This window comes from Oncorhynchus keta, chromosome 31, assembly GCF_023373465.1.
Source record: "Oncorhynchus keta strain PuntledgeMale-10-30-2019 chromosome 31, Oket_V2, whole genome shotgun sequence".
Lineage (NCBI taxonomy): Eukaryota > Metazoa > Chordata > Actinopteri > Salmoniformes > Salmonidae > Oncorhynchus > Oncorhynchus keta.
Window position 1 is genome coordinate 18,150,663 of NC_068451.1, and position 144,179 is coordinate 18,294,841.

General features: G+C 44.1%; 6 protein-coding genes, 1 non-coding gene and 1 pseudogene across 9 annotated transcripts in view; 5 read left to right on the plus strand and 3 right to left on the minus strand.

The window, feature by feature from the left end:
• lars2 (leucyl-tRNA synthetase 2, mitochondrial) overlaps nucleotides 1–15,223 on the plus strand; it is a 52,314-nt gene extending 37,091 nt beyond the window's left edge. The window contains exons 14-21 of the mRNA XM_052489866.1: nucleotides 227–364; nucleotides 599–702; nucleotides 3,410–3,592; nucleotides 3,801–3,970; nucleotides 5,793–5,870; nucleotides 5,944–6,055; nucleotides 8,597–8,724; nucleotides 14,856–15,223. Coding sequence (XP_052345826.1) covers nucleotides 227–364; nucleotides 599–702; nucleotides 3,410–3,592; nucleotides 3,801–3,970; nucleotides 5,793–5,870; nucleotides 5,944–6,055; nucleotides 8,597–8,724; nucleotides 14,856–15,035 — 1,093 coding nt within the window. The 3' untranslated portion in view covers nucleotides 15,036–15,223. The remainder of the gene's footprint in view (nucleotides 1–226; nucleotides 365–598; nucleotides 703–3,409; nucleotides 3,593–3,800; nucleotides 3,971–5,792; nucleotides 5,871–5,943; nucleotides 6,056–8,596; nucleotides 8,725–14,855) is intronic.
• Nucleotides 15,224–21,152: 5,929 nt separating this feature from the next.
• LOC118364588 (LIM domain-containing protein 1-like) lies at nucleotides 21,153–55,874 on the plus strand. 2 transcript variants are annotated; one of them, XM_052489863.1, is made up of 9 exons: nucleotides 21,169–21,695; nucleotides 22,536–23,248; nucleotides 37,489–37,590; nucleotides 44,891–44,958; nucleotides 45,626–45,688; nucleotides 46,391–46,521; nucleotides 49,657–49,708; nucleotides 53,335–53,403; nucleotides 54,373–55,874. In XM_052489863.1, exons 2-9 carry the CDS (start codon nucleotides 22,609–22,611, stop codon nucleotides 54,514–54,516), a joined length of 1,269 nt encoding a protein of 422 aa, XP_052345823.1. In that variant the 5' UTR covers nucleotides 21,169–21,695; nucleotides 22,536–22,608; the 3' UTR covers nucleotides 54,517–55,874. The 2 variants fall into 2 exon arrangements, with proteins under 2 accessions (XP_052345821.1, XP_052345823.1); XM_052489861.1 differs by having other exon boundaries at nucleotides 21,153–23,248.
• On the plus strand, nucleotides 26,060–31,269 carry LOC127914310 (trichohyalin-like). Its single transcript, XM_052489864.1, has 2 exons — nucleotides 26,060–26,617; nucleotides 26,784–31,269. The coding sequence occupies exon 2, from the start codon at nucleotides 28,580–28,582 to the stop codon at nucleotides 30,350–30,352; it is 1,773 nt and encodes a 590-aa protein (XP_052345824.1). The 5' UTR covers nucleotides 26,060–26,617; nucleotides 26,784–28,579; the 3' UTR covers nucleotides 30,353–31,269.
• Nucleotides 55,875–56,595: 721 nt separating the features above from the next.
• Nucleotides 56,596–56,668, minus strand: trnar-acg (transfer RNA arginine (anticodon ACG)). The gene has a single exon. It is a non-coding gene; the product is annotated as a tRNA-Arg (tRNA).
• A 173-nt stretch (nucleotides 56,669–56,841) lies between these two features.
• On the plus strand, nucleotides 56,842–70,875 carry LOC118364589 (phosphatidylinositol-3-phosphatase SAC1-B-like). Of its 2 annotated transcripts, none has more exons than XM_035746258.2 (18): nucleotides 56,842–56,948; nucleotides 57,523–57,620; nucleotides 58,329–58,403; nucleotides 58,570–58,697; nucleotides 59,346–59,495; nucleotides 59,701–59,760; nucleotides 59,875–59,908; nucleotides 60,715–60,816; nucleotides 63,014–63,186; nucleotides 63,342–63,490; nucleotides 63,679–63,777; nucleotides 63,937–64,075; nucleotides 65,053–65,122; nucleotides 65,312–65,384; nucleotides 65,817–65,910; nucleotides 66,028–66,120; nucleotides 66,255–66,312; nucleotides 66,563–70,875. In XM_035746258.2, exons 1-18 carry the CDS (start codon nucleotides 56,920–56,922, stop codon nucleotides 66,697–66,699), a joined length of 1,761 nt encoding a protein of 586 aa, XP_035602151.1. In that variant the 5' UTR covers nucleotides 56,842–56,919; the 3' UTR covers nucleotides 66,700–70,875. The 2 variants fall into 2 exon arrangements, with proteins under 2 accessions (XP_035602151.1, XP_052345825.1); XM_052489865.1 differs by lacking the exon at nucleotides 56,842–56,948 and adding an exon at nucleotides 57,011–57,053.
• A 14,797-nt stretch (nucleotides 70,876–85,672) lies between these two features.
• Nucleotides 85,673–99,390, minus strand: LOC118383742 (sodium- and chloride-dependent transporter XTRP3-like). Its single transcript, XM_052489867.1, has 11 exons — nucleotides 99,066–99,390; nucleotides 95,757–95,897; nucleotides 94,878–94,969; nucleotides 94,363–94,590; nucleotides 92,108–92,218; nucleotides 91,475–91,716; nucleotides 90,751–90,913; nucleotides 89,793–89,997; nucleotides 88,819–88,978; nucleotides 88,011–88,176; nucleotides 85,673–87,764 (listed from the first exon to the last, which is right to left on the minus strand). The coding sequence occupies exons 1-11, from the start codon at nucleotides 99,190–99,192 to the stop codon at nucleotides 87,597–87,599; spliced, it is 1,803 nt and encodes a 600-aa protein (XP_052345827.1). The 5' UTR covers nucleotides 99,193–99,390; the 3' UTR covers nucleotides 85,673–87,596.
• A 15,894-nt stretch (nucleotides 99,391–115,284) lies between these two features.
• LOC118364592 (gamma-glutamylcyclotransferase) lies at nucleotides 115,285–118,176 on the plus strand. The gene is made up of 4 exons (XM_035746261.2): nucleotides 115,285–115,629; nucleotides 115,717–115,862; nucleotides 116,218–116,350; nucleotides 117,590–118,176. The coding sequence occupies exons 1-4, from the start codon at nucleotides 115,510–115,512 to the stop codon at nucleotides 117,752–117,754; spliced, it is 564 nt and encodes a 187-aa protein (XP_035602154.1). The 5' UTR covers nucleotides 115,285–115,509; the 3' UTR covers nucleotides 117,755–118,176.
• Nucleotides 118,177–118,436: 260 nt separating this feature from the next.
• On the minus strand, nucleotides 118,437–126,206 carry LOC118364080 (toll-like receptor 13; annotated as a pseudogene).
• Between the last annotated feature and the right edge of the window lie 17,973 nt (nucleotides 126,207–144,179).

A 144,179-nucleotide genomic window follows, 5' to 3' on the forward strand; every position in this document is an offset into this window, starting at 1 on the left:
TACACATAATATCAAAGACCTTACACATGATGTAGTTGTATTTACTATAACAGCTTCTATAGTTGAGCTACTTGTTATATTGGTGAATCCCTTCCCATGATTATTATTCTCTCACTATACTGTTCAAAAAAAAGTTTCAAAAATAACAAAGACAGATAAATATAAAATGGAGTGATAACAGTTTATTCCACTCAAACTAACTTGTGCCCCCCTTTCTCCACCCCAGACCTTTTGAGCGCTCCCTGGCAGACCACTGGCTTCCTGTGGACGTGTACATTGGGGGGAAGGAGCATGCTGTTATGCACCTGTACTATGCACGCTTCCTCAGTCACTTCTGTAGGGATCAGGGCCTAGTGGGACACAGGTACAGCAACTATTGTTCACCAGTCGATATCAATAGAACCATTATGCCAGAAGGTTGAACCCTCTTCGGGGTGAATCCTAACTTCCAATGAAACTGAATTTTCACTTAGTCTCCCATTGACATCAAGTGAAAATGTCCACTTAAAAGTAAGTGGAAGCTAACTGAAGAAGGCACCATTGCCAAAACGTCTTTGTAACGTTTTTATAATGTAAGCTCTTTGAATGTCCACTCCAGGGAGCCTTTCAAGAAGCTGCTGGTGCAGGGCCTCATCAAGGGCCAGACGTTTAGAGCTGCAGACAGCGGACAGTACCTGAAGAGAGACGATATCGACTTCACAGGTGGGCACAGCAGGGTGGGGACTTTACACGCCTGCATGTACAGGTTAGAGTTAGTAGACATCCCTCACAGATGGATTCCTGAGGTTGCTCAAAAGTTTTTTCTGGTCAGGTCCTAGAAGAAGGAATGGAGGAGCACTGTCTTAACCCTTAGCCTACAATTTCTGCGTCCCCGCGGAAATCAAATTAACATTAATTAACAACAAAAAATACCCATGAAAACATCTGTAGCGTCCAAACAGTTTAGCCTACAAACTATTATGACCATTCTACGATGAGACTCTCACGAACACAGTGGTGTTCTCAGTTTTGCTCTAGGACGACCACAAGCCTCATCGGAAGTCTTATAGTTCTGTCTGTAGCGTCTGAACGGTTTGTGTGTGTGTGTGTGTGTGTGGAAAGCTAACGCCTCTGTGGAAAGCTGAGACAGACTTGTCTGAAGGTCCCCTGTACCAGTTTAAAACATGTATGGAAGTACAGTATATGGAGATGGTTTAGTTCCTAAAATAAGGGGATACAGTGCCGTCGGAAAGTATTCAGATCTTATTCTAAAATTGATTAAATAAATTAAAATCCTCAGCAATCTACACACAATACCGCATAATGACAAACTGAAAACAGTTTTTCAAAGACGTTAGCAAATGTATTAGAAATAAAAAAACAGGAACCTTATTTACGTAAGTATTCAGACCCTTCACTATGAGACTCGAAATTGAGCTCAGGTGCATCTTGTTTCCATTGATCATCCTTGATGTTTCTATAACTTGATTGAAGTCCACCTGTGGTAGATTCTATTGATTGGACATGATTCGGAAAGGTACACACACCTGTTCATATAAGTTCCCACTGTTGACCGTGCATGTCAGAGCAAAAACCAAGCAATGAGGTTGAAGGAATTGTCTGTAGAGCTCTGAGACAGGATTGTGTCGAGGCACACATCTGGGGAAGGGTACCAAAAAGTCCCCAAGACCACAGGGGCCTCATCATTCTTAAATAGAAGAAGTTTGGAATCACCAAGACTATTCCTAGAGCTGGCCGCCCAGCCAAACTGAGCAATCAGGGGAGAAGGGCCTTGGTCAGGGAGGTGACCAAGAACCCTCTGGTCACTCTGACAGAGCTCTAGAGTTCCTCTGTGGTGATGGGAGGACCCTCCAGAAGGACAACCGTCTCTGCAGCACTCTACAAGTCAGGTATTTATGGTCAAGTGGCCAGATGGAAGCCACTCCTCAGTAAAAGGCACAACCCCCCCACTTGGAGTTTTGCCAAAAGGCACCTAAATAACTCTGACCATGAGAAACAAGATTCTCTGGTCTGATGAAACCAAGATTGAACTCTTTGGCCTGAATGCCAAGCGTCACGTCTGGAGGAAACCTGGCACCATCCCTATGGTGAAGCATGGTGGTGGCGGTATCAATCTGTGGGGATGTTTTTCAGAGGCAGAGACTAGGAGACTAGTCAGGATAAAGGAAAAGCTGAACGGAGCAAAGTACAGAGAGATCCTTGATGAAAACCTTCTCCAGAGTGCTCAGGACTTGTGTGACGAAGGTTCACCTTCAAACAGGACAACGACCCAAGGCACGCAGCCAAGACAACATAGGAGTAGCTTCGGGACAATGGCCTTGAATGGCCGGACTTGAACCCGATCTAACTTTTCTGGAGAGACCTGAAAATAGCTGTGCAGCAACGCTCCCCATCCAACCTGACAGCTTGAGAGCATCTGCAGAGAAGAATTAAAGAAACTCCCTAAATACAGGTGTGCCATGCTTGTGGTGTCATACCCAAGAGGACTCAAGGCTGTAATTGCTGCCAAAGGTGCTTTAACAAATTCCTGATTAAAGGGGTATGAATAATATTCATATATATTTCTAAAAGCATTATGGGGTATTGTGTGTAGATTGATGTAGATTGATGAGGGGGAAACAAACTATTTAATTAATTTTAGAATAAGGCTGTAACCTAACAAAATGTGGAAAAGGTCAAGGGGTCTGAATACTTTCTGAAGGCCTTGTAAATACCTGATCTTTCTTGTATCTCTCAGATATAGGACAGACACAACAGAACAAACTTCCTTTTAGTTTTTAAAAATGTTTTTACTCTCTTGTTCCATGTAGTGATTCATTCACTGCATTTCTATTGGCTAATAGCAGTCATGCATTAAAAAAATTAAGTATTTTTTTGATACCTTCTTAAAATTCTAAATCAAATGGCTAAATGATCCTTGGTATATGAAAACACTTCCCCCACCCCCCATGGGATTAGACGGGGTTTAGACTCTAGACTAGAGGGTTAAAAGCCAGATCTTTATCAGAATTTTTTTGTGGCTTTTTTATGGCTTTTCTCCTCTTCCCGTTGCTTGGCAACTGGGTAAACACGGACACTGGCTCCGTTCATAGAGGTGAGGCTTTATATCACTCTCTGAGGGCTTCCACACTGGACACACATACAAAGGAGTTCTAGCTCTGAGTAAACAGACTGATCAAGGAATTGACTGAAAGATAGTTCTGTCTGTTTCTATCTGTCTGTTTCTCAGGAGGCTTTAAAAAAATCTATTTATCTTCTACTGTCCGCATTTGCTGCAGACAAATCTGAAATGGCACCCTATATTGTGCACTACAAAAGTAGTAATACAGTGCCATTTCAGACAACGGACAGTTTGCTGGAGAGATATAGAGGTGTCAAGTGCTAACCATTGCCTTGTCCCCTGTGTCAGGTGAGGAGCCGGTGCAGGTGGGAAGTAAGGCCGGGCTGCAGGTGACGTGGGAGAAGATGTCCAAGTCGAAACACAACGGCCTGGACCCTCAGGAGGTGGTGCAGCAGTATGGCATCGACACTGTCCGTCTTTACATCCTCTACGCTGCTCCCCCTGAACAGGACATCCTCTGGGATGTCAAGAGTGAGTTACACGCACCCTGTGACCCCCCCACCCCCCTTCCCCTCTAACCCAACCAACAATAGACTGTGTGGCATTTATTTTGCAGTCAAATTACTGTATGTTGTGGGGGAGTTTAATTAAACTATTGTTAATGGTCCAGTACGGATGTTTATAATGTGTTTTGGCAGTCTTGTCTGTGGTGTAAAGTGTATTTGTGTTGTCCCCTCAGCGGATGCTCTGCCCGGGGTACTGCGATGGCAGTCTCGTCTGTGGGGTCTGGTGACCAAGCTGAGGAGGGCTCGGCAGGATGGGGACGTCCCCAACCCCTCGTTGCTGAAGAGGAAGGAGCAGGCAGACGCCAGGAAAATCTGGGAGAACAAGAACTTTGCCGTTGAACAGGTAGAATGTCCACGCTACATATCAACACTCTTAGAATGTTACTGAACATTCCTAAACACAGAGAAGTCATGTTTTCATTATTCTATTGTTTGTGTTGTACTACCCACTTTTACCAGTAGGTGTCACTAACTGCAGTCACTGTAGATGACTGAAACTGCCTTATCATGCTCAGACCTTATACCTGAATATGTAAATGCATTGAATATTTGTATCATCCTGGTCTTCTTACGTGTTGAAATGGGTATTTGTCATACCAGTATTAGTCTCTCTCTTATATTCTCGCTGCAGACCTTGTCATCAAATGTTCAATTAGTGCTGCAGGATTATTTTTTTTTATTTTACCTTTATTTGTGGTGTGTGAACATGACACTGGAGGCCTCTCGGGTGGAGAAGTGGTCTACGGTCCTGCATCACAGTGCTAGCTGTGCCGCTAAAGATCCTGGTTAGAGTCCAGGCTCTGTCAAAGCCGGCAGGCAGGGATGTTCTTGTCCCATCGCGCTCTAGCGACTCCTGTGTCGGACAGGGCGCAGTGCACAATGACACGGTCGCCAGGTGTACGGTGACCAGACTGTAACAACCAATTAGATACCACGAAATTGGGGAGGAAAAGTTTATTTTTATAAAATAATATATAAATAAGAAAAGATGATGACGCTCTGTTAAGTATAGCACCTTATCGTATTCCATGAGGTTACATCCATACTATACATTTTAGCCTCAGCACTGCATAACAGGAGAAGCTGCTGCTCATGTCATCCCGGGATCTATATGGTAACCTGAGACCACTCTCAGGTCTGGCAGCCCAGAGTAGCCTAGCGGGTGTGAGGAGCAGAGAATGGAAATTGATTTGATATCCAATAGTGACGCTTTCACACTTTTATAAATAGCCGCCTTCTGTTCCGACTCCCTCAGTGTGGCCGGTGGGGTTTGATTCTCTTCTCGCCCTTCAAAGTCTGTACTGTTAAAGGGCCCTGTGTGCGTGTGTTTGGCCCGGTCCACCCTAAGCCCCCCCAAAGCCACGGCAATCCTTTTGATCCACCCTCTGTCTTTGACCTTCTCCCAAAGGCCCGTGCCAAAGGGGTTCTCTTTCCCAGAAGACTTAACTGTGGAATGTTCACATGTAGCCTTCTTGTTTTAAACAGTGTGAGCCAACCAGTTATCAGAACCATGTATAGTGATTATCCTCTGGTCCTATTGTTGTTTTCCATTCATCACCATGAACCATCACAGACAGCTGGGAGGTTCTCCCTGATACTATCCCTTACCACAGGGAAACATTGTTTTAGAGAGAGAGACACACAGAGCAAGAGAGAGAGACACACACACACACAGAGAGAGCAAGAGAGACACACACACACACATGCACACACACACACACACACACACACACACACACACACACACACACACACACACACACACACACACACACACACACACACACACACACACACACACACACACACACACACACACACACACACACACACACAGAGCAAGAGAGACACACACACACACAGAGAGAGCAAGAGACACACACACAGAGTGAGCAAGAGAGACACACACACACACAGAGAGCGAGACACACACACACACACACAGAGAGAGAGCGAGACACACACACACAGAGAGCAAGAGAGACACACACACACACACACACACACAGAGAGAGCGAGACACACACACAGAGCGAGAGAGAGATACACACACAGAGAGCGAGAGAGAGAGACACATACAGAGAGAGATACACACACACACACACACAGAGAGACAGTATGGCTGGATATGATGCCACTGTGACCAACCTGTCTTGTGTTTCCAGGTCACAGGTCACTTCACAGAAGACTTCCTCCTGAATGCAGCCATCTCTCGACTCATGGGACTCACCAACACACTCTCTGTGAGTAGATACTGTGTGCGTGTGTGCGTGTGCGTTCAATCTGACCTCTGACATCTTTCTCTGTCACTCTCAGAACGTGTCATCTCGCGTGCTGCAGCACAGTGTGGAGTTTGAGGAGGCTCTCGCCACGCTGTGTGTGATGACCGCTCCCATGGCTCCACACCTAGCCTCTGAACTCTGGGCAGGTGGGCCACACACACACATTGTGGGAATGAATGAATAAATAAATAATGGACAATAATATGTTTTCATGAAAAGATGAATGATGTGTCACATGATGTGGTGTCACATGATGTGTTGTCATGTGAGTTTTGCTACGATAATCCCATTTCAGACAGGGAAAAGGAATAGTCTGCTACACTCCTAGTGAGACAGATACTGACTGAAGAGGAGATGAAAGGACCGTCTGGAGAGATGATGTGGGTTTGGAAAGAATCCAACAGGAAGTTACCTCAGGGTGTCATGTTGATGGGGCCTCTTATCTAACACGCACAACGCTTTGCAACGCCCTGGCGATGTCATCACAGTCCATTGAGATAATTTGTTTGTGTGTGGTGTACCCATGTGAATACTTCAAGAATCTGAGTTGATGAACCAAATTAGGCATGAAAAGCTATGCAAAGTCCAGGTCTAGGAGTTCAGTACACAGTCATTTCACAGGAATCTCCTCCAGAATGTGATTGTGACTAAATATCCCCTGACCCAAACTGAGAATCCCCAGCCCTATCACATAAACAATGTAGCTGATGCTGAGTCAGGACAAAGGTTGACCCATGTGATCTGATGGTATAAAAATAGCCAGAAGAGGAAGTGTGCCCCCGCACTGTCCAGTAGAACATCCCCCTATTGTCAAATACACAGAAACAATTCCTCTCTTGAGGGACTGGGGTCTGGTGCTAGAGGGCTGGACATAGGGGCTGTGGGGGCTGGGAGTAGGACTGGTAATCTGGGGCTAGGGGACTGGGGGCTGGGAGTAGGAGCTTGGAGGCTGGGAGTAGGAGCTGGGAGTAGGAGCTTGGGGGCTGGGAGTAGGAGCTTGGGGGCTGGGAGTAGGAGCTTGGGGGCTGGGAGTAGGAGCTAGGGGGCTGGGCGTAGGAGCTAGGGGGCTGGGAGTAGGAGCTAGGGGGCTGGGAGTAGGAGCTAGGGGGCTGGGAGTAGGAGCTAGGGGGCTGGGAGTAGGAGCTAGGGGGCTGGGAGTAGGAGCTAGGGGGCTGGGAGTAGGAGCTTGGGGGCTGGGAGTAGGAGCTAGGGGGCTGGGAGTAGGAGCTTGGGGGCTGGGAGTAGGAGCTTGGGGGCTGGGAGTAGGAGCTGGGAGTAGGAGCTTGGGGGCTGGGAGTAGGAGCTTGGGGGCTGGGAGTAGGAGCTTGGGGGCTGGGAGTAGGAGCTTGGGGGCTGGGAGTAGGAGCTTGGGGGCTGGGAGTAGGAGCTAGGGGGCTGGGAGTAGGAGCTAGGGGGCTGGGAGTAGGAGCTTGGGGGCTGGGAGTAGGAGCTAGGGGGCTGGGAGTAGGAGCTAGGGGGCTGGGAGTAGGAGCTAGGGGGCTGGGAGTAGGAGCTTGGGGGCTGGGAGTAGGAGCTTGGGGGCTGGGAGTAGGAGCTTGGGGGCTGGGAGTAGGAGCTTGGGGGCTGGGAGTAGGAGCTAGGGGACTGGGAGTAGTGGCTAGGGGACTGGGAGGAGTGGGGGGCTGTGACTTTGAGGAGTGGGGGCTTGGACTGGGAGGAGTGTGGGCTGGGACTGGGAGTATGGGCTAGGGGGCTGGGAGGAGTGGGGGACTGGGAGTTAGGGGCAAGGGCTCTGGGAGGAGTGGGGGCTCGGACTGGGAGTACGGGGCAAGGTGACTGGGAGGAGTGGGGGACTGGGTGTAGGGGCAAGGGGGCTGGGAGGAGTGGGGGGCTGGGACTGGGAGTAGGGGGCAAGGGGACTGGGAGGAGTGGGGGACTGGGAGTAGGGGCAAGGGGGCTGGGAGGAGTGGGGGGCTGGGACTTGGAGTAGGGGCTAGGGGGCTGGGAGAAGTGGGGGACTAGGACTGGGAGTAGGGGCTAGGGGGCTGGGAGGAGTGGGGGACTGGGAGTAGGGGCAAGGGGGCTGGGAGGAGAGGGGGGCTGGGACTGGGAGTAGGGGCTAGGGGGCTGGGAGGAGGGGGGGACTGGGAGTAGGGGCAAGGGGGCTGGGAGGAGTTGGGGACTGGGAGTAGGGGCTAGGGGGCTGGGAGGAGGGGCATGGAGGAGTGAGGCTTTTTGGAAAAAGGCAGGAAAAGGCAACATCCTCCAGCTGATAGACACAGTCAGGGAATCTGAGGGATGAACATGGAAAAGATAAACTATGTGTGTGTGGTTCTCGCTTGCTCGCTTTCTCTCTCTTTATCTCTCCCTCATAGACAGAAAGGACGAGAGTAAGTTAATATCCTTCAGCCCCCTGTGGCCCCCCCCCCCCACATTAGCGTAAGGAGGCGGTGGGTGGGCAAACCGAAGGACTGTTGTTAATCCTCGATCTGTAGGGAGCACTTGACAGCTTTCCTGTAATGCTCCATAGAGTTTTCAAAAGTACGAATGTCCCCTATTACTTGAGGCATGACCATAGAGCTCACAGTGGTGAGATGGTCAGTCAGTGAAGTTTTGTATTGGCTGACGCTTGGATCGTCTAGGCTGGGTGTCTGTAAAGTACTATAAAAATCAAATGTGATTGGTTGATTGCTAGTTTGTGACTTGTTGTCTTCCCCTCCATTCAGGGCTGAGCCAGGTGAGGAACCCCCTGAGCCCTCTCCTCTCCCGCGGAGGAGACGTGCTGCAGCAGCCGTGGCCCACCCCAGACCCTCTGTACCTGGAGACCCCTGATACCCTGGAGCTGGTTGTACGGGTGAGGCTGTCAAACGCACACTACCACCCGGTACTCAAGGAAAAGGGGCATATCTAGTCAGTTGTACAACTGAATGCCTTCAACTGAAATGTGTCTTCTGCATTTAACCCAACCCCTCTGAATCAGAGAGGTGCAGGGGGCTGCCTTCATCGACATCCATGTCTTCAGCGCCCGGGGAACAGTGGGTTAGTTGCCTTGCTCAGGGACAGAACGACAGATTTTTACCTTGCACCATAGAGACTTCTGCCCTATGTACATAGTCATTGAACACTGGTCACTTTAATAATGTGTATCGTTCTGAAATCGTATTGCTCCGAAATCATTTATTTGGATCGCTGAGAAATAAAGCTAATTGATGACTTACTTTATAGGTACATACTATATTCTTAACATAGCTCATCTATATAACTACTGCTGCACATACCTTCCTACTTATACACTGTATGTTGTTCATACTGTCTATGCACACCATGTGTTTATATTCCCGAACTATGCCATGCTCGTTTCTTCTTGTTGGGGGGGATTATTTGTGTTAGTGTTGTACTGTTAGAAACGTACTGCACTGCTGGAGCTAGAAACACAAGCATTTCCCTGCACCTGCTTTATCATCTGCTGGTCCGTGTACGCAACAAATAAACATCGATTTGATTTGACACACACACACACACCTCTCTCACACACTCAATCCCCTTTCACTCTCACACATGCCCATACATATGCCAAGGCACACACCCCTACAGAAAATGATAAGACTGAAAGAAAATAACACTCCCACACACTCACAGGCATACTCTTGTGTAAATACTCAAAATTGCACTCGCACTCCCTTGAACCAAAACAGCCATAGCCCCATTTATGCGCTCACTGTCTGTAATTTACACAGAGCCTATGATCATATGGCTTGAGAGGGAAAGTGTGTGTGCGCGTGCAGCCCAGGATGCCTAGGCAATCAGCAGGTAGTGCGGCTGTGGTGGGCGGGGTCACAGAGTCAGCTGCTCAAAGATCGAAGTCTCTGAGAGATCTCTAAACATTAACTCCGATAATGGATAATAGCCAGCTAAAGACTGTGCTCATCTAAAGTAGATGTTTTCCTCCTCTCATGGCCTGTCCCATGAGGGAGCTGTAATCCTATCAAACACACATTAAGGACACACAACCGTTTTCCGTTCCACGGTACACAATCATCCCCCACACACAGGCACAGTAACACACACAAACAGACACACAAACATATACTATTTCTCCAATTAACCCTTTGACACCTGTATGATGATGATGCTGGTGTTGGTTGGGATCTGGTCTGAGGCCTTGATGTGTGTTTCCCCAGCCTAGCGGCATTAACCTCAATCTCACTGAGACTCTGACCGTCTGAGGTCTTGATGTGTGTTTCCCCGGCCTAGCGGCATTAACCTCAATCTCACTGGGACTCTGACCGTCTGAGGTCTTGATGTGTGTTTCCCCAGCCTAGCGGCACTAACCTCAATCTCACTGGGACTCTGACCGTCTGAGGCCTTGATGTGTGTTTCCCCAGCCTAGCGGCACTAACCTCAATCTCACTGGGACCTTGACCGTCTGAGTCCTTGATGTGTGTTTCCCCAGCCTAGCGGCATTAACCTCAATCTCACTGGGACCTTGACCGTCTGAGTCCTTGATGTGTGTTTCCCCAGCCTAGCGGCATTAACCTCAATCTCACTGGGACCTTGACCGTCTGAGTCCTTGATGTGTGTTTCCCCAGCCTAGCGGCACTAACCTCAATCTCACTGGGACTCTGACCGTCTGAGGCCTTGATGTGTGTTTCCCCAGCCTAGCGGCACTAACCTCAATCTCACTGGGACTCTAATAACAGACTGAGGCCTTGATGTGTGTTTCCCCGGCCTAGCGGTACTAACCTCAATCTCACTGGGACCTTGACCGTCTGAGTCCTTGATGTGCGTTTCCCCAGCCTAGCGGCACTAACCTCAATCTCACTGGGACCTTGACCGTCTGAGTCCTTGATGTGCGTTTCCCCAGCCTAGCGGCACTAACCTCAATCTCACTGGGACCTTAACCGTCTGAGTCCTTGATGTGTGTTTCCCCAGCCTAGCGGCACTAACCTCAATCTCACTGGGACTCTGACCGTCTGAGACCTTGATGTGTGTTTCCCCAGCCTAGCGGCATTAACCTCAATCTCACTGGGACCTTGACCGTCTGAGTCCTTGATGTGTGTTTCCCCAGCCTAGCGGCATTAACCTCAATCTCACTGGGACCTTGACCGTCTGAGTCCTTGATGTGTGTTTCCCCAGCCTAGCGGCACTAACCTCAATCTCACTGGGACCTTGACCGTCTGAGTCCTTGATGTGTGTTTCCCCAGCCTAGCGGCATTAACCTCAATCTCACTGGGACCTTGACCGTCTGAGTCCTTGATGTGTGTTTCCCCAGCCTAGCGGCACTAACCTCAATCTCACTGGGACTCTGACCGTCTGAGGCCTTGATGTGTGTTTCCCCAGCCTAGCGGCACTAACCTCAATCTCACTGGGACTCTGACCGTCTGAGTCCTTGATGTGTGTTTCCCCAGCCTAGCGGCACTAACCTCAATCTCACTGGGACTCTGACCGTCTGAGGCCTTGATGTGTGTTTCCCCAGCCTAGCGGCACTAACCTCAATCTCACTGGGACCTTGACCGTCTGAGTCCTTGATGTGCGTTTCCCCAGCCTAGCGGCACTAACCTCAATCTCACTGGGACTCTGACCGTCTGAGGCCTTGATGTGTGTTTCCCCGGCCTAGCGGCACTAACCTCAATCTCACTGGGACTCTGACCGTCTGAGGTCTTGATGTGTGTTTCCCCGGCCTAGCGGCACTAACCTCAATCTCACTGGGACTCTGACCGTCTGAGACCTTGATGTGTGTTTCCCCGGCCTAGCGGCACTAACCTCAATCTCACTGGGACTCTGACCGTCTGAGGCCTTGATGTGTGTTTCCCCAGCCTAGCGGCATTAACCTCAATCTCACTGGGACTCTGACCGTCTGAGGCCTTGATGTGTGTTTCCCCGGCCTAGCGGCACTAACCTCAATCTCACTGGGACTCTGACCGTTTGAGGTCTTGATGTGTGTTTCCCCGGCATAGCTGTACTAACCTCAATCTCATTGGGACTCTGACCGTCTGAGGCCTTGATGTGTGTTTCCCCAGCCTAGCGGCACTAACCTCAATCTCACTGGGACTCTGACCGTCTGAGGCCTTGATGTGTGTTTCCCCGGCCTAGCGGCACTAACCTCAATCTCACTGGGACTCTGACCGTCTGAGGTCTTGATGTGTGTTTCCCCAGCCTAGCGGCACTAACCTCAATCTCACTGGGACTCTAATGACAGACTGAGGCCTTGATGTGTGTTTCCCCAGCCTAGCGGCACTAACCTCAATCTCACTGGGACTCTAATAACAGTCTGAGGCCTTGATGTGTGTTTCCCCAGCCTAGCGGCATTAACCTCAATCTCACTGGGACTCTAATGACAGACTGAGGCCTTGATGTGTGTTTCCCCAGCCTAGCGGCACTAACCTCAATCTCACTGGGACTCTGACCGTCTGAGGCCTTGATGTGTGTTTCCCCAGCCTAGCGGCATTAACCTCAATCTCACTGGGACTCTAATGACAGACTGAGGCCTTGATGTGTGTTTCCCCAGCCTAGCGGCACTAACCTCAATCTCACTGGGACTCTGACCGTCTGAGGCCTTGATGTCTGTTTCCCCAGCCTAGCGGCACTAACCTCAATCTCACTGGGACTCTGACCGTCTGAGGCCTTGATGTGTGTTTCCCCGGCCTAGCGGCACTAACCTCAATCTCACTGGGACTCTGACCGTCTGAGGTCTTGATGTGTGTTTCCCCGGCCTAGCGGCACATACCTCAATCTCACTGGGACTCTGACCGTCTGAGGTCTTGATGTGTGTTTCCCCGGCCTAGCGGCACTAACCTCAATCTCACTGGGACTCTGACCGTCTGAGGCCTTGATGTGTGTTTCCCCGGCCTAGCGGCATTAACCTCAATCTCACTGGGACTCTGACCGTCTGAGGTCTTGATGTGTGTTTCCCCAGCCTAGCGGCACTAACCTCAATCTCACTGGGACTCTAATGACAGACTGAGGCCTTGATGTGTGTTTCCCCAGCCTAGCGGCACTAACCTCAATCTCACTGGGACTCTGACCGTCTGAGGCCTTGATGTGTGTTTCCCCAGCCTAGCGGCACTAACCTCAATCTCACTGGGACTCTAATGACAGACTGAGGCCTTGATGTGTGTTTCCCCAGCCTAGCGGCACTAACCTCAATCTCACTGGGACTCTAATGACAGACTGAGGCCTTGATGTGTGTTTCCCCAGCCTAGCGGCACTAACCTCAATCTCACTGGGACTCTGACCGTCTGAGGCCTTGATGTGTGTTTCCCCAGCCTAGCTGCATTAACCTCAATCTCACTGGGACTCTAATAACAGACTGAGGCTTTGATGTGTGTTTCCCCAGCCTAGCGGCACTAACCTCAATCTCACTGGGACTCTGACCGTCTGAGGCCTTGATGTGTGTTTCCCCGGCCTAGCGGCATTAACCTCAATCTCACTGGGACTCTGACCGTCTGAGGTCTTGATGTGGTCCTCCTGTAGCTCAGTTGGTAGAGCATGGCGCTTGTAACGCCAGGGTAGTGGGTTCGATTCCCGGGACCACCCATATGTAGAATGTATGCACACATGACTGTAAGTCGCTTTGGATAAAAGCGTCTGCTAAATGGCATATATATATGTGTGTTTCCCCGGCCTAGCGGCACTAACCTCAATCTCACTGGGACTCTGACCGTCTGAGACCTTGATGTGTGTTTCCCCGGCCTAGCGGCACTAACCTCAATCTCACTGGGACTCTGACCGTCTGAGGCCTTGATGTGTGTTTCCCCGGCCTAGCGGCACTAACCTCAATCTCACTGGGACTCTGACCGTCTGAGGCCTTGATGTGTGTTTCCCCGGCCTAGCGGCACTAACCTCAATCTCACTGGGACTCTGACCGTCTGAGGCCTTGATGTGTGTTTCCCCGGCCTAGCGGCACTAACCTCAATCTCACTGGGACTCTGACCGTCTGAGGTCTTGATGTGTGTTTCCCCGGCCTAGCGGCACTAACCTCAATCTCACTGGGACTCTGACCGTCTGAGGCCTTGATGTGTGTTTCCCCGGCCTAGCGGCATTAACCTCAATCTCACTGGGACTCTGACCGTCTGAGGCCTTGATGTGTGTTTCCCCAGCCTAGCGGCACTAACCTCAATCTCACTGGGACTCTGACCGTCTGAGGCCTTGATGTGTGTTTCCCCGGCCTAGCGGCACTAACCTCAATCTCACTGGGACTCTGACCGTCTGAGGCCTTGATGTGTGTTTCCCCGGCCTAGCGGCATTAACCTCAATCTCACTGGGACTCTGACCGTCTGAGGCCTTGATGTGTGTTTCCCCGGCCTAGCGGCACTAACCTCAATCTCACTGGGACTCTAATGACAGACTGAGGCCTGGGTTCGGCCCACAGTGCAGGCCAATACACACACGTTCTCTCACTCACTCACTCACTCACTCACTCACTCACTCACTCACTCACTCACTCACTCACTCACACACACACAAAGAAGTGCACACATGCACTGATTAATTATGAGCTTATCTTAACACACAAATATACAGATACCATATACACACACTCATAATTGGGAGAAAGCTTAGACTTGACCCAAACAGACACACACGCTGATACACAAACATACAAAGACTGGAAATGAGGAATAAAGGTTCCTCCTACTCAGCTGTGGAGGATCTGACTGCCCAGCCCATTTTCACCACAAGTTGGCTGTTTTTAGACAGCTCATGTTACACACACAGTTTACTGAAAGGAGAGGAGGAAATGCATATGCATGTTCTATAGTCCCTGATGTAATTAGATCACTTTCGATGCAGCCACAGCCTCCACTAAGAGTTGGCTCAGTCAGTGTACATTATTTAATATGTCTGGACCAAAGTTTGCTCTCACTCAATGTTAACTAGCGATGTGGAGTATTCTATGGGAGGAGGTCACAGTATTCAGGTTTGTGCTCTTAACCTTTTTGGGGTTTTCTCTCCTCCTTTTCATCTCTTCCTTTCACCTCTCAGGTCAACAACAAGGTTTGTGGGACGGTGTTGGTGCCTCGACAGGTGGCCCAGGATACAGAGCAGGTACGGGCGCTGGTTCTGGGGAGCGAGCTGGGACAGCGTCTCCTAGGAGACCGGACCATCAAGAAGGCCATTCTGTCCCCTAGGACCGCCCTCATCAACTTCCTCATAGAGGAGTGACCACTCAATCCTGGATGCTGATTGGTGGACTGTCATGTCAATCAGAAGACCGCAGCCACTCACAGACTTGAAGGTGGGGACATCATGTGAACAGAGGGATGAAAGACAAATTTCAAATAAATAAAAACAATAACTAGTATGAACAGATTTTTGTAAAAATAAAATAAAAAACCATCTGATGAGTGAAATGGGACATCCGTCTGTCAGTTGTGATACCAGGAGTCATACACTGAGACTGGAAGTGTTTTTAGACTGGATGACGTGTATCACTTTCTCCTTGTCACCATGCTGACACCAGACCCTACTCCAGTGCAGAGAGTTGTTTTGGGTTCTGAAGTCACCATGTTAACATACAGTCATGCATGGTTACGAGGTGATATGGCTCCAGTGTGTCTCTAACATCTCTCCCCAGCTATTCAACAGGTGAGTGAGGGTTAAGCCACATAGAGTCCACTGATAAATACTGATATTGTGATGTGATTAGGTCCCACTCATGTTGGCATCTCCATCAGTGGCTTCCAGTTTGAACAGAAGTGCTGAGGGACATTCCAGAACCAGGACCTCTGGCCTCAGTGGGAACACAATCACGTTCCATTCAGAGCACTAATTCAGAAGTCCATGTATGTTGTTGAGACACTGCAGCAGGGACAGGGACATATAAGACAGGGCTCAGGACAGGGTGAGTCAGCCAGACCAGAGAACAGACTGAAAGGTGTTGATTCCAGTCTGTAACTGTCGGAACCAGAACATAGAGGAATTTGACTGGCGTCTGGAATCACAGCTGGTATTCTGGTCTGACTGACGATGTCATCAGTGTATTGACCAATGGGTACAGGTTGCGGCTGGGTTGGATTGATGGGGTCATAGGAATGGGACGGGGGGAGATGAAGTGAAGAGGACACAAGTTATTTGAATCCAGTCACCCCTTACCACAGCCCATTCATTGCCGGTCATTAACATCATCTATCAGTGAGCCACCTCATGGCTTGTAAATGGTACTCTCCTTCACAACATGTACAACTCCCCTTCCCTGTCGTGGATACCCCAGTGACTGAGCACAGAGTCCTCTGTCTAACATCTCCTGACTAGACCCATTACTGGTTCTAAGTGAGTCACTCAGATCATGTTGCTGGCAGGATGTTTTATTCCAGTAGCAATTAAAAGGGTCCACCACAACATGGACAGCTCCCTTCAGCAGGATTAGACATGCATTCTGAGCAGTCAGGAAGTTGTCATTTGATTACCGGACTCTATGTGATGTGCCAGTCTCAAGATCAGTCTTTCAATACCCATCTCTTGTTCCATCCTGACCTTCTATGGTCCTTTCATATGAATTGTATAGCCTTATGTCTGTTTTGATGTTACTCCTTTTGTCTCCTACTGTGGCTGCTACTGTGTGAATGTTCAAGGTGACATTGTATGTATGTAATTGATAAACAGACCTTATAATGTATGGTCTGAAACTCTGGGTCAGCTCAGAGAAGGAGAAGCCTTTCTGTCATTCTATTGTGATGTTGTTGTTTTAGATTTGACAAGGTCAGACAGTGTGAAATGTGATCAGGTGGAACATTTAAATAACAGGGAATAAGGGAGACGGATTAATATAGGGGAAGGGGTAGAGGTTTGCCTTTAAAGAATGGCAGAGGCTGAGCGGTGTACTATAGGAAGCCTTTCTGCCTCAGTGAGCCCCTGACCTTTGACCCAGACCCCCTGGACATTCCATGTGTATCTCTGACCATCAGGTGGACAGGAAATTACTCACAGGAGAGACAGAATAACAGGAAGTTAGAAAAATGACCAGGAATTAGGGGAGGAGCTAAGGACCAGTGACCCTTTTAGAAAACAATTCCCCCACAATCCTTGAAGTAGTTGCAGCTGATTTGACTTAATTGGCTTGGTGAAAGTGTTTTCACTCGGTTTTAAGTTGGATACTTATTAGCTGATAATGACTGGCTAAGATACCCTAAATGGTGCAGTTTCAAGCAGTAATAAGCAGGTGTTATCCTAATATTGCAGTATTGTAGTCAGGCTGATACGAGGGAGAGCTGTGACACACTGGTCTGGACAGGACAGGGGGACATTAGTGCAGAAGGTGGCTTGAGCGTTGATTGGTTCTCTCAAACAGTTTTCCCCCCTGGTGGGTTGAAACCTCTCCTTGTTTGGATTTGAAAATCCAACAGTTGTATTGAAAGGGGGGCGGGGCTCGTGGGCTGTGTGTAACTGCCCATGTGGGTGTTTAAGTGAGAAACACAAAGGCCAGCAAATCAGTAAAAAAGCACAGCCCCCTTCATTATCGACACATCATGAAAATGACTCAAGCTGAACTGAGTACTTGATTTATTTTTTAGTTGACAGACACCATAGCTGTCTTATGAGAAGGTGCATACATGTTTTGTTCTTATGGTGTTGCAAGTGAAACAACAGAACCCAACCTGACTAGTCCTCTCTTTACTGGTGTTGTCATCAGAGAGAACAAAATGGAGAGAAAAGAAAGAGAGAGAGGGAAGGAAGGAGAGAAAGATACATTCTAGCTACTCTCATTCAGTCCTATCAGTGTTTCTCTTTTGGCATGTAGTGTGTTTTGTTTCACACTCTGCTGAGGCATGACTCAGGGCTGTGTGTGATATATGAGGGAGATGGTTGTGAATCGTTATCAGCCACCTGATTCCCTCCCCATTCTCTATGTGTTGTTATTGCTCCTTCACCATTACATTCTCTCTCTGGATCCACAAGTGTTCTAGCCTGGAATCCACACTGAGTATCACACAAATGTAGTGAAATGGACACACTTGCTAGCCAACTTCAGCAGTTTTCTCATTGTATTTTGAGCTCCCTGCCCACTAACTTCGTGGAGGAGAGAGACAATAAACAGGTTTCCATTGACCCAGGTTTATTCGACAAAAGCATTGTAAAAAAATAAATAGAATAATCATTGCGACATCTGTAATGGAAACTGCAGATATAGAAATGTTTAAAGGTCGAAAAAAATGTATCCGTTCGACAGGGGTGGATTTCTTTTGTCTAACTTTGTTTAAACAAATTATGATAAATGCTGTTTTTAGAATAAATGAGCATTGATTAATTCTGAAGGTACGCGGGGCACATGATGTCTGTCATCGCGTAGCATAACTATAAACTCCACTCCGCATTTAATTATAAATGTCTAGCCAAATGCTTGCTAAACACATTTGCTTTGCCTGAACAAGGATTGTCCTGATTTTCAAGACTGCTTGAATTGCTTCGCTTTGCTTTTCTGGTCCGCTGGGAAGTTTCACCATCCAATTATTTCAGATCTGCAAGTTTCACAATGGCACCGACCCTGGCGATATGTGAGCACATAAGACATTAGAATATGGCAAATATAGTCACTTATTGCATTCTATCCATGCTGACTTTCGCGGGCTACCTCGACTTGAACAGGTGTCAGGACATATGGGCTGTGGCAATTTATTATTGCGCAATTTGCCTTAATGGGCAATGTAAACACTTCAACCACTACATTTTTATTTTAATTATGACGTCAATACATCCAACTGTTTTTATCGACACGCAAGATAGTTAAATGGAAAAGTATCTATTTTTCCCGCATTTATTTTCTATGCAAACGTTCTAAATGTCAACAAAAAGTCTCTACACAATTTAATGGAGACATAGCTAGTGACAGCCAATAGTGATAAAAAAAGTTAGGTATTACTTTATGCTCACATAAATACATTTCATTGCCCAGTTATCATACAGTATATTGACACAGTTCAGACCAAAATTTCCCTGAACACACATTTAATTGTGTTAGCAATAGCCCCCGAGACATTTGAAACCTTCATCCGCACGGCTGTTTCCATGGCTACTGTAAATCATTAAATAGGCAACAATATTCCTCTGTGACTCAACTACCAGAGGAAGACCACAATCCTAGCAGCAGGCCCTCTCCAAAGACTTACAGAAGGCCTACATTAACATAGTCTGTAATGGGTTTGAAAGTTTCCCCTGCCCCGAGCTTGACTTGGTGGAAACAAAAGGGTGGAGTATGAGGGCTAGTCACACAAGCATTCTCCATTTCACTAGGCTGATCCCAGCCTGCTTAATTGTTTGAAGGGGATAAAACATACTAGCCTGGTACAACCAGACTGATCTGGCAAGCTTTATATATAAGCCCACCAAATCATTGTGTGGTTGTACAAGGATGAAAACATACAGGAGTTGGCTCATTTTCTCAGAAACTGAACTAAATCGGGTAGTTTGGTCGTTCCAGGATATATTGTCTATGCCTCCATGGCACAATGAGGCTTGTCTGTTATATTTCATTGTTTTGATGATAAAGCTAAAGCATTGATATGTCTGGTAAAGGACCACATTAAGCCACAGTTATTCTGTTGTTTACCTCTCCATAGCAACCCATCACTTGGAGCAGGTTGGCTCAAGTTCTTTTACATTCTAATTTCATTTTTTTAACTGTACATTGGTATTTCATATTTTTTAAATGTGCATACATTATGAAATTAGGTCTCAGTTCTATTGCTAATTTCACCTTTTCCAAATGAAAATGTAATACCTCTGTTGTTGCCAGTGGCGTATATTCATGGAAGCCAAGGGAAGCCAGGTTTCCCCCAAAAAAATGAGTCTCTGTGTTTCATCATTTTCCTTAAATTCGCAAGAGGCTGAATGTATCTCATCGGAGAAAGCATCCGAGCGAGTGAAACAGTCCCCCTCTGTCTCTCAGATGTGTCACAACTTGTCAGTTTGAGAAAGACCCTCCCCCTCCTTTCAGTAATGTTTACATATTTTGCATTACTCATCTCATATGTATAATATAATAATATATGCTATTTAGCAGATGCTTTTATCCAAAGCGACTTACAGTCATGTGTGCATACATTCTACGTATGGGTGGTCCCGGGAATCGAACCCACTACCCTGGCGTTACAAGCGCCATGCTCTACCAACTGAGCTACAGAAGGACCACAAATATATATTGTATTTTATTCTATTCTACTGTATCTTATACTACGCTGCTCTGACATTGCTCGTCCAAATATTTATATATTCTTAATTCCATTCCTTTACTTTAGATTTGTGTGTATTGTTGTGAAATTGTTAGATATTACTGCACTGTTGGAGCTAGAAACACAAGCATTTCGCTACACATCAAGAAAATTACACAAGGACCAGAGGACCCAGCTGCTTTCACTGTAGATTGCTGTAATTCATATCACAGATACAGTCAGGTCATAAAACAATAATAATAACTCATTGCAGTCATCTTTGCACCATAACATCTGCTAAAAAACATGTATGTGACCAAAACAATTTGATTTGATTAGTACAACAGTACTTCCCAGCCACAAAGCACCATTGTGCATTTCTTATGAGAATCCATGAATAGGTCAGGTTATAGCTCAGGTTTATACAGTCTATGATCTTAGCACTACCCCTGCCCTCCCTCTCCTCCCACCAACTTTCCACCCTGGGTCGGGACCTGGAACACTATAGAGTGGGTGGTATAATCGGGCGCAGCGACAATGCTCTGGTTTCTTGGAGCCTCTGGGCTCATGCACGTGGTTAGAGGGGAATGAGTGACATCATACATCCACGACAGTAGAGCGGACAGAGTATAGTCATCAGTAATTATTAACCAATATGCCATGGTTTTCCCTACCATTGAATAAGCGGGGTGGGCGGTCTGCTCTGGACTACCTGAAAAACATGGAAAACTCAACACATTTTTTTTTTTTTACTTAAACAAGATGTGAACATGTCAAAGCAGCCTATACACATCTGTCAGCACATCATATGAACTTGAGTCATCTGAATGTATAAATCCACATGAACCATATGTGGCCAATTTTTTTTAGTGACTAATTTTGACTGCAAATCACACGTTGTAGCCCTACATGATTCCTTAGCTATTACACTGTTGATTCATAATGAACTTTAATTCAGTTGGTTCTGCACCAACAAGGTAGCCAAAGAGATTGTGGGTATAAAGTAAGTATATCGATAAACAATGTGTGATAAAAAGAAAGAAAGAACATAGCCTAAAGGTAAATGTTTGTTAATGTTATGTGCCTTGAGTTATTTGGGGGTCCGGATATCGTGACTCAAAATCTACCCCAGAATGAAGTGAACACTGCGCCTTTAAAAACAAAAACAGCGCTCCCTAATCCCACGGTCGACTCCACGCTATCCACATTCGGACCAAGAGGTTTGCTTTAGTTCAGTATATTTTGCCGTACGCAACTTGTAATAACTGTTCAATTCGTTGTGATAGGACCCCACTGGAATTTGTTTAGCAACTTGCGGGAAAAGTTTGGAACGCATGCACTCGCTACAAAGTTGCAAACAACGTTTTTTAATGGATGCTTCGACTGTGAAGTTCGGAAAGGGGGCGCAGGCTGGGGTCGTAGGCTATCTGATCTGACTTTATAAACAGACAGTAGTATCCTGTTGCGAGCAGAGTCAGCTGGCTCACGGAGGAGAGGACGGAGCTTCTTCTCGCTATTATTCGGATCTTTGTCCATTCCGGAGTAGGCCTAGGCATAATTGCTTCCGCGGGATAGCTAACACATTACGGGAGAAACTGTAATTCAACTTCAGGTCGGGATCTTCACGTCAGAATACCGCTTGACAGTGCTCTCTCTCCGCTGACTGGACAGAAGCCTGGTAATCTTTTACTTTGAGAGTGACGAGGGTTTGGATTTAATCCTTTCGTTTCAATTGTTTACTGTGTTTAACATTGTTTTTATTGGCTAGCCTACTTTTAATTTTATTTTGGACAGAACGTTTTTTTGTGACAGTTGTGGCTCGAATCTTAAATCAGATTATAGTTTATACACATTTTGTAATTCACTTCAAGATGGATAAATACGACGATTTGGATCTTGAGGCAAGTAAATTTTTAGAAGACCTCAATATGTATGAGGCATCTAGGGACGGGTTGTTCCGAATGAAGAGGGATGCAGGGAACAACTCCGACTTTGAAGAAACCAGGAGGGTTTTTGCCTCCAAAATGACAAAAATCCACATACAGAAACAGCAAGAGGAAATAGCCAAAAACAATTTGGCAGTGAGAATGAACGGGGGTCACAACAGAGCGGCAGACAGCACGTTTTACACCAAAGACAGGCCGCCTATCAATAGCTACAGACAGGCAGGAGAAGCTGCGGCCAAGCCTCCCATACTCTCTGGCCCTATGCCAGGCACCGCCAGTGCGGCGAGTCAGTACGCGCCCTATGACGCTCTGAAACGCCATTCACCCAGTCAACAGCCATACAGCTACGGAAACAATTACGATAACAAGGACCGTTTTGAGCCGCATTCTTACCACCACGCCTTGAGTCCCACCAGCCCAGGGAATGCACCCACACATGTTTCTGGTCACCCTGCCAGTTCCTCTGTCACTTGGGCCTCTTACTCTTCCAGCCCTGGTGGATCATCAGGGCTTATGTGCAGCCCACCTCAGCAGCACCCACACCACTCACCATGTCCCTCCTTCTCCGACAGCCTACCATCTCCGAGCCCCACTAGACTGCACCAGAGCAAGGCTGCCCCTCTACTAGTGCGACAGAGACCCCCCATGGTGGCTGGGGCTGCAGCAGACTGGATGCCGAGCTTGGGGAACCCAGAGCTGATTGCACCGCTCCCTCTGAGTGCCTTCACTGCCGGAGCTGACCTGTACCAGCATCTGTCTCCACAACCTGCCCCTGTTACACCCCCAACAGGCCCTTACTCAGCAGCACCCTGCATGGCCCCAAGACCAAACGCCAACCAGGGAAATCTACGCCAGAACGGGCTCTCTCAGAGTCCTGTGGCTCTCACCCCCAGCCCCACCCCTGCTCAAGGGGCTGTCCCAACCCCACCTGTACACCCATCTGAGACAGCCCATCCCAAAGCCACTACTGGAGCTTACTTCCCTGCCTCTGCCTCTCCCTCTGGAACCAGTGTCTCTAGAAGCTTTGGCCAGGGTCAAGGTATAGGCCAGGCACGGGGCAGGCAAGTGGCCATGGGGGTGGATGTGCCCTCTGGCCTAGACAGCCAGCTGTCCTCTGGTGGTGAGGCTTGCCAGCTCCAACACCAGCCCCAGTCTCTCAAACTGCCCTGCCAGACTCTCCATGTCCAGCCGGAGCAGGGGCCGTCTGCCGCCGAGATCAAATTAGAAGCCCTGACCAAGCGTCTGGAGAAGGAGATGGACGCCCAGCCAAAGGCAGACTACTTCGGTAAGCTTAGTTTGACATTTTGATCGACCTGGTGTCTCTCTTTAATCAAATTCACTATTTCTCTGTGTGGGTCACAGTGCGAAAATGGCCCACTGTTCAAAACTTTTCACCTCATTCATTTAACCTTGTCTTTGTGTGTGTATGTGTTGATTTGCTCATACCAGATCAAGTGGAATAGTTGTGAGGGCATCCTAGAGGTAATTCTGTCTGTGTATGTTTATGATCATCATGGCAGATACTGTTGTTCAGTGTTGAACTCGACAGACAGACAGACAGACAGACAGCGTTTAGCCCGAGGCCATTCTTCTATTCTCTTCTCCGTCTTTTAGTCTAGATTGAATAATTGTCTAATTTGTTTCTTCTCGTTCTCCTTAAATCCTCCCGTCTGTGTATGTCACTGACTGCCACCAGCCCACCTACCTCTCAGCAATAATACACGTTTTAGTAGTTCCGACTGAGGCTCAGCCCAGGGCCAACCAGGAGAAGGTTGTCTTCTCCTCTCAGATGTAATAAGCCTGGTGGATTAAGTGGAGGACACATCAATAACAAAATTCATTAGTAACAGAATGCAGGCTGCTTTTTGTTAGATCAGTGCTGCGCTTTCGTCATTGTCTGTAAAACATTTATACTCTCCCCGATCACATCCGTTCTCTCCCCGATCACATCCGTTCTCTCCCCGATCACATCCGTTCTCTCCCCGATCACATCCGTTCTCTCCCCGATCACATCCGTTCTCTCCCCGATCACATCCGTTCTCTCCCCGATCACATCCGTTCTCTCCCCGATCACATCCGTTCTCTCCCCGATCACATCCGTTCTCTCCCCGATCACATCCGTTCTCTCCCCGATCACACCCGTTCTCTCCCCGATCACATGCATTCTCTCCCGATCACATCCGTTCTCTCCCCGATCACATCCGTTCCCCGATCACATCTGTTTTCTCCCGATCATATCCGTTCTCTCCCGATAACATCCGTTCTCCCCGATCACATCTGTTTTCTCCCCGATCATATCCGTTCTCTCCCCGATCATATCCGTTCTCTCTCCCGATAACATCGTTCTCTCCCGATCACATCTGTTTTCTCCCCAATAACATCCGTTCTCTCCCGATCACATCCGTTCTCTCCCCGATAACATCTGTTTTCTCCCGATCATATCCGTTCTCTCCCGATCACATCCGTTCTCTCCCCGATCACATGCGTTCTCTCCCCGATCACATCCGTTCTCTCCCGATCACACCCGTTCTCTCCCCGATCACATCCATTCTCTCCCGATCACACCCGTTCTCTCCCCGATCACATCCGTTCTCTCCCGATCACACCCGTTCTCTCCCGATCACATCCATTCTCTCCCGATCACACCCGTTCTCTCCCCGATCACATCCGTTCTCTCCCGATCACATCCGTTCTCTCCCGATCACACCCGTTCTCTCCCCGATCACATCCGTTCTCTCCCGATCACACCCGTTCTCTCCCCGATCACATCCGTTCTCTCCCGATCACATCCGTTCTGTCCCGCGATCACATCCGTTCTCTCCCCGATCACAGCCGTTCTCTCCCCGATCATATCCGTTCTCTCCCCGATCACATCCGTTCTCTCCCCGATCACATCCATTCTCTCCCCGATCACATCCGTTCTCTCCCCGATCACATCCGTTCTCTCCCTCGATCACATCCGTTCTCTCCCCGATCACATCCGTTCTCTCCCGATCACATCCGTTCTCTCCCGATAACATCCGTTCTCTCCCCGATCACATCCGTTCTTTCCCGATCACATCCGTTCTCTCCACGATCACATGCGTTCTCTCCCCGATCACATCCGTTCTCTCTCCCGATCACACCCGTTCTCTCCCCGATCACACCCGTTCTCTCCCCGATCACACCCGTTCTCTCCCCGATCACACCCGTTCTCTCTCCCGATCACACCCGTTCTCTCTCCCGATCACACCCGTTCTCTCTCCCGATAACATCCGTTCTCTCCCCGATCACATCCGTTCTCTCCCGATCACTCCCGTTCTCTCCCCGATCACATCCGTTCTCTCCCGATCACACCCGTTCTCTCCCCGATCACACCCGTTCTCTCCCCGATCACACCCGTTCTCTCTCCCGATCACACCCGTTCTCTCTCCCGATCACACCCGTTCTCTCCCCGATCACACCCGTTCTGTCCCCGATCACATCCGTTCTCTCCCCGATCACATCCGTTCTCTCTCCCGATCACACCCGTTCTCTCCCCGATCACACCCGTTCTCTCTCCCGATCACACCCGTTCTCTCTCCCGATAACATCCGTTCTCTCCCCGATCACATCCGTTCTCTCCCGATCACACCCGTTCTCTCCCCGATCACATCCGTTCTCTCCCGATCACACCCGTTCTCTCCCCGATCACATCCGTTCTCTCCCGATCACACCCGTTCTCTCCCCGATCACATCCGTTCTCTCCCCGATCTCCCCGATCACACCCGTTCTCTCCCCGATCACATCCGTTCTCTCCCCGATCACACCCGTTCTCTCCCCGATCACACCCGTTCTCTCCCGATCACACCCGTTCTCTCCCCGATCACACCCGTTCTCTCCCCGATCACACCCGTTCTGTCCCCGATCACATCCGTTCTCTCCCGATCACATCCGTTCTCTCTCCCGATCACACCCGTTCTCTCCCGATCACACCCGTTCTCTCTCCCGATCACACCCGTTCTCTCTCCCGATAACATCCGTTCTCTCTCCCGATAACATCCGTTCTCTCCCGATCACATCCGTTCTCTCCCGATCACACCCGTTCTCTCCCGATCACACCCGTTCTCTCCCCGATCACATGCGTTCTCTCCCCGATCACACCCGTTCTCTCCCCGATCACATCCATTCTCTTGTCATGTGTTTGGCTGTTTGACTCAGTCTTTCCAAATAATATCACATGGCCGAGCACAGACCCAGGCTTGCACATTCTTGCTCTCAACCGCCATGTGCAATCACGCACACACACATGCATCCATATACACACAAAGGCACACAGGCACACACACACACCCACCTTTTGTACGCAGCCACAGTCTGGGGAATACAGACAATGACAACTGAATAACAGCACCTGTTAGTGTTTTTCCATGTAGCCTGTAGCTGCCCTAGGATGCATGACATCAGTCTCTTGTGTAGTTTAGTTTAAGTACAGATGAATATATAACTGGTTCCGAGTAAATTTACACTCTTCCCTTTTAATGCAGAAATAACTATTGAATATAACATTTGTGCCCAATGTGTGCAACAGGAGAAGTGGAAGTGAAAGAGCACATGTTTGGTGGGGCTGATCAACAGATGAGAAAAGCATTGAGGAATAAAGAAAGAGTTAAAGGAGAGAGTGAGAGAGACAGAGGTAGGGCAGGAGGAGAGAAAGAGGTAGCGCAGGAGGAGAAAAAGAGGTAGGGCAGGAGGAGAAAAAGAGGTAGGGCAGGAGAAGAGAGAAAGGTAGGGCAGGAGAAGAGAGAAAGGTAGGGCAGGAGGAGAAGAGAGAAAGAGGTAGCGCAGGAGGAGAAAAAGAGGTAGGGCAGGAGGAGAAAAAGAGGTAGGGCAGGAGGAGAAAAAGAGGTAGGGCAGGAGAAGAGAGAAAGGTAGGGCAGGAGAAGAGAGAAAGAGTTAGGGCAGGAGGAGCAAAAAGAGGTAGGGCAGGAGGAGAAAAAGAGGTAGGGCAGGTGGAGAAGAGAGAAAGAGGTAGGGCAGGAGAAGATATAAAGAGGTAGGGCAGGAGAAGATATAAAGAGGTAGGGCAGGAGAAGAGAGAAAGGGGTAGGGCAGGGGGAGAAGAGAGAAAGAGGTAGGGCAGGAGAAGAGAGAAAGAGGTAGGGCAGGGGGAGAAGAGAGAAAGAGGTAGGGCAGGAGAAGAGAGAAAGAGGTAGGGCAGGAGAAGAGAGAAAGAGGTAGGGCAGGAGGAGAAAAGAGAAAGAGGTAGGGCAGGAGAAGAGAGAAAGAGGTAGGGCAGGAGGAGAAAAAGAGGTAGCACAGGAGAAGAGAGAAAGAGGTAAGGCAGGAGGAGAAAAAAGGTAGAGTAGGAGGAGAAGAGAGAAAGAGGTAGGGCAGGAGGAGAAGAGAGAAAGAGGTAGCGCAGGAGGAGAAAAAGAGGTAGGGCAGGAGGAGAAAAAGAGGTAGGGCAGGAGAAGAGAGAAAGAGGTAGGGCAGGAGGAGAAAAAGAGGTAGGGCAGGAGGAGAAAAAGAGGTAGGGCAGGAGGGGAAAAGAGGTAGGGCAGGAGGAGAAAAAGAGGTAGGGCAGGGGGAGAAGAGAGAAAGAGGTAGGGCAGGAGGAGAAGAGAAAAATAGGTAGGGCAGAAGGAGAAAAAGAGGTAGCACAGGAGGAGAAAAAAAGGTAGGGCAGAAAGAGAAGAGAGAAAGAGGTAGGGCAGGAGGAGAAGAGAGAAAGAGATAGCGCAGGAGGAGAAGAGAGAAAGAGGTAGGGCAGAAAGAGAAGAGAGAAAGAGGTAGGGCAGGAGGAGAAGAGAGAAAGAGGTAGGGCAGGAGGAGAAGAGAGAAAGAGGTAGGGCAGAAAGAGAAGAGAGAAAGAGGTAGGGCAGAAAGAGAAGAGAGAAAGAGGTAGGGCAGAAGGAGAAGAGAGAAAGAGGTAGGGCAGAAAGAGAAGAGAGAAAGAGGTAGCGCAGGAGGAGAAGAGAGAAAGAGGTAGCGCAGGAGGAGAAGAGAGAAAGAGGTAGCGCAGGAGGAGAAGAGAGAAAGAGAAGAGAGAAAGAGGTAGCACAGGAGGAGACGAGAGAAAGAGGTAGCGCAGGAGGAGAAGAGAGAAAGAGGTAGGGCAGGAGGAGGAATTCAAGTCAGCAGAAAAAGATTTGTAAATGGCCCAAGAGCATTGCTTTCTGCTCCTTTTATTAAGTTTGTGCCACGCAGCACCCAGTTTGTGGGCTCTCTTCGAGTTGTTATCTGGAAATAAGGGAGAGAAAATAAGGGAGAGAAAATAAGTGCTTGGCTGTCTTTCCCCCAGCTATACTGCTGTACTGTTGTACTGTACCAGACCTGTACTCTGTGTGCAGTTAGAAACGGCTGACAAGGTGTTTATGACTCTGCTCTGAGAGCCCAGTTCCAGGCTAGTCTTGTTACTCACACTGACACGGTACCCATGTAAAATGCGTACAGTATACTATGTCCTGTAGGTAAGGCCAGGAGTTTTTCCTCCTCACCAAATGACCCTTTCAGGAAAAAGTACAGATGCTAGTTGTCATAGGTTATGACAAGGTTCTAACTCCTTGTCCTAAGTATGTACTACCATGTATGTATAGTCATTAAGGCTTGTGTGTGAATGACAATGTTGATTTGGGATTAAGTTTAGTTCACATGGATGCTTGAGTTCGGCATGTTGAGGCAAGGGCAGTCATCAGAACGGGACGTCCAGCCGAGAGAGTGCGAGAGAGAGGAACAACGAGAGAGAGAGCGGAACAACGAGAGAGAGAGGAACAACGAGAGAGAGAGAGAGAGAGAGAGAGGAACAACGAGAGGGAGAAGAACAACGGGAGAGCGAGGGAAAAAAACGAGAGAGAGAGAAGAACAACGAGAGAGAGAAGAACAACGAGAGAGAGAGGAACAACGAGAGAGAGAGAGAGAGAGAGAGGAACAACGAGAGGGAGAAGAACAACGGGAGAGCGAGGGAAAAAAACGAGAGAGAGAGAAGAACAACGAGAGAGAGAAGAACAACGAGAGAGAGAAGAACAACGAGAGAGAGAGCGGAACAACGAGAGAGAGAGCGGAACAACGAGAGAGAGAGGAACAACGAGAGAGAGGAACAACGAGAGAGAGAGGAACAACGAGAGAGAGGGACAACGAGAGAGAGGGACAGCGAGAGAGAAGAACAACGAGAGAGAGAGGAACAACGAGAGAGAGGAACAACGAGAGAGAGGAACAACGAGAGAGAGGAACAACGAGAGAGAGAGGAACAACGAGAGAGAGAGGAACAACGAAAGAGAGAGGAACAACGAGAGAGAGAGGAACAACGAGAGAGAGGAACAATGAGAGAGAGAGGAACAACGAGAGAGAGAGGAACAACGAGAGAGAGAGGAACAACGAGAGAGAGAGAGAGAGAGAGGAACAACGAGAGGGAGAAGAACAACGGGAGAGCGAGGGAAAAAAACGAGAGAGAGAGAAGAACAACGAGAGAGAGAAGAACAACGAGAGAGAGAAGAACAACGAGAGAGAGAAGAACAACGAGAGAGAGAGCGGAACAACGAGAGAGAGAGGAACAACGAGAGAGAGGAACAACGAGAGAGAGAAGAACAACGAGAGAGAGAGGAACAACGAGAGAGAGAGGAACAACGAGAGAGAGGAACAACGAGAGAGAGGAACAACGAGAGAGAGAGGAACAACGAGAGAGAGAGGAACAACGAGAGAGAGAGGAACAACGAAAGAGAGAGGAACAACGAGAGAGAGAGGAACAACGAGAGAGAGGAACAATGAGAGAGAGAGGAACAATGAGAGAGAGGAACAACGAGAGAGAGAGGAACAACGAGAGAGAGAGGAACAGCGAGAGAGAGGAACAACGAGAGAGAGAGGAACAACGAGAGAGAGAGAGAGGAACAACGAGAGAGAGAGAGGAACAACGAGAGAGAGAGAGAGGAACAACGAGAGAGAGAGAGAGGAACAACGAGAGAGAGAGAGGAACAACGAGAGAGAGAGGAACAGCGAGAGAGAGAGGAACAACGAGAGAGAGAGAGAGAGGAACAACGAGAGGGAGAAGAACAACGGGAGAGAGAGAGAAGAACAACGAGAGAGAGAGAAGAACAACGAGAGAGAGAGAAGAACAACGAGAGAGAGAAGAACAATGAGAGAGAGAGAGCGGAACAACGAGAGAGAGGAACAGCGAGAGAGAAGAACAACGAGAGAGAGAGAAGAACAACGAGAGAGAGAGCGGAACAACGAGAGAGAGAAGAGCAACGAGAGAGAGAGAGGAACAACGAGAGAGAGAGCGGAACAACGAGAGAGAGAAGAGCAACGAGAGAGAGAGAGGAACAACGAGAGAGAGAGGAACAGCGAGAGAGAGAAGAACAACGAGAGAGAGAAGAACAACGAGAGAGAGAAGAACAACGAGAGAGAAGAACAACGAGAGAGAGAAGAACAATGAGAGAGAGAAGAACAACGAGAGAGAGAGGAACAATGAGAGAGAGAAGAACAACGAGAGAGAGAAAAACAACGAGAGAGAGAAAAACGATGAGAGAGAGAGAAGAACAACGAGAGAGAGAAGAACAACGAGAGAGAGAGGAACAATGAGAGAGAGAGGAACAATGAGAGAGAGAAAAACAATGAGAGAGAGAGGAACAATGAGAGAGAGAAAAACAATGAGAGAGAGAGGAACAATGAGAGAGAGAGGAACAATGAGAGAGAGAAAAACAATGAGAGAGAGAGGAACAATGAGAGAGAGAGGAACAATGAGAGAGAGAGGAACAAAGAGAGAGAGAGGAACACATAGCGTGCACTTGTCCAGCGGTCATAAAGCATCTCACTGCCGCCTCGTAAAAGGAATTTCCTGCAGGATCGAGGAACGTCAGTCCGGATTGTAATTCCCGTCCCAGCCCCCCAGAGTCCACTCCTTCAGTATGTAAGGGAAGATGTTCTGGGGCATGTCGCTGTCATGCTGAACACAGCCACACAGATTCATAAGCACACATGTTAACATATTATAGAGATTCCTATGGGGGGCCGCAGTGGAAGATGGTAGAACCTTTGTGTATGACAGTACTGTAATGCTGACACACTCACAGCACACACACCCAGCACACACTCATTTTCTGCGTCATGCTGTCGTGCCAGAAAATAGCCTGCGTGACGGCCAGATGCAGTTCCTGGCCTGGTCTACATACTAAACTGAAAGAGAAGCTCCATCCCTGACCTGCTTTTTCCACTGAAAGGAGAGGAGTATTCTCTCAGCCTGAACCGTAGGTCTGGAAGCTCAAAGAGAAAGCAATGCAGAAGCAGAAGCACAGTGGCTAGGAGAAACTCCCTAGAAAGCAGGATCCTAGAAACCTAGAGAGGAACCAGGCTCCGGGGGGCTGTGTCGGGTGAAGATTATAAGAGTACATGGTCATTAAGGCTAGATTGTGTTGAGTTACTCCTCTCTAACAAGCTAAACTATGGCTAAATGCAGAACCATAATACTATGGGAATGATGTTCTATTCTAGGGTTATCAGTTCAATATTTGGTGTCATTTATTAAAGGATTGCCTAATTTGTATGATACAGTATATTATTGATCAGTGTGACTATAGAGTATTAAATATGTAAGTCATATTTACACTGGGGGCATATATCTAGTGATTTAGTAGGTTCATGTAAAAGGGAGATTAGTGTGGCCATCCTAAAGGCTCATATGGGCCACCTCTAAAATGATACCCTGTTGCCTATTTAGTGCACTACTTGTGACCAGGGGCCATATAGTAGTGCACTGTATAGGGGAAAAGGTGCCATTTCAGATCCATGCCAAGTGAGTTCCAGCCAGCTAGGGCTGGGGTCTCAAATCATATACACTCTGCTCTGATTGGCAGAGCTACAGCTGGATGTTCTGGGAAACTGAAACGGAGTGCCTCTGCACCAGGGGAACACAGAGGAATGTCTGGAGGACGGGACGGGGCTGAGGACTATAAAGAGCGGGTGGTGAGCACACTTAGTTTCATAAATGATTAGATTAACAGAAGGTACTTCGGGTTAATTTATAGAACCTTTTGTTGCGTCTTTGGCTGTGAGAGAGAGAGGGAGGGAGGTAGAGCAGGGAAAGAGAGGCAGAGAGGAGAGCAGATTTATGGGTGGGAGGTCAGACAGGAAGGGTGAGTGGTGGGACAGGACAGAGGGTGGAGCCCCCCACACACACACAGATAGTAGAGGTTGAGTGCTTTGTATTGTGTTGTGATTAAGGATGGCTTTCTCCTATCAGGCTGTTGTCTGTCTGTGGACTGGATAGTTTACCTTAACTCTTCCCAGGGTGTCTTGGCTTCTGCTTTGGCACTCAATCTGTACCCCTGACAAGTCCTGCAGGAAGCCTTTGTGTGTGTGTGTGTGTGTGTGTGCATCTCTCTCTCTCTCCTCCCTCTTTATCTCTCTCTGTCTGGGCCTGGGGCCTTGCTTCAGTGTTTGATTGGTTGTATTAGTAAATGTGTGTGAGTGTAGTGAGAGAATGTTTTTATGATTTTAGGCTGTTGTTTTGGGTGGGACCAGTGTTGATGTGATTTCATAATGTCCTAGCCTTGGATTCTAATACTTCCATATGATACACACACACAAAAACTAGTAAGTGCAGTAGTCTTATTTGGCTTCTAACATGACAAGTCAACTACCATAATATCAAGTTCCTGTCAGAGATTGTGGAGGTTTATAAAGAGGCTTGTTGTGAGCCATTGGGAAGCAGTAGAGGCAGACATTTTGACAGCTGGGCTGGTGTTTGGGTGGTGAAGTGAGGGGGAGGATGGGGGGTGAAGTTTTGGCTCTGTGTTTTGGTTCCATTCCCCCCTCACCCATGCCCTCATAACCGTTAAAGAAAGCACTCCCCTATAAAATCACAGGGGTTTTGGAATATGGGACTGTAATCAGGGAGGAAAATGTTGCTTCTTTACCTAAGAATGTTTGTCCTAAACAGGAACCACTTGGTTTGGTTGTTTATGTATCCCTCTTACTTTTCAGTGCATTTTACAGTTTCAATGGCATGTGCATTACAAACAACAGCTGTGACTTTCAACTCTGGTGGAATATCATACAATTCTCTGTTTTGAAATTTCACCAAGTAAAACCAAAGTTGAGCTGAACGAACCCAACCCTGTTGAGTCCATACAGTCGAACTGTCTGTCTGTCTAATGATGGATTGAACCTAGAATTCCAGGGTTGAGGCCAGATGGTTTGGAGGAGAGGAGAGGAGGGGTAGAGGAAGAGGAGAGGAGAGAAGGGAGGAACACACGATGAGAGGATTAGGACCTTAATCTCCAGACGGGATGTAACGGGATAGGTAGATGGCTGTGCTGTAGGCTACAGTGGTTTACTGTCATTTTGAGGGGAGGGTTAATTCAATAAGGTCTGTATATAGCTCATTCCTATATTGTGTTACAGTATCAGAGGTATTCCTGTATTGTGTTACAGTATCAGAGGTATTCCTGTATTTTGTTACAGTATCAGAGGTATTCCGACATTTTGTTACAGTATCAGAGGTATTCCGACATTTTGTTACAGTATCTACACTGAGTATACTAAACATTAGGAACACCGTCCTAATAATGGGTTGAACCCCCCCCTACAAGGTGTTGAAAGCGTTCCACATGGATGCTGGCCCATGTTGACTCAAATGCTTCCCACAGTTGTGTCAAGTTGGCTTGATGTCCTTTCGTGGTGGACCATTCTTAAGCATGGAAAAACCCAGCAGCGTTGCAGTTATTGACACAAACCGATGTGCCTGGCACCTACGACCAAACCCCGTTCAAAGGCACTTCAATCTTCTGTCTTTCCCATTCACCCTCTGAATGGCACACACACACCATCCGTGTCTCATAAATCCTTCTTTAACCTGTCTCCTCCCCTTCATCTACACTGATTGAAGTGGATTTTAAAAAGTCACATCAAGAAGGGATCATAGCTTTTACCTGGATTCACCTGGTCAGTCTATGCCATGGAAAGAACAGTTGTTCTTAATGTTTTGTACACTGTTTTGTAATGTCATTGTACGTTCAGTTTGTTAAGTACACCCATCTAGTACCGGGTCGGACCCCCCTTGCCTCCAGAACAGTCTGAATTGGGGTATGGAAACATTGCTCAATTGGTTTCAAGGAAAACATTCCCCACACCATTACACCACCAGCCTGTACCATTAACACCAGGCTTGGATGGGGACATGGAGTCATGCTGCTTACACCAAATCCTGACTCTGCCACCAGCATGATGCAACAGGGACCAGGATTTGTCAGACAATGAAATGTTTTTCCACTCCTAAATTGTCCAGTGTTGGTGATCGCGTGCCCACTGGAGCCGCTTCTTCTTGTTTTTAGTTAATATGAGTGGAACCCTGTGTGGTACTCTGTAATCCCTAGACACTGTCCAGCATGGAAAGTCCAGGAGTCCGGTCCGTTCTGTGATACTGGAACCAGCGAGCCTGGCACCGACTATCATACCACACTCAAAGTCGCTTAGGTCACCCCTTTTGCATATTCGATCAAACAGTAACTGAATGACTGTCTACCTGCTTTATATAGCCAGCCACGGCCACGTGACTCACTGTCTGTAGGAGTGAACCATTTTCGGGAATGGGGTGGTGCACCTAATAAACTGTAAAGCTCTATATTGTGTTACGGTATGAAGAGGTGAACTTAATGTTGTCTCTTGTCTGTGGATGCGTTTCAAATGGGCCCCTATTCCCAATGTAGGGAGTAGGGGTCTTTGGGGATCTTGCCAGTGAGTTAGGGGAGGAGGCATACAGACGTAGTGCCTGGTGATATTCTGTCTGCAGGAGAGCAGGCCAGAGACAGAAGCTTCTTTGTGAGTGGCTAGGCGAGGCGGTAGTGACCCTGGCGTGGTCTTCGTCCCCCTGGGGAATGTTGTGTGTGTAACACACTGTTGTTTCACACAGCCATGCTGCTGTGGGCTCATGTTGTTCTGTTACCACATCTCTCTCAGCACACTGCCAACCTCTCAGCTCAGTCAGAAGACCTCAGCACACAAAACACCTCAGAGGACACATGACACAAGAGCTCTTTCTATTTTCGCTGGACTCTCTCTCGCTCTCTTTCTCGTTCTTTCTCTCACTCTTTCTGTCTTTCGTTCTCTCGCTCTCTCACACTCTCTCAAGTCTATGGAACTTTCCACCTCCGCTGCCTGTCAGCTGACTAGATTATACTGCGTGATTGGCTGTGTGTGTGTACGTTGCTATGCACTGCAGTATGCACATGCATGATTGAAGATGGTGACAGAACAAACCACTGGCTGTGAAGACACAACATTATACATTGATTAAGACATGGCATGTTCTGGGTGACAACCCAATCACAGTTGACCCATAAGAACTACTGAACCTCACCCTCCACAGGTATACACACCAGCTTGGACAGCTCTCCAACTTGCATTACAGTCTCTTACTTTTCTATCCCTTTCTCCTCTTTTTCTCTCACTCCTTTCTCTCTCTTTCCTTCTCTTGTCTGTCTGTTTCTACCACCAACCTCTCACTTCCTGTCCTGTCTGACTGGTGGTCTATAAAGGGGAGGGCGAAAGGGACGTTTGTGTGTCTTTCAGTCTGGCTGAAGTGTGTGTGTGTGTGTGTGTGTGTGTGTGTGTGTGTGTGTGTGTGTGTGTGTGTGTGTGTGTGTGTGTGTGTGTGTGTGTGTGTGTGTGTGTGTGTGTGTGTGTGTGTGTGTGTGTGTGTGTGTGTGCCGTCTGTCAAGCAGCAGTGTGTGAAGGGAGCAGCATTTGGCAGGAACAGGTCTTTTATCACTGTGTTCATGTGACAGACTCCTCTAGCCCAGAGCCAAACCAAACAAGCAGATTGGAATATATTTCCCCTTTCAATGATACAGCATGGCTAACTCATTTCCTTTGACTGTTGTTAGGCTTGTTATGGATCCTCCCTCTTAATCAGTTTTTATTTGTGTTATGGAATGCGTACAACTCTTAACTTTTTATTCTAACAGGACAACTGCTTATGACTGAGACACTAGTGGTGCCAAAGTACATGATGATGATTGTGTGTGTGTGCTGTGTGTTCATGTTAGAGGTCGACCGATTAATCGGCATGGATGATTAACTAGGGCTGATTTCAAGTTTTCATAACAATTGGTCATCTGCATTTTTGGACACTGATCATGGTCGATTACATTGCATTCCACAAGGAGACTGCGTGGCAGGCTGACTACCTGTTATGCGAGTGCAGCAAGGAGCAATGGTAAGTTGCTAGCTAGCATTAAACATATCTTATATAAAACAATCAATATTCACATAATCACTAATTAACTACACATGGTTGATGATATTACTAGGTTAACTAGGTTGTCCTGCATTGCATATAATCAATGCGATGCCTGTTAATTTATCATCGAATCACAACCTACTTCGCCAAACTGGTGATGTTTTAACAAAAGTGCATTTGCGAAAAAAGCACAATCGTTGCACGAGTGTACCTAACCATAAACATCAATGCTTTTCTTGAAATCAATACACAGAAGTATATATTTTTAAACCTGCATATTTAGTCAAAAGAAATCCAGGTTAGCAGGCGATATTTACTAGGAAAATTGTGTCACTTCTCTTATGTTTATTGCACGCAGAGTCAGGGTATATGCAGCAGTTTGGGCCTCCTGGCTCATTGCGAACTAATTTGCCAGAACTTTACATAATTATGACATAACATTGAAGATTGTGCAATGTAACAGCAATATTTAGACTGATGGATGCCACCCGTCAGATAAAATACTGAACGGTTCCGTATTTCACTGAAATAATAATAATAAATAATAAACGTGTTGTTTTCGAAATTATACTTTCTGGATTTGACCATATTAATGACCTAAGGCTTGTATTTCTGTGTTTATTATATCATAATTAAGTCTATGATTTGATATTTGATAGAGCAGTCTGATTGAGTGGTGGTAGGCAGCAGCAGGCTCGTAAGCATTCATTTAAACTATACTGCATTTGCCAGAAGCTCCAAGCAATGCTTGATTCACAGCGCTGTTTATGACTTCAAGCCTATAAACTCCTGAGATAAGGCTGGCAATACTAAAGTGCCTATTAGAACATCCAATAGTCCAAGGTATATGAAATACAAATGTTATAGAGAGAAATAGTTGACATGTCATAATTCCTATAATAACTACAACCTAAAACTTCTTAACTGGGAATATTGAAGAACTGGGAATATTGAACCACCAGCTTTCATATGTTCTGAGCAAGGAACTTAAACGTTAGCTTTTTTTACATGGCACATATTGCACTTTTACTTTCTTCCCCAACACTGTGGTTTTGCATTATTTCAACCAAATTGAGCATGTTTCATTATTTATTTGAGACTAAATAGATGTTATCTCTGTATTATATTAGTTAAAATAAGCGTTCATTGTTCATTCAGTATTGTTGTAATTGTCATTATTACAAATATATATATATATATATATATATATATATATATATATATATAGAAATCTGCTTTTTTTGGTCCTCTAATAATCGGTATCGGCATTGGAAAATCATAATCGGTCGACCTCTACTTCATGTCTCTGACCTGGCTGTTGTGTTGTGTTCCAGGGAGCTGTGTGAAGTGTAACAAGGCGGTGTACGGAGCCACTGCGGCCTGCCAGGCTATGGGAAGCCTCTATCATGATGTCTGCTTCACCTGCAGCGCCTGCAGTAAGTACAACTACAGTAAACCCTGTCCACCTCACCTTCTCTCTCCTTACTTCTAACATGGCATACTTCACCTGAAGTAAGTAACCTACAACTTTCCCCCCTATATTAATATATATGTATATAATTATTCAAACAAAAAATGTTATTTATTTATTATGGATGGTAAAGTGCTTTCAGTGTAAACTTAAATGACTTAAACAGATATAAATTATGTAGAAAATATAATGGAGCTATATATTTTTTTAAATATAATCATCTTTTGAGAACTAACAATCACCAAAATAAAAACTAGACCAGGACGATCTAAAATTCTAAAAATGTCATGGCATGGGGCCCCCATTGATGTTGTTATAATGTTGTTGTTACTCAGATAGCATAAGAACTTAGCTTGTGTCTTTCAGCTCCATGAAAAAATGTGTAAAATTGAGGGAAACTAGTTTTAAAACTGTAAAAATGTTCTCTTTGCCCCATGGCAAAATGTGTAGAATTGCAGGAAATTAGCTAGATAACAGCAAGATGTTGTCTCTGCGGCCAAGAGTACGGCATCTAAAATTCGGCCTCTTAGGAGACCGCGCCATTGGCCATGACCACGACCACTACCACGACCACATCAGCCACCCCCCAAACCTACTGCTCTATATACACAAATCCAACCTGCATCACTCACTCACTCTTTCCTCACCTTCTGTGTACATGCATGTAGGCACGCACACACACACACACACACACACACACACACACACACACACACACACACACACACACACACACACACACACACACACACACACACACACACACACACACACACAGTCACCTAGTCCAGGGTTTCTCAAACTCACATTTCGTTTTTTGCCCTTTCTGACATGAGCTGCATGGGGAGCCTGTTCAACACACTGGGTGGACTACACAGCTGATTCAGACTACCAATTGATCATTAAGTTTGGATTATTTGAATCAGCTGTGTAGTGCTAGGGCAAAAACCACAATGTGCACCCAGACGTGGGGGCCCCAGGACTGAGTTTGGGAATCCCTGACCTAGTCCACCCAGTGTGTTGAACAGGCTCCCATGCAGCTCATGTCAGATCATGTTGCTATGAGTTGTATTGTATGCTGAGTTCCTGTTCTACTAAATGGAACTGTCACATCATCTCTCCGACAGTCATCCCCCGCCCCAGACACACACACACACACACACACACACACACACACACACACACACACACACAATACTGCACACGTATACACACACCGTCAGCTCCATGATTACAACCAAGGAACTGTGGTGTTTAGTTTCGGGGTGTGTCAGTCTCTCCGCCAGCCCACACAAAGAGAAGAGAATGCCACATCAGAACACACAGACCCTGGGACATGAAGCTAGATCACCGCAGCTGCAGTTTAGTGGCTCATTGATTCATCAAATCAATCGATGTGATTCAGTAGTTCACCAACTTTATGGTTCAGTGTCTCACCTATTTAGTGATGTTCAGCTTGGATGGTTCCCTGGCTGCACCAAATTTGCTTCCCCCTGACCTTGCCTGTCTGTCTCCTCACCTCCCCTGACCTTGCCTGTCTGTCTCCTCACCTCCCCTGACCTTGCCTGTCTGTCTCCTCACCTCCCCTGACCTTGCCTGTCTGTCTCTTCAGCTCCCCTGCCCTTGCCTGTCTGTCTCCTCACCTCCCCTGCCCTTGCCTGTCTGTCTCCTCACCTCCCCTGCCCTTGCCTGTCTGTCTCCTCACCTCCCCTGCCCTTGCCTGTCTGTCTCCTCACCTCCCCTGCCCTTGCCTGTCTGTCTCCTCACCTCCCCTGCCCTTGCCTGTCTGTCTCCTCACCTCCCCTGACCTTGCCTGTCTGTCTCCTCACCTCCCCTGCCCTTGCCTGTCTGTCTCCTCACCTCCCCTGACCTTGCCTGTCTGTCTCCTCACCTCCCCTGACCTTGCCCGTCTGTCTCCTCACCTCCCCTGACCTTGCCTGTCTGTCTCCTCACCTCCCTTACCTGTCTGTCTCCGCACCTCCCCTGACCTTGCCTGTCTGTCTCCTCACTTCCCCTGCCCTTGCCTCCTGTCTGTCTCCTCACCTCCCCTGACCTTGCCTGTCTGTCTCCTCACCTCCCCTGACCTTGCCTGTCTGTCTCCTCACTTCACCTCCCCTGACCTTGGCTTCTCCCATAAATGAGCTTGGCCCCGTCTTTCCACTGTGATCTCCTTACTAGAACTTCAGAGGGATTCCAGAGCCATCCTGTCCAGATGGTTGCTGCTCTGGTATCTATAGATGAATCGACCAATTAAAATCCCCCTGTGGAGATGATCTGTGACCTCTGCCCATGCCCATTAGAGGGCAGTGTGAGGCCTCCTGACCCCTGACCTGAAAGCTCATGCTCTACCATCGCTGATTAACACACCCTGTGTTGTCCTTTATTTTCCCAACCGTTTGTGTGTGTGTGTGTATGAGAGAGAGAGAAAGTGTGACTGTGTGAGGCACTAAAAAGAAGAGCCACGGAAGGGAGAAAGTTAGGGAGGCAGGTGGGGTCTAAACTGGGGGGAGTTAGGTGGATACTCTCTGACTGCATACCTCCCATACCCTTCTCCATCTGAGGGCACAGAGGCTGCGGCCGGCTCCACAGGGAGAGGGACCGGGCCGTGGAGGAATGCATGCGTAGGGGGCCTTGGGGTGGGAGTCCACAGACTGGTGTTATGCTGTATCCAGGGAGGTAGGGGTGCACGGGGCAGGACAGCAGGACAGCAGGACAGCAGGACCACACACACACACACACACACACACACACACACACACACACACACACACACACACACACACACACACACACACACACACACACACACACACACACACACGCACACACAGCAACAGTCTTGTTAAGCAGACTCTCCCTCCCCTTAACCCCTCAACCACCTTCATGGTTCTTTTGTTGCATAACAGAATATTTGAGACCCTGAACTTAAAATACTTAAAGGGGAATGTATCCCCCATTCCTCAAGGTGCCTGGGAGACAGGCAGGGTGGAGGTAGGGGTGAGGCAGGGTGGAGGTAGGGGGAGGCAGGGTGGAGGTAGTGGGGAGGTAGGGGGGAGGCAAGGGTGGAGGTAGGGTGAGGCAGGGTGGAGGTAGGGGGAGGCAGGGTGGAGGTAGTGGGAAGGCAGGGTGGAGGCAGGGTGGAGGTAGGGGGAGGCAGAGTGGAGGTAGTGGGCAGAGTGGAGGTAGGGTGGAGGTAGGGGGAGGCAGGGTGGAGGTAGGGGGAGGCAGGGTGGAGGTAGTGGGAAGGTAGGGGGGAGGCAGGGTGGAGGTAGGGGGGAGGTAGGGGGGAGGCAAGGGGTGCATCCTTTGTTAGGCAGGCGGATAGTTGAAGCTGCACGTCTAGGACAGAAGACAGAAGACTCACTAAAGGTACCAGTTAAAGCAGCTTCCAAAACCCCACTCAACCCCCTTTAACCCCCTAGAACTCCCCTTCATCCAGGGGAGATATGGGCTTGTTTGTAAAGAGGAGGACTTCCAGGTCTAAAGTGGGCTATAGAGTGGGCTTCCAGGTAGTCTACGACAATAATATGTTGGTCAAGACAAAGGGCTGTTAGAAGGAGCAATAAAACCAGAAAGTGAGAGGAGACAGCAAAGCTCCAGTAGGATGCTAAAGCCCAGAGTAGGTGAGAACTAGAGTAAAGGATTGTGGGGTATTAAATATCTCAGCCTCAGAGCAGATCAGCAGACTAGACAGCTGGGAAGCCGTGGGGCGGCAGGTAGCCTAGTAGTTAGAGTGTTGGACTAGTAACTGAAAGGTTGCAAGATCGAATCCCCGAGCTGACAAGGTAAAAATCTGTCGTTCTGCCCCAGAATAAGGCAGTTAACCCACTGTTCCTAGGCCGTCATTGTAAATAAGAATTTGTTCTGAACTGACTTGCCTAGTTAAATAAAGGTTAAAAAAAAACGCACTGGACAGGAAATGACATGGGCAGGAAGTGGTTTTGGTCGCCATGACGCCTAAGATATTTTTGCCACCATGAATTTTATTTTGCACCATCATTCTCATTCAAATGTCCACCATACAACTTTGGACCAGAGAGAATGGAACACCTTTAATACCAGCACGACACTACAGTGAAAATGGTTAACTTTGTTAAAGCAAGGCCCCTGAACTCTTGTGTATCTTCTTTATTATGCAATGATATGGGCAGCGACCAACATACAGAAGTGCGCTGGCTGAGATGAGACTGGAGCTGGGTTGGACTAGAGCTTTTGGCTGAGATGAGACTGGAGCTGGGTTGGACTAGAGCTTTTGGCTGAGATGAGACTGGAGCTGGGTTGGACTAGAGCTTTTGGCTGAGATGAGACTGGAGCTGGGTTGGACTAGAGCTTTTGGCTGAGATGAGACTGGAGCTGGGTTGGACTAGAGCTTTTGGCTGAGATGAGACTGGAGCTGGGTTGGACTAGAGCTTTTGGCTGAGATGAGACTGGAGCTGGGTTGGACTAGAGCTTTTGGCTGAGATGAGACTGGAGGTGGGTTGTTTTTTGTGAGAACAGAAGTGTAATTGTTGCTTTGTCCTGAGCCCAACCAATCCCAACCCACCTTACAACATCAGCCTCTCCAACTAATCTTCTGCCGTTATAGAACACAAGCATGGATTGGATGTGACGTTAGTGATCGGAAAACTGCTGTGGTTTTATTGCTGGCACTCTTAGATGGTGGATAGTTTGTGAAGCTTAAACACCCTACCCTGTCCCTGTGTCCACACTCTACATCTGATAAATGTGATTGAGGTAAGGGTGGACGTTGCTGTGAGTAACAATATCCTCCAAGTAAACACTCATAGGCCCTATTGGACATATGTTGTTGTGCTGGGGAAATAAGGATTAGATAGAATTCAACTAAATGAATCTAAATTCACATACTTGTTGAGAACCATTACAGCTTTTCTAAGGAAGAGTGGGTTATGGGTATTATGAATTTTTTCAGTACATGTGAAATGTGGTCCATTCTCTTTTGCTTTGACGGCTTCTGGTCTGTGCATTTCTCACGTAGCTCTTGTGATTTTCTTCCTAGATTGCTAGTGTTTATAGTACAGTAATATACATACTTATACATAATTAATTAATGGTGTTGGAGAAGTGGACAGATAGATCTTAGAATCAACCTTAAGGTATTAAAGACAGCCCAGGCCTGTGTGTGTTTTCTGTCTCTGAGGCATTTATTATTTATATTAGGGGGGGGCAGAGTCATCATTCTTCTGGAACTCTTTCATTACTGTCAGCACAGTCTTCTTCTGCCATTCATTCATCTTATCGTCTCACAAGGGTCTCTCTCTCTCTCTCTCTCTCTCTCTCTCTCTCTCTCTCTCTCTCTCTCTCTCTCGCTCTCGCTCTCTGTGTTCATCCCCCATTCCATCCATCACTCTTTTCTTCGTTCCTGAGGGAAATGAAGGGGAAAATAGGGTTATTAAATTATGATTATTCAAGGGACAGTTTTGCATCTTTTCCTGATGCAGAGATGGTTGTCTTGTTGTTGTATAGATTGCCTTTCTGACCTTGATATTGTCAGTTTCTCCCTCTGAAGTACAGGCAGGATAGGCATGTCATATGGCACTTATTACAAAGGAATGTTACAATCCATTCAAATCAGTTCAATGTAATTCAATTAAATGTTGTACATGATTAGACCGTTAGTTCCGAGTTTTGCCAGGAAGCTTGGCCAGTTTTATAATGCTACTGAATGCGCAGGTTCAAAGCCTTGATACAAGTATAGTACAGGATGTCTCATTGTTTGGCTCTATCCATGTCCGTAAGAGGATCAAACCATTTCAGATGGCTGCTGTGGGCTTTCAGGAGATCTACTGTGATTTAGTGTCTATTGTTGTTACCCCTGAGAGGGGCCCATATGGCCCTTATTTCCATCAGTGGAATGTCTCAGGGGTCACTAGGGTCATGTTCAGTAGGGGAGAAAACATTTTGAAACTCAGGAGAAACGGGGATGTACTACCTGAACTTCAGTGTTCTTATTGGCCAAAACTACCTGAACTGTCCAGTAAGAACACACATGTCCGTTTTCCATTGCAAAAGGTTTCGCTACAGTGTGCCCTAGCTGTTTGTCTGAACTCTGCTGCCCCCTCAATGCCATGATCAGGTCACCACTGGTATCATTGCAACCGGCGCTCTGCTCTTCTCTCCATCCCAGGCCTGTTGTGTTAAGAGCCCCATTCCCTCAGCCAGCCATCTCTGACAATGAGACCTCTGAATAAAACATGTTAGTTCCTAATCACTTAGTGATTATTTTAGCACCATCGCTCTACTCGCCTTCCTCCATTTTTGATTGGTCTAACGTGTGTAGCTAATAGCTCTGTGGCAGCCAGGAGATGAAGAAGGCTCCCATTCACTAGTGTTAACCCTCCTCCCTCCCTCTCTCCCCCGTCCCTCCTTCACCTCCTCCCTGAAAATGTGTGGAATGTTTCCCCTTCCTGTGGGATGGGCTGTAGGAATGGAGGGAGGGGAGAAGAGAAGGGGGTTTATTATGAAGGAGAGGAGGAGAGGGGGATTCAGACGGACAGGATGTGTTCTCGGTGTGTGGAGTGATCTATTAGAGAACAGACAGAAAGCAGGAAAGAAGAGGGAAAGAAGAAGAGCTCGCGCTGCCTCTGGGCCTGAGGCCTGGGTCTCTCTCACTCTCTCTCTCTCTGTCTCTCTCTCTCTTTGCCACATGAAGCAAACCATTAGAGAACTCTGTTTTAATCAGTTACGCTCTGTTTAGTCATTGTATCCAATCACACCATTTTCTCCTCATGTGCTAGTGATTGTCTCAGCGAGGTCCCAGGTGTGTTCCCAGTGCAGCAGAAAGCTGTCCAACCAGGCCCGTCTCTCTCTGAAGCAGATTAAATCAAGAGGCTGCTACAGTATTAGACTCAGTGTTTATTTGAGTTGGTGTCTGGGAATTAGCCAGACTTAATGGATTCTGTCTGACGTTCTGGAGCCTTTGAGCTGAAATAAGTTACCACAGCGCTTCTGGGCATTCTTCTGGTGTGACTTAGGGGAGATGTATAGGGCTCATTAGCCTGGTCCCAGATCAGTTTGTGCTGTCAAATAGATCTGAGACCATGCTAGGATTTCATATGGAGTTTACACATCTCTCCGAATACTCCCAGATGCCTCCTGTGTGATCTGCTGCAATTTAGTAAAAGTAATGTTTGGTCTAATTTATGGTCAGACAAATGGGTCTCATGGTTGGGCCCAGCCCAAACTGTTCAGGGTTGTTTCAGTTAAGTCTATACTCTAAAAGCCCATCTCTCTGTTCTTTGTCCCAGGCAGAAGGCTACGGGGGAAAGCATTTTACTACGTCGGTGGGAAGGTGTTCTGTGAAGAGGACTTCCTGGTAAGTAGTCCGTCTGGATACTGTATCTAGAACCCTGCATAGTTTAGCAGTATGTGAATAGGGTATTATATTTCTGACAGCAGATATGTGTCTTCCACCGTGTGCTACTGTGACTATATGTGACCGGGACCTGTGGACTCCAGATTATAGTTAAAATTTGATTTCTTCACCTTGTGGCCCAGGTTCAAGTTTCTAAGAGATTCTGGATCAGTTTACTCCTGTAGGGGCATTAGGGAGGGGGGTCGGGTAATTGGAGCTAGTACTTATCCATGTTTTAGAGGCATACGCCCCTGGGCATTACACAGTGACACCTTGTATAAAGAAGAACGAGCAGGAGGACCCATGTTTAACTCAGCTGCCCTGTCACAACAACACGATCCATTACATTACAGTTTGTCTGTTACTAGTCGATTCAATCAGTTGTCCTACTGTCTCTGTGCTGCTAATGAGTCTAACTTATCTCGCCTGGTATTAGAGGACTATTTCTGGACATGGTTGTGTTTATCCCTAATTAAACATTAAGTTGATGTGGGAGAATTCCCCCATGAGGTGGACTGGGCTCATATGAGAAGAAGACTAAGAGTCAGTCTAAGATGCCAGCAGTTTCCTATGAGATGATGTAGCAGCCGTAACCTCACTGTCCTCCCCTCTTCTCTGCCTGTTCCAGTATTCTGGATTCCAGCAGTCTGCAGACAAGTGTAACGCGTGCGGACATCTGATCATGGATATGGTGAGTGTGAGTGAGTGAGTGTGCCCTCCATCAGTGTGTTGAGCAGTAGAAACATGGAGTCACTCCTCCTGCAGAGAACTTCCTGTGCGCACATCTGGAGAAAGCTTAGGAGGAAGTGGTGGTTTGAGGACACGTGTGCGCACACACACACACACACACACACACACACACACACACACACACACACACACACACACACACACACACACACACACACACACACACACACACACACACACACACACACACACACAATAGGGTAAAACCAGGACACAAAGAGAGAATGTAAAACCCAAGTCCGGTAGTCATCAGCAGGTGTTGTAACACATGAAAGATTTACCATGACATGGCTTTACACATGTTAACCATACATAGCTGTAGCAGGGGGGGACAGATCTGTTTTCCTATTATCACTGTCTCTCTCCAACACACTGCTTCCCTCAGCTACTAACTCACTGTAAAGACAGTCAACTCTATGCTCCGGGGATGAGCATTGAAATTAAAGCATTGAAATTCTCTCTCTCTTTCACTCTCCTTCTCTTGCTCTCTCTATTCCCTTCTCTCTGTCCCTCTCTCCGTCGCCCCTTCTCTCTCTCTCTCTCTCTCTCTCTCTCTCTTTCCACCCTCTCTCTTTCTCTCTCCCCTTCTATTTCTCTCTCGCTCCCCTCTCTCTTTCTATCTCTCCCCCCTCCACCTCTATAGATCCTGCAGGCCCTTGGGAAGTCCTACCACCCTGGCTGTTTCCGTTGTGTCATCTGTAACGACAGTCTGGACGGAGTGCCCTTCACTGTGGACACAGAGAACAAGATTTACTGTGTCAAAGACTACCACAGGTACATGGGTACAGCCATTATGAACACTGCAAAACATAAGCATATTAGGTTAACTGGCGCTAACAATACGGCCAGAAGTCATGTTGCTATAACAGAAGTCAGCGGCAGTTCCAGCAGGATCAGGTTTTTGCCATGTGGAGAGGAAGGGGGAGAGAGATGTTAGGTAGGAAGGGATGAGTCTCCTGTGGATGAGCAAAGGGAGTAGCAGCATGGGGTCACCTCAGCCAAGCACAACAAACACACTGAATCAGGAATCTGGTCACAATGGAATCCACAGCAGCTGGCCAGGCCTGACCAGGGCAACAGCCCACTATACTGACAGAACCATGGAGAAAGTAAGAGCCATGGGCCTTATGTTAGAGCAATCAGAGCTCACTGTACTGAAGCCACCAGATGTCTTTTCCCGCCTATTCATGATTAATCGTCACTAGCATTCATTCACTAGCATACTGTTGCTTTGATTAAAGGGATAGTTCCCCCAAATTACAAAATGACACATTGGTTTCCTTAACCTATAGGCAGTCTATTGACAAGGTATGACATCAATCAATGCTCAAACCCTCTTAGGCCTCACTCCCCCCTATCTGAGATATCTACTGCTGCCCTCATCGTCCACATACAACACCCGTTCTGCCAGTCACATTCTGTTAAAGGTCCCCAAAGCACACACATCCCTGGGTCGCTCCTCTTTTCAGTTCGCTGCACCTAGCGACTGGAACGAGCTGCAACAAACACTCAAACTGGGCAGTTTTATCTCAATTTCTTCATTCAAAGACTCAATCATGGACACTCTTACTGACAGTTGTGGCTGTTTTGCGCGATGTATTGTTGTTTCGACCTTCTTGCCCTTTGTGCTGTTGTCTGTGCCCAATAATGTGTGTACCATGTTTTATGCTGCTACCATGTTGTGTTGGTACCATGTTGTTGTTATGTTTTGTTGCTACCATGCTGTGTTGTCATGTGTTGCTTCCTTGCTATGTTGTTGTCTTAAGTCTCTCTTTATGTAGTGTTGTGTTGTCCCTCTTGTTGTGATGTGTGTCAAGCCCCCGTCCCCGCAGGAAGCCTTTTGCCATTTGGTAGGACTTCATTGTAAATAAGAATTTGTTCTTAACTGACTTGCCTAGTTAAATAAAGGTTAAATAAAAATGCTTTGGTTTAGTTTCCCTGTCACTGTTTCCACATGCTAACAGTTTAGCATTTCTGGCACCAATCCCATTGAAGTCATGAAACCGATATTAGCATTTTTCGTGCATCATGTCCAAATCATCATTTGGCTCCCGAGTGGCACAGCGGTCTAAGGCACTGCATCTCAGTGCTAGAGGCATCACTACAAATCCTGGTTCGATTCCAGGCTGATCACAACCGGCTGTGATTGGGAGTCCCATAAGGCGAAGCACAATTGGCCCAGCGTCATCCGGGTTTGACCGGGGTAGGCCGTCATAGTAAATAAGAATTTGTTCTTAACTGACTTGCCTAGTTAAATAAAAATAAAAAATGTAATAAAAAAATATTGTGAAGCTTAACATTGACATTTTTAGCGACTTACAAGTGAAATGTGGTTTAAGTGCCTTGCTCAAGGTCACATCACCAGATTTTTCACCTAGTCAGCTCGGGATTCGAACCAGCATCCTCAACAAAGTCACTTATAGATGCTTTGAACACGATATGACAAAATTTCTAATATTGGTCCCATGACTTGATTTGTGACACAAATGCTAAAACGTTAGCATGTGGAAACGGTGCCAAAGAAACTAAAGAAAAGCATGGATTGCTGTTATACCTTGTTCATAGACTGCTTACAGGATAAGGAAACCATGTGTACTTTTGTAATTTGGCTGATCTATCCCTTTAATGCAGTTCAAGTCAGTGGTGTTACTCTGGGCTATTAACACAATAATACTCTAGTAAATATTGCGCAGAGTGCAGGAAAAACAGGAATTTAATACAGATAACCTATTACGCATATATCTAGGACAAGAAATGTGTGTGGTTTCTCAGTCAGACCCAGTCATGCCCACTACACTGAGAGGGCCTTTGTTTTACAGACTCAGACATTCAGGTGTCAGCCAGCTGCACACGGTGTGTGTGTTTGTGTGTGTGGGGAAAGAATTAATGTATTTTTCTGGATTGGTTGAATCAGACCTGGAGATTCACTACCTCTCCTTAGCAGTCTCAACGCTCTCATGCACACACACACTGAACGGGAGAGAGGGGTAAAGGAGGAGAGAAGGGGTAAAGGAGGAGAGAAGGGGTAAAGGAGGAGAGAATGGGCAAAGGAGGAGAGAATGGCCAAAGGAGGAGAGAATGGGCAAAGGAGGAGAGAATGGGCAAAGGAGGAGAGAATGGGCAAAGGAGGAGAGAATGGGCAAAGGGGGAGAGAATGGGCAAAGGAGGAGAGAATGGGCAAAGGAGGAGAGAATGGGCAAAGGAGGAGAGAATGGGCAAAGGAGGAGAGAATGGGCAAAGGAGGAGAGAATGGGCAAAGGGGGAGAGAATGGGCAAAGGAGGAGAGAATGGGCAAAGGAGGAGAGAATGGGCAAAGGGGGAGAGAATGGGCAAAGGAGGAGAGAATGGGCAAAGGAGGAGAGAATGGGCAAAGGAGGAGAGAATGGGCAAAGGAGGAGAGAATGGGCAAAGGAGGAGAGAATGGGCAAAGGGGGAGAGAATGGGCAAAGGGGGAGAGAATGGGCAAAGGGGGAGAGAATGGGCAAAGGGGGAGAGAATGGGCAAAGGAGGAGAGAATGGGCAAAGGAGGAGAGAATGGGCAAAGGGGGAGAGAATGGGCAAAGGGGGAGAGAATGGGCAAAGGGGGAGAGAATGGGCAAAGGAGGAGAGAATGGGCAAAGGAGGAGAGAATGGGCAAAGGGGGAGAGAATGGGCAAAGGGGGAGAGAATGGGTAAAGGAGGAGAGAATGGGTAAAGGGGGAGAGAATGGGCAATGGTGGAACTGGTGAAAGAGAGGAAGTGTTAGAAGTATTAACCTGAAGAAAGAGTAACAGATACAAGTACTGTATCTATATCAAGCCTGGTGGTCTTTCTGTAGGGAACCAGTATAAACCAGACATATATTTTCAGTCTGAAACGGTTATTATTTCTACCAATTGATGTATCTTCTTTGTTCTCTCGTTTTCTCAGGGTCTTGGCCCCCAAATGTGCAGCATGTGACCAGCCCATTCTGCCTTCAGAGGTAAACTCTCTTTGAACACAACATCTTCAAGGACTTACATGTATACAGCCATAAAATAGGTGTTTTTCTGATCATCTGCATGTCATGTATGACAAAATACCAAATTGATCGGTTTACTACTAGTATAATGAACAGGGCCTGGAATGGTTCCTGTCTGCAAAGTGATTTCAACAGGAAGAACTCCTGTCCGTAGTAATGATGAATGATAATCAAAATGTTCAGGCATATATTATGGTTTACGATGCAAACACTTCCACTCCCATCCCATGTCAATATAGACAGTCACATTGCAACCTCTGACCTGATTCCCTCAGGGTAAAGATTGATAACCAACCCCAGTGGTGAACCTGAGACAGGAGCCAGATGTGAGGGGAGAGTTCCTCTGGCATAGCAAACGATTAAGTGTCCTACTGAGGCAGTAGAAAACGATCAAGAATCCTACTGAGGCAGTAGGAAACGATCAAGTATCATACTGAGGCAGTAGCAAACGATCAAGAATCCTACTGAGGCAGTAGGAAACGATCAAGTATCATACTGAGGCAGTAGCAAACGATCAAGAATCCTACTGAGGCAGTAGGAAACGATCAAGAATCCTACTGAGGCAGTAGGAAACGATCAAGTATCCTACTGAGGCAGTAGCAAATCAAGAATCAAGAATCCTATTATCCTAGGTCAGGCAGTGCAAGAGAAGGAAAAGGGGTGTGCTGTGTTTTAACATCAAATATGCAACTAGAGGATTATCCTGAGGTCAGCTTTCCCTATTTAATCAGTGCTTGTCTCACTCTCTTGAGCTGCAGTCAGGATTCAGGATGGAACCAATGGAAAAGTCCTGTAACAATAAAAAGATAACAGACCTGGGAAATCTCTTGTTGTAATGGCAGCCAGAGGATCTGTGCACTGGTCCATTCAGGCTCAATCGAACTATTAATGTATCTGAAAGAGCCCTACTAGGACACCATCCACTGAGGTGTAGATTCAGGGCTGGGCTTCTATTGGAGACCTCTGTGTGTAGGTCTACGTGGGGTGGTTTTGGGAGGGGTGTTGTTAGCCTATTTTGGTGTGTGGTTCAGATGCAGGCACTGCAGCCTACGCCTCACCCAGTGCATGACTGTTGCCCTAAACGTTATCCCTCCCTCTTAAAAAAATGTCCAAAATTAGAGTTGACTCGACAGGAATGTTGCCCCTCCTCACTGAGGCTATAAGGGTAGAATTCAGAATAGGGGGGCAGTTTGTGTTGGACGTGCATGTACTTTGTCATGAAAAAGGCCAGATAAATTCATGCCTACTAGCAGGTGGTTTGTAGAAGGGCCCACAGTGCAGTACAAGGGGGAGAGTTTATAATAGCTTTTATTTAATGTGTGTAACTGGTTTGAAATGAGTTGATAGCTGAAAATCTTCCATGTACCCTCCTGCTGAGTGTGTCTGGCTGATATAGAATATAAGATGTCAGTTAGCTGAATAATTATATTATAATGTCAGTTCTGACAAGCCTTACTTTATTATCACATAACAATGGCAAGTAACCACATGTCCATGATGAATAGCTTGTGTGATGACCGTAATAATTGTTGAAAGTCTGATAAATATGGAACATTCCAGCTGTAGTACCTGCCCTCTGAAGCTGTAGTAGGCTGAACCCAGACTGTCTTTCAGAAGCTAACTGTTCGTTAGCCATATGTTGACACATATGTCTTTGACACCTGGCTGTTTTCTCAGGTGAAGGTTCACAGTACTGTCCAGAATTCTGGTGTTAGCCAAAGAACACATTTCTACACAACTACCTTCTTGCCAATTTTGGCCTATTTTTAGGCCTATTTCAAATGTTGTAGTTTGTAAAGGTTGGGAGTAAAAGGACACATGGATGTCAGAACAAAGCCTAAGTAGGTCCAGGTCGCAATTGTAAATGAGAACTTGTTCTCAACTTGCCTACCTGGTTAAATAAAGGTGAAATAAAAGTAGCTTGCCTGCTGGTTGATATATCAGCAGTAATTAGTTTACTGTACCTGTTAGCAATCACGGCTAACTGTAGCTAAAAAAGAATCAGGCTCAATGAAAAAGCAATGGACAGAGGCCTATAAGGCAAAAAGTGATATTTTTATCCATGGATGCTCAGCATGTAAAAACAAATGTGCTGTTGGCTATCTAAGGATCTCAACAGTCCTCTCTGAAGGTGGAGAGCTCAAGTTAGTGGTGGTCAATCCATCATTTGAGTGTTGACTTCTGTCATTGTTGTGATGATGTCACTGATGGATTCCATCATTTTGGTGTTGTGACATCATAATACATGCTATTAGAGGCATAGAATTACATCTAGGTTGTTATCAATAAAACGTCACAATAAGGCAAGGACGGTAGCCCCACGATATCTCTCAATATTGGCCACCATTAATTTGATAATTGAATTATAAGTGAACTACACCTGATTAGTTTGAGTGGTTTAGGTTCACTTCACCATCCTTTGTGGGCTCTGTCAAGCAGCAGAAGGGCGCATTTGCCGATGTAAGCCCATTGTTAGCTGATAATGGCTTACTTTGCAAGCTACCGGAAGAAACTTTGTACAGTTGGTTAAACATGGTGCTACTGAGGTGACTACGCCACCTGGTAGGAGCTTTACAAAGGAGGACGCAATAACATGCCCAATGGGTAGGGGAGAGGGATGAGAGCAGAGGAGAAGAGAGAGGTTGAATGACTATGAAACCGAGAAGGTCATTCTAGAGCCAACCAACGTAGGCCTACCGCGTGAAGTTAGCTAACATGAACCCTTTTCAACAGCTAGCTACATGCCAAATGGATCGGCTACCCTCACGAATCTGAAAAACATGATCAATAGATGTTTACTGATCATGACAAGCATGCAGTTACTTGCTGTATAACTCTGATGACAGAGCTAAATGTGGAGTAACCTGAACGGTGTAGTTCTGACTATGCTCTTCAACGTGATGGTATTAAAACCAAATAGTTATAACATTTAACAAACCCTTAAAAACAGCATGTAGTTGTCAATGGTTTTAGTGGAGCTGGGGGTCTCCTTACCCCCCAGCAGGCAAATCGAACGTTCGGCACCTTATTGTAACGTTTTGTTGATAACGACCTATAGAATCCCATTTGAATAGGAGCTCTTTGGTTACAGGACTCTGATTGGCTGATGCATTTCCCACTGTCACCTGCACCTGCAGAAGATGAAAAGTGCACTGAATTGAATGCACTCTGTTACTGCCAACCTCTACTTACGGTTTTGTCCATAAACCAACAGACAAAACAACTTTGCTGATAACTACTGATGAAAAATGTACATACTATGACTGTGATAAGTGGTTGTCACAGCCATAGAATCATTTAATTGGCTCACTATGGTCTCAACTATCTTAAGATGCACTAACTGTCAATCGCTCTGGATCAGAGAGGCTGCTAAATGTCTACATTTTTTATATATAATTTTAAAACTCCACTGAACAGAGCCACCTGTCACATATTTCTCCACACCTGACATTGGCTGCAGGAAAAAATGGAGAGTTGTCCGGGCCATGTATGCCATGTTTAACTGTTTTAAATGAACAGATCCAGCCTATACTGATAGCTACTCGGGTTCAGTGGACACTGAAAAGGCTGTATGTTTGTCTCCACAGGGCTCTGATGAAACCATCCGAGTGGTATCCATGGATAAAGACTACCACGTGGAGTGCTATCACTGTGAAGTGGGTAAACATTAAGATACAAATTCCCTTTTCTATTTCCTTGTTGTATATCCTTGTAGAGACTGGATGTTCTGTGTTGTTGGTGACCATACTAAATGTTAAAGCTGTCATCTTAGTAAGTATATCCACTATAAAATACCTCGTTATTTCTCCACATGAATGTGCTTAAATGCCAGGGGGTAGATCCTATACCATATGTCAGCCTTCTCATCATATCAAGAACTCCATATTTCAGTCATCATTTAGTCTTTTAAAATAAATGTTAGAGAGATTCTGGAAAGCTATTTACTGCACACAGATCATAGACAAGGTGGTCCCAGTGCTTAATTACAGTCTTGGTACTAATTGCGAGCTAGAAAGAGGAGCTCAAGCACATGTTCATTTGCTTTGCTCGTCAACACTGTCTGATGATTCTCCTCAAGTGCCTCTTCTCCTGACTCCCGCCTCAACAGCATTTGATTGACTTATGGAGTTCGGAGAGCACTTGAAAACAAACACCAGTAAGCCGAGTGGAGACGAGAGCTTTTGTGGATCTCTCTCTCTGAATAGCTCCACTGTGGAAGCTAGTTAAACAATTAATAGGAGTGGAAAGAGGACAAGAGGACACCCAATGTCCTTCTCATACAGTGTTTAGTCTGTCAAGCCTGCTGGGCAATTCAAGAGGATTTAAGAATACCTTCAAGTTCTTTCGCCATTGATAAGGTCTGTTCTTCTCAAATATGTTTACATTGGAGGAGAGAATGGCCCACAATTCACCTTGCTGGTATAGATAGCTATGCCTCTGGAATATAGACAAATGTGTATTTTAAACCAGCGTTTTTACTGCATATTTTGCAGTTAAGATCCCATAGAATCAGATAGATGTAGATGGAATCACAATCACCTTTTGGGGTAATGTTCAAGTGTTATTCGATTTATTTGATAGGCTTTTCCCTTTTATCTTCCTCATCCCTCTGTGTTGGTCTGTAGGACTGTCAGATGGAGCTGAACGACGAGGAGGGGCACCGCTGCTACCCGCTGGACGGTCACCTCCTCTGCCACGCCTGCCACCTGAAGCACATCGAGCCGGGCTGCGCCTCGCCCACCGCTGCCTCCTACCAGCACCAGTTCTAGTTTTAGGATCTAGTGCATGGTGCCACCAGGTGGCCCTCTGAACTAACTGCCAATAACCAACCACAACCAATCTGCCCAAAAAAATCTGTCTATAATGGTTTGAATGATAATGTATGCCTTTACTGTACATCTCTGATGTAAGTTAGGCCTCTGTTAGGGTTAATTGTGCGATTGGTTGATTGATTGATTGATTGCATGTGTGCATGTGTGGGAGTGTGCTTGTAAATGAGATTGACCTGTTATTATTTTTTTATGAAAAAATCTATTTCTCTATCGAAGACATTGTTTATTAGTTGTAAAGTGTTGAACTTTCATCTGACACAAATGTTAATACTCTGGAAATATTTTTTTTTTATAAATATATATATATATATATATATATATATATATATATATTTAAATACCAATGCCAAAGCACAGTTGTATTTTAATGACTGATACCAAAACAATTAAGCATGGAATTATAACAATACAATTTATAGTCTCAATTAGGTGCATTGTGTGTAAATAAATATGCATTTCATGTGCTTGTGTAAATATCCTGATCTTCATTTTCCCCTTTGTGTGCCACCAATTTCAGTTGCTCAGTTTAAATCAATGTGTTTGTAGATACTGATAGAGTAGAAATAGTTTGCATAGCTGAATAGAGCAATTGCCCAGATTTGTTGTATGTCTCCGTGTGTGGGTTATGAAGGTGCATTTCCATTACATGTTTTACTAGAAATACCTTCATTACTCATTTGAGCTAATATGCAGGCAGTGTCTAGAAAGTCAAAGTTAGCAATTTAATACACAAACTATACATGGTCCTGTATTATTCCATGTCAATGGGACTCATGTTGTATTAGTATAACATTTCTATTGTTAAATGAACCCTGGATGTTCTGTTCCCAACACTGATACTGGGCTAATATTCCCACTATCCTCTGTCACACACCACTCATAGAATATACTTTCTATTAGATTATTAACCCAAATATGGCAGTTATGTCTGGGTCAACAATGTTTCCAAAATCCCTGCACACAATTACCACCTAAGAAAATAGATAACTAGGTTTATTCTATTCCAATAAACCCCTGAATTAAATATCTATGAACAACCCCTGATAACCCATTTTGGTTTGTAGTGACAAAAAAAGTGACTCTAAATGATGAAGTTTCAGTAGGTGTAGTCTATCATATTTCATGATTTATTATATTTATCCTTGTTTGAAAAAAATCCCATGGTCATTAATCATATGTTTAAAGTATGTGACGTATGTGAAGTATTCCAGTCGTTTACTGTATTTAAAAATGATTTGAGAGATGTCCATATCAAATATTTAACAAAAATAAATGCATTGTAATAGATTGTCAAATTGTCTGTCTCTTCTTCATGAACAAGTAGCCTGTATACAACGAAAGCTTTTGCACAGCTGTGGTAGGTATATATTTACACAGGTATTTAGGATCATCCAAATAAATGCAGCCTTAAAGGGCCAATCAGCAGTTGCAACGAGAAAAACAAAGCGGCCCCCACCACTGTTTCAGTAAAAAATTGAGGGATTGGGCTGGAGAAATGTAATCCCTCTCATATTCATAGATATGGCTATGGATGCTAAATTTGTTTTTATTAACATTTACTTTGTTTTTAAAAACATTGAGTAAAACAAGCTTATATTTTTGGTTCTGATGCGGTACGACAGTTCTATAAATTGATTGATTCTCATTGATTCTTGAAGAAAATAAATGATATTCTTCAAGAATCACTGGGTACAGAGCATTAATGTATGGATATATCAACTGCTGATTGTCCCTTTGAGGCTATTAGGACACACAAAAACATATAGAATACAAAAAGTTTGATCAACCTTAATATGAGCAGTAACGTCAGACCAGACAGCGATGTTTTTTCAACAAACTCGCGGCAGGGCAAAATCAAATTTGCAGTAGTACCTAGGCGACGAAAAGTTCTGAATCGGAAGATCAGAGTCAGCCAAGAGTCGAACTCAATCAAACAAGTCATGATACCATCGAAACAAATAATAATATCATCTTCGGAGAAAAAATATCAGAGAAGATCCGGAGAGAAAAAAGGAACGAGCTAGCCAGGAGTCGAACCTAGAATCTTCTGATCCGTAGTCAGACGCGTTATCCATTGCGCCACTAGCCCGCTGGAATTGATTCAGGGACTGTCACTCTATAAAGTTATCACGATCTGATTTGTAGAGTAATAGTGCATTTACTAAACTGTAACTTTGATCAAATAATGTATTTGTGTGTGATACATAATACGTTGCTGCCTATACTTTATCATAGTTTGCAAATGTGCTACGACGCTAAATGTCTGACCCAGGACCCCGGTCCAGCCATAATATACAATGTGCACATTCACTGACACGTCACTAGGTCAGACCTCTAAAGATGGCGACCGCCTACGAGAAATTCAACCTGTAAGTCTTGAATATATATATATCGTTTTCAGTCTTTTATTTTCAGAAGCTAGCTAGTACAACTTTTCTGAAAACGTTGCCATATTTTGATGAGAGAAAATTGCCGTAGGTGTACGTTTAGAGATAGCTAGCAGATGATAAACTAGTTAGCTAACGTTCAACAGCAATTACAGGCTGCAGTCATTCGTATGCGGGATTTGTTTCAGTTTACAGTATTGTAGCTAACGTTAGTTTACAGTCATGTCAAGGATGTGTAGTTGTGTTGTCCGTAACAGTACTTATTTAGCCATCTGCCTTTCGATTTAATTGAGTGGTAGAATTCAATCGATCTTGTTGATGAAGCAGCTAGCTAATAAATAGTTAGCTTAGCTGTTAACGTTAGTTAGCCCATTGAGCCAGCTAGTGAGTAGCTAGTATGTGTGAGTTAGCTTGTGGTTACGTTAGCCACTAACTAAGTTGAGCGTTTGCTAAATCAAGCCAAAGTTTTCCCTTTGTATAAGGCGTCACCATGCCAAATGTTCGTCTACCAAGGGCACTGATTTTTGTATCTCCCCCTCTGTGCCCCCCCCCATAGGCACACTACCCCAGAGAAGTTTTACATTGAGGCTTGTGATGACGGTACCAATGATGTACTGTCCATTGACAGGGTGTCCACAGAAATGATCCTCACCGGTATGTTGAGTAGGCTGTGTTTGTGTGTGTTATATCATCATGGCATGATACTGTCTTATGCCGACCAAGTCCATTGTATATATATTTTTTATTTAACTAGGAAAGTCCGTTAAGAACAGATTCTTATTTACAATGATGGCCTACCAAAAGGCCTCCTGCGGGGAAGGGGGCTGGGATTAAAAATAGGACAAAACACATCACGACGAGAGATAAACACTACATAAAGAGAGACCTAAGACGACAACACAGCATGGCAGCAACATGACAACGACATGGTAACAACAGGGCAGCAGCACAAAACGGTACAAACATTGTTGGGCACAGACAACAGCACAAAGGGCAAGAAGGTTGAGACAACAATACACCACGCAAAGCAGCCACAACTGTCAGTAAGAGTGTCCATGATTGAGTCTTTGAATGAAGAGATTGAGACAACTGTCCAGTTTGAGTGTTTGTTGCAGCTCGTTCCAGGCGCTAGCTGCAGCGAACTGAAAGATAAGCGAATGGTGGTTTGTGATCATAAAGGCAATGAAAAAATGATGTGGCTCAGTTGGTAGAGCACTGTGCAATGGCAGAGTTGTGGGTTTGATTCCCATGGGAGACCAGTACAAAAAAAGTATCTTATCTTGAGTGTAATTCACTCAAGATAAGCGTGTCTGCTAAAATGACTAAAATGTTTTTAAAAATGATGATTATTTGTCTCTCTAGTGAGGAAAGACATTCCTCCCCATGCGGTCACCAGGCCAATATGTGGGATCATGGGAACTATCCGTCTGGTGGCAGGTAGGTTCAATCTTGCACTCTGTAAAATGATCCATTGAGAAGACTTTACCTGTGTACACACAAGTGTTCTTAACAGGGTGAGTGTTTACTTTACCTGTGTACACACAAGTGTTCTTAACAGGGTGAGTGTTTACTTTACCTGTGCCCCTCTGCCTACCCTCCCCAGGCACGTACCTCATTGTTGTCACAAAGAAGAAAAAGGTGGGTGACCTGTTGGGCCATGCTGTGTGGAAGGCTATGGACTTTGACGTTATCTCTTACAAGAAGACTGTGCTGCACCTGACAGACAACCAGGTAGGGAGGTGTGAGTTGGGGCCCCAGTGCCAGCCCACAACCACAAGCACCCAAGCTCAACATGACAACATGTTAATGACGGTGGGTTGTTTTGATGTGGATGCTGACCTGTCAAACCCTAGCCTGACCAATACGAATGTATTATATTGGACAGAGGATGCTAGGCATCTGTGCTGACATAGATGCCCTGTGTTGAATTGGCTATGGAGCCGGTCCACGGCAGACAGTGTGTCTGTAGACAGTCAAGTGTATGTGAAGGGCAAAGAGAATGAGACCCCTTCTCACAGACAGAACAAGTACTGCATTCAGATGGTGTCATCATGTAGCTGTTACAAGAACACTCTGTTCTGTCCCCAAGTCTAGACACGTGTTTCTCTATTAGTGAGCATCTCTATGTTGGCTTCTAGTTACAGTACTGGTGGATATGTTATTTATAGTATATAACTTTAGATTCCTTGTATGTATTTTTTTAGGATAGTGGTCATCTGATACTTTCTAACCATCATTAGTGGTCATCTGATACTTTCTAACCATCATTCCACCTAACTTCTGTTTTGCTTTCCTTCAACCTTCCTTCTGACCTCTCACCTTTGACCTCTCTGCTTTCCTTGTTCAACCTGCCACCTGACCTATCTTTGACCTCATCAGATGCAGGACAACAAAGCCTTCCTGTCCATGATCAACAGTGTTCTGCTCACAGACGGCTTCTACTTTGCTACAGACTATGACCTGACCCACACTCTGCAGAGACTTGCCAACACCAGCCCTGAGTTCCAGGAGATGAGCCTGCTGGAAAGGGTGAGAGAATGAGGGGATATATATGTATGTGAGGGAGGAAAATAATGTAAAAACATGTTTCCATTTGGAGATACATTCATGAAAACACGAGTAATGTGTTTGTACTTCTGTCCTGTACAGATGCAGACATTTCCTATGCAGGGCATGTGGAAACAAGTCGAATGGTATGATAAAGATGTGTTGTGTTCTTGCCTTCTTTTTTTAGGCAGATCAGCGGTTTGTGTGGAATGGTCACCTGTTGAGAGAATTCATGCCACAGCCAGAGGTAAGGACACAACTGACACATGTTAACCACTTGTGGTAAATATAGAATGAATATGCTCCAGTACAGATCTTATGATCTTTCTAAACTGCATTGTCTCTGTTCTTCTCTTGACAGCTGCACAGGTTTGCTTTCCCAGTTGTCCACGGCTGTATCCTTTCATGTTTGTTTTTTTGTTATAAACTCCAGATTAAGACTTTCCCACTCTTCAATTCTCATAAACAGGAAGACCTCATTACCACTTCCTGTGTAAGACAACAGATATTGCCCATGTGAGATATGTCATTCACAGGGCGGTTGTTTATAGTGACTGAACTGTTAAACAGCATTGTAGTTTAAACCCTGTAATCTGAAAATAGTGTGAAATCTACCCTCTGTGAACAGTTGCATGTGTGCACAACACACTAGATCACATGGTCATTTTCACCTCCATATTTTGCATGGGGTTTAGCGGTCTGAGTGACTGGATGTAAACCAGCTAGTGATTCCCCCATTTCTCTGGATTAGTCTTGTCATTATTTTCCTTGAGGGTAGCCTAGTGGTTAGAGCGTTGGACTAGTATCCGGAAGGTTGCAAGTTCAAACCCCCGAGCTGACAAGGTACAAATCTGTCGTTCCTAGGCCGTCATTGAAAATAAGAATTTGTTCTTAACTGACTTGCCTAGTTAAATAAAGGTAAATAAATATCAATAGAAGTGAACTTGCAGTTTGTTCCTTTTGCCACAAGGGGGAGCTAAAGATTCATATAGGTTTCATTATAATTGGGAAATTAGGGGTATTGTATTTACAGACAATGGAAAGTGAATCCATTGACATAATATGATGGAGCCCACTGTTCTAAACATCACAACACTCCAAAACATTTTCTGAAAAGGAGGTCAGAGAAAGGTTGAATTCAGGAGGTAAAGTTAGGCTTTAAAGGTTAAGACCGTGTTACCCCTAACCATGTGTTGTCCAGTCATCATTATGAAGTCCTGCTGCATCAATGGGAAGATATTTGACTGGAACATCATCTCCAGGCGGAGCTGCTTCAGAGCTGGAGTACGTTACTACGTCAGAGGTGACTGACTCCACATTCACCAGCACGTCTAACTGGAGCTTTCTGACTAGAGCAGGGATGACGGACAAACTTTTCCACAGTGGACCGGTGTGGGTGCAGGGGGTTTTGTTCCAGCCAAACAGTAAAACTTACAGTACCAGTCAAATGTTTGGACACGCCTAATCTTTCAAGGGGTTTTCCTTATTGTATAATAATAGTGAAGACATCAAAACTATGAAATAACACATGGAATCATGTAGTAACCAAAAAAGTGTTAAAAAAATATAAAATGTAATTTTGATTCTTAAAAGTAGCCACCCTTTGCCTTGATGACAGCTTTGCACACTCTTGGCATTCTCTCAACCAGCTTCTTGAGGAATGCTTTTCCAACAGTCTTGAAGGAGGCCAGATCATCTGATTGCAAGCACTCCATCACTCTCCTTCTTGGTCAATGAGCTCTTATACAACCTGGAGGTGTATTGGGTCATTGTCCTGTTAAAAAAAAAATGATAGTCCCACTAGGTACAAACCAGATGGGATGGTGTATCGCTGCAGAATGCTGTGGTAGCCATGCTGGTTAAGTGTGACCTTGAATTCTAAATAAATAATGTGTCACCAGCAAAGCACCCCTACACCATCACACCTCCTCCATGCTTCACGGTGGGGCCCACACATGCGGAGATCATCCGTTTACCTACTCTGCGTCTCACATAGACACAGCAGTTGGAACCAAAAATCTGAAATAGGGACTCATCAGACCAAAAGACAGATTTCTACTGGTCTAATGTCCATTGCTTGTGTTTCTTGGCCCAAGCATGTCTCATTGATATCTTTTAGTAGTGGTTTCTTTGCAGCAATTTGACTTAGAAGTTCTGATTCATGCAGTCTCCTCTGAACAGTTTACGATGAGATGTGTCTGTTACTTGAACTCTGAAGCATTTATTTGGGCTGCTGTTAACTCTAATGAACTTTTCCTCTACAGCAGAGGTAACTCTGGGTCTTACTTTCCTGTGGCGGTCCTCATGAGAGCCAATTTCATCATGGCGCTTGTTGGTTTTGACGACTACACTTGAAGAAACATTCAAAGTTCTTAGTTTTCTGCATTAAGATCTTCATGTCTGAAAGTATTGATGGACTTTCATTTCTCTTTGCTTATTTGAGCTGTTCTTGCCATGACATAGCCCTATTTGGTAAAATACCAAGTCCATCTTCTGTATACCACCCCTACCTTGTCACAACACAACTGATTGGCTCAAACGCATTAAGAAGGAAAGAAATTCCACAAATGAACTTTTAACAAGGCACACCTGTTAATTGAAATGCATTCCAGGTAACTACCTCATAAAGCTGGTTGAGAGAATGACAAGGCTGTGCAAAGCTGTCGACATACATCTTTTGTTTGCAGGGAGGTTCTGAGAATGTTTTACTATGGTTCCCTGAAAGTTTTTCTGTCAGATTTTATTAACGTTCTGAGCAAAAGTTTCAATTGGACTTTTAACACTGCTATCTTAGTTTGGGTTAACTGTTTTGTGCACAGATAGGACACATGGAAATTCATATGCTTAGGCATTAATCATTCAAACGTGTTATTTCTTTTTTATTGTGGCATGGCATAGGTAAGATCCAAACCTATGCTCTTCTGTTCTCGATCCATGGAATTAGCCCACTGCTCCACCAGGTTGGAGCTAGCATGCCATATATTTTTCTAACAAATACAAAGTTGTTCATTTGAGTTTATAATTAGAATTGTTCCCAATGTCAAACCACTTGGAGAACATTCCTAGAACATTACAAACATTGAAATTCAATGTAACCATGTTTTGAACTTTTAGGAAATGTTCTGTTAAGGTAATGAAATACCAAGTAAATACCCCCCTTTTCTCCCCTTCCTTTTAAATGTGCTGAGAATTTTCATAGCAATGAACTATCCTGCACCATTTCCAGGAAGGTGTGGGAAGGTTTTTTTGCAAAATAACCATAGGACAACCACACTCTCACCAAGCTCTAAGAAACATGGTTCTCAGAATGTTATATGCTAGCTGGGTCTTCAATCAATATATTGATTAGTGGAATCAGGTGTTTTGCAGCTGGGTTGGAACAACACCCTGCACACACACCAGCCCTTTGCAGATAATATTGTCCTGTCCACTTTATAGTTTTACTGTCAAACACTCCTCGTTCAGACGGATCATTACATAATGTCTATTTGGTCCATCAGGCATCGACTCAGAGGGTCATGCAGCTAACTTTGTGGAGACAGAGCAGATTGTCCAGTACAGCGGGGGCAAGGCCTCATTCGTACAGACCCGAGGCTCCATCCCCTTCTACTGGTCCCAAAGACCCAACCTCAAGTACAAACCAAAACCTCAGATCAGCAAAACCATTGACCATGTAAGCTACCTGTTACAATATTCCTATTTTTTATTTCAGGTTCAAACATTTTAATTTACAGTACAAGTAATTTAATTACAGTAGAGGTATGATATTGAGGATTACTATTACTGAGTTCTAAAGTCTTTCTTACCTTTATTGTCCTGCTTTCACAGCTGGATGGCTTCCAAAGGCATTTTGACTCACAGATCATCATTTATGGAAAGCAAGTGATTTTAAATCTGATTGACCAGAAAGGCTCAGAGAAGCAATTGGAACAGGCCTTTGACAAAATGGTGTCCAGCTTGGGCAACGGCATGGTCAAGTAAGGACTATAGCTTTTCCCCATCATTCATTCTGATCCCACTATGCCCGTCTTCTAACGTCATTCATGTATTTATTTTTTTAGGGGTGAACATTCTGTCTAAATCCATGGAACTTGAAATAACCCCTTACAGAAAATGATTTAATTGGATTTTACATAACTTTTCTCCCTGTACCGTGCACCTCTAGGTACATAGCGTTTGACTTCCACAAGGAATGCAGTCGGATGAGGTGGCATCGCCTGCAGATCTTAGTCGATATGGTGACAGAGATGCAGGACGAGTATGGGTAGGTATTTAGTCTGCATGGCCGGCCATGTCATTCTGTCTTGTGTACTTAGTTTTTTTGGGGTGGGGGTGTTCATGTCTCTGTGGTTTGCTGATTTGTTTTGTGACAAATGTTATTGTAAAATCAAATAGGAATCAAATTGTTTGATTGGTTGGTCAGGTACTTCCTGGTTGATGTGGATGGGAACGTTCTGGTGCAACAGGAAGGGATGTTCCGCAGTAACTGCATGGACTGTTTGGACCGTACCAACGTCATCCAGAGTCTGCTGGCACGACGCTCACTGCAGTCACAGCTGGAGGTGGGAACCACCAACCAGACACGCCCACACTGACTAGACATGTCCATTTTATATATATATATATATATATATATATACACACACACTCCTACTACATTCATCTAGACCACAGGTGTCAAACTCATTCCACGGAGGGCCAAGTGGCAGAGGGTTCTCTCCTTCCTTGTACTTGATTGATGAATTAAGGTCACTAACTAGTAATTAACTCTCCACACCTGGTTGTCTAGGTCTTAATTGCAAGGAAACACCCAAAACCAGCAGACACTAGGCCCTCCACGGAATGAGTTTGACATCCCTGATCTAAACACTTCCACCACATACACACTATCTGTCTTTGACATAATGAGCAATGTCATGTTCCTCTCTGTTCCACCTCAGGAGTTTTACTGATCATTAAAGGTGTAGACCTAGCCTCCCCTTTTACATTCTGTAAAAGCAATGGTAAAAATCTTAATGGCAAACTACATTTCAGGAGGAGCTCGTCCATTTTTACCTAACATACCTTTTGACTTGACAAAGTCATGCGTTTCACACCTTCTTCGACTCACTTGACCCACATTTGCAAATGAGCAACAAACTGACAAAACAGAGCCTGGAAAATCCAAACTCTATGTTGAAGGCCTCTGACTAAAGCTGCTGTCTCTGTGGTCTTTGACTGTGGGATGTTTTAGTTATCTGACCCTATGTGGGCTGTGAAAAGGTCAGGTCTCATCTCAACCAGGTACATTAAATACTTCAGGTACCGTTGTGTTTTATTCAACTGTTTTAGCACTGTGGGTTAAATTGTCATTGAAACATGTATTAATAGTGTAGTAGTTAGGCTGCTGGTTGACCCACAGGGTGATGAAGGTGCAGTTGCATCAAGGTCTTTCGGGTAAACAACAGTGCTGAATCTGATGGCGACCATCTTGGTTCCACCTTGCCCCCTGTGGTCAGGCCACTGCAGTATCTCACCACACATCTTTGTTTATCTGCAGCGACTGGGAGTTCTCCACATGGGCCAGAGGATTGAAGATCAGTCCGACTTCGAGAAGATCTACAAAAATGGTGATCCTCAGCTGAAATCTGCACACTTTCCTACCCCTCTGCCAGCACGAGCACAGCATTGTCTTCCTTATGAGATTATTCCAACACTACGGTTTATTAACATGATTGAAATCCTCCCCTCTTTCCACTCACTAAATCTGTTTTCTTTCTTCCACCCCCCTTTTCTTCTCTCACCCTTGCTCGCTGCAGCGTGGGCAGACAATGCCAATGCGTGTGCCAAGCAGTATGCTGGCACAGGGGCCTTGAAGACGGACTTCACAAGGTGAGAGAGAGGGGCTCACGTGTTTCTTGCTAATCTGGTGATTAGCAAACTAAGGCACAGGACTAGCTCTCTTCATGGATTCCAATAGAACTTGTCCATTTCTACAATGACAGAGAACTAGTTGTCTTTCTGCTGGCACAGTACCATCCCACTGTCAGTCACACCCCACACACCTATGAAGTTGGCCATGCATTATTGGCTATGAACTACATAAAAACATTGTACTGGTTTTGGTGATGAGTATTGAATGGACTGGTGCCCTTAGAACAGGGAGGAAGGAGTAGGTTGTTTTGCTAGTGACCTTTGTTATAACCAGGAAGACAACTCTTGAGTAAGAGTGTGCTCAGGAAAGGGTGGAGGATGACGTCTGATTATTTGTAGTGTGTGTGAGAGATTATGACATGGATGACTGAAGAGTTACTCATGTCTCAGAACAGGGAAGAGGACACAATGGGGGCTGGTGATGGATGGATGGAACTCCATGATCAGATACTACAAGAACAACTTCTCAGACGGCTTCAGACAGGTGTGTGTCTACTGTGCATGTGTGCTAGTTATTAGTCATGTTTTTGTAAATGTGACTAATAAAAAATGCTTGACTTGTGTGGTAACTGATAATTGACACTTCTGTCCTGATCATCAGGACTCTATTGATCTGTTCCTGGGTAACTATTCCATTGATGAGGCAGACATGACCACACCCCTTCATGAGACCAAAGACTGGAAGTTCCTCACGGTGAGATCGGATTGGCTAGGCCTGATCACTGCTATGTGTACTGATTGGCTACAATATGTGTTGGTTTCAGTCACAGGTGGTAGATTGAGATTTCGTTATCTTATTTAACTCCTATTTCCCCTCTCCCCCTTCAGTTGCCCATTATCATGGTTGTGGCATTCTCCATGTGTATCATCTGCCTCCTCATGGCTGGTAAGACCACAGTGGACTCCCTTGTCAGTTCTGCATTGAATCCTAATAGGGGCATGGAATTTGTTTGAACATTCTAGTTACACCTGCACCAATCTCAAGTTAGGATTTGGTCCAATAAACACATTTTGCCGTACTTCGTTTTACAACACTGTTTCCATTGCTATTGACTAGGCAAGTATGTGCTATCAATGGGTACTTTTTCGGTACCTAGTTATTACTTGTAGTCAACCTCCGTGTCTCCCCCCATCAGGTGACACGTGGACGGAGACCCTGGCGTATGTGCTGTTCTGGGGCACAGCTAGCTTCGTGACGGCCGGCGTCATCCTCTTCAACGGTCGGGAGTTTGTAGACGCGCCCAAGCTGGTCCAGAAGGAGAAGATGGACTGAATGTGTGCGTGTGGAAAGCAGCTACGCCCCACAGACTTCTCCTCTTCATCCCGCTCTTCTTCATCATCGTACCCTCAGGATCAGCGGGCCTGGAGCCTTTACTGATTACTGAGCCAACGGCATGAGGAAGAGGAGGGTGAGGGTGGGGTGAGAGAAAGGCCAGGTGTATGATGTAGGGCTGTGAAGCATACAGGGACTCGCTCTGCACTGGCCTGCTGCTGTCCACACCACTAAGCACATTGTTTGGGCTGGGGCTGGGGAAGATCCCTAACCTTGTCCATAGACTGACTGTATAGGCTGAAAACTGTTTGATTTTATGATACAATACCCCACTATGGTAACACAGTTACCCCGCTGCACGGAATTCATATGAACGGGCACTGCTGTTGTTGCCATAGCAACATTGCCAAGGGAACTACTTAAAAAAAAATATCTGGCTTTTTTGTTGATTTGTCACCTAGCTATATCATGTCATATTTGCTCTGTTGGTTGCCATATTGTTTCAGTGTCATTGCCCCTTAGTGGTCGATCTGAGCGTAGTGTCTTAGTGTGATAGCTGACCTATTGGGTGCCAGTGGCTGTCTGTCGGCCCAGCCCAAGCCATGATCCCAAAACTAGGTCACCAATAGTCATGGAGAGAATGTGCTAGCTGGTCAATGGTTGGTGAGGGAATGTTCTAGCTGGCCAATAGGCAGGAAGAGAACGTGCTAGCTGACCAGTGGTTGTTGAGAGAATGTTCTAGCTAGCCAATAGTTGGGGAGAGAATGGGCTGAACTGTTTCAATAGGGAACTTTAGTTATGGTGTCCCATCACCATTAATGCCATAACTGCCCATACTATTCTCACTCACTGAACTTCTGAGTGCACAGAAACTAAGCGTTTCACATGAGGATCGCTCTGAGATGTGACGAGAGGGATGTTTGTCTGTGTGGTATGTCTGGCTGTCTAGTCTTCCCAGGTATGGAAAGCTTCATGAAACAGCTGGAAAGACAAATCCTCATTAGTTTCTAACAACCAAAAGGTGTGAGAGAGCATCAAACTATATACTATAGTGAGTAGGATCTGTCTTTGACCAGTAGACTAAGGCCCAGACCAAGGCTAATAATGAAGCATGGATTTAAAGGTCCAAAGCAGCCATTTCTATCTCAATATCAAGTCATTTCTGGGTAACAATTAAGTAACTTACTGTTATTGTTTTCAATTAAAATGGTTGTCTGGGAATGGTTTTGGGGGAGGGGGAAACTGAACAAGCTGTTATTAGCAGAGATGTTTGGAAATCTTTGTTATTCATCTTTTAACAAATTTTTACCGTCTGGTGATGTCACCAGCAGGTCAAAACTCCATCCCACCAAAACAGCCTGAAATTTCAGGCGGTCTTTTCAAATACTAAGAGCATTATAATTTTCACAGTATTATTTCGAACCTGGAAAAGTACACTGCTCAAAATAATAAAGGGAACACTAAAATAACACATCCTAGATCTGAATAAATGAAATATTCTCATTACATACTTTTTAATTTACATAGTTGAATGTGCTGACAACAAAATCACACAAATTATCAATGGAAATCAAATTTATCAACCCATGGAGGTCTGGATTTGGAGTGACACTCAAAATTAAAGTGGAAAACCACACTACAGGCTGATCCAACGTTAATGTAATGTCCTTAAAACAAGTCAAAATGAGGCTCAGTAGTGTATGTATGACCTCCACTTGCCTGTATGACTTCCCTACAACGCCTGGGCATGCTCCTGATGAGGTGGCGGATGGTCTCCTGAGGGATCTCCTCCCAGACCTGGACTAAAGCACCTGCCAACTCCTGGACAGTCTGTGGTGCAACGTGGCGTTGGTGGATGGAGCGAGACATGATGTCCCAGATGTGCTCAATTGGTTTCAGGTCTGGGGAACGGGCGGGCCAGTCCTTAGCATCAATGCCTTCCTCTTGCAGGAACTGCTGACACACTCCAGCCACATGAGGTCTAGCATTGTCTTGCATTAGGAGGAACCAAGGGCCAACCGCACCAGCATATGGTCTCACAAGGGGTCTGAGGATCTCATCTCGGTACCTAATGGCAGTCAGGCTACCTCTGGCGAGCACATGGAGGGCTGCGCGGCCCCCCAAAGAAATGCCACCCCACACCATGACTGACCCACCGCCAAACCAGTCATGCTGGAGGATGTTGCAGGCAGCAGAACGTTCTCCACGGCGTCTCCAGACTCTGTCACGTGCTCAGTGTGAACCTGCTTTCATCTGTGAAGAGCACAGGGCGCCAGTGGCGAATTTGCCAATCTTGGTGTTCTCTGGCAAATGTCAAACGTCCTGCACAGTGTTGGGCTTGTAAGCACAACCCCCACCTGTGGATGTCGGGCCCTCATACCACCCTCATGGAGTCCGTTTCTGACCGTTTGAGCAGACACATGCACATTTGTGGCCTGCTGGAGATCATTTTGCAGGGCTCTAGCAGTGCTCCTCCTGCTCCTCCTTGCACAAAGGCGGAGGTAGCGGTCCTGCTGCTGGGTTGTTGCCCTCCGGCCTCCTTCACGTCTCCTGATGTACTGGCCTGTCTCCTGGTAGCGCCTCCATGGTCTGAACACTACGCTGACAGACACAGCAAACCTTCTTGCCACAGCTCGCATTGATGTGCCATCATGGATGAGCTGCACTACATGAGCCACTTGTGTGGGTTGTAGATTCCGTCTCATGCTACCACTAGAGTGAAAGCACTGCCAGCATTCAAAAGTGACCAAAACATCATCCAGGAAGCATAGGAACTGAGAAGTGATCTGTGGTTACCACCTGCAGAACCACTCCTTTATTGGGGGTGTCTTGCTAATTGCCTATAATTTCCACCTGTTGTCTATTCCATTTGCACAACAGCATGTGAAATATATTGTCAATCAGTGTTGCTTCCTCAGTGGACAGTTTGATTTCACAGAAGTGTGATTTACTTGGAGTTACATTGTGTTGTTTTAAGTGTTCCCTTTATTTTTTGAGCAGTGTATATAAAACATGGGAAAATCTAGTTTTTGACTGAACTGGGCATTTTAAGCAAAGTCTCATGGGACATTGGCGATTTTAAATGCCACTTGTCCTCTATGACGATTTCTAAGTGTTTTAGTGTGTCTCTGGATGGGAATGTGAACTGTTGCTCTCTCTTACACAATCTTTCTCTATATTATTTATCCTTTGATTATTGGCTGTTCTGTAGCACTAGCCCCAAGTCAAATTCTGCTTCTTTATAAGAGATGGGGTGTTTAGTAGCAGGATTGGGTCCAATTCCATTTGAATTCAGTCAATTCAGGAATTAAGTTCCAATTCACAACATTCTCATTGAAAATCATTGAGGTCATGTTTAATTGGAATGGGAATGTCAGTTTACCTCCTGAATTGAAATTAAATTGAGCACAACCCTGGTGTATAGTGTACATAATCATTACAGGATCACACTTAACTTACCTGCTGCCAGAGTGGCACCTGCTGATCTGAGAATGTTAAGAAAAAATGTATGTAATATTTTTAATATTAAATTGATTATATTGCCGCTTATGTGTCTTTCCACTTCAACTGTAGTGGTGCAAAATGACAATGAGAGAGTATGTATGTCCTATAAGTTTAAATGTAGTGGTCCAATAATACATTGGTGTATGGTTACTATGATAAAGCATAACCCAAGGTACACATTGGCTACCATTCCAATGGACAACAGTGCATTATCAGCCATAAGCCTATCAAATTCAAGAATCAGCCAGCATAGTGTCTCTTGCTGATCTGTGTTTTTAAACAGATGATTTAGGTGCCATGTAAGCCTAGATACAATTTAATGTAATGACAAAGCATTGTATGCTTGTAAGAATGATGCGCAAAATGATCAATACAAATGACTGATATTTAAGCTGAGTCATGTTTGAGCGGTTTTACACACCTTTTTGGTTGAACTGCTTTACCAATGAAAATGGGTTGCTACTGTTGACTCAAGGCAGTATGAAGAAAACAAGCTGGACCACAGTTTTAATTGTTTTATAGGCCTATATTATTGTCACATGTTTTTGTTTCAGAGGATTTATTTTGGGGCAGTTTTTTTCCAGGATATTAATTTGTTATTGTGTTTTTTTTGTCACTTTAAACATTGTTGTGTTCAAGAATTGTGTAATAAATGTATCAGTCTTTCTGTTCCATTTCCTAATATTCTTCTATAAAAATGGTTATTTGACATGAAATGTAGCCTATTTATTGTCCATAGTGTTTTCTGGTTTAGTTAAGTTTTAAGTGACAATATGGAGCATACTATTGGTAACGTAATAAGAAGCAATGTGCTTCCTTCCTTTAGGGGGTAGTTTGTGTGTAGCAGTCCATTTTAGCAAGTGTATTCTTTATTAGATAATGGTTAATCATTGTCTGGTTTCTTTTCCGAACTTTGATACACTATGTAAGGCTTTTATGTTCCTCATATCATCTAATAGGATCTCTTCTCATCAGCATCCTTGATTCACTTGGATATGCTGTTTTGCCTTTTTGAAGAGTAATGGTCATTCTACAGGGTTGAAGATATGACAGCCTATCAGCTTTATAACAGAACTCCTCATTATATCCATTGACCTGGTGTCATACAGTCGGCCTACATCTCTCTCTATACATAATGTTTTCAATGAAATTATCCTCAAGGAGGAGATTAAGGAGTTGACATGCCAAGATCAGTCATGACGTGAGGGGGATTTTTGCATACAACGATGGATTTTGGAACTAGGATGGATTTTGGAACTAGATGTTCATACCATAGTTTGAGGACGTGCATGTCCAGCCTGCTTTAGCTGTAATTCCTATCATCTATATTAAGGTTTGTTTTAGAGTGAACATTGTGGAAGAAATAACAATAGGGTATTTAATTTTGAATCCATTTGAAAACATTTCTAAAAAGCTGTTTCGCTTTGTCATTATGGGGTGATGTGTGCAGATTGATGAGGGGAAAACATGTATTTATTTAATCATTTTAGAATAATGCTGTAATGTAACACAATGTGGAAAAAGGGAAGGGGTCTGAATCCTTTCTGAATGCACTGTAGACCAAGGTTAGTTTTAGAGCTAAAATGTTTTGGAAGAAATTGTTTTTGAGCCCTGTTTATACCTGGTTTATTCCTGTCTCCTGATCTTGTGCACATTCTGAGTGTGCCCACATTTTCAGTAATCTTTCTTCACATGGTATTAAAATGTGTCTCTTATCCATCCACTGTCTGCACAATTTTTCATGGTCCCTCCCTGTATCCAAATATATGTATACTATTCTTTCATAATTTTATTTATTTATTTTAAAACATACATTGATGTCATAAGTCAATGATTTTAGAGGGCGGGATAATGATTATTTAAGTGGTTTCTCTGTCCAGATCTGTCTACACTTGTAAAGATATCCAGACAATCCGTGCCCCGTGTCTGACTACCTCCAGAGGTGGTTAGGATCACAATGAGTCTTTTAATCATCTACACCTGTCTAAAAATGTGGGCACAATCAGAATAGGGACAAGATCAGGACAAAGGACGTATTTTAGCATCAGGTAAGCTTTAAATGGGGCTTTGGAGCGGTGGCAATTTTAAAATCATTGATATCAGCTGTGTGGGTGATCTTAGCCTATATTAATGGATCACCTCACTGTGATACTGCGGTCAATAGTGGTTGCAGTTGGCCCAATCTCTAAGATTGTGACTGTATATGCCTGTTCTTGTCTAACCCCACACACACACGTCCGTTGAGCCCTACCCAGGTCAGGGCCTATCAGGGACACCAGGTGCCATAGACCTACACAGAATGCAAAGATCCAAAAAACAGAAAGGTCCAATGAAATGATGCTTTAGGTGAATAAATATGACTCAGTTCTGTCAATAGGGCTGAAAGTTCCAACAGAATCAACTACAGTATATTCACAAATGCCCTTAATGAGTATATCATTATTCAAAACTATTTTCTTGACAGTTCTTCCCTAGGTGGTATAATGCTGCAAAGCGGCACCCACCTGTACTAGTGCTGGCACACACAACAGAAAGTACTTGAATTTTTGAACAAAATGTGTATACTTTAGTTTGTAGGACAGCAATACAGACTGCTCTTGCTGTTATTCTCACCATTTGTGATGCCTTGAGGCACAGTATGTCAGTATGTTGATTTTACTTGATTTTATTAGGATCCACATTACCTGACGCCATGACGACAGCTAGTCTACTTGGGGTCTGACACGTACCGAAAAAGACATTACAGACGTTACAAAAACATTGACAAGTAGACATTTAAAATACCTGAAAGGTAACGTTTAACAGTCAATTATATTCAGTGGTCAGTATCCAGTCATATGGTCAATCTCATTAGATTCAATTTTTTCTCGAATATGAATCTACTTTTCCCCTGGGAAATGTCAACCAACTATCACAAAGTATTTTTGAAATACACAGGACAGTTTTTTAAAAATGGTGTCCAGCACACAATTTTCTATTCAGCGCATTTCAGTCACAGAAAAAGACAGTAGGTTTTATTTTTTCATGTGACAAATACACATTTGGAGTAAGTAATTTGCATCTATTTCATAATAATCTGTAATAGTGTGTGGCAGAGTCAATAGTGTGTGATTGCGGCTCGCAACTCAAGTCGTTCCTGCATGTTGGCATTCCTAAATCTGCAGGAACAGATATACCAGCCACCCCACCCCTCTTTATCCAAGCTGTGATTAAAGTTGTGATAAACAGACACAGACACAGACGCCCTCGCCGTAACGTTAACAGAACGCCTGTGTAAAGTTACTGGAGTACTAGCTAGCTCACAGTGTCATTTGCTCCCGCCTGCCGAGCACCTGCCCTTGCCGTAACGTTAACAGAACTGCTGGACAGCAGTGTTCGGCAGGCGGGGGTGAAGAACACTCCCGTTGCTACTGGTGTCGCTCCCGCTGTGTATGTTAAAACGGCCAACTGTAGCCATCTGAGCGGTTGGCTTCTGAGCCCTCACCTGCTGATTCTACTTTGGTCTGACCCACTACAAGCGGTCCGGCAACAACCAGGCAGATTTGTCCACATCCAGAGTTTTATTCTCTTAGTCACCACCTCACAGTTGCACACACACACACAGATTTGCACCAGAAGTGATTTTTGTGGTTTCTATAGAAGAATAGAAATAAACATGCATATTGGGGCTCCTGAATGGTGCAGTGGTCTAAGGCATCTCAGTGCTAGAGGCGCCACTACTTACCCTGGTTCAATTCCAGGCTGTATCACAACCGGTCGTTTCATAGGGCGGTGCGCAATTGGCTCAGCATCGTTACGGTTTGGTCGGGTAGGCCGTCATTGTAAATAAGAATTTGTTCTTAACTGACATGCCTGGTTAAATAAATAAATTAAAAAATTAACAATGGTACTGCAAACTACACAATGCAATACTTACATAGCCCAATAAATAGCATGGCATTACAACATAACACATCAGAGATATTCACACATTCAATTATCTTTAAGGTCCCTCAGTCGTGCAATGAATTTCAAACACAGATTCCCTCACAAAGAAGTGCAGCTATTGGTAGATGAGTTTAAAAAAACAGACATTGAATGTCCTTTTGAGCATGGGGAAGTTATTTACACTTTGAATGGTGTATCAATACACCCAGTCACTACAAAGATACAGGCGTCCTTCCTAACTCAGTTGCCGTAGAGGAAGGAAACCGCTCAGTGATTTCACCATGAGGCAAATGGTGACTTTAGAATAGTTACAGAGTGTATCACTTTACTGCAGTCAAATAACCTAGTGGCCTCATGGGGGGAATGTTCTTCATATTTTTCATAATTTCATAATGAATAAACTTTTTTTTGTCAGAAAATCCAGTGTTTCCATGTCAAATTGTTTTGTCTTACTTCAGTCTTCTGTGATGTATTCAAAGTGTAATATTGGGATGCAAACTCAACATTTATTACATGTCAACTCTATATCTGACATGGTATAGGTGTCTTCTTTTTTAAGCCCGTAACATGTGTGAGATGTATACTTTTGTTTCAAAATAGATTGACCCTGGTTTAGCCCACTGTAGTAAAAGGTTAATGGCTGTGATTCGAGAAAACTGAGAAAACCACAATACTAACCTAATTGACAGAGTAAAAAGATATTCCAAAACATGCATCCTGTTTGCAATAAGGCACTAAATCTGGTGAATAACTGGCTTAGAGCGGTGGTATTCAGGAGAGTAGCAACGGTATTGGTGCTCCTGCTGCGGTGACTCAGGCCAGGAGGGCCTACAGAACACTCTCGTGAACTGTTCCATTTCATAGACAGCTCCTCATATTCTCTCAGCAGCTCACAACTGGAGAGGGTGTGGCCACTGAGGAGGTCCACAGCAGGGCTTGTCTCTTAGATCTCATCTCTTAGATGAGAGAGGTGCGTAAGGCCTCTCAGCTTCCCCAGGTGTATGACAGCTTCGTGTGGCAATGTGAGCTGAGGTGGGTGGTGATCTCATGGTGAGACGCACAAACTCCTCTTCAGGGTACCTCAACGTCACAACTATAGCAGGTTAGAATCTGGAGTTACAACATAACACATCAGAGATATTCACACAGACTAGTCTCAACAGAGAGTCAAGATCTATGGCCCTGTCTGTCCTGACAGCTAGTGATTTTACGAGTCACCATTGCCTAAAGGGACGTTTCACCCTGGAGGAACCTGGGCTTGTTTTCATGTACGAGGCATTTCTATGTCAGTGAGATGTGTTTCACACATAATTGCCAAGGAGGAAGGCAGGTTTGGGTTATCATTTGATGGCTTCCGGTGTATTGATGGGGGGTGGTGAGATTTGAAAATAAATCTAATCCTGTTTTGTGGCATTTCGCAAAGACTGTGTAATATATTCATTGCGCTATACGTTTGTGTGTGTATAGATATGGTTGTCCTTGTTCCATAAAGCCATTGGATGTCTTGCAGCGATGCTCCAGTGGATTAATTGCTAAAGAATCAAGCTGACACCTCAAGCTGACATCTCTTTGAAAGACTACAACTGGTGTGGGACTGGTGTTTTGTGCTCTGGCACTGTCTCTCCCCCAAGGAGGGATTTTTTGAAAGGGAGGCGGACACTAAACCTTTGGGCAAAACTGAAACAACTGACAAGACCGCAATGGCTTCAGGTGATTGCTCTCATCAACACGAATTTGACGATGGAGCATTTTTTTTATGTTCTATTATCTACATGGAAACATTCAACCATACATGTTTCAACCGGAGTATTGTGAAGAGAATTCAAAACGAAGAGTTGGGTTTAGCTAGAAGCTTGGCTACAGCTGATGCCAGCACCAACAGGGCAGATGACAAATCTGCTTGGAACACAATCATTTCACTACACCCACAATAATATCTGCTAAGTATGTGTATGTGACCAATAACATTTGATTTGATTTGAAATACGGTGGCTAGCTAAGTAAGTTATTTTTCCCGCAAGCCACCAAGCTAGCTAACTTTAGTTTACAGTGCATTCGGAAAGTATTCGCACCCCGTCACTTTTTCCACATTTTGTTACATTACAGCCTTATTCTAAAATGTATTAAATAGTTTTTTCCCCCTCGTCAATGTACACACAATACCCTATAATGACAAAGGAAAAACTATTTTTTGGAAATGTTAGTAAATGCACATATTTTTTTAAATTGAAATATCATAAATACAAAGTATTCATACCCTTTACATTTTTGAAGCACCTTTGGCAGCAATTCCAGCCTCGAGTCTCCTTGGCTATGACGCTACAAGCTTGGCACACCTGTATTTGGGGAGTTTATCACATTATTTTCTGCAGATCCTCTCAAGCTCTGTCAGGTAGGATGGGGAGCCTCGCTGCATAGCTATTTTCAGGTCTCTACAGAGATGTTTGATCAGGTTCAAGTCCGGGCTCTGGCTGGGCCGTTCAAGGACATTCATAGACTTGTCCCAAAGCCACTCCTAAGTTGTTTTGGCTGTCGGCTTAGGGTCGTTGTCCTGTTGAAAGATGAACCTTCAGCCCTAGTATGAGGTCTGGAGCGCTCTGGAGCAGGTTTTCACCAAGGATCACTCTGTACTTTGATCTGGTCATCTTTCCCTCGATCCTGACTAGTCTCCCTGTCCCTGCCTCTGAACAACATCACCTCCCTGACCAAGGCCCTTCTCCCCCGATTGCTTTGGGGGAGAAGCGCCAGGCAGCCAGCTCTAGAAATAGTGTTGGTGGTTCCAAACTTCTTCCATTGAAGAATGATGGAGGCCACTGTGTTCTTGGGGACCTTCAATGCTGCAGAAATGTTTTGGGACCCTTCCCCAGATCTGTGCCTTGACACAATTCTGTCTCAGAGTTCTACGGACAATTCCTTCAAACTCATGGCTTGGTTTTTGCATGGTCAACTGTGGGACCTTACATAGACTGGTGTGTGCCTTTCCAAATCATGTCCAATCAATAAAATTTACCATAGGTGGACTCCAATCAAGTTGTAGAAACATCTCAAGGATGATCAATGAAAACAATATGCACCTGATTTCAATTTCAAGTCTCATAGCAAAGTGTCTGAATACTTATGTAAATAAGGTATTTCTGTTTTTGTTTTGAATAAATTAGCAAAAATTTCAAAAAACGTTTTTTTTCATTGTGTCATTATGGGGTATTGTGTGTAGATTGATGAGATCCTTCTTTTAAATTCCATTTTGGAACAAGGCTGTAATGTAACAAAATCTGGAAAAAGTCAAGGGGTCTGAATGCACTGTAGCAACACCTTCCCCATTTGCATTCATATCTTTCCTGTATATGCTATAACCATGTATAGCTTTTACTGGATCATCAAAGGGATTATCTAAGTGTGTTTCAGAGATGGACAGAATATTAATGTTTTCTGATGTTAGTAAGGTGTCAATTTTATGAACCTTGTTTCTGTGAGGCTGATCTGAGGTAAACATGTCAGTGACATACAATAGTCATTTACTACATTACAAATGTCTACACTGTATTTCTGATCAATTTTATCTTATTTTAACGGACAAAAAAGTGTTTTTCTTTCAAAAACAAGGACATTTCTAAGTGACCCCAAACTTTGAACGGTAGTGTACCTTAGTCGAACCACCTGTGTTCCCTTCCCTGTAGGTAGTTAGGTATTAGGCTTCACAGCTCTTAATTTGTGTTTCACAACAGTTGTCTTAAAGAAGAATTAAAGGGATACTTCAGGATTTTGGCAATAAATCATCTTCCCCATAGTCAGAATAACTTGTGGATACCATTTTTATGTTTCCTTGTTCAGTATGCAGGAAGTTGGAGGTTGTTTTGTGAGCCAATGCTAACTAGCTTTAGCGCAATGACTGGAAGTCTATGGTATCTGCTAGCATTAGTAGATACTGTACCATAGACTTCCGGTCATTATGTTAACGCTAGTTAGCAATTGCGCTAGCGCGAGTTAGCAACTTCCTTCAAACTGCACACAGAATTAGATAAAGGGTCTCAAAATCCTGAAATATTCCTTCAACACCTATCTCTCTCAAATAATGTTTTTAATGAAACAATTTCTATTATGATTGATTGGTGACTCGTTAAGTTTATATTTATACTCTTCCCCATTCCTCATGGACATTTTTGTTGGTTTTGGGTTCAGTAAACAAGTTCTCAGATTGCAGGCGAAAAAAAACTATCTTAAAATGCCACTCCACTTTAGGCTGACGAGGCAGCTGAACAGAGCGATGGGACTGGGGGGCTAAGAAGGCAACTGTGGGGCTAATGGGCTGAGAGGGTGGGCTGAGGGGACTGGGGAGCTGACGGGCTGAGAGGGTGGGCTGAGGGGACTGGGGGCTGGGGAGCTGACGGGCTGAGAGGGTGGGCTGAGGGGACTGGGGGGCTGAGTACAAGCAGCTGGAGGTTGTCTGATTAAGACTGTTCTATTGGTGTAACTTAAGTGGGATTATTAAAGAAGGAATGTGTGGTGGCTAAAGAGCCACAGAGAGATCCATTGAATCGTTTTGTGGAGTATTCGAGATTATTATTTATGATAGATATGTTTTTTTACTCCAGAAATATGGCTGGAGAGCACATTTTGTAAAAAATGGCATAAATTAGATTCCCTCTCAGCTTTATGTTATTTATCAGCCTACTGGTCTACTGTAGTATTAGTCATAGTAAACTCAGCAAAAAAAAGATACGTCCTCTCACTGTCAACTGTGTTTATTTTCAGCAAACTTAACATGTGTAAATATTTGGATGAACATAACAAGCTCAACATAACATGCTCAAAGAGATTGAGATCTGGGCTTTTTGCTGGCCATGGCAGAACAGTGACATTCCTGTCTTGCAGGAAATCACACAGAGAATGAGCAGTATTACTGGAGGGTCATGTCAAGATGAGCCTGCAGGAAGGGTACCACATGAGGGAGGAGGATGTCTTCCCTGTAACGCACAGCGTTGAGATTGCCTGCAATGACAACAAGCTCAGTCCGATGATGCTGTGACACACGCCCCAGGCCATGACGGACCCTCCACCTCCAAACCGATCCTGCTCCAAAGTACAGGCCTCGGTGTAACGCTCATTCCTTCTACAATAAACGTGAATCCGACCATCACCCCTGGTAAGACAAAACCGTGACTCGTCAGTGAAGAGCACTTTTTGCCAGTCCTGTCTGGTCCAGTGACGGTGGGTTTGTGCGTTGTTGCCGATGATGTCTGGTGAGGACCTGCCGTACAACAGGCCTTACAAGCCCTCTGTCCAGCCTCTCTCAGCCTATTTCAGACAGTCTGAGCATTGTTGGTGGGATTGTGCGTTCCTGGTGTAACTCGGGCAGTTGTTGTTGCCATCCTGTACCTGTCCCGCAGGTGTGATGTTCGGATGTACCGATCCTGTACAGGTGTTGTTACGCGTGGTCTGAAACTGTGAGGATGATCAGCTGTCCGTCCTGTCTCCCTTTAGCGCTGTCTTAGGCGTCTCAGTACGGACATTGCAATTTATTGCCCACATCTGCAGTCCTCATGCCTCCTTGCAGCATGCCTAAGGCACATTCACGAGGATGAGCAGGGACCCTGGGCATCTTTCTTTTGGTGTTTTTCAGAGTCAGTTGAAAGGCCTCTTTAGTGTCCTAAGTTTTCATAACTGTGACCTTAATTGGCTACTGTCTGTAAGCTGTTAGTGTGTTAACGACTGCTCCACAGGTGCATGTTCATTAATTGTTTATGATTCATTGAACAAGCATGGAAAACGGTGTTTAAACCCTTTACAATGAAGATTTGTATTTGTATTTTTACAAATTATCTTTGAAAGACAGGCTCCTGAAAAAGGGATGTTTCTTGTTTTGCTGGGTTTAGTTGTACTAGGGGTGTTGAATATGTCCAAAAAGAAAACTATTGGTGGATGTGATTGGCCAGTTGGTATACAATTATGTTAAGAATCAAATTTCTTCAGGTAACATTAACTTTAATTAAGGGCTTGATTTAATCCATAATGCTGAAGTTGAGCTCCATTGTGCTATTGAAATTCTTCAGCGCTACTTATTGAATCGAGCCCTAATAAATAAATATCTTATTGGACCATATTCAACAAAAAAAGAATGTTTAGCATACTCAGCTATTACTCTGTTGAATCTGCAGCCAATATGAAACTTGTATGATATGTCTGGAGCATGTCCTCACTCACTTCACACCTTCCAGTCAATATTTGAGGAGGAAGAGAGACAGGGAGCTACACAAAGGGAGTGCATGTCAGTCAGCACTCCAGCACATTTCCATAGCTTGTGTCAGTACATTTCCAGAGTGTGTCAACACATTTCCATAGCTTGTGTCAGTACATTTCCAGTGTGTCAGCACATTTCCATAGCGTGTGTCAGTACATTTCCAGAGTGTGTTAGCACATTTCCATAGCGTGTGTCAGTACATTTCCAGAGTGTGTCAGCACATTTCCATAGAGTGTGTCAGTACATTTCCATAGAGTGTGTCAGTACATTTCCATAGCGTGTGTCAGTACATTTCCATAGAGTGTGTCAGTACATTTCCATAGAGTGTGTCAGTACATTTCCATAGAGTGTGTCAGCACATTTCCATAGAGTGTGTCAGTGCATTTCCATAGAGTGTGTCAGTACATTTCCATAGAGTGTGTCAGCACATTTCCATAGCTTGTGTCAGTACATTTCCAGAGTGTGTCAGCACATTTCCATAGAGTGTGTCAGTACATTTCCATAGCGTGTGTCAGTACATTTCCAGAGTGTGTTAGCACATTTCCATAGAGTGTGTCAGTACATTTCCAGAGTGTGTTAGCACATTTCCATAGCGTGTGTCAGTACATTTCCAGAGTGTGTTAGCACATTTCCATAGCGTGTGTCAGTACATTTCCAGAGTGTGTCAGCACATTTCCATAGAGTGTGTCAGTACATTTCCATAGAGTGTGTCAGTACATTTCCATAGAGTGTGTCAGTACATTTCCATAGAGTGTGTCAGTACATTTCCATAGCTTGTGTCAGTACATTTCCATAGAGTGTGTCAGTACATTTCCATAGAGTGTGTCAGTACATTTCCATAGAGTGTGTCAGTACATTTCCATAGCTTGTGTCAGTACATTTCCATAGAGTGTGTCAGTACATTTCCATAGCTTGTGTCAGTACATTTCCATAGAGTGTGTCAGTACATTTCCATAGAGTGTGTCAGTACATTTCCATAGAGTGTGTCAGTACATTTCCATAGCTTGTGTCAGTACATTTCCATAGAGTGTGTCAGTACATTTCCATAGAGTGTGTCAGTACATTTCCATAGAGTGTGTCAGTACATTTCCATAGCTTGTGTCAGTACATTTCCATAGAGTGTGTCAGTACATTTCCATAGAGTGTGTCAGTACATTTCCATAGAGTGTGTCAGTACATTTCCATAGAGTGTTTCAGTACATTTCCATAGAGTGTGTCAGTACATTTCCATAGAGTGTGTCAGTACATTTCCATAGCTTGTGTCAGTACATTTCCATAGAGTGTGTCAGTACATTTCCATAGAGTGTGTCAGTACATTTCCATAGCTTGTGTCAGTACATTTCCATAGAGTGTGTCAGTACATTTCCATAGCTTGTGTCAGTACATTTCCAGAGTGTGTCAGTACATTTCCATAGAGTGTGTCAGTACATTTCCATAGCGTGTGTCAGTACATTTCCAGAGTGTGTCAGTACATTTCCATAGCATTTACATTTACATTTAAGTCATTTAGCAGACGCTCTTATCCAGAGCGACTTACAAATTGGTGCATTCACCTTATGACATCCAGTGGAACAGCCACTTTACAATAGTGCATCTAAATCTTTTAGGGGGGGTGAGAAGGATTACTTTATCCTATCCTAGGTATTCCTTAAAGAGGTGGGGTTTCAGGTGTCTCCGGAAGGTGGTGATTGACTCCGCTGTCCTGGCGTCGTGAGGGAGTTTGTTTGTTAGCGTGTGTCAGTACATTTCCAGTGTGTCAGTACATTTCCAGAGTGTGTCAGTACATTTCCATAGCGTGTGTCAGTACATTTCCAGAGTGTGTCAGTACATTTCCAGAGTGTGTCAGTACATTTCCATAGCGTGTGTCAGTACATTTCCAGAGTGTGTCAGTACATTTCCATAGCGTGTGTCAGCACATTTCCATAGCGTGTGTCAGTACATTTCCAGAGTGTGTCAGTACATTTCCAGAGTGTGTCAGTACATTTCCATAGAGTGTGTCAGTACATTTCCATAGCTTGTGTCAGTACATTTCCAGAGTGTGTCAGTACATTTCCATAGAGTGTGTCAGTACATTTCCAGAGTGTGTCAGTACATTTCCATAGCGTGTGTCAGCACATTTCCATAGCGTGTGTCAGTACATTTCCAGAGTGTGTCAGTACATTTCCAGAGTGTGTCAGTACATTTCCATAGAGTGTGTCAGTACATTTCCATAGCGTGTGTCAGTACATTTCCAGAGTGTGTCAGTACATTTCCAGAGTGTGTCAGTACATTTCCATAGCGTGTGTCAGCACATTTCCATAGCGTGTGTCAGTACATTTCCAGAGTGTGTCAGTACATTTCCAGAGTGTGTCAGTACATTTCCATAGAGTGTGTCAGTACATTTCCATAGCGTGTGTCAGTACATTTCCAGAGTGTGTCAGTACATTTCCATAGAGTGTGTCAGTACATTTCCATAGCTTGTGTCAGTACATTTCCATAGCTTGTGTCAGTACATTTCCATAGAGTGTGTCAGTACATTTCCATAGCTTGTGTCAGTACATTTCCATAGCTTGTGTCAGTACATTTCCATAGCTTGTGTCAGTACATTTCCATAGCTTGTGTCAGTACATTTCCATAGCTTGTGTCAGTACATTTCCATAGAGTGTGTCAGTACATTTCCATAGCTTGTGTCAGTACATTTCCATAGAGTGTGTCAGTACATTTCCATAGCTTGTGTCAGTACATTTCCATAGCTTGTGTCAGTACATTTCCATAGCTTGTGTCAGTACATTTCCATAGCTTGTGTCAGTACATTTCCATAGTGTCAGCACATTTCCATAGAGTGTGTCAGTACATTTCCATAGCTTGTGTCAGTACATTTCCATAGCGTGTGTCAGTACATTTCCATAGAGTGTGTCAGTACATTTCCATAGTGTCAGTACATTTCCATAGTGTCAGTACATTTCCATAGTGTCAGCACATTTCCATAGCTTGTGTCAGTACATTTCCATAGCTTGTGTCAGTACATTTCCATAGCGTGTGTCATTACATTTCCATAGTGTCAGCACATTTCCATAACTTGTGTCAGTACATTTCCATAACTTGTGTCAGTACATTTCCATAGTGTCAGCACATTTCCATAACTTGTGTCAGTACATTTCCATAACTTGTGTCAGTACATTTCCATAGCGTGTGTCAGTACATTTCTGATATTGCAGAGTCACAGTGTTGACACTTCATAACAAAATAGTACTAAATGCTTTTAGTCCTATACAGATCTTGAAGAAGACTACAGATATTGCAAATATAACTAGTCTATCTCATATACACAAAATGAATTTCTACTGAAAAGGTGGACCTTGGTCATTCTATTGGAAGAACTATTGATGGCTATTGAGATTTGGGAGAAAACACTTTCCTGTTTATATTACCCTTTGATTTGCTCCACAAAAAGATTGACATTTGGATAGTGTTATTCTGTCAAAAAAACATATTTCACCTAATATTATCATTCTGTCAGAAGGAGCAAACGTTTCAATTCATAAAAAACACGTTTTTCCTATTCAAGAGGTCAAATTAAGAAAAAATGGCAATTAAAGTAACAGGGTTGACCGTAACAGGATGGACAATTGTGCACCGCCCTATGAGACTCTCAATCATGGCTGTTTGTGACACAGCCTGGATTTGAACCAGGGTGTCTGTAGTGACTCTTCTAGAACTGAGATACAGTGTCTTAGACCACTACACCACTCAGGACTGCTGTGCCACTTGGGAGCATGCTCCCTGTTCAGTATTTCTTTAAAAATATATCATTTCATAGAAATACTTTCAGCATATTAAAATTAGTCTAGTTTACAGAACAGGGTTGACCTTAAAATGTGAGACAAATGTAAATTAATCACTAATGCAAGAAAATATCTCGGGTTTACAGTGACACGGGGGGGACATTTTGGGGTTGTGTGTTAAAATCTTCAGCGAAGTCAGAAAAACATGACGTGGGCCATTTCAAAATGACAATTTTTGGCACTTTAGCAAGTATTTATTCATATAAAAATAGGATATATTACATTTTCCATGTAGTTTGTATTAAAGGGCACTTCATTTAATGTAGCAGGCTTTAAAATGTCTACTTGAAATATCAAAAATATTAGTAGAATGACCCTGTTATATTCAACCCTAAACCTCAGCTCACTAGGCTGAAGACAAAACTACATTCCAGTCTTTGACAGAGGAAAAAAAGTGCTTAACTTCAGACAAACACGCTATTTAAAGCAGGTGGTTCTTAGATGGCCCATGTCTATCCCATAGAAATATAATCTCATGCTATACTGGACGAAAATATAAATGCAACATGTAAAGTGTTGGTCCCACGTTTCATGAGCTGAAATAAACGATCCCAGATATTTTCCACATGCAAAAAAAAGCTTATTTCTCTCAAATGTGCTCAAATGTGTTTACATCCCTGTTAGTGAGAATTTCTCCTTTGCCAAGATAATCCATCCACCTGACAGTTGTGGCATATCAATAAGCTGATTAAATAGCATGATCCTTACACAGTTGGACCTTTTGCTGGGGACAATAAAAAGCCACTTTAAAATGTGCAGTTTTGTCTCACAACACAATGTCACAGATGTCTCACGTTTTGAGGGAGTATGCAATTGGTATGCTCACTGCAGGAATGTCCACCACAGCTGTTGCCAGAGAATGTAATGTCCATTTATCTACCATAAACCGCATCCAACGTCATTTTATAGAATTTGGCAGTAGGTCCAATGAGCCTCACAACCGCAGGCCACGTGTAACCACGCTAGTCCAGGACCTCCACATCCGTCCTCTTCACTTGCGGGATCGTCTGAGGCAATGCTGAGGAGAATTTCTGTCTGTAATAAAGCCCTTTTGTGGGGAAAAACTCATTCTGATTGGCTGGGCCTGGCTCCCCAGTGGGTGGGCCTGGCTCCCAAGTGGTGACCCCATACCCTCCCAGACTCACCCATGGCTGTGTCCTTGCCCAGTCATATGTCATATGAAGTACATAGATTAGGACCTAATTTATTTATTTATTTCCTTATATGAACTGTAACTCTGTAAAATCTTTGAAATTGTTGCATGTTGCGTTTATATTTTTGTTCAGTATAGTGCTGTGGTCTATACATCCAATGGTATTATAAAGTACAAAGCTTGTTAAACCAAGCACTTAAAAAATCCAGATTTCATGCCATTGAAATGTGTCATCCTTGCTGGATACTAGCAAGTAGGACTGAATGACATGCCTGGTTTGCAACAGGCTGGCTGCTGTATGTGTAACTTGTTCAGTCATACCAATGGTTCAAATGTCTTCATGTCTTTAATAATTTCACCATAGAAAATACTACTTATAAAATACGAACACATCACACATATGAACAGTTAAAATAATAATTGTTCACACCAATACTTGGTTCACACTAACACCAACCTGTACTCAACATAATAAACACTTCAAACAGCCTACCCGACCGCTCGGAGTCCTCTGCATGGTCCTAAAGCACACAGTTGCCTCATTTTGTATCACATTCCAATGACAAAACCGGCAGGGGACAAAAATGCAATTTCAGAATGTGGAGGGGGGAGGGCATGTCACCCCATCCCCAGTGAAAGTTGCTCCCCTGTTATTGTTTCAAATTGTTCACATTAAAAATGCTCACAGTATTACAACATGTTTGGCAACTGTTTCTGTGCAAACCCATACATTTGACTGTAAAAAGAGTAGGCCTACATTGTGTGTTTGTTTGTGAATATGCACAGCACATTGGTGCATAGCCATCGGGCTGTATCCTAAGTCCAGTTGATATGGATTCTATAACAGCAGTGCAACACTACAGTACTTTCTATTTAGAAGAGCACAGATACTTTCACGCGTTCAGGAGGTGAAATGTTCTGGGAATGTTGCAGAAAGAAATGCTTCCTATAGAGCTTTCTATGACATGATTTCCAATTCCATTAGACAGAAAATAGTGTATGTTCTACAAAATACATATGTATCTGAACATTCTGTTACATTACACCCTACTGAGTACGATCCTGGTTAGAAGTCACTGATGGTGGATTGACAACAAAGCCCATAGGTATAGATATGGTCTTGGTCCTGGTCATAGAGATTTGTTCGTTATATGTGAAATTATCAGTATGTTTGCAAACATACAGCTATTGCTACAAGTTGTTCTTGGTCATTTGACACCAGTCAGACTGTATTCAGTCATAACCGAGTCAGACGAAGGTCTACCTTGTACATCCAGGCACTCAATATATCTCACAACTCATTGAGTAATCTACAGAATATCTACAGTAAACCAATGGGATACAACATACTTCACCATAATGACATTTAAGGGAAAAAATAAATTAAACATTTTGTGGTGCTTTAAATAAAGAGGGTTGACACACTGTGTCTCAAAAATCTGCAAAACAGCCATTTTTATCTCAATATCAAATAATTGATGGGTTACAATTAAGTGCCTTACTGTGATTGTTTTCATTTAAAATGGTCAAAAATAAATGAAAATAGCTACTTAGCAAAGAGCAATTTCTCAGGCAAGAATTTTGCTAGGACTGTCTTGGAGTGATCTGAGTGGGGAGGAGAAAACAGAAAACTAAGCTGTTATATGCAGAGGTTTAGATCTCTCTTTCTTATTGGTCTATTAACTAATTTACCACGCTCCATCCCACCAAACAGCTCTTACACTAAAAGGGGATTATAATAATTTTCCCAATATCACAGTATTATTCCAACCTCATAGCCTAGAAATATGTATAAAACTCAGAAAAATCATGTTTTTTTACTGCACTGGGCCTTTAAACAATGCAATAAACCATTGACAAGAGTATTTGTTCGTTCTTCACTTCTGAAATATTTTGGACGTAGTTCTAAGCCCTGCTCAGAACCACAGCTACAAAATACAAAAGTTATTATCACCCAGTAAATGTTTGTTGTCAAAGGACGACTAGGCCTAATACTAGGTACAAATCTGGCGGTCTGTCCACCAGCAGCACAGTGGCAGAGCCAGCCTGCCCCGGGGGGAGAAAGAGGGCCTTTGGTTTGTGGTGTGGCATGAACCACTGCACCAGGAGAGTGAGGTACTGTTCTGTTAAGACAGCCATGATACGTAAGGTAGGCTGTCGATCCTATAACTAGTGGGTCCAGTCAGTCTCAGAGCCGTAATGTAGCAGCTCTGCCTTGTGTCACTCTGTCTGTCAACCAATACGTTGTTCTTTACGCTGACACAGTGCTGACAGTGCGCTCTCTCTTCCCACTGGCCAGGTTCCTCTTCTTACAGTAGGTGTAGAGGGCCGACAAAGGGATACAGCAGACAGAGGAGGCTAGGAGGAGGCCGATGAAGGCTTGGGCGTAGGGAGGATACTCCGTCACCACAGACTTCCCCTGGAGGAGGGGGAAGACAACAGGACAGGCAGAGATCAACATTGTATCTGGGTGCATGAATAAAACCCAAAGCATCATATTCTGTTATAGTAGTTTTCTTTCATTCATGTATGACTGGTACAATCAAATCCCCCTTTGGGGATTAATAAAGTAATACCTTATCTTACCAGTTTTTTGGGCCGAGTGCTTGTTAGTGTAATGACAGCGTTATTGATAAGATATTGGAGACAAAAAGAGAGGCCTTACCAGTTCTTTGTTCCAGGCCTGGTATGTGGGCGTTCCTCCCTGGATGTAGTTGACGATGTAGAAGATGAATAGGGCAATGAGGAGGATGGGACTGACTCCTGCCAACATGATCTTCCAGTACCAATTAAGACGATGACCTAACATGTCTTCTACATCCTTCTCAAACCTGGAGAGGGAAAGGTTGCAGGAGCATTGACATGAAGACTCTGTCGATTAAGGCAGCCCCCCGCACCGCTCTGATTCAGAGGGGTTGGGTTGAATGCAGAAGACACATGCATTCAGTTGTGCATCTCACTAGGTATCCCCTTTCCCTTCCCTAAAATACTTTCATATATTTTGTACGGGCAAAAGACAACCTTGGTATTTTAGTTTAAAAATTAATTCAACATTCAAAAGAAATTGCTTTTATGCTTCATAAGCCATTTTGCTTTTAATAAACAGTACAAGCCCAACTTAAAAAACTACAGGACAACCAAGTCAAAAGCCTGAGAGAAGAGTGAAAGGAATGTGAGGTATTTGTGGAGGATTATGCTAAGTGTTGTTTGGCATTACTGGTCACAATACAGCTTTTATGAGGTACTTTAAAGATTTAACTCTACCGGCTGCTAACACAACTGCAGTAGGGCTACACATTCTCCAGTAGAAACTTCAAATAAATTCAGCTCAACTATTGTTTCTTGGAGATGAGGTACTATACAACAAAATGTGCTTGTTTTTTTGATTTCACACAGCAAATGTGATGATGCTTAGAAAGTTTCTGAAATTAGTCATTCTTCATTGTCAATATTGTGCACACACACACACACACCTTTTGATGCCATATATGTAGCAGACGGTGATAACTTCAATGAGGACGATGAAGAGCAGAGAGAAGGTGGCTCCATAGTCGTTGAACATGGTGAACCAGTAGTTCCCAGAACGGGTGGTGAAGCCCAGGCCAAGCAGCAGGCAGAATAGACACACCAGACCTACAGGATATGACAACACACCTGTTAGTCACACACACCAGACCTACAGGATATGACAACACACCTGTTAGTCACACACACCAGACGTACAGGATATGACAACACACCTGTTAGTCACACACACCATCCTACAGGATATGACAACACACCTGTTAGTCACACACACCAGACCTACAGGATATGACAACACACCTGTTAGTCACACACACCAGACCTACAGGATTGGCCCACTCAGCCTAGTCTACCAAGCTTATCTCTGTCCTGGCAACCCAATGGTTGTACCAGCTTCCTCCGATGTTAGGACAGCAGAGTCCCTGCCCATCTTCTGAAAATGTCTGAAAACCTATCTCATCAAATAATATCTTAAATAAGGTAATAAATAAGACATTAAAAACTTTCACTTGTATTTTCCTACGAGCACTGACTTTGCTGAAAACTTCTTTATTAAGAAAACATTTATTTACTACGACTGTGATATGTAGTTGTCTCACCCAGCCACACACACACACACACACACACACACACACACACACACACACACACACACACACACACACACACACACACACACACACACACACACACACACACACACACACACACACACACACACACACACACACACACCTAACTCAAGCAGCAGGCAGAACAGACACACCAACCTAAAGGTCAAGGGTCAACCCTAAACCCTCATGTTCATACCTTAGCTCAATTCTTACCCTCAACCACAACCCTAACCCTAGCTTCACGACCACACCGTAGCTCAACCCTAACCCCCCTTCCACTCTTCCCCTCATCACCCCTTCTCTCTCACCATTGAGTGTTTTGGTGCTCATGTAGTGGCTGATGAACTTCAAGTCACTGAGGGGGGTGATGACGGCGATGACGTTGCCCAGCATACTGCCCATGCCCAGCAGCAGCAGCATGATGAAGTAGAGCACAGACCACAGCTGAGACACGGGCATGTTCTTAATGGCCTCACTGTACACTATGAAGGCCAGGCCTGTACCCTCAACAGCCTGGGAGGGGGGAGGGAGGGAGGGAGGGAGAGAGAGAGAGAGAGAGAGAGAGAGAGAGAGAGAGAGAGAGAGAGAGAGAGAGAGAGAGAGAGAGAGAGAGAGAGAGAGAGAGAGAGAGAGAGAGAGAGAGAGAGAGAGAGAGAGAGCATAGTGCAAAAGTGGCTAAAATCAGTATTTCATTTTTTGCTTTCTTCCATTGGAAACTTAAGTGGGATAGTTTATTAAAGACAAAATGGAAAATCCAGGAGACAATTGAAAATTAAATATTAACATGAATTGTAACTGCAACAACCAATGATACTTGCCACATCTCACTACCACCACCACAGAGTCAAATAAAGTTGTACAGGTGACATTGAACTATTACTAAAAGATGAACGATTTATAGAATGGTGAGTAAAGTTTTTATTGATTCACAGTAAAATCAATACATTTTGTTGCTACATGATAACATATTGTCAGGAAACCAGAAGTATTTTGTTAGATTATGGGCTCGATTCAGTCCATATTGAGGAAGTTCTGTGCTATAGTGCAAACATTTTAAGGTAAGATCGGATTGAGCCGATTTATGCAGCAGTCACTGTGAACGCGGGAACACTGCCTATAAATATCAATCTCGCTATATCGCAGAACTTCTGTGATTCAGATTGAATCGAGCACTAAGAGAAGTAGTAAATGAAGTCATCAGTATTTTGCACAAGTTTTCCTTTTGAGTTTATTAGTTCATTTGAGTTGTGTGTTAACATGACCTACCGTGTCTAGTTCAGCCTCTAGGTCACAGGTCTCCAGCCGACCTCCCAGACTGGCAAACTGTTCTGGGTGTGTCCTGTTCAGCTCAGCGATCCAGTGGTTGACATTCTCCAGACTGATGGTGTCCTCTGCTAGATCAAAGGTGTTCAAGAGCAGTAGTCGCACCCTGGGAGAAGAAGAGAAATGTCAGTGTCATGAAAAGGACAAGTGGTGTAGTGCGGTTTCACTGAACTTTTTTTAGATGGGGTGGGGTGGGCCAGGTAACTTCCTGTCATTCTAAACATTTTGCCATGAGGTTGAGAGAAGATTTAGCAGTTTTATAGCTAATTTCCTGTCATTCTAAACATTTTGCCATGGCTTATGTCATTTATAGATTTTTTGTTTGGGACCTCCCCGCCTAGTGGGGCTGCATGCTACGCCACTGGAAAGGACATTTCTGATCTGAATCATACAGTATATCTAGCACCCTATACAATTCCTCTCATTGCTGATCTAGCTTTCAATGCTTTCCCCAGTCCAAGCACCTGTCATCTCTTCCATCTGTATGTCTGCAGAAAGTGCTACAGTCTACAGACGTTAAATTAATTGTATATGTTTGACATAGAATTGTTTACATTTGTACTGGATGAGTGCTGCTGGCTGGTGTTACCTACTTCTCTGAGTTGAAAGTTCAATGCCAAAGTCATTGAGACAACCAACCAGACCGCGACCCCACCCAGGGCCTCACCTCTCCAGGCAGCTCTCGTAGTTGAAGGTGGCCTTAAAGCCATAGATGGAGAAGGTGACAATACTGGCGAAGATGGAGGTGCTACTGTTGACCATGGACACGACGATGGCCTGCTTCTCAAAGTTGTTGTTGTACTGGTTGTAGCTGGCAAAGGCGATGAGGGATCCAAAGCCCAGGCCCAGAGAGAAGAAGATCTGAGTGGCCGCGTTGATCCACGTGGTGGGTTTAGCCAGCTGTTCCATCTGAGACAGCAAACACACACACATTAGTAATGGCACACACACATGTGTAAAGCAGGATTAAACATAACAGAACAATCTACACGAGCTACAATACCTTGGCTGTGAAAACATAGATCTATTGCATCGCGTCTATGCCGCTCTGTCTTTGCTCATCCATATATTTATATGTACTTATTCTTATTCCATCCCTTTACTTAGATTTGTGTGTATTAGGTAGTGGCTGGGGAATTGTTAGATGACTTGTTAGATATTGCTGCACTGATATTGCTAAAGTACAATCACAAGCATTTCGCTACACTCACAATAACATCTGCTAACCATGTGTATGAGACCAATAAGATTTGATTTGATCTGATCAATAACATTGTTTCATTCATCTAATCATTCGTACCTTGGGCGTGAACATGTACTTCACACCGTTGATGGCTCCGTGGAGGGTGACCCCACGGATGAGGTAGATGATGAGGACCAGGTAGGGGAATGTGGCTGTGAAGTACACCACCTAGAGAGGGCAGAAACAGCAGGGGGATTCAGGGTCAAAGTTCAACTATGCTGCACTGGTTGCCTGTTTGCCAACACAAATTTGGCCCACTTTTCCCATGGTTTTATAATGTTGCTCACTGAATTTACTGTGAAGTTGTAGGTGAAAGTGAACTTGTTTGTGTATGTCTTTCCATCAATTGATAACGATGTTATTACTTTTCTATTATTTCTCTCTGTATTGTTGGGAAGGGCCGTATGAAACCATTTCACTGTTGATCTACACCTGTTGTTTATGAAGCATGTGATGATTAAAATGTGATCTCTTCTAGGTCATTTTAGATCAAAATCAAAAGCCCCTTGTCAGAACGAATCAGAACGACTCAGAACGACTCAGTTTTCACGGGACCTCTTGCGTGTTATAATAAAGATCATAGGCAGCTCGTGAGTTTCAAGTTTGGGGAAGCTTACAATTTATCCTACCGTTTCTACCTATCTGCATGACAGTTATTTTTCGTGGAACAGCTTCATTTAAATAATAACGTTTTAGTTTCTCAAAATTACTCTCATGTGGTTAATCAGAAAAATCTGAATTAAAATCTGAATTAATGCAAGAGCACCAGCCTTTGCCACATGGAGACATAGATACACTGTGATCCATTGGCAGCTGAAGAAATGAGAACATGGAACTCAGCGTTAGCCTATAGGCCAATGCAGCAGTAGGCCTATAACTTCCATCATCAACTAAGTAAAATAGGCCTAAAACAAATTAAAACAGTAGAAAATATCCTTGTGAAAATTCTGTTTTTTCAAACGAATTAGCCTTTCTACTCTGCCTGTCTGCCTCCCTTTCTATCTGTCTTGACTTGAGCTATCGCTAGTGAAGTGCACCATTGTTTAAATTTAGCAGGTCGGCGTGCTCAGACGTGTGCGCTCCCTCTACGTTATGACAGAGAAACCATACACATGCTCATTTCCCACATGGAGCACTCCAAACGAAAAACATTGAAAGAAATGGACAAAACTCCTAAATAAACCAAAACCTGTTTCTCACAAGTGTAGCAGGTTGTGAACTCTGCAAACAATGTTTCCACTCCAAGAATGAGAACGGTAAATTACTGTAATACATGAATTAATAGAAATGTATGTAACCAAATGACGGGGATTAACGGTAACTTTATTAGGCCTACTGGTTACATACTGTACTGTAATGGGGAATTGATCAAAATAAGCCATCAAAGGGAAAACAATTCACACAATAAACAATGAATGTGAAGAATTGTTTTAAGACATTGGAGCACATTTTTGAGAGCTGAGTGCATGCATTCTGGAGAGAGACGCAATGTCCATATTTTTGCCACTCACCCATCCCCTTATTCTTGTCTCAACATTTTAAATGATACTCAAGACACATTATCTTCACACATTTGTAGATGCTTTTCACTGGCATCTGCAACTCAATAATTACGAAGAACTTTCTTGACCCTTTCCTTTGTTATCGAGGTCACCTCTCAGCTGAATGTTTTCCTCGGCTCAGTAAAAATACAGGTAACTGCCAAAATAAAGGAAACACTTGACTAAATGAGGGATACAAAGTATAATGAAAGCAGGTGCTTTCACACAGGTGTGGTTCCTGAGTTAATTAAGCAATTAGCATCCCATCATGCTTAGGGTCATGTATACAAATACTGGGCAGGTCATTATTTTTGCCACCATGGCTATGCCCCCATCCACAGGGCATAAGGCGTCACTGAATGAGCATGAAACGATGTAAACCATATGCCAAGGCCAGTTCATTCACCAGATCTCAACCCAATTGAACACTTATGGGAGATTCTGGAGTGGTGCCTGCAACAGCGTTTTCACCACAATCAACAAAACACCAAATGGAATTTCTCGTGGAAGAATGGTGCTGCATGCCTCCGATAAAGTTCCAGACACTTATAGAGTCTATTCCAAGGTGCATTGAAGCTGTTCTGGCTCGTGGTGGCCCAATAACTTATGAAGACACTTTATGTTGGTGTTTCCTTTCTTTTGGCAGTTACCTGTATGACATAGGAGACGATAGTGACCTATGTCCACTAGATCTGCAGCGAGTATGACATAAGGGTGCTATAACTGTCCTGACCCTGTCCATCGTTCCGAGCTGAACTCTTGACCTCTCACCTTCCCGGTGGACTTGACCCCCTTGACGATGAACAGGTAGACAATAATCCAGGCCAGCAGGAGGCAGAGCGCCTGTCCCATGTGAATCCCTCCGTTCTCCTCAATGGACCCGGAGATGTCCAGGGTCTCTCTGTAGAAGAAGTACTGGGTGGGCGTGGCCCGCTCACACTCCTCTACAGGGCCGGTCAGGTTGCTGTTAACCGGGCACTCTGCCCATGGCAGGATCGACTGGAGCAGAGTGGGAGGAAACAGCACAGGTCAGGTCAGGCACAGGACATTATAGATAGCACTAGAGCAATGAACTGCGTCTTCTAAGATTCCAAACAAAACAGTCTGCACAGGACCAATAGTGTGTCCTCAAAGCGGAGTGATGGCTTTGGTTCTGTTGGTTCTGGATACATCTGGCAATAAGATTGTAACAAGTTTTTGAAGATTGTCTACATTTTATGATCGCATCACACATCTGAATGTAGGTAAAATAATTTGAATTTTGCCATTGTGAGACTGGAACTAACCTGGAATGAATGAAAGAGGTACCAGAAACTCCATGCATTGATGACGTTGTAATAGAGGCATAGGTACATGGAGGTCACAACACTGGCCAGACCTGGAACCAGCAGAGAGAGGAACAGATACATTTCAACTATAAGCAGATAATAACTACTTTTTCAAAGTAACTTTAGTTAAGTAAACTATATTTTTCTTCCAGTGTGAAGTAATTGGTAGCTTAAACTATATACTATATTTTTAGAGTAGTTTCCCCAACACTGTACATTTGACACAAAAGTACTGGCCTAAATGTAACAAAACCATATATTTAAATATATGTAATGTGATAAATTATAGGCAAGTTGATGTACTTTATTTAATGGCAATGTGCACCCATACATGTGTTGCACTCTATGTGCAGTGTCCTCTGTCCAATTAATTATTTATTAATAATAATAATAAATACATAAATTATATATACAGTACCGGTCAAACGTTTGGACACACCTACTCATTCAAGGGTTATTTTTACTATGTTCTACTTTGTAGAATAATAGTGAAGACATCAATACTAGGAAATAACACATTTGGAATCACGTAGTAACCAAAAAAGTGTCAAACAAAATGTTAATGTCTTCACTATTACTCTACAATGTAGAACATAGTAAAAATAACCCTTGAATGAGTAATAAAAAATGTAAAAACTTGATGCAAATTAATGACTTAAAAATCATACAATGTGATTTTCTGGATTTTTGTTTTAGATTCAGTCAATCACAGTTGAAGTGTACCCATGATAAAAAAAAACTAGAGACCTCTACATGCTTTGTAAGTAGGAAACCCTGCAAAATTGGCAGTGTATCAAATACTTGTTCTCCCCACTGTATATATATTTCAGTACTCACCCACTCCCCCCAGATAGGGGTTAATAGCTCTCCATGCTCCAATGCTGCCCAGACGCATCTTCTGGCCAATGGCTAACTCCATGTAGAACAGGGGTACCCCCAACAGCACCAGCATGAGCATGTATGGGATCAGGAACCCACCTGAGGACAGAAAAAGGACACACATACAGTATATTTGACCATTCAAAACACCTGCAGTAGCAGATACAAAAACACACACATCATCTATAAGGTGATGCACTGAGCTTCAGATTCACATGACACCCAGATTTTTAAATTATTATTATTATTTTTAGTTTAAATTTCACCTTTATTTAACCAGGTAGGTTAGTTGAGAACAAGTTCTCATTTACAACTGCGACCTGGCCAAGATAAAGCAAAGCAGTGCAACATAAACAACAACACAGTTACACATTGCATAAACAAGCATACAGTACAATAACACAATTGAAAAAAAGAAAGTCTATATACAGTGTGTGCAAATGGCGTGAAGAGGTAAGGCAATAAATAGGCCATAGTAGCAGAGTAATTACAATTTAGCAAATTAACACTGGAGTGATAGATGAGCAGATGATGATGTACAAGTAGAAATACTTGTGTTCAAAAGAGCAGAAAAGTAAATAAAAACAATATGGGGATGAGGTAGGTAGATTGGGTTGGCTATGTACAGCTGCAGCGATCAGCTCAGATAGCTGATGTTTAAAGTTAGAGAGGGAAATATAAGTCTCCAGCTTCAGCGATTTTTGCAATTGTTCCTGTCATTTATAGCAGAGAACTGGAAGGAAAGGCGGCCAAAGTAGGTGTTGGCTTTGGGGATGACCAGTGAGATATACCTGCTGGAGTGCGTGCTACGGGTGGGTGTTGTTATTGTGACCAGTGAGCTGAGATACGGTGGAGCTTTACCGAGCATAGACTTATAGATGACCTGTAGCCAGTGGGTCTGGCAATGAATATGTAGCGAGGGCCAGCCGACTAGAGCATAAAGGTCACAGTGGTGGGTGGTATAAGGGGCTTTGGTGACCAAATGGATGGCACTGTGATAGACTACATCCAGTTTGCTGAGTAAAGTGTCGGAAGCTATCTTGTAAATGACATCGCCGATGTCGAGGATCGGTCAGGTTTTACGAGGGTATGTTTTGGCGTGGTAAGTGAAGGAGGCTTTGTTGTGAAATAGGAAGCCGATTCTAGATTTAATTTTGGATTGGAGATGTTTAGTATGAGTCTGGAAGGAGAGTTTACAGTCTAGCCAGACACCTAGGCATTTGTAGTTGTCCACATATTCTAAGTCAGAACCGTCCAGAGTAGAGTTGATGTGAACACCAAGGAATTTGGAGCTCTCAACCTGCTCCACTACAGCCCCGTCGATGAGAATGGGGACGTGCTCCTTTTCCTGTAGTCCACAATCATCTCCTTAGTCTTGGTTACATTGAGGGATAGGTTGTTATTCTGGCACCACCCGGCCAGGTCTCTGACCTCCTCCCTATAGACTGTCGGTGATCAGGCCTACCACTGTTGTGTCATCAGCAAACTTAATGATGGTGTTGGAGTCGTGCCTCAACCCCATCACATCACGACATTACCTCTTCCCCCTCTTCCCCCTCTTCCCCCCTCTTCCCCCTTGACCGCAAGGCCCTGCAGAGGGTAGTTTGTAAAGCCCAGTATATCACTGGGGACGAGCTTCCTGCCATCTACACCAGGTGGTGTCAGAAGTATGCCCTAAAGTCACAGAATGTTCTCTCTTCTAACGCAGGGCAAGTGGTACCGATGCACCAAGTCTGGAACAACAGGACCCTGAACAGCTTCTACCCCCAAGCCATACGACTACTAAATAGTTAACCAAATAGCTACCCAGACTATCTGCATTGACCTTCTTTTTACTAACTCTTTTGACCCATCACATACGCTGCTGCTACTCTTTATTTTCTATCCTATTACTTAGTCACTTTACCCCTACCTATATGGACATATTTATCTCAATGACCTCGTACCCCTGCACATGGACTCGGTACCCGTACCCCGTGTATATAGCCAAGTTATCGTTACTCTTTGTGTATTTATTCCTTGTGTTATACTCTTTGCAATGTTGTGAAGGGCCCATAAGCATTTCACCATACGTCTACAGTTGTTGTTGATTTGATACTCTATGAGGAAATAACAAAAAACAATTGAATTGTCTGTTTGAGATACAAGTTTGGGTTTTTGAAGTGTATTTTATCCAATTTATGCTTTGGACATAAATACGAGTATAGGATTAGACAATAACATTATTTGGGTATGAGTTAACACAATATTAACTTTTAAGTGTTTTGTTTTCACTGGACAGTTACATTAAGGCAATAACTATACAATAAGAAATACAGAATAACTCTACTTGCATACCACACCTGTATTTACAGAATGGACATATTGGCCTTAAAGCAACAGAGGCATCAAGGAGTCTCCTGTATGTGAACATTTTCTATGAATCTATGAATGGAAGAACACATCATAACACCTGTTGTAAAACTTTGCAATCAGTTGAGACCATTAAAAGTGAAATACAAAAGAAAATGTTAATCCATTGTTATTCTGTGATAAACAACGGGTCCATTGTTATTCTGTGATAAACAACGGGTCCATTGTTATTCTGTGATAAACAACGGGGCCTGTTAAGGGTTAAAAATGTGATCTGTATCAGTCTAAACTTGGAGTGGAAAGCTATTTTAGGCGTGCGCTTTTGAAAGCTCCTTTATATATGCGCTTTGGTACATCCATACCCTCTGTTTTTTTGAGAGGACTAACGGTTCTCAGTGACTTATGGGGAAGGAAAATGAAAAATACGAATTGAACTAACAACTAAGTGAGATCATTTTTTAAACCATTGCACATTTCCTGCACCAATAACTTTTAGAGGAAGAAAACAAATGGCTGCACAGTAAACACCTTCACTCACTAGAAATGTTTAACAATGTGACTGACTCTAACCAATATAGTAATTGTTCAGATTCCATGTAAATGGATAATAAACTGACAACGTTTCACCCAGGGTAAAACAATAACTAACCCATTCTACAACCACACAACATCATTGTGCCATTGTGCATGGATAAAGGTGAATAAATTGGACACTGACTGGCTATTCATATAGCCTACATTACCACTTTTAATCAGTAAACACTAATTGTATTCATTCATTTTACACAGTGTCCAATATTGCAGTTCTATATTTAATAAAAAAAATAATTGTTGGCCTAAATGTACAATAGATTATGGATTAAACCATAAATTAGGCTATACGCTGCACCTAAACAATAAATAAATATTGCTTACCCCCGCCATGCATTTGACACAAGTATGGAAAACGCCACACATTTCCCAGTCCAACCGCGTATGATACACATGCCAGGACAAATTGCATGGGATTGTCCCACTCTGCTCTTGCGGCGTCCTTCCCCATCGTTGCGTCCTGAGCACACAATCAAGCCAATTTTCAGGTCTGGTCGAGTCGGTGGCAGTGCGGTGCCGGTGAACAACCTTGACAGTCAGTAAGCCTGTCTTAAATACCGGGAGTAGGAATGGCACTCCTGTCTGGAGTAGAACAAATCCAATGACAGCGTCTGGGAAACAGGGAAAGTGTTTCAACAGGAGGCTCTATGAGTCAGACACATTTGCAATGGTTGAAGAAATAGCATGGAGTTTATAGAACGCTTGCCCATTCTACTGAGGTCCCCCAATTTGAGAGGGAGGGCCTAACGTGTTAAGTACTGTAGGCATAGGCTAGAGTTTAATGGAGTTTATGTAAACCAGGTGAATGTTTGATTTTCACAGCTATTCTTAAAAACCTGAGCTTATAAACCTGTCATAGAGACAGTGGACCATCGCCAATACCTTTTATATTCCTTAGGGTAAGCTTCAGATAGCATGTGTTTGCTTTTGTACAATGGACTTCACAGTGCAAGATTCTGTGCTGGAAATAATGTATTTATTTTCCTTTTTACTGTTCATACAACTTCAAATATAGTACTGGAGTCCGATGTGCAAAAACAGCACAACCACAGTGTTGAGGTGTCAATGATTCAAATAGCTGTTTTCTATAAGAAGTCAATCAGTAAGGCACATTCTTCAATCTAAAAAGGAACATATCCATTACAGTTTTATTGCATTTCAATTAAAAAGCAACACAGAAGAAAACATTTTACACGTAAAAATGAGTGAATATACAGCATCACACACAATGACGATACAGTACAAATAAAAGGATGAAAGATGGAAGCAAAAGAAAGGAAAAGGAGACAATCAGAGATAGTGAGAGAGGAAGCCCTCCAAGGGTATGTCCTCACTGACCTTGTGTCTATCTACAGATTTCCCTGAAACCCCCTCTGAAGAGCTATGGCCTAATGGCTTATGGCTAACGGCTTAATAACATACAGTCCTTTTACAAGAAGGACAAGTATAGTACACTCTGACATTAGCCTAGAGAGTTACATTGACTCCTCAATCGCAATGGTGTTGCTCTACTCCAACACCACCACCATCATCAAGTTTGCAAGTTTACTGATGACACGATGGTGGTATGCTTGATCACCGACGACGATGAGACGGCCTACATGGAGGAGGTCAGTGACCTGGCAGTGTGGCGCCGGGACAACAACCTCTTCCTCAACGTCAGTAAGACCAAGGAGCTGATCGTGGACTACAGGAAAAACATTTTGGGATTGAGACGAGCACTCTCCCATCCACATCGACGGGGCTGCAGTGATGCGGGACGAGAGTGTCAAGTTCTTTGCGCTCCAAATCACACATACAGTCACAGTCATGAAGAAGGCGTTTCAGCACCTTTTTGTCATGGGCTCTCAAATCCTCAAAAAGTTCTACAGCTGCACCATTGATAGCATCTTGACTGGCTGCATCACTGCTTGGTATGACAACAGCACCATCCTCGATTGTGGTGCGGACAGCGCAGTCTGAGTTGTCCCTTGTATTTATCTATGCACACTCACAGGACTCTACACACTCACACACAGACACTTCAACAAACACAACATGCACACACATTTATACTGACTCCACACACACAAACTCACATATAATCTTAATTTACGCTGCTGCTACTCTGTTTATCATACATCATGATGCCTTGTCACCTTAACCCTAAACATACAGTGCCTTCGGAAAGTATTCAGACCCCTTAACTTTTTCCACATTTTGTTCAATTACAGCCTTATTCTAAAATAGATCTCCCCCCTCAGCAATCTACACACAATACCCCATAATGACAAAGCGAAAACAGGTTTTTAGAAATGTTTGCACATTTATAAATATTTTATTTCAGAAATACCTTATTTACATAAGTAATCAGACCCTTTGCTATGAGACTCTAAATTGAGCTGAGGTGCATCCGGTTCCCATTGATTATCCTTGAGGCGTTTCTACAACTTGATTGGAGTCCTCCTGTGGTAAATTAAACTGTTAGGACATGATTTAGAAAGGCACACACCTGTTTATATAAGGTCCTACAGTGGTCAGTGCATGTCAGAGCTAAAACCAAGCCATGGGGTTGAAGGAATTGTCCATAGCGCTCAGAGACAGGATTGTGTCAAGGCACAGATCTGGGGAAGGGTACCAAAACATGTCTGCAGCATTGAAGGTCCCCAAGAACACAGTGGCCTCCATCATTATTAAATGGAATAAGTTTGGAACCACCAAGACTCTTCCTAGAGCTGGCCGCCTGGCTAAACTGAGCAATCAGGGGAGAAGGGTCTTGGTCAGGGAGGTGACCAAAAACCCGATGGTCACTCTGACAGAGCTCTAGAGTTCCTCTGTGGAGATGGGAGAACCTTCCAGAAGGAAGGCTATCTGTGTTTTTGTTCTACCTCATGTGCTTTTTTAATACTATATTGATATTGATCACTGCATTGTTGGGTTTAAAGCTTGCAAAAATACATTTCACTGTACTTGTGCACGTGACATTCACTTGAAATTGAAACAAACAGCTTATGAACAAGTCTAACACAATTATCACTGTATGTTTCACAATCCCTACTGTGTAAATAGTCCATCACTTATCCACTTCAAACATGGGTCTCAGATGGGGGTAAAACTGGTTGTGCAATGGACGCCTGAAGGGTGCACGTGTGGTTTGCTGCTTGCTGCACATCCCACTTAACTGTTGTTGAATCCGGCCCATATGAGGCTGAGGCTGGTGGGACCGTTTGTCAGGGAAGGAAGGGAAGTAGGGGGCGTCGTTTTGGTGGAAGTCTGGGCTCTGCTCAAACAGCGACAGGTGTAGAACTCACATCTGAGCCCTAAATGGGACACAACAGGAGTTAATGGTCGGAGCTGTCCAGTTGGGACTCGAGCGTCGTGGAGGGAGGCCATGGGACCATGTTAGAGGAGCTGTATGAGGCAACAGCAGGAGTGGTTACGGGTGGGTTGGGGGTCGGAAGAGGGGTGGGGTTCGGAGAGGGGTTCACAGTGAGGGGTGCAGCTGTACAATTGAGCTGAATTCTGTTTTCCATTGCTCCCCACTGACATAACACAAATGCATTGCTATTTGTCCCAGATGACATCCCCCTCTCTGATGCATTAGCTGTGTTTATTTTGGATTTCATAATGGTCCTAGTTGGACAGTTAAGGAAGAAGCCTACGGGACTGGTGTGGCGTGATCATTGGGGTGGAGGTAGGAGGGAGAATGTCTGAAGGAAAGAGAAAACGCAGGACAGAAAAGCAACCCAGCCTGCATATTTACAGTTGAAGTCAGAAGTTTACATACACCTTAGCCAAACACATTTAAACTCAGTTTTTCACAATTCCTGACATGAACTGTAACTGAGTCAGGTTTGTAGGCCTCCTTGCTAGCACACGCTTTTTCAGTTCTGCCCACAAATGTTCTATGAGAATTGAGGTCAGGGCTTTGTGATGGCCACTCCAATACCTTGACTTTGTTGTCCTTAAGCCATTTTTCTACAACTTTGGAAGTATGCTTGGGATCATTGTCCACTTGGAAGACCCATTTGCGACCAGAGGACATTTCTCCAAAATGTACGATCTTTGTCCCCATGTGCAGTTGCAAACCGTAGTCTGGCTTTTTTATGGCAGTTATAGAGCATTGGCTTCTTCCTTTCTGAGCGATGTCGATATAGGACTCCTTTTACTGTGGATAGAGATACTTTTGTACCTATTTCCTCCAGAATCTTCACAAGGTCCTTTGCTGTTGTTCTAGGGTTGATTTGCACTTTGCGCACCAAAGTACATTCATCTCTAGGAGACAGAATGTGTCTCCTTCCTGAGCGGTATGACGGCTGCATGGTCCCATGGTGTTTATACTTGCATACTATTGCTTGTACAGATGAATGTGGTACCTTCAGGTGTTTGGAAATTGCTCCCAGGGATAAACCAGACTTGTGGAGGTCTACAATTTTTTTGCTGAGGTGTTGGCTGATTTCTTTAGATTTTCACATGATGTCAAGCAAAGAGGCACTGGGTTTGAAGGTAGGCCTTGAAATACATCCACAGGTACATATCCTATTGACTCAAATGAGGTCAATTAGCCTATCAGAAGCTTCTAAAGCCATGACATCAATTTCTGGGATTTTCCAAGCTGTTTAAAGGCACAGTCAACTTAGTGTATGTAAACTTCTGACCCACTGGAATTGTGATACAGTGAATTATACAGTGAGTTTGTTTCCAAGAAATGTGTGGAGTGGTTGAAAAACTAGTTTTAATGACTCCAACCTAAGTGTATGTAAACTTACGACTTCAACTGTACAATAGGAGGGGGGTTGGGGGAGAGGAGGCATGTTTTGTCGACAGATGTGGAATTTAGAAAGAACGGCTCACAGGAGGTCAACATCATATCCTCTTGTCTGTAATCCAGAACTGGTCTCAATCTGCACCATGGTGAGCTTTCAACTGGCCACATCCTTCCAAATAAAAAGCAGAAAGGCCAGAGGCCAGAGGCTGCCTGGGATTGGGACAGATCTGACAGGAAAGATCTGGACAAAACGTCCACCACAGTGAGGCACAGTCCGTCTGGGTTAGGGTTCTGACGGTAAATGCTTTAACAGGTCCTGACATTGCGTCGCTGTGGCTGCGAGGAACAGAGACCCCATGCCTGCTCAGTACAGGAACACTACAGGAACGAGAGGCAACTCCTCGCTGGCCTATAGCCCTCGCAACAATGGACAATTAGTGACGGTTTACAGACTGTCTGTAAAGTTAAGACGCCGTTACAAAACAGTTCTCTCAATGGGTCTTTGTCTCTCAAAGGGTCATTGACACACGCCTGTTCTGTCTCTCCAAGCAATGTGCCCAGTCTGCTCTTAAATCTTGTACACTTGTCACAAGATGGGTTGACCAGTTGAGGCCATTTGCATATACTTAATGAGTGTATTGTTTGTTTTCCCTCAATCACAATTTGACACTTGTTTATTTACAATGAAATAGAATTGCTTACTGATCCTTTTGTTTGTGAGCGTCACGCCACAGCACGCCACTGCGTTTTGGCTAAGATCAAGTATAGTACCTGAATCACATGTATTGCTGCTTGCTAATGATATTGGTCTGGAACACCATCAAGGCAGCATGACTCTTGGCTCGCCCCGCGTGGGAAAGTCTGGCCAGAGAGTGTACTACTGTTCGGTGACAAAACACCCGGAACTGATGTTTGCCATGGAAACCATGTCAGCTCCCCTCTGTGTGTTGAGATATTGTCGTTCAAATCAAATCAAATCATCAAATCAAATTTTATTTGTCACATACACATGGTTAGCAGATGTTAATGCGAGTGTAGCGAAATGCTTGTGCTTCTAGTTCCGACAATGCAGTAATAACCAACAAGTAATCTAACTAACAATTCCAAAACTACTGTCTTATACACAGTGTAAGGGGATACAGAATATGTACATAAGGATATATGAATGAGTGATGGTACAGGGCAGCATAGGCAAGATACAGTAGATGGTATCGAGTACAGTATATACATATGAGATGAGTATGTAAACAAAGTGGCATAGTTAAAGTGGCTAGTGATACATGTATTACATAAGGATGCAGTCGATGATATAGAGTACAGTATATACGTATGCATATGAGATGAATAATGTAGGGTAAGTAACATTATATAAGGTAGCATTGTTTAAAGTGGCTAGTGATACATTTTTTACATCAATTTCCATTATTAAAGTGGCTGGAGTTGAGTCAGTATGTTGGCAGCAGCCACTCAATGTTAGTGGTGGCTGTTTAACAGTCTGATGGCCTTGAGATAGAAGCTGTTTTTCAGTCTCTCGGTCCCAGCTTTGATGCACCTGTACTGACCTCGCCTTCTGGATGATAGCGGGGTGAACAGGCAGTGGCTCGGGTGGTCCTTGATGATCTTTATGGCCTTCCTGTAACATCGGGTGGTGTAGGTGTCCTGGAGGGCAGGTAGTTTGCCCCCAGTGATGCGTTGTGCAGACCTCACTACCCTCTGGAGAGCCTTACGGTTGAGGGCGGAGCAGTTGCCGTACCAGGCGGTGATACAGCCCGTCAGGATGCTCTCGATTGTGCATCTGTAGAAGTTTGTGAGTGCTTTTGGTGACAAGCCGAATTTCTTCAGCCTCCTGAGGTTGAAGAGGCGCTGCTGCGCCTTCTTCACGATGCTGTCTGTGTGAGTGGACCAATTCAGTTTGTCTGTGATGTGTATGCCGAGGAACTTAAAACTTGCTACCCTCTCCACTACTGTTCCATCGATGTGGATAGGGGGGTGTTCCCTCTGCTGTTTCCTGAAGTCCACAATCATCTCCTTAGTTTTGTTGACGTTGAGTGTGAGGTTATTTTCCTGACACCACACTCCGAGGGCCTTCACCTCCTCCCTGTAGGCCGTCTCGTCATTGTTGGTAATCAAACCTACCACTGTTGTGTCGTCCGCAAACTTGATGATTGAGTTGGAGGCGTGCGTGGCCACGCAGTCGTGGGTGAACAGGGAGTACAGGAGAGGGCTCAGAACGCACCCTTGTGGGGCCCCCGTGTTGAGGATCAGCGGGGAGGAGATGTTGTTGCCTACCCTCACCACCTGGGGGCGGCCCGTCAGGAAGTCCAGTACCCAGTTGCACAGGGCGGGGTCGAGACCCAGGGACTCGAGCTTGATGACGAGCTTGGAGGGTACTATGGTGTTGAATGCCGAGCTGTAGTCGATGAACAGCATTCTCACATAGGTATTCCTCTTGTCCAGATGGGTTAGGGCAGTGTGGTTGAGATTGCATCGTCTCTGGACCTATTTGGGCGGTAAGCAAATTGGAGTGGGTCTAGGGTGTCAGGTAGGGTGGAGGTGATATGGTCCTTGACTAGTCTCTCAAAGCACTTCATGATGACGGAAGTGAGTGCTACGGGGCGGTAGTCGTTTAGCTCAGTTACCTTAGCTTTCTTGGGAACAGGAACAATGGTGGCCCTCTTGAAGCATGTGGGAACAGCAGACTGGTATAGGGATTGATTGAATATGTCCGTAAACACACCCGCCAGCTGGTCTGTGCATGCTCTGAGGGCGCGGCTGGGGATGCCGCCTGGGCCTGCAGCCTTGCGAGGGTTAACACGTTTAAATGTCTTACTCACCTCGGCTGCAGTGAAGGAGAGACCGTTCAGTTGTTTGTGTCCGTTATTTGTTTGGGATGGGGTTCTGACACTTTCACCAATGTTTCAAGGCAAAGACTGGACTACGGAAATACCAGAGCCATATATCTGAACATTCCGACAGCGCCACTTTCTCCTCCATAGCTGTTGCTAAGTGATCATTTGACACTTCCGCATTGTGCTGTTTATTTCTGATCGTTTTCAAAACCTATGAACATTTCCAGTGAAAGCAGATATGCAATTTGTTGACAGCACAACACAGTACAGACTTGGATACATATGGAATGCTAATCAATGAAAACGTCTGTCAAATCCGCTGCTCTGTTTTGCTTGTTTACAGCAGGTAATTTCATAGGGAATTGTCAGATGCGTTCTCGTACTGTTACATCATCAACATTTCAAGAATGAAGTCATATCTGGGCGCTAACATGGCAGCCGTTCTAAAACCTGGCGGAACTATCTCTATATATGGAAATATATAGATAGAGTTTTCTGGCTCAAGTTTTCTGGTTGAGTTTTCTGGCTCAACTCAACCAGAAAACCCACAGTGCTTTTCAATGAGAAGGCTGCCACCACTAAGGCTTATCAGGTCCAATGCTCTATTACCAGGGATTTATTAAGTTAGTAAGAGTTTCGGTCAGCTAGTTTGACTGATTGTGGTGAAGGTTTTATCTCCATAATAATACAATTCTATAGTCATGACAGCATCTTTTTCAAGTTATTTTTCCCTTTTTCATTTTAGTGGGAATTTGATCTGATCCAATGGTAGACGTGATGCTGTATCTACTCTATGTGGTCATTTCAAACGCAACACTGCCATCTACAGGAATAAACAGATACAGTCTTACTCTTGATTAGGGCAAACAAAGGGTGACTGTCGAAGTCAGAAACTTTTTCCAACAACTGATAGAAAAATAACAGGCTTGGTCAATTATAAACCTATACTTGTTTATTGATGGACATGACATTTGGAAACAAAACCTGCTGTAATATTTCCAAGGATCATGTAAGATCTTTGGATGTCCTACCAGCTACAACTTTAGCAGGATCCTTCCCTAAGTATCTAGCTATTCCATCCAGACCCTAGTCAAATCTTACAAACATGTAAACCAGAGTCTAACAGAACTATTGAGTCACTTCGCAGACCCACACTATCCCACAGTTCCATTTGTGAAAAGTAGTACCCCCTTGTGAGCTGGAGGAGGTGAATGGAGGAAGGGACTCCAGCCCCCGACCCTGGACTACTCCCTGGCTCCATACTGGGGATCTCCCTCACCCCTCTTCACACCGACTCAGGACAAACATGATAGGGCCTGAGCACGAGACCGAGAATGTTCTCCAGTAAAACCTGCAACATCATCCATGGCTGTCCATGCTTATGTCTCTAGCTTTATCCATGCAATATATAATGGATTTATCAATAGGTTGTTAGAAGGAACAAGGGTGAGATGAATGAATTAATGCAGACCGACAGAGAGACTGACAGTAAAATAAAAACTATATACTGTGTACAAACCGTGATAAATAAAACAAGAAGAGAAATGTAGAAATGAGTGAATACCCTACATGCATTCATATGGCCAAATGAAGCAGCTATAACTCATAGTTGCCACTTTAAAACACCCACCACCACAATGTAACCAACATTACGTTTCTTTTGTTGTACCCCCTCACTTGTCAATGTGTCCCTCACATGCACTTGCTACCATAAATCAAAGAACACAGGTGACACATAAAAGTGGAAGATACTCTAGCCTCAAGATATTCTAGCATCAAGGTTAGATTCTGTAAAATATCATTTTTATTGATTAACAATGCTCTTGATCAATGGCATATGTGAATATTACAGAAGCATTCTTCAAGTTTATTTGCATGCAATGATAGATCACAATAAAAATCTGTTTGATATTACCTTTGTATTCGCAGGCCAGGAGTGTTCTCTTCCTATCTGCTTGAATGATAAACAAGCAAATTATAGCAAATTATAGGTTTTATTAATAGTTCTACCTTTTTTTATCGCTCAAAGCAATCAGGCGTTCTGCGCACACAACATTATTTGAATTAAAGAAAAACATCGAGAAAAAAATCGACTTTAATCGATTGCGGTATGTAATCAAATGTTCTCCTTCAACACATTCAATTTATGCATGAAATATGCTCCGTTTCTGACTTCGCAGACAGACAATTGCAGGTTGTGGTCCTCCTCCTGTTTGGGATGCGAGAGTTCGACGTGAGCTGGGCGCTTGCTTCCTATTGGTTAGTTCTTTCTCCCGCTCCATCAGTGAGCGAAATGCTGTTTTGAGTGGGCGCGGTGAAAATATTCCAGTAGGCTAGCTCAGAGAAATTCCTCCATAATCTCTGGCTAGTCTATGCAATCCATGTGGGCTCAAGCAATGAGTACAACGGGGTCATTATCATCATCAATTTACACGTTATTAAAAATTGCGCACGCAGTTCATCATCAGAAACGTCTGATGATGAAGTGATTAGGATTCCATCCAACTCCAAATGCAGTTTGTGCAAATTAAAGTGACGCTCCAAAGGTTTTTTAAAAATAATTTCAACCAGTAGTTTTTAAAGTAGTGCTCACCAGCCATAAACAGTCACGAAAATTGTGCTCAATTGTGTACTACATCATTAGTTAAATAAAGGTTCAATTTAAAAAACGTACAATAAAAAAATCATCAATTTCATATGATATGTAACCAATTGCAAAAAAAATGATATGATATGTTATGTTATGAATTCCAATTATTCAGGCAACATGTTAAGAATTTGTCAATGCTTTACGGTCCCGGACTTCATTTGAGATGGATTACCTATCAGGTAGCAAGGCAATGTCAAATATCCCAAATAGAGCTAGATAAAGCAGGAAGAATAATATACTTATTGAACATAACTATCGGTCTTGTGTGTTTTCAAGGTCATCACTCATTCACTGTTAAAGGATTTTATGGGTGGATCAGCTTAATATTGCAGAAATCGACTGCATCTTTATGTAATACATGTATCACTAGCCACTTTAACTATGCCACTTTGTTTACTTTGTCTACATACTCATCTCATATGTATATACTGTACTCATACCATCTACTGTATGCTGCTCTGTACCATCACTCATTCATATATCCTTATGTACATATTCTTTATCCCCTTACACTGTGTATAAGACAGTAGTTTTGGAATTGTTAGTTAGATTACTTGTTGGTTATCACTGCATTGTCGGAACTAGAAGCACAAGCATTTCGCTACACTCGCATTAACATCTGCTAACCATGTGTATGTGACAAATAAAATTTGATTTGATTTGATTTGATTTTGAAAGAATGTTGCTTCCATCAATGTAATTGTCTGCATCGTTTCCAATCCCCCATATGTTTTTGGGGTAAATATATATATACCCATATACATACACGCATGTAATATATATACACATATATACATACACATACCTATATAGACATACATACTTTATTTTAGAATATACCTTTATTATTCCCCGCAAACCCTACCACCCTTCCCCCAATTGGAGTAAACTAATAAACAATAACACTTAGGCTTCTACCTTCAGTTCATACATCTTAAACACATTTTACAGACACAATCTATTTTACAATTGTTACATTTTGTTTGTTTTTAGTCCTTCCTCTATTTCTGATGTCCATCCAATTTGATTTCTATTTGTAACAAAAGTTCTAAACCTATATACATTTTACAGACACCGTATGTTTTACATTGGTTATCTTGTTATTAGTCCCACCCTTCAGCTCCATTCAACCCCTCCCATCTGTCTCTCAGCATCATCCATTTTGGATTTCTATTTGCCATATATTGTTCAACTGTGCTGTGATGCTTCACAAAAGAATTGGACCTTTCTATTCTCATAGCTTCTACAGATGGTAAATTAGAAATATATTTTTTTGATAAAATAATAATAATATTATTGATTGATTGACTATGGCTTTTCAAATCACCCAGTATTGCTGTCTGCAGTGTTAGTTCTAGGCAAATGTTGCAATTCTTCAGCCATTCCTGGACCTGTGACCCAAAAACGAGCTACATATGGACAATACCAAAATAAATGATCTAATGACTCTGCCTCCTCACAGCAGAATCTGCAGAGCTTGGAATATTGTATCCCCCATTTATATAACATTCTATTGGTTGCAAGAATTTTGGATAGTAATTTAAATAGAAAAATTAGAAGTTTTGAATCCGGAGTTGTTGTGCGATTCAATTCATAAACCATGTGCCAAGGAATGGGTACATCGAAAATCTCTTCCCAACTATTTTGCAATTTATATGGCATAGCTGTCAGTTTTTTTGTTCCTTAAATTAAATTGGTATATGTTTTTTTTATCACACTTTTCTTTAACCATTTATGTTCTTTAATACAGGACCGACATACAAGTTCCTCAATTTTTTCCCCTTCTACTTGCCTCTTCCATTTCTGTGGTATGCAATTAATTGGTTGTAATTTTGGGTAGAGCAAACATTTCTATATGTCTGTGTTAGTTGTATGTGTGACATAACTCCATCAGTCCTATTTATGATATCATTCACTAAAATTATACCTTTTTAAAAGATTTCTTCTAAAAATACGTTTAAAAAAAATCAATTAGTATATTTGAGTTTAACCACAATATTTATTGTATTATTTGTTCTGTCTTTTCAAGTGGATTAAACTAAAATTGCAACCAACTTTCTAAGGCTTGTTTAAAAATAATTATATTTTGGATATTTCCTTTTCAAACAACCGAAAGTAAGCAGGTGTAATCTGAATAAAGGGGTAAAGGCCCTTCTTGAACACAGGATGAGACATTCTTACCATTTTACTAGAGAACCAGTTTGGATTTAAGTATAACTTTTGTATGACTGATGCCTTTAGTGAGAGGTCTAATGCTTCAATATTTAATCATTTCTGCCCCCCGAATTTATATTCGTTATATAAATAGGGCCTTTTCATTTTGTCTGGCTTGCCATTCTGAATATTTTTTGTTCCTATAATTTAAAAAGCAGGTCCCTAGGTGTAGGCAAAACCATAAGCAAATAATGTAGGTAAACTGTGATAGGACTAAAGAGTTAATTAGGGTGATTTTTTCACAAATAGACAGGTATTTTCTTTTCCATGGTAGCAAGATCTTATCTATTGTTGCTAACTTTCTATAAAAATGTATTGGAGTGAGATCATTTCTTTCTTTTGGGATGTGTATACTGAGTATGTCCACATCTCAGTCAGACCATTTAATTGGTAAACTACATGATAATGTAAAATTTGCATTTTTTTAGTGATCCAATACATAATATAGTACACTTATCATCATTTGGTTTTAATCCAGAGAGGATAGCAAAAGTATCTAGATCCTCTATGAGGCCGTGGAGAGATTCTAATTGTGGTTTTAAAAGAAAACATGAATCATCAGCGTACAATGACACCTTAGTTTTTAAGCCACGCATTTCCCTTAATATTATTGTTTAATCTCATTTTAACAGCTAACATTTCGATGGCAATAATAAATAGATATGTCGATAGTGGACAACCTTGTTTTACTCCTCTATATAGTTTAAAACTTTCTGAGATGTAGCCATTATTTACTATTTTACACCTAGGGTTACTATACATAATTTTATCCCATTTTATAAGAGATTCCCCAAAATGTAAATTTTCTAGGCACTTATAAACTCCAGTCGTACTTTATCAAAAGCGTTTTCAAAATCAGCTATGCAAACCAGGCATGGTGTCCCCGATATTTCATAGTATTCTATTGTTGCCAGTACTTGTCTTATATTATTTCCAATGTATCGTCTATGGGGAAAAAAACTGATTAGGATGAATAATATCTGGCAATACTTTTTTCAATTCTATGCGCCAAGCATTTTGCTAGGATTTTTGCATCACAACACTGAAGTGTAAGAGGTCTCCAATTTTTTAATGGACTGGACCTTTATATCATTTGGTGAATCATCTGTGACTCCATCATTTGTAACAAGTTTTAATAAAAACATTTTTGTAGAATTTCTATATTAAAGATTGAAAAAGAATTTGGTGCATTTTCCCCATATTCCATCCAGTTTGCTTTATTTTTTATAAAATATTACACTAGATATTTCTTGAATAAGTTCCTCCATTTCTTATTCCTCTATCTTATTCTGTGCATCTATGTTACAGTTTTTATTGCTATCTGACTGTACTGTTAGTCCTTCAATTTCCTTTGTTAATATGGACTCTTTTGATCTAGATTGCTTTTGTTTTATAGATGAGTACTGAATTGCATGGCCTCTAAAGGCACACTTAAAAGTGGTCCATACAATAAGGGGATCTGCTGTAAATCAAATCAAATCAAATTTTATTTGTCACATACACATGGTTAACAGATGATAATGCGAGTGTAGCGAAATGCTTGTGCTTCTAGTTCCGACAATGCAGTAATAACCAACGAGTAATCTAACCTAACAATTCCACAACTACTACCTTATACACACAAGTGTAAAGGGATAAAGAATATGTACATAAAGATATATGAATGAGTGATGGTACAGAATGGCACAGGCAAGATGCAGTAGATGGTATCGAGTACAGTATATACATATGAGATGAGTAATGTAGAGTATATAAACATAAAGTGGCATAGTTTAAAGTGGCTAGTGATACATGTATTACATAAAGATGGCAAGATGAAGTAGATGATATAGAGTACAGTATATACATATACATATGAGATGAGTAATGTAGGGTATGTAAACATTATATTAAGTGGCATTGTTTAAAGTGGCTAGTGATACATTTTTTACATCAATTTCCATCAATTTCCATTATTAAAGTGGCTGGAGTTGAGTCAGTATGTTGGCAGCAGCCACTCAATGTTAGTGGTGGCTGTTTAACAGTCTGATGGCTTTGAGATAGAAGCTGTTTTTCAGTCTCTCGGTCCCTGCTTTGATGTACCTGTACTGACCTCGCCTTCTGGATGATAGCGGGGTGAACAGACAGTGGCTCGGGTGGTTGTTGTCCTTGATGATCTTTATGGCCTTCCTGTGACATAGTTGTAGTTTGCCCCCGGTGATGCGTTGTGCAGACCTTACTACCCTCTGGAGAGCCTTACAGTTGTGGGCGGAGCAGTTGCCGTACCAGGCGGTGATACAGCCTGACAGAATGCTCTCGATTGTGCATCTGTAGAAGTTTGTGAGTGCTTTTGGTGACAAGCAGAATTTCTTCAGCCTCCTGAGGTTGAAGGGGCGCTGCTGCGCCTTCTTCACAAAGCTGTCTGTGTGGGTGGACCAATTCAGTTTGTCCGTGATGTGTACGCCGAGGAACTTAAAACTTACTACCCTCTCCACTACTGTCCCGTCGATGTGGATAGGGGTTGCTCGCTCTGCTCTTTCCTGAAATCCACAATCATCTCCTTTGTTTGGTTGACGTTGAGTGTGAGGTTATTTTCCTGACAACACACTCCGAGGGCCCTCACCTCCTCCCTGTAGGCCGTCTCGTCGTTGTTGATTATCAAGCCTACCACTGTAGTGTCGTCCGCAAACTTGATGATTGAGTTGGAGGCGTGCATGGCCACACAGTCGTGGGTGAACAGGGAGTACAGGAGAGGGCTCAGAACACACCCTTGTGGGGCCCCAGTGTTGAGGATCAGCGGGGTGGAGATGTTGTTACCTACCCTCACCACCTGGGGGTGGCCCGTCAGGAAGTCCAGTACCCAGTTGCACAGGGCGGGGTTGAGACCCAGCGTCTCGAGGTTGATGACGAGTTTGGAGGGTACTACAGTGTTAAATGCTGAGCTGTAGTTGATGAACAGTATTCTCACGTAGGTATTCCTCTTGTCCAGATGGGTTAGGGCAGTTTACAGTGTGGTTGCGATTGCGTCGCCTGTGGACCTATTGGGGCTGTAAGCAAATTGGAGTGGGTGTGCCATTAATATAGGTAACGAGTGGAGGACAGAGGAGCCTCTTAAAGAAGAAGTTACAGGTCTGTGAGAGCCAGAAATCTTGCTTGTTTGTAGGTGACCAAATACTTATTTTCCACCATAATTTGCAAATAAATTCATAAAAAATCCTACAATGTGATTTTCTGGATTTTTTTCTTCTCATTTTGTCTGTCATAGTTGAAGTGTACCTATGATGAAAATAAATTACAGGCCTCTCTCATATTTTTAAGTGGGAGAACTTGCACAATTGGTGGCCGACTAAATACTTTTTTTGCCCCACTGTAGCCTGTCATTTTACTGTTGTTTTTATTTCTTTACATACCTATTGTTCACCTCATACCTTTTTTGCACTATTGGTTAGAGCCTGTGAGTAAGCATTTCACTGTAAGGTCTACCTGTTGTATTTGGTGCACGTGACAAATAAAATTTGATTTGATTTGACTTTTTTATGTGAATTTGGTCAGGTCGTCCACAAAGTTACCTACTGGACCTTGATGGACCAGCCGTGTTTATGTTTAGCCTTTCATTCCCGTGACCAGTAATGCTTCCTATACTTTCAATGCATTCTTTTGCAAAAGATGGGTAAAGCCTGGCACAAAACAAAAAAGGTCTGTAAACTGCATTTACCCTCCACTACACCAGTGCCCATGACATGATTTCAAAGCAAAGTTCAAATGATATTTCAGTGTCCATAATTTAGGTCTGCCTGATTACCAACAGGGTTGTAAACATAAATCCATGTGCATGCAAGCAAACATGACTGATGGATTGGCCTATTTGTCAAAGCATCAGCTGCAACACACCACTAACTTCTCTGTCCACAAGACAGCGCTATGCAGGCTTGTTGCATCACACTGTGAATGACATGTTGGTGTGACTGTGAGCTCAGCAACCAGCAGGCTGTTTGTGTATTGTGTGGCAGTGGTGGGCACAGCACAGTACAGCACAGGGCAGGCCCGATGGATTAGCATGAGAATGGGGAGTCAGTGAGTGGAGAGAGGGCTGGTATAAAAGCGGGGGGTGCAGAGTTTGATCTCTGTCACAGTAGCACTCATGACCTCACCTTGCGTCTCTGCTCCGCCTCCAAGCACTCTTGCTGACTGTGGTTTCTCTCTATTCTCTCCTCCTCCCTCCTCCTCCTTGTCTTCCCTTGACTCATCCTCCTTGTCTTCTCTTGACTCCTCCTCCTCACCCTGCCCTTCCTCCTCCTGCTCCTCCTCCTTCTCCTCCTCTCTGTCAGCATGGATGACAACATAGAAATCCACACCTTCCTGTACTTTGCCTACGGCAGCAACCTACTGAAGGAAAGGCTCCAGCTCAAGAACCCCTCCGCTTCCATCCACTGTGTGGCCAGGCTACAGGTACGACCCGACCTGACCTGACTATAAGGAGGACCTGGGAGGACACCTGACCTTAACCTGACCCTCTCTATCTCTCCTTCTCTCCAGGACTACAAGCTGATATTTGGGAACTACAAGGGTCTGGCCAGTGACCGCTGGCATGGGGGTGTGGCGACCATCGAGAACAGCCCAGCGGACGAGGTGTGGGGAGTGGTATGGAGGATGAACGTGGCCGACCTCGAGTCTCTAGACAGGTAAGAGACCTTCATCTTGTTCACCTAATCCAAGTTGGTGCATACCGTGTCTACTTTATCAAGTCTGTATCACAACCGGACGTGATTGGGAGTCCAATAGAGCGGCGCACAATTGGCCCAGGCTCGTCCAGGGTTTGGACGGTGTAGCCCATCATTGTAAATAAGAATTTGTTCTTAACTGACTTGCCTAGTTAAATAAAGGTTACATTAAAAAATAAAAATAAATACTAAGTCTGTTGTGTCCTTCTGAGTGCTTCTTCATCGTGGTTGAAGTGGTCTAGTTCTAACCCGTTCAAAAGTTGTGTGGGTGGGTGTATTTATATGTGTGTGTGTGTGTGTGTGTGTGTGTGTGCAGCCAGGAGAACGTGAGACTAGGGGCCTACAGCCCTGTGGAGGTGAATGTGAAGACTCGGGGCCAAGAGCTCAACTGTCGCACCTACATCATGAACAGCTGTATTTACGCTCCACCGTCTCCACAGTACCTCAAGGTGACACACCTCCTTTTACACTCTTTTCATCCGCCTTTCTATCTTTCTCTTTCTCTCTCTATCACACACTGTCTCCCTCTCTCAATCTATTTATATCTCTGTCATTCCAAATCCATTTAAGAACATGGACTTGACACGGAACCCTGTAAGACGTTAGGGACCTTACAAAGTGTAGAGAGGAACGTTGTTAATGAAAGTGGTGCTCTCTATGGATATACAGTGGAAGATGAAGAGAAATGCAAATAGTTGTCTCTGAAAATGATCTCTGATAGAAATCTCTGAAAAGGTATTTACCAACAAGTGCTTTTTCAAACAAATTGTAATTTAACAATGTACTCTATATGCTTCGAATTCATAAGCAAAACAACAGCAAATCAAACAGATTCTCTAAAGCTTGTGAAAAAAGGAATTCACACATCACTCGTTACTTGCGGATGACAGTGTGGCTGACATCATCCTCTTGAATGAGTCTCTCACTCACTCACTGTGGTGGCAAAAATACCAGTGTTTTGGTGTTTTTTCTGGCGTTTGCCACTGACAGCTCCCAGATGGCTTTGTGTTGAAAAGACAATAGGGAAAGAGCAGCAACTAGGTCAGTGGATTTTTTGACTATTCACTCACAGCCCCTCTCCAAAATAAAACCTCCCTCTCTGAAGCATCTGGAATGCTACATTCCACGTTCATATTCTGGCTTTCGCAAGAACACAGGATTAGTTTTATTTTTTTATTTATTAGATATCCATCAATTCATTCAGGATGTACCCAATCTCATGCACTGTATTGGACAATGTGAACAGTTACTAAACTGTGTTTCCAGACGGTTCATTGCACATCTAGAGGCTCTAGCTAAATAATCAAAGTGGTGTGAGGAAAAACAGCCAGCGAATGTAACAGGCGTAGAGCGTGGCTTTGTGACCCCAGAAGCTTTGTGCAGTGCTCTGTCGTGTGTGTACCAGACTCATACGGTTGAGCTGAGTGCATTGTTCCTCTGTTATGTGGCGTGTTCTATGTGTGGTGTGTGGTTCGATGGGTACAGTATTTGAGATACACACATTCTTGGGGCAGTTACTATAGCGTAAGGGTAGTTACTATTGATGTTCTGGATTTTAATGTGTGCCACTGGTCATTTATTGTCGTTAGATAACAGAAAATACTGTATAAGTGATTGTCTGATCAATATGGTTTAACGTCCTATGAAATTATAAATATTTTATGTTGATTGTTCTCTGGTTGCCCCAGGTGATTTTAATGGGGGCGGAGCAGAATGGCTTGCCAAAGAACTACCAGGAGAAGCTGAGGTCCATCGAGACCAACAAGTATGAGGGCCCACTGCCTGTCATGGCTGAGCTGGAGCGGATTATGAAAAGAGCTAAGGAGAGAGCCAACCACCGATCTGATGCTTAACAACACCTGGAACAAACTGCCATGTTTAGGAACTCAACTCCTGGTAGGACAATTGAAGCAAACTTCTACAACTTCCACTGTCCTACCAAGAGTTGTTGAATATCTTCTCATCTCCAGTTTGCTCCACAATTCATGTACCTTGGTTTGAAAGGGAGGTAGCGACAGCATTTATTTTTCTCTAGGAATTCAAACTTGCCTCGAGAGATAACTGTGTTCAGAAACCCACTGGTTAGAGAAACCATCAAGTCCTGTGTGTAACGTTACATCTATAAGTCCTCTTCAGGAATAGTTATTTACTGACATATAACAATGATAATGATGATGATGACACTGAGCATCCCTCAGACTGTATAGGGATTGAATGTAGAATATGATCATGTGTATTTGTACTACTTCGGCGGACAATAAAACCTCCCCAAATGTTCTGTGTTGATCTGTATAGAGTGCACAATGACATTAAATGAGCATCATTCCAGATAGCCTGGTCTCAGATCTGTTTGTGGTGTCTTTCAAAATCCTATGGTCAGTGACATGACCACGTTGTTAAGACAGCATAGAAAGATATGGGGCCAGGCTACATTCAAGATCAATTATTTTTATGATGTTACTTAGATTCACGCACGGGTGCATCAGTAGACTCTTAAGGTGTTAAACCTTAAGGTGTTAAACCTTAAGAGTCTACTGATGCACCCGTGCGTGAATCTAAGTAACATAATAAAAAAATCCCCATAAAAATCCACCAATTAAAGCTAGAGATATCCACTTATGCCGGCCTTCCGCATCTGCGGTAGAAGGTGGCCGACCTACAGCGGTGTTTGACATCCCAAAAATTGGTCTACTCGCAGAAATGTCTGTAGCGTCCGAACGGTTTGGCCAGCTAATATGACCACTCTATGGAAAGATGAGACACTCACGAACGCGATGGTGTTCTCCGTTTTTTTGTTGTTGTTATACCTCAAAATCAAAAAACTAAATGATCCATGGTATCAACATCTTAAAACAATTCCACATGTTAGCTTAGTAGAACCCCCCCTGAAGTGTATGTGGCTTTGCTGAGATGGTGACCAGAGAAAATCAGCTGTATCATACATCTGTGTCATACAGTAATGCAACGCTAGAAGAAGACAGGAGAGAGAGACGGAACATGTTATTGAATCCAATAATAAAAATGTATGCAAGCCATAAACGTCATTGTTAGATGAGAAGGTGTTTCCTTTTTTTGCTGCAAACATATTTTGAACATCGGAAGTCTGTGTACTGTATATGATTGAAGGTCTTTGTCTTCCTCTGCTGTTGACAACGGTTGGTCATTGTATCCACACAGTTCATACAAAGTTAATTGGAAGCAGAATACCACTGTCTAGACATGTACACAAAAAAGGTGCTCTCTAAAACCCTAAAGAGTTATTTGCTCATCTCTGAAGGAGAAACCTTTATGGTTCCAGGTAGAACCTTTTCACCCAACAAAGACCCCTTTTAGAACCCCTTTTAAAAGAGTGTAGTACTGTATCTGGTCACTGGCCAGGGTGTGGTTCAGGAGGGACCAGTTTGGTCCACAGACGGTCCCAGAAGGCAGGCTGCATGGCCTGGTCCTGGGGCCAGTCCAAGTAGGTCCTGGGGATCACAATAATAACTGATTATTTGAATAAAGTATAAAGTGCTTTTATCACACTCAAGGCATTATACAACACTTGAAATACAGCATACACTAAAGTCATAATGAAGATACTGTATATAAGTAAAATATAATTTAGAAGACAAGCCTTTCAAGTCAAGTTCCTCAACACTTGAGGTCACAAAACAATACACTGTGCATTTGGAAAGTATTCAGACCACTTCACTATTCCCACATTTCGCTACGTTACAGCATGATACCGCCACCACCATGCTTCACTGATGGTGCCAGGTTTCCTCTAGAAATGACGCTTGGCATTCAGGCCAAAGAGGTCAATATTGGTTTCAGCAGACCAGATAATCTTGTTTCTCATTGTCCGAGAGTCCTTTAGGTGCCCGATGGCAAAGTCCAAGCTGGCTGTTATGTGCCTTTTATTGAGTAGTGGCTTCCATCTGGCCACTCTACCATAAAGGCCTGATTGGCGGAGTGCTGCAGAGATGGTTGTCCTTCTGGAAGGTTCTCCCATCTCCACAGAGGAACTCTGGAGCTCTGTCACCTCTCTGACCAAGGCCCCGATTGCTCAGTTTGGCCTGGCGGCCAGCTCTGGGAAGAGTCTTGGTGGTTCCCAACTTCTTCCATTTTAGAATGATGGAGGCCACTGTGTTATTAGGGAGCTTCAATGCTGCAGAATCTGTTGGTACCCTCCCGTAGATCTGCGCTCAATTTTGAGTCTCATAGCAAATGGGTCTGAATACTTATGTAAATAAGGTATTTCTGTTGTTTTTTTGCTATACATTTGCAAACATGTCTAAAAACCTGTTTTCGCTTTATGGGGTATTGTGCGTAAATTGATATTTAATACATTTTAGAATAAGGCTGTAACTTAACAAAATGTAGAGTGGTCTGATTGCTTTCTGAATGCACTGTATGTTTTTGCAAGGATGTTTCCTAGTTAAATAAATTATAGAATGTAGTTCACAGAACCCCCTATACACATACTGTACGTACCTGGTCTTGACCAGCCTGGCCAGGTGGTGGTGGGCAGACAGCTGGCGAGGAGGGATGTCTAATTCTAGTAGTCCAGGATAACTACCGTAGAGGCTGTCTGTGATGTTGTCCACAATGTCCTTCTCCAACTGGAAGTCTGCTGCCTGCTGTGCAGACATAGACGCAGGAAGGGAGGCCCCTCTCTGCTCCAGGCCCGGAAGCAGCTGCTCCACCACCCAGCGCTCGTCTCTCCCACTGTACGACACAAAGGCATCATAGCAGTAGCGCCCCCTGAGGTTGGGCCTCCGTACAGCCTCTTCCAGCCAGCAGCGGATGATGTGGCAGAAGGCCAGCAGGTATTCCCGAGCCAGCTGATGGAGCAGCACCACCAGCATGAAGAGGAGCAGGCCCAGTGAGGTGCAGAGGAACAGGACAAAGCCCACGTCCAGGGAACAGTTGGCTGCTGAGTACCTGAGATGGACGGTGCAATGATGGAAACAAAGACATCCCTTGACGCTTAGATGACTCATATTATGGACACTATCAATAGAGAAAGCCTTCGAAACAGGTCGTGGCTGCACATACAGGCCTAGATGGAAAGTCCAAATGCTAAACGGCCATGGTGGTGTTCTATGTGTGTGTTGCCTCTATGGTTTTACAATAAATGGATGTTCTTCATTATCAGTATATCTTTCTTCTTACCTGGCAAAGTTCTGGATTCCATTCTCGTTTTTACATGTCACGTCTGCTTCCCCAGGGTGATAAAATATGACCTGGACATGTGGCTGTCTTTCAGCCCAGGCGAGCAGCCAGGTGTTGTCACAGCTGCAGTCCAAGCGAAAATTGTAGAGTAGCAGGTACCTCAGGTTGGTCAGCGGCTCTGTGAAGCTCTGTGAAGCTCTCCATCACACTGAACTCCTCTGGGATGTGGACTGACATCTGTCTGAGGAGAAGGCAGAAAACAGTTTACTCTAAGGGCCCAAACGGAGGCCAGCTTGTAGACTCTGCTAGCCAACAGAATCATTTCAGCAGAATCATTTGTAGTTGTAGTTGTAGCTCGTAGTGCCATAGTCTTGTCTAGTGGTGGCAAATCCAGACCACACATGGTCCCTTGTGGCATCCCACTGGGCAAAAACTGATTGAATCAAAGTTGTATCCAAAGTTGGAAAACTGATTGGATTTGCAAAAAGTCATCAACGTAAGGCCATTTCCTATTTTCACCCAACTATTAACTTCAATCCAATGACATGGTGACATATGTTGTTGACTTCACGTTGAATTCATGGTTAGTTGAACTGACATCTGTGCTCAGTGGGATGGGTTCAAACCCCGCCTGCCTTCATATGGGTGGGTGTTTCTATTATCTACCTGAGGGAATGCAGGTCTCTGCTCATCTCCTCCTCCAGACGGAGGATCCTGCAGGTGACCAGGTTCAGGGTCTCCAGCTTGGTGAGGTTGTGGAACATAGTGGCCAGCCCTGGCTGCTGGTAGAGTTCCACTCCCATTAGCGTCAGATACCTACAGTTGGATTATAATCAGTTACCTTGTAAATGCACTTTTTAAATTATTTTTTATTTATTTTTTATTTCACCTTTATTTAACCAGGTAGGCAAGTTGAGAACAAGTTCTCATTTACAATTGCGACCTGGCCAAGATAAAGCAAAGCAGTTCGACAGATACAACGACACAGAGTTACACATGGAGTAAAACAAACATACAGTCAATAATACAGTATAAACAAGTCTCTATACAATGTGAGCAAATTAGGTGAGAAGGGAGGTAAAGGCAAAAAAGGCCATGGTGGCAAAGTAAATACAATATAGCAAGTAAAACACTGGAATGGTAGTTTTGCAATGGAAGAATGTGCAAAGTAGAAATAAAAATAATGGGGTGCAAACAGTTGGGAAAGAGGTAGTTGTTTGGGCTAAATTATAGGTGGGCTATGTACAGGTGCAGTAATCTGTGAGCTGCTCTGACAGTTGGTGCTTAAAGCTAGTGAGGGAGATAAGTGTTTCCAGTTTCAGAGATTTTTGTAGTTCGTTCCAGTCATTGGCAGCAGAGAACTGGAAGGAGAGGCGGCCAAAGAAAGAATTGGTTTTGGGGGTGACTAGAGAGATATACCTGCTGGAGCGTGTGCTACAGGTGGGAGATGCTATGGTGACCAGCGAGCTGAGATAAGGGGGACTTTACCTAGCAGGGTCTTGTAGATGACATGGAGCCAGTGGGTTTGGCGACGAGTATGAAGCGAGGGCCAGCCAACGAGAGCGTACAGGTCGCAATGGTGGGTAGTATATGGGGCTTTGGTGACAAAACGGATTGCACTGTGATAGACTGCATCCAATTTGTTGAGTAGGGTATTGGAGGCTATTTTGTAAATGACATCGCCAAAGTCGAGGATTGGTAGGATGGTCAGTTTTACAAGGGTATGTTTGGCAGCATGAGTGAAGGATGCTTTGTTGCGAAATAGGAAGCCAATTCTAGATTTAACTTTGGATTGGAGATGTTTGATATGGGTCTGGAAGGAGAGTTTACAATCTAACCAGACACCTAAGTATTTGTAGTTGTCCACGTATTCTATGTCAGAGCCGTCCAGAGTAGTGATGTTGGACAGGCGGGTAGGTGCAGGTAGCGATCGGTTGAAGAGCATGCATTTAGTTTTACTTGTATTTAAGAGCAATTGGAGGCCACGGAAGGAGAGTTGTATGGCATTGAAGCTTGCCTGGAGGGTTGTTAACACAGTGTCCAAAGAAGGGCCGGAAGTATACAGAATGGTGTCGTCTGCGTAGAGGTGGATCAGGGACTCACCAGCAGCAAGAGCGACCTCATTGATGTATACAGAGAAGAGAGTCGGTCCAAGAATTGAACCCTGTGGCACCCCCATAGAGACTGCCAGAGGTCCGGACAGCAGACCCTCCGATTTGACACACTGAACTCTATCAGAGAAGTAGTTGGTGAACCAGGCGAGGCAATCATTTGAAAAACCAAGGCTGTAGAGTCTGCCGATGAGGATGTGGTGGTTGACAGAGTCGAAAGCCTTGGCCAGATCAATGAATACGGCTGCACAGTAATGTTTCTTATCGATGGCGGTTAAGATATCGTTTAGGACCTTGAGCGTGGCTGAGGTGCACCCATGACCAGCTCTGAAACCAGATTGCATAGCAGAGAAGGTATGGTGAGATTCGAAATGGTCGGTAATCTGTTTGTTGACTTGGCTTTCGAAGACCTTAGAAAGGCATGGTAGGATAGATATAGGTCTGTAGCAGTTTGGGTCAAGAGTGTCCGACCCTTTTAAGAGGGGGATGACCGCAGCTGCTTTCCAATCTTTGGGAATCTCAGACGACACGAAAGAGAGGTTGAACAGGCTAGTAATAGGGGTGGCAACAATTTCGGCAGATCATTTTAGAAAGAAAGGGTCCAGATTGTCTAGCCCGGCTGATTTGTAGGGGTCCAGATTTTTCAGCTCTTTCAGAACATCAGCTGAATGGATTTGGGAGAAGGAGAAATGGGGAAGGCTTGGGCGAGTTGCTGTGGGGGGTGCAGTGCTGTTGACCGGGGTAGGAGTAGCCAGGTGGAAAGCATGGCCAGCCGTAGAAAAATGCTTATTGAAATTCTCAATTATGGTGGATTTATCAGTGGTGACAGTGTTTCCTATCTTCAGTGCAGTGGGCAGCTGGGAGGAGGTGTTCTTATTCTCCATGGACTTTACAGTGTCCCAGAACTTTTTTGAGTTTGTGTTGCAGGAAGCAAATTTCTGCTTGAAAAAGCTAATAATCTGTCATACTTCTTTTTATTCTTTAGACAACAACTGCTCTTAAACCCCATTCATACTTTTAAAAAAGCAGGCAGGCCAGACTTGGATGGTTTTCATACAGTACATCTTTTTATCTAATTTATAGTATACTTTTGAAACTATACAGCTGTTTGTCCTCACTCTACCGTTAAGTAAATGGATAAATAGATACCTCATCTCCACAAGTGTGTTCAGGTCAGTCATGTCCACAAATTCAGCTGACAGCACAGAATTGAAGCCAAAGTACTGTAAGGGAGGTGAAGTATCTTGCGGAAAAATGAGACCCACACAGGAGGCGTTCTGTTATGGCTGTGAGGCTGACGACGGACTGGAAAAACGGTCTCCAGCAGTCCTGGAAGAATACAGTTGTGGCACTGAGCTGAAGGGAAATCCCTGGTTTTGGGGTGCTGTTGCTGCCGATGATGATGTTGAGGGTGTACCACGTGGAATAAAGGTTCATGTGCATTAACCCTTGAGGGAACACACCAAATATGTGTGTCAGATTCACATTCACGCTACTCTCCAACTCACTAGGCAAAGGTTGAAAGTCCCGTAAACATATGTGCTTCAGCAAAGTGAGGTGGATGAAGGCAAATGCTTCAATCGTTTCAAGTGGGTTTAGTTCCAGAATTAGGGTTTCCAAGCCATGCAGGCCAAATAAACTGTTCTCTGTTATCTGAGAGATCTTGTTATTCCGTAGGTCTAAGAACCTCAATTTAGCTAGTTCCTTAAATGTAAAGTCTGCAACAGTGGTAATCTGATTTCCTGACAAAATCAGCTGTTTCAGATTCTTCAAGCAACCAAACTGCTCTGAGGTGATGTTTGTGATTTGAAAGCTTAACAGGCACAGTTTTTTCAGCCACAGAACGGGACCCTTTTGAATGTCACAAAGCATACTGATTTCAACTTCCCTCGAGTGCATAAGGAAAACACCCAAATCAACGATATTCTTCAAATCATGGATCAAACTCAAGTTAATTGCATCATGATCATGTTCATAATAATTTGAATGAATCTTCTTTATCCCCTGGCAGTTTCTCACAGCAGATGTGGTGTTCCAGAATTTAGCATTTCTTACATTCATTTCTGTGATTGAGAGTTTGTAAACTGTTTCACAAACTGACTCAAAGCAAATGCATTTGTTGTAAAAAATCAAATGCCTGCAGTCTTTTGATGCCAGACTGCAGAAGCTGTGTCTGTGGCTCATCAACTATAGGCACAGAGAGATCTGTGATGTTTTCAAAGCATTTGAAAGCACCTTTTTCTAAGTGATGAGCGTTAGGGAATGAAAATCTCACCTCTTGAAGACGATAGAAATGAGGATGCTCAAGAACAGCTCCTTTGGTGTCAGAGCAGTTTGGGGGTCTCAAAGTGACTATCTCCTCTGACTTAAATGTCAGGCTTGTTATTGACTGTGACATATTAACTATCCTGCATAGCAAATCAGATAGCTCCCGTGCACAACATCTGTTGACTGTGAGTTTCTTCAATAGCGGGATCCCTCCAAATACGTCCAGTGCCATCACAGAAAGCATGCAATCGTCAATGGAAAGTTCCTCCAGATTAGTCAGGTCCCTGAAAGTGTTGGATAGAAGCGATGCAGTGTTACACTGTATCATCCCCTTACAGTTCAGAGAGAGTGTCTTTACACTGGACAGTCCCTTGAAGGTGCCATAGAGAATCGTGGGTAGAAAGCCCTCTAGGTGAAGTCTCTCAAGAGCATAGAATCGAGAGAGAGCGCCAGATTGCATTACGTATCCACTCCTGATCTCGAGACAGAGGGTCTGGTAGTTTGATGGAACAACAGAGAGGTTGACTTTGAGGTCATATATATCCCAGCAACTGGCAGTGAAGCCGATCATGCTTGGGCAGTTAGCGTGAATGTACATCCAGTAATTCACTTTCTCATAGAGGATACATTTGTTACTCAGCCAACCCCAGGAACCAAAGATCCAAAATGCAAATAGTCCCAACTGAACACAGACCAGACTCATCTTTCTTGTGAAGTACCTCAGAGACACTGATCAGTTAGAATGACTTGATGCTTGTGCTGCAGTTTGAGTATATATTACTATATGTGCAATCTTTTTTTGGTCTGTTTTCTTTTCTGTTGTACACAGATAAGGTTGTTGTTGCTCACCTCTTTCTAACTTCCCTTCCCACAAAATATATATAAGAGAACCGGTGGAGTGCATGGTTTGTATCTTTAAAATTAGATGATCAAATATAGCACTGATTGCAGAAGAAACATGTAATGCATTAATGCATACACAAAATGTATTTCACAAATGACCTAAAACAAATATTGTATCGGTGGAATATAACTCTAGAATCCTTTTGGAAGTGAAACGTATAGTATTGGTAAATATTGTAGTTATTGAACATGAACCTAATCTCCTAATCTTACTTCTTAACTTTAGTCTTAAAGCTACAATTCACTGAATACTTCTATTGAGAAAGGATTCACAGGGTGCTGTTGCTACGGATGTAAATATTAGCCCAACAACAGTGCAAAAAAGTCTGGTTTCAACAGTGGTGGAAAAAGTACCCAATTGTCATACTTGAGTAAAAGTAAATATACCTTAATAGAAAATGACTCAAATAAAAGTGAAAGTCACCCAGTAAAATACTACTTGAGTAAAAGTCTAAAAGTATTCGGTTTTAAATACACTTAAGACTCTGACGAGCCCGAGGCGGAGAATATACGGCTCCCTAGGGAATAGGCCCTAACCCCAGTGAACTGCGTGAAGAGGAGGCGGACGAAGAGAGGCCGGAGAGCGGGCTACCATCTGAGAAGTTGGAGGCGATTGAAAAACAAAACACTCCCCTCAATTCTGCTAGCAAACATGCAATCTTTGGACAATAAAATGGATGAGTTATTGGGAAGATTAAACTACCAACGGGACATTAAAAACTGTAACATCTTATGCTTCACGGAGTCATGGCTGAACGATGACAATATCAACATACAGGGGGGTGGTTATACGATGTACCGGCAGGATAGAACAGTGTCTGTGTATTTTTGTAAACAACAGCGGGTGCACGATATATAAGGAAGTCTCAAGCTATTGCAGAGGTAGAATTTTTCATGATAAGCTGCAGACCACACTATCTACGGAGAGAGTTTTCATCTATATTATTTGTAGCTGTTTACATACCACCACAGTCAGAGGCTGGTACTAAGATAGCATTGAATGAGCTGTATTCCGCCATAATCAAACAAGAAAATGCTCACCCAGAGGCGACGCTCCTAGTAGCCAGGGACTTTAATTCAGGGAAACTTAAATCAGTTTTCCAAAACTTCTATTAGCATGTCAAATGTTCAACCAGAGGGAAAAGAATTCTGGACCCCCTATACTCCACACACAGAGATGCATACAAAGCTCTCCCTCTCCCTCCATTTGGCAAATCTGACCATAATTCCATCCTCCTGATTCCTGCTTACAAGCAAAAATTAAAGCAGGAAGCACCAGTGACTAGATCAATAAAAAGTGGTCAGATGAAGCAGATGCTAAGCTACAGAACTGTTTTGCTAGTACAGACTGGAATATGTTCCGGGATTACTCCAATGGCATTGAGGAGTACACCACCTCTGTCATCGACTTCATCAATAAGTGCATTGATGACGTCGTCCCCACAGTGACCATACGTACATACCCCAACCAGAAGCCATGGATTACAGGCAACATCTGCACTGAGCTAAAGGCTAGAGCTGCTGCATTCAGGGAGCGGGACTCTAACCCGGAAGCTTATAAGAAATCCCGCCATAGTGCCTGCGCCCAAGAACACTAAGGTAACCTGCCTAAATGACTACCGACCCGTAGCACTCACGTCTGTAGCCATGAAGTGCTTTGAAAGGCTGGTCAAGGCTCACATCAACACCATCATCCCGGAAACCCTAGACCCACTCCAATTTACATGCAGCCCCAACCGATCCATAGATGATGAAGTCTCTATTGCACTCCACACCTGTATAAAAGGAACACCTATGTGAGAATGCTATTCATTGACTACAGCTCAGCGTTCAACACCATAGTGCCCTCAAAGCTCATCAATAAGCTAAGGACCCAGGGACTAAACACCTCCTTCTGCAACTGGATCCTGGACCTCCTGACGGGCCGCCCCCAGGTGGTAAGGGTAGGTAACAACACATCCGCCACGCTGATCCTCAACACAGGGGCCCCTCAGGTGTGTGTGCTCAGTACCCTCCTGTACTTCTTGTTCACTCACGACTGCAAGGCCAATCACGACTGCAAGGCCATCATTAAATTTGCCGATGACACAACAGTGGAAGGCCTGATCACCAACAACAATGAGACAGCCTATAGGGAGAAGATTTGGCATGGGTCTTCAGATCCCTAAAAGGTTCTATAGATGCACCATAGAGAGTATCCTGACTGGTTGCATCACTGCCTGGTATGGCAACTGCTCGGCCTCCGACCACAAGGCACTACAGAGGGTAGTGCGAATGGCACAGTACATCACTGGGGCCAAGCCTCCTGCCATCCAGGACCTCTATACCAGGCAGTGTCAGAGGAAGGCTCTAAAAATTGTCAATGACTCCAGCAACCCTAGTCATAGACTGTTCTCTCTGCTACCACACGGCAAGCGGTACCGGAGCGCCAAGTCTAGGTCCAAGAGGCTTCTAAACAGCTTCTACCCCCAAGCCATAAGACTCCTGAACATCTAGTCAAATGGCTACCCAGACTATTTGCATTGCCCTCCCCTCCCCTCTCCACTGCCACTCTCTGTTGTCAACTGTGTTAATTAACTCTACCTACATGTACATACTACCTCAACTAACCGGTGCGCCCGCACATAGACTTTTTACCGGCACCCCCCTGCTAGGTAAAGTCCCCCCTTATCTCAGTTCACTGGTCACCATAGCATCTCTCACCTGTAGCACACGCTCCAGCAGGTATATCTCTCTAGTCACCCCCAAAACCAATTCTTTCTTTGGCCGCCTCTCCTTCCAGTTATATATATATATATCTCTGCTGCCAATGACTGGAACGAACTACAAAAATCTCTGAAACTGGAAACACTTATCTCCCTCACTAGCTTTAAGCACCAACTGTTAGAGCAGCTCACAGATTACTGCACCTGTACATAGCCCACCTATAATTTAGCCCAAACAACTACCTCTTTCCCAACTGTATTTTATTTATTTATTTATTTTGCTCCTTTGCACCCCATTATTTTTATTTCTACTTTGCACATTCTTCCATTGCAAAACTACCATTCCAGTGTTTTACTTGCTATATTGTATTTACTTTGCCACCATGGCCTTTTTTGCCTTTACCTCCCTTCTCACCTCATTTGCTCACATTGTATATAGACTTGTTTATACTGTATTATTGACTGTATGTTTGTTTTACTCCATGTGTAACTCTGTGTCGTTGTATCTGTCGAACTGCTTTGCTTTATCTTGGCCAGGTCGCAATTGTAAATGAGAACTTGTTCTCAACTTTCCTACCTGGTTAAATAAAGGTGAAATAAAAAAATAAATAGAATAAAAAATGTTGTTTTTTTACTGCTGCTCTTTAATTACTTTTCTCTTATTCTTATCCATATTTTTTGAAACTGCACTGTTGGTTAGGGGCTCGTAAGTAAGGGTTTCAATGTATTCGGAGCATGTGACTAATACAATTTGATTTGAAAAAGTAAATGTAATTGCTAAAATATACGTATCAAAAGTTTACCGAGAGCCAGGGGCACACTCCAACACAATTTACAAACAAAGCATTTGTGTTCAGTAAGTCGGCCAGATCAGATCCAGTAGGGATGAGCAGGGATTTTCTCTTTAAGTGTGTTATACCCTTTTCCTGTCCTGTTTGTAATGAATTTCCTCCTCTTCTTCCGAAGAGGAGAGGCGAAACGGATCAGAGGACCAATACGCGGCGTGGTAATTGTCCATGGTTCTTTTTTTAATGCGTAAAGGTACACATGAACAAACTAACAAAAAAACAAGAAATGTGAAAACTCAAAACAGTCCTATCTGGTGCACACACAGAGACAGGAACAATCACCCACCAACACACAGTGAAACCCAGGCCACCTAAGTATGATTCTCAATCAGAGACAACTAATGACACCTGCCTCTGATTGAGAACCATACTAGGCCGAAACATAGAAATAACCAAAACATAGAAAAACAAACATAGACTGCCCACCCAACTCACGCCCTGACCATACTAACTAAATACAAAACACAGGAAATAAAGGTCAGAACGTGACACTGTTAAATATTCCAAATGTAACAAGTACTTTTGGGTGTCAGGGAATAGTAGAAAGTACATTATTTTCTTTAGGGATGTAATGGAGTAAAACTAAAAGTTGTCAAAAATATAATTAGTAAAGTTAAGTATAGACGCACCAAAACACTACTTAAGTAGTACTTGAAAGTATTTTTACTTAAGTACTGAACACCTCTGAGTTTCAAGTGGCACTATGGCCACACTAGTTTAAATTGCCTTCATTTATAATAAAATCCCCTCTCTCATTTCACCCAGAATGGATTCTATGTTTTGTTGTAACTGAATCATGTTAGAAATGTAATGAAAAAGAAGGATCATCTTATCAACTGAAGGGGAACAGGTGTTCTGTCTGTTTTGTCTATCCCATGCATGCTCCTCCTCGTTTAGCGCTCAGCCAATCAGTGCGCCGTCAGCTGAGGTACAGTAGGCGAGCCCTTTCTCTAGAGACAGCAAGTAATAAAAAGACAACATTTTCGACTGGTTAACATACTCACCATCACAACGCGGATAGACCATGTCATACCTTACTTACACGATTTTACTTGCACTGTTCCATCAACAAATACCATCAATAGCGGTTCCACATCCGTGTTTGACTACTTTATGTGTTTCGCTTCCCAAGTCAAGGTATTGGAGTGTCCATCACAAAGCCCTGACCTCAATTCTCATAGAATATTTGTGGGCAGAACTGAAAAAGCGTGTGCGATCAACGAGGCCTACAAACTTGACTCAGTTACACTAGCGCTGTCACGAGGAATGGGCCAGAATTCACCCAATTTATTGTGGGAAGCTTGTGGAGGTTGCCCAACACGTTTGACACAAGTTAAACAATTTAAAGGCAATGCTACCAAATACTAATTGAGTGTATGTAAACTCCTGACCCACTGGGACTGTGAAGAAATAAATAAAAGCTGAAATAAATCATTCTCTTTAGCTTTATTCTGAAATTTCACATTCTTAAAATAAAGGGGTGTCAGGAATTAAAATTAAAATAAATGTCAGGAATTGTGAAAAACTTAGTTTAAATGTATTTGGCTAAGGTGTATGTAAACCTCTGACTTCAACTGTATATAACATTCTGGATTGTTTTACAGACTGTAGAGAATGGCATGAATTAGTAACTTCAATCAATTCTATCTACCAAGGATTAACAACTTCTAACCGCCCTTAACTGTGTTCTCTAGGCAGGAAGGAGTGGGAATAGGATTCTACAGTCCACTAGACGTTACCATTAACACAGACGAGGGAGAGGTCCTCTGTCGAACCTACCAGATGAACAACTTCACAGTTCACCAGACCTCGCCTCCATACAAACAGGTACACTATATGTCTGTCTTTTGCAATAAAGCAGCTTAATCATACACAAATAAGGATAGTTTTGATAGCCAGTTTGAAGGATGCCTCCATTGGCCATATCCAAATGCATGAACAATGACTACAGGTGTAAAAAGTGTTATATTTAATAGTAAACTGTCAAAACCCAATACAGAAGTACAGACTTATGCAAATACCCATGGGTCATGTGTCATTAACAAAAAACAACTTACTTTGTCCTACAGGTTGTTTTGTCTTGGAGCAAAACAAACCTGGCTTACCTCTGGATTACATTAAGAAACTGGAGGCAGTGGAAACCAACGGCTACAGCGGTCCGTCCATTTTAGATGACATCACGCGTTGAAACCTGCTGATAAAGGAAAAGCTTGTAAATGGTACCAGAGGAAAGAAGATGAAAGAGAAATCCCTTAATGTAACAATTGAAAAAACCATGTCTTCACTTTGTCGTTATGGGGTATTGTGTGTATATGGGCTTATCACGATTCCGGATATGACCCAGATGCAGACACGCGAGGTGGATAGTACAGTTCTCAGATGATTTATTAGAAGCACAGGGCAGGCAAAGGGCAGGTCGAGGGCAGTCAGAGGTTCGTGATCAGGTCAAGGTCAGGCAGGTACAGGACGGCAGGCAGGCTCGGGGTCAGGGCAGGACAGAAAACAGAACAGGAAGGCGGGGAAGAACGCTGGTAAGACCTGACAAGACGAACTGGCAGCCAAACAAACAGAGAACACAGGTATAAATACATAGGGGATAATGGGAAGATTGGCGACACCTGGAGGGGGGTGGAGACAAGCACAAAGACAGGTGAAACAGATCAGGGTGAGAAAGAAAAAAAAGTTATCCATTTTGAATTCAGGCTGTAACACAACAAAATGTGAAATAATTCAAGGGGTATGAAGGGACCATACATCACACATTAATGCCACAGGTCGAAAGTCTACAACAGCTCAATACAATGGAGGTGCCGAAGAGGATTTCCTTTTCGGTTGCTTGTAAATGTTTATTTAGATAATTTTAGGAAATACATACTGTCCGTAATTGTAGTAAATGGAAATAGTTGCTCAGCGAAACTCCATATTTAGTGAGTAACAAAAGTATTTTGATATTATAATGCTTGCAGAGCTGGCGAACGGGAGTTTGAATCAGAGCTTCCTGGGAGTTAGGGTGGTCTCTAACGCACAGATACTGGGGCAGGCCGAATACCGACCAGAACGCAGAGCATGTGCCAAGGGGCCCTGACCTCCAGGGTGCCCACATTAATTTAGTTAATTCTCTCTCAGATATCATTAACATGGCATAAGTCATTATAAAATGTGTAGAATTGCAGAAAATGAGCTTTAAAACTGCAAATATTTCTCTCCAACCCATGGCAAAATAGGTAGAATTGCAGGAACTTAGCTTTAAAAACAAATTTTAAAGGGGTCCACACAGAATATGCTGACTGTGCCAACAGTGTAGCGCAATGTAGCAATGTTGTTTTTCGTCACAAAAGGGGAGGATCCTTGTAGTGAGATTCAACATTCGACATACTCCCGTGCCACATAATTGTAATCATCCCTTCCTGTCACGTTCGTCATAACGATGAGACCAAGGTGCAGCGTGAGATGAATACATTATTCTTTTAATAAAACAAAGAACACTTCAACAAACTAACAAAATAACAAAAACGAACGTGAAGCTATAAACATGAGTGCTGACATGCAACTACACATAGACAATAACCCACAAAACCAAAATGGCAATTTGGCAATCAAAATAGGATCCCCAATGTTTTTATTTTTTTTATTTCACCTTTATTTAACCAGGTAGGCTAGTTGAGAACAAGTTCTCATTTACAACTGCGACCTGGCCAAGATAAAGCATAGCAGTGTGAACAGACAACACAGAGTTACACATGGAGTAAACAATTAACAAGTCAATAACACAGTAGAAAAAAAGGGGAGTCTATATACATTGTGTGCAAAAGGCATGAGGAGTTAGGCGAATAATTACAATTTTGTAGATTAACACTGGAGTGATAAATGATCTGATGGTCATGTGCAGGTAGAGATACTGGTGTGCAAAAGAGCAGAAAAGTAAATAAATAAAAACAGTATGGGGATGAGTTAGGTAAATTGGGTGGGCTATTTACCGATGGACTATGTACAGCTACAGCGATCGGTTAGCTGCTCAGATAGGCAGATGTTTAAAGTTGGAGATAAAAGTCTCCAACTTCAGTGATTTTCGCAATTCGTTCCAGTCACAGGCAGCAGAGAACTGGAAGGAAAGGCAGCAAAATGAGGTGTTGGCTTTAGGGATGATCAGTGAGATACACCTGCGGGAGCTCGTGCTACTGTTGGGTGTTGCCATCTTGACCAGTGAACTGAGATAAGGCGGAGCTTTACCAAGCATGGACTTGTTGATTACCTGGAGCCAGTGGGTCTGGTGACGAATATGTAGCGAGGGCCAGCCGACTAGAGCATACAGGTCGCAGTGGTGGCTGGTATAAGGTGCTTTAGTAACAAAACGGATGGCACTGTGATAAACTGCATCCAGTTTGCTGAGTAGAGTATTGGAAGCTATTTTGTAGAAGTCGAGGATCGGTAGGATAGTCAGTTTTACCAGGGTAAGTTTGGCGGCGTGAGTGAAGGAGGCTTTGTTGCGGAATAGAAAGCCAACTCTAGATTTGATTTTAGATTGGAGATGTTTGATATGAGTCTGGAAGGAGAGTTTACAGTCTAGCCAGACACCTAGGTACATTTACATTTACATTTAAGTCATTTAGCAGACTTATAGATGTCCACATATTCTAGGTCGGAACCATCCAGGGTGGTGATGCTAGTCGGGCGTGCGGGTGCAGGCAGCGAACGGTTGAAAAGCATGCATTTGGTTTTACTAGCGTTTAAGAGCAGTTGGAGGCCATGGAAGGAGTGTTGTATGGCATTGAACCTCGTTTGGAGGTTAGATAGCACAGTGTCCAAGGAAGGGCCAGAAGTATACAGAATGGTGTCGTCTGCGTAGAGGTGGACCAGGGAATCGCCCGCAGCAAGAGCTATATCATTGATATATACAGAGAAAAGATTCGGCCCGAGAATTGAACCCTGTGGCACCCCCATAGAGACTGCCAGAGGACCGGACAACATGCCCTCCGATTTGACACACTGAACTCTGTCTGCAAAGTGGTTGGTGAACCAGGCAAGGTAGTCATTAGAAAACCGAGGCTACTGAGTCTGCCGATAAGAATATGGTGATTGACAGAGTCGAAAGCTTTGGCCAGATCGATGAAGACGGCTGCACAGTACTGTGTTTTATCAATGGCGGTTTTGATATCGTTTAGTACCTTGAGCGTGGCTGAGGTGCACCCGTGACCGGCTCGGAAACCAGATTGCACAGCGGAGAAGGTACGGTGGGATTCGAGATGGTCAGTGATCTGTTTGTTGACTTGGCTTTCGAAGACCTTCGACAGGCAGGGCAGGATGGATATAGGTCTGTTACAGTTTGGGTCCAGGGTGTCTCCCCCTTTGAAGAGGGGGATAACTGCGGCAGCTTTCCAATCCTTGGGGATCTCAGACGATATGAAAGAGAGGTTGAACAGGCTGGTAATAGGGGTTGCGACAATGGCGGTGGATAGTTTCAGAAATAGAGGGTCCAGATTTTCAAGCCCAGATGATTTGTAAGGTCCAGGTTTTACAGCTCTTTCAGAACATCTGCTATCTGGACTTGGGTAAAGGAGAAGCTGGGGAGGCTGGGGCGAGTAGCTGCGCGCGCGCACGGGGGGGCTGTTGGCCAAGGTTGGCGTAGCCAGGAGGAAGGCATGGCCAGCCGTTGAGAAATGCTTGTTGAAGTTTTCGATTATCATGGATTTATCAGTGGTGAAGTGTTTCCTAGCCTCAGTGCAGTGGGAAGCTGGGAGAAGGTGCTCTTGTTCTCCATGGACTTTACAGTGTCCCAGAACTTTTTGGAGTTAGAGCTACAGGATGCAAATCAGAGACAACGTTAAACAGCTGCCTCTGATTGGGAACCATTATAAATCAAATTATCTCACATGGAGATATGGGAAGCTAAAAAGTCTGGCTAGCTTTCTATGTTTTTAGCCAGGCCGCCAGCTAACTACAACTGGCAATAGAAGGCAACTTTTTATGTTTTCACAAAATGAAAATACAAAAACAAAATACTTTTCTATTGCCCCCTTCTGAATGGGAGGGGAACCGGGGAGGATATAATTTTACCAAAAGGAGTCGACTACTCCAAAAGTCCCACTCCGCCCACGTGCACGCAAGCACGTAGTTCAATGGAGATGGAGCTTGTAGTAACCTTAAAACGTACATTTCTCTCCACAATGAAGAGCGGGCCCCTAAATTTGTTTGCCGTCGGCTCGGGGTCCCCCAACCAAATCTCGCTTAGGGCCCCCAAAAGTCCTGTATAATGTATAATGTGTTTCCTATTATGCTTTGCTCCTGCTGTGGAGAGAAGGAGATAATGCAGCATGCCAAAAGCGAAGTTACACAATCTGAGGCGAAATTACAAGCATCCAAGGCTGTTTTGGGTTTCACTTCCTCATGGAAAGACCCGATAATGAGCCAGTACAGTGTTCAGTGTAGCCTTTTCCTCTCTTCAGAAAATTGTTTGAGACAGAATAGATCACTTCTCTAACAGTCGAAGAGAAACGTTTGGTTAATATCCCTTTGTACACTATTCTCTAAAGTTTAACCAATAGGAGATTGTCTTAATGGAGGGCTGTGATTCCCAAGTTCTTCCACAGCTGTTTAGGAAAGTTTTCAGGCATCATTAAAGTGAAGACTTATTTTATCAAATCAATTCTCTGTAATTATTATTACGTGATTAAACTAATCATGTAAATGTAATTAACTAGGATGTTGGGGCACCAAGGAAAATCTCAAGATTAGAAAGGTATAATTTTCCTAATATAACTTTTCAGATATTTTAAATATGATCAATTAGTCTTCTAATTAATTAATTATTCTTTACCTCACGTTAGTCTCATTCCAAACGTCGTAAATTGTGGGTTATCTGCACGAACCCAGCCTTTACTATGAATCATCCATACATCAATTGTCTTAATCATTTATTTACTAACTAACTAAATAATCACAGAAGTGTATAACAAACAAACAGCAGGTATGGTTACAAGGAAATGATAGGGGATGTGCCCTAGTGGGCTAAACCGGTATGGCGGCTTGGTAGACAAAGGGACTGAGAAGGGCGCGAAAGACAAAAGACACTACACAGTTGATAATTATAATAATTTAAATGCTAATCCTTTGCACATGAACGCTCACTCATTCGTTTCGGCGGTTGTCGGTCTTCACATTCAATGGTACATAATTCCTAGCTGCAGACTAGTAATTTGTATCGAAGATTTGCTCTTATTCTGTAGGTATCGTCTCAGAGTTTAACCACATGGTATGGTTAAGAATTCAACAACCATAACAACCTTAGCTTATAGAGATTCGAGGTACAGATGGTCTCTACTCAAACCTTATCTCTCTCGGCAATCGAGGTACACTTGGTCTAAAGTGGGCTTCTCTAGGTGGGGGTTTTATTCGGAACAGCAGAAAGGCTGTCCCCTGACGCCAGATCAATGTCTGTGCTCATGGGGCGGGCCAATGACTTAGTTAACTTTAAAGAGAATTGGATTCTCTTTCATTAAACAGTATAAAATCACATTACATAATTTCACAAATAGCTTAATCTTTACTCATTCATTTTATACAATAATTAGATGAAAATCTCATAACAGAGACTCTTCTATAAACAAAGTTATGGTAATGTGGCTGTATTGTCTCTCAATGAGGTCACAAACTTTAAACAAAATGGACCGGTCGTAGCTGGATTCTCCACCGACCGGTTATACGTTCTCCAAAACATGGATATTGTTCAGTTCTCAAGTTCCTTTGTTCTACTGTGAACCTTTCTCTCTCTATACTGCATGAGGGAGAGAGTCTCCTCCAGGAATTTACGACCTGATATAACAGAGCCTGGTTGTAGGGGGAAGAAAGAGGTGGTGAGAGAGAGAGAGATGGTGCTTGCTATATTCAAAGAGGGCTACGTCATGACAACAATGTTATCAATGCGTTTTTGAAAGTAGGATAAATGTCCCAGCCCATATTATACTGTATGTGATACTGTACATTACACATTCACATGTCTTTTATCCATTTTGTTGGATCCATAATTCTCTCCTAATTGATGATTCTCTGTAATTTGCTACAGGAGATAAATATGCACACAGGAGACAATTGTAAAATCTCTGCTCATTCATAATTTATCCAATTGAAACAAAACCACTCCGCTACTGAATTTCCCCTACACTCTTCCAGTAAAGGCTGAATTACAGCTGCATGCATATTATGGGCTCCAGTGCCGATAATCCAGAGTAGGAGCAAAGGTACAGGACGGCAGGCAGGCTCAGGCAAGTGTCAAAAACCAGGAGGATGAGAAAAAGAGACGTAAGTTTGACAAACAAGATGAACTGGCACAGACAGACAGAAAAAACAGGTATAAATACCCAGAAGATAAGTGGGGATGATGGGCGACACCTGGGGGGGTGGAGACAAGCACAAGGACAGGTGAAACATATCAGTACCACCTGGCGTTCCACCTGGGCGGACACCTGGTTGACTGGGGTGACGGCGGTGAAAGTCGGCAATGAGGGCCGGGTCCAAATGATCTTTATCGGGAACCCAGCACCTCTCCTCTGGGCCATAACCCTCCCAGTCAACCAGGTACTGGAAACACCTGCCCCATGGTCGAACCCTCAGGAGGCGTCTAACCATGTACACGGGCTGGCCATCGATGACACAGGGGAGGGATGGGCCTAGAAACAGAAGACAAGGGGCAGTCATACATGGTTTTGACACTGGATAAAGTATGGAGGGTACGGGGCAACAGAGGACGGACAGCAGAGGGGCTAAGGATCTTGGAACGGGTGGGAAAGGTCTCGGCTTCTGGGGGTCTAGCCGCGGCACTATAGTGGCGTGCCAGCACCTCAGGCTTGACCTTCTTAAATACCGGGCGGTGCTGTGGAAGTGAAGTAGCCCGGCCTTACTGAATCCCTTCCGGAGGTCCTGGTACTCTGTGGAGCTGGTGGAGAGGTCTGGGGCAATTTCCAAGACCCCAGGAAGACTTCCCTGGGCAGGCAGAACTGACTTCAGGCAATGAGTGTGGCAGGAAGGTCTACAGCCCATGATGGCACCAGTAGCCCAGTCAATGGAGGGATTGTGTCGCTGGAGCCAAGAGAATCCCAATAACACGGAACCTGCAGAGACTCAAACAGCAGGAATTGGATAGTCTCGCTGTGGTTCCCCGACACTCGTAGGTTGACAGGGGTGTTCTGGTGGGTGACCTGGCCTATAGAGCGCTCGTCCAGCGCTCCAACACCCATGGGAATGGAGAGGGGTTGAATGGGGATGCCCAGCTCGGACGCCAGGGTAAAGTCCATGAGACTCACATTGGCCCAAGGCGATGAGTACCTGGAGAGACTTGGACTGGTCACCCCACAGCTGGGTGGCATGGAGAGGGGGGCTAGTAAGGGGAGAAGAACAATTATATTTAAGTAACTACAGACAATACCCCATAATGCAAAAACAGTTTTTAGAAAATGTACTCAGTACTTTGTTGAAACACCTTTAGCAGCGATTACAGCCTCGAGTCTTCTTGGGTATGATGTACCAAGCTTGGCACACCTGTATTTGGGGATATTCTCCCATTCTTCTCTGCAGATCCTTTCAAGCTCTGTCAGGTTGGATGGGGAGCGTCACTGCACAGCTATTTTCAGGTTTCTCCAGAGATATTAGATTGGGTTCAAGTCCGGGCTCTGGCTGGGCCACTCAAGGACATTCAGAGACTTGTCCCAAAGCCCCTCCTGCGTTGTCTTGGCTGTGTGCTTAGGTTCGTTGTCCTGTTGGATTGTGAACATTCGCCCCAGTCTGAGGTCCCGAGCGCTCTGGAGCAGGTTATCATCAAGGATCTCTCTGTACTTTGCTCCGTTTATCTTTCCCTTGATCCTGAATAGTCTCAGAGCCCCTGCTGCTGAAAAACATCCCCACAGCATGATGCTGCCACTAACATGCTTCACTGTAGGGATGGCGCAAGGTTTCCTCCAGACATGACGCTTGGCATTTGAGCCAAAGAGTTCAATCTTGCTTTCATCAGACCAGAGAATCTTGTTTCTCATGGTCTGAGAGTCCTTTAGGTGCCTTTTGGTAAACTCCAAATGGGCTGTCGTGTTCCTTTTTACTGGGGAGTGGCTTCTGTCTGGCCACTCCAACATAAAGGTTGTCCTTCTGGAAGGTTCTCTCATCTCCACAGAGGAAATCTGGAGCTCTGTCAATATGCCCGTCGGGTTCTTGGTCACCTCCGTGACCAAGGCCCTTCTACCCCGATTACTCAGTTTGCCCAGGCAGCCAGGTCTAGGAAGAGTCTTGGTGGTTCCAAACTTCTTCCATTTAAGAATGATGGAGGTCACTGGGTTCTTGGGGACCTTCAATGCTGCAGAAATGTTTTGGTACCCTTCCCCAGATCTTTGTCTCGACACAATCCTGTCTCGGAGCTCTACGGTTAATTCCTTCAACACCATGGCTTGGTTTTTGCTCTGACATGCACTGACAACTGTAGGACCTTATATAGACAGGTGTGTGCCTTTCCAAATCATGTCCAGTCAATTGAATTTACCACAGGTGGACTCCAATCAAGTTGTAGTAACATCTCACGGAATATCAATGGAAACAGGATGCACCTGAGCTCAATGTCGAGTCTCATAGCAAAGGGTCTGAATACTTATGTAAATCACTTTGTCATTATGCAGTATTGTGTGTAGCTTGATGAGATGGAAAAGATATTTAAATGTTTTTGAATAAGGCTGTAATGTAACAAAATGTGGAAAAAGGGAAGGTGTCTAAATACTTTATGAATGCACTGTAGGCTAGGTGCATGTGCATTTGATTAGGTGCAAGTTTCCACTAAATTCTCAGCTGCATCTGATTCAGTAATAAATGTAACAAGGTTGTAGTCTCTTGTGGACAAATGCGCTGGGCGACCGAGATTACAAAGGTTGGAGGCTCAATAAACTCGAATGACCTTACTGTGAATATGAACTCTTCAAAATCTACACTCAATAATGTTGCTTGTACTTGCCCCCCAACAGTGTACCATCTGGGTTAACTTGGTTGAGTTTACAATAACAGCTTGGACATATGTCAGCCTCACTGACTAAGGTCTGCCATACTGGTTGCCATCCCAGATTCTAATCAAATAAATATTTTGTGAGAAAATAAACACACTAATACACCACAGACTACATATCTGTAATATCTGGGTAAGTACAAGGTTGTCACTAGTTATTTCACAGGATTTCTCTATTTAAAGTGAAGTGTAACTTTATAGTTACATTATGAGAAATTTCTATATAATGACTTATTACTCATTACCAAGTGAAAATACCTATAAACAAAAGTTGAGCTTCTACTTTAGTGGACTTTATTGCAACATGTAAAATTACATTACAATAACAATACTTTTTATTGTTAGATTAATTTGATTAAACAAAGATATAGGCCTACTCAATAAGATAAAAATAACTATTCTAGTGGTGACTCAAATCCGTAGCCTATAGTATGGTGAGTAGCCTAGACATCTAGTTAATTTAGCCTAGATAGCTAGCTGTGCGGTACTGGAATGCATGAAAAAAATGCCTTTATAATAAAGCATTGCATGCATTATCATAGCTTTTGCTACTGGCATAGAGCAGGAGAGTAGAGGTGATCTTGCTACGTAAGCTTAACTTTCTGAACATTCGAGACGTGTAGTCCGCTTGTCATTCCAATTTCCTTGCATTAGCGTAGCCTTTTCTGTAGCCTGTCAACTATGTGTCTGTCTATCCCTGTTCTCTCCTCTCTGCACAGACCATACAAACGCTCCACACCGCGTGGCCGCGACCACCCTAACCTGGTGGTCCCAGCGCGTACGACCCACGTGGAGTTCCAGGTCTCTGGTAGCCTCTGGAACTGCCAATCTGCGGCCAACAAGGCAGAGTTCATCTCAGCCTATGCCTCCCTCCAGTCCCTTGACTTCTTGGCACTGACGGAAACATGGATCACCACAGATAACACTGCTACTCCTACTGCTCTCTCCTCGTCCGCCCACGTGTTCTCGCACACCCCGAGAGCTTCTGGTCAGCGGGGTGGTGGCACCGGGATCCTCATCTCTCCCAAGTGGTCTTTCTCTCTTTCTCCCCTTACCCATCTGTCTATTGCCTCCTTTGAATTCCATGCTGTCACAGTTACCAGCCCTTTCAAGCTTAACATCCTTATCATTTATCGCCCTCCAGGTTCCCTCGGAGAGTTCATCAATGAGCTTGATGCCTTGATAAGCTCCTTTCCTGAGGACGGCTCACCTCTCACAGTTCTGGGCGACTTTAACCTCCCCACGTCTACCTTTGACTCATTCCTCTCTGCCTCCTTCTTTCCCCTCCTCTCCTCTTTTGACCTCACCCTCTCACCCTCCCCCCCTACTCACAAGGCAGGCAATACGCTTGACCTCATCTTTACTAGATGCTGTTCTTCCACTAACCTCATTGCAACTCCCCTCCAAGTCTCCGACCACTACCTTGTATCCTTTTCCCTCTCGCTCTCATCCAACACTTCCCACACTGCCCCTACTCGGATGGTATCGCGCCGTCCCAATCTTCGCTCTCTCTCCCCGCTACTCTCTCCTCTTCCATCCTATCTTCTCTTCCCTCTGCTCAAACTTTCTCCAACCTATCTCCTGATTCTGCCTCCTCAACCCTCCTCTCCTCCCTTACTGCATCCTTTGACTCCCTATGTCCCCTATCCTCCAGGCCGGCTCGGTCCTCCCCTCCCGCTCCGTGGCTCGACGACTCATTGCGAGCTCACAGAACAGGGCTCCGGGCAGCCGAGCGGAAATGGAGGAAAACTCGCCTCCCTGCGGACCTGGCATCCTTTCACTCCCTCCTCTCTACATTTTCCTCCTCTGTCTCTGCTGCTAAAGCCACTTTCTACCATTCTAAATTCCAAGCATCTGCCTCTAACCCTAGGAAGCTCTTTGCCACCTTCTCCTCCCTCCTGAATCCTCCCCCTCCCTCCTCCCTCTCTGCAGATGACTTCGTCAACCATTTTGAAAAGAAGGTCGATGACATCCGATCCTCGTTTGCTAAGTCAAACGACACCGCTGGTTCTGCTCACACTGCCCTACCCTATGCTCTGACCTCTTTCTCCCTCTCTCTCCAGATGAAATCTCGCGTCTTGTGACGGCCGGCCGCCCAACAACCTGCCCGCTTGACCCTATCCCCTCCTCTCTTCTCCAGACCATTTCCGGAGACCTTCTCCCTTACCTTACCTCGCTCATCAACTCATCCCTGACCGCTGGCTACGTCCCTCCCGTCTTCAAGAGAGCGAGAGTTGCACCCCTTCTGAAAAAACCTACACTCGATCCCTCCGATGTCAACAACTACAGACCAGTATCCCTTCTCTCTTTTCTCTCCAAAACTCTTGAGCGTGCCGTCCTTGGCCAGCTCTACCGCTATCTCTCTCAGAATGACCTTCTTGATCCAAATCAGTCAGGTTTCAAGACTAGTCATTCAACTGAGACTGCTCTTCTCTGTATCACGGAGGCGCTCCGCACTGCTAAAGCTAACTCTCTCTCCTCTGCTCTCATCCTTCTAGACCTATCGGCTGCCTTCGATACTGTGAACCATCAGATCCTCCTCTCCACCCTCTCCGAGTTGGGCATCTCCGGCGCGGCCCACGCTTGGATTGCGTCCTACCTGACAGGTCGCTCCTACCAGGTGGCGTGGCGAGAATCTGTCTCCTCACCACGCGCTCTCACCACTGGTGTCCCCCAGGGCTCTGTTCTAGGCCCTCTCTTATTCTCGCTATACACCAAGTCACTTGGCTCTGTCATAACCTCACATGGTCTCTCCTATCATTGCTATGCAGACGACACACAATTAATCTTCTCCTTTCCCCCTTCTGATGACCAGGTGGCGAATCGCATCTCTGCATGTCTGGCAGACATATCAGTGTGGATGACGGATCACCACCTCAAGCTGAACCTCAGCAAGACGGAGCTCCTCTTCCTCCCGGGGAAGGACTGCCCGTTCCATGATCTCGCCATCACGGTTGACAACTCCATTGTGTCCTCCTCCCAGAGCGCTAAGAACCTTGGCGTGATCCTGGACAACACCCTGACGTTCTCAACTAACATCAAGGCGGTGTCCCGTTCCTGTAGGTTCATGCTCTACAACATCCGCAGAGTACGACCCTGCCTCACACAGGAAGCGGCGCAGGTCCTAATCCAGGCACTTGTCATCTCCCGTCTTGATTACTGCAACTCGCTGTTGGCTGGGCTCCCTGCCTGTGCCATTAAACCCTACAACTCATCCAGAACGCCGCAGCCCGTCTGGTGTTCAACCTTCCCAAGTT

Coding starts and splice junctions, on each gene's coding strand:
- LOC118364588 (XM_052489861.1), top strand. CDS start 21,889: ATGGATAAATACGACGATTTGGATCTTGAGGCAAGTAAATTTTTAGAA. Junction 46,522..49,656: donor TGTGTCAAAGACTACCACAG/GTACATGGGTAC, acceptor TCGTTTTCTCAG/GGTCTTGGCCCCCAAATGTG. Junction 49,709..53,334: donor AGCCCATTCTGCCTTCAGAG/GTAAACTCTCTT, acceptor TTGTCTCCACAG/GGCTCTGATGAAACCATCCG.
- LOC127914310 (XM_052489864.1), top strand. CDS start 28,580: ATGCTTGAGTTCGGCATGTTGAGGCAAGGGCAGTCATCAGAACGGGAC.
- LOC118364589 (XM_035746258.2), top strand. CDS start 56,920: ATGGCGACCGCCTACGAGAAATTCAACCT. Junction 57,621..58,328: donor CACAGAAATGATCCTCACCG/GTATGTTGAGTA, acceptor TTGTCTCTCTAG/TGAGGAAAGACATTCCTCCC. Junction 59,761..59,874: donor AATTCATGCCACAGCCAGAG/GTAAGGACACAA, acceptor TTCTCTTGACAG/CTGCACAGGTTTGCTTTCCC.
- LOC118383742 (XM_052489867.1), bottom strand. CDS start 99,192: ATGGGGAAGGACGCCGCAAGAGCAGAGTGGGACAATCCCATGCAATTT. Junction 94,591..94,877: donor ACCTCTTTCATTCATTCCAG/GTTAGTTCCAGT, acceptor ACTCTGCTCCAG/TCGATCCTGCCATGGGCAGA. Junction 90,914..91,474: donor TACGAGAGCTGCCTGGAGAG/GTGAGGCCCTGG, acceptor TTCTTCTCCCAG/GGTGCGACTACTGCTCTTGA.
- LOC118364592 (XM_035746261.2), top strand. CDS start 115,510: ATGGATGACAACATAGAAATCCACACCTTCCTGTACTTTGCCTACGGC. Junction 115,630..115,716: donor ACTGTGTGGCCAGGCTACAG/GTACGACCCGAC, acceptor CCTTCTCTCCAG/GACTACAAGCTGATATTTGG. Junction 116,351..117,589: donor CGTCTCCACAGTACCTCAAG/GTGACACACCTC, acceptor TGGTTGCCCCAG/GTGATTTTAATGGGGGCGGA.